This window comes from Rissa tridactyla, chromosome 2 (genome assembly GCF_028500815.1).
Source record: "Rissa tridactyla isolate bRisTri1 chromosome 2, bRisTri1.patW.cur.20221130, whole genome shotgun sequence".
In the NCBI taxonomy this organism is placed as follows: Eukaryota; Metazoa; Chordata; class Aves; order Charadriiformes; family Laridae; genus Rissa; species Rissa tridactyla.
Window position 1 is genome coordinate 32,024,855 of NC_071467.1, and position 144,179 is coordinate 32,169,033.

At 42.5% G+C, this 144,179-nt stretch overlaps 1 protein-coding gene across 1 annotated transcript; it reads left to right on the forward strand.

The window, feature by feature from the left end:
• The first annotated feature begins 1,086 nt into the window (after nucleotides 1–1,086).
• On the forward strand, nucleotides 1,087–100,846 carry ZNF704 (zinc finger protein 704). The gene is made up of 9 exons (XM_054193219.1): nucleotides 1,087–1,807; nucleotides 22,709–22,956; nucleotides 75,293–75,396; nucleotides 80,935–81,167; nucleotides 84,801–84,901; nucleotides 86,976–87,240; nucleotides 92,449–92,553; nucleotides 97,971–98,065; nucleotides 100,468–100,846. The coding sequence occupies exons 1-9, from the start codon at nucleotides 1,526–1,528 to the stop codon at nucleotides 100,577–100,579; spliced, it is 1,545 nt and encodes a 514-aa protein (XP_054049194.1). The 5' UTR covers nucleotides 1,087–1,525; the 3' UTR covers nucleotides 100,580–100,846.
• The last annotated feature ends 43,333 nt before the right edge of the window (nucleotides 100,847–144,179 follow it).

Genomic DNA, 144,179 nt, shown 5'->3' on the forward strand with positions numbered 1-144,179 from the left:
CCCAACGTTCCAGTGCTGCTGAGCAAAGCCACAGTAAAATGTCTGGAAATGTCACTTTTAGATGTGTGGGGAAATCCTGCTGGAAGACCTGATACACCAGAATTTGCCAGCGATTCTGTTGCGGATCTTGTCCAGAGGTGCAGTCTCAGGAAACCTTGAAAGAATGAATGAAAATAACTGGTTTGTGGGGTTGGGTTGAGGAAATTGAAACAAATTCCATCATTAGACATGAAAAGTAACTTCATTTAAGAATAGGTACTGTATTATCTATAATTTCTTGCATAGAAAGCACTGCATGCTATATTCCAAAATGAATAAATATCACTACTTTTTGACAGGGACAAATTAACCTAGCGTTAGAGGTGAAGCTTGGCCCCATGGTGACATATGGTGTATACATTTGACCCGTTGGCTTGTCTCTAAAACAGAATGTGTGGGGAGAAAGGTACTGAACACTGAAAAGGGAATTACTGTAATTCGCTCGTAAATGGAAAAGAATATAGGGCTCAAAAATGACATGTAAATGCAGACTTAAAACTTACTTGTAGAGGAAGAGGTTAGTTAGAAAAAGCATGTGGCAACCTGAAGTATAACTCAATCTCAGGAGGCTTTAATAAATGGTATAGAAGCCTGTAATAAATCTAAGCGGTGACTGCAATAGCTTAAAACTCTGATTGGCAACTATTTGCATTTAAAAAAACTTTTCAGGAAGCTATTTGAAAGCTTAAAGCGCAGAAGTACTACAATTTAAACTGGAAATTATTTCCCTAACCATCCTGAGTAGTTTTCTCCTCGACAGGCTGAATTGAAGCCCTGCTTCAATTTTTCATCTCAAAAAAACCCAAACCAAACCAACAACCCAGTCTCTTCTCAGCCTTTTTTTTCCCCAAAAGTTCCGTTTCTTTTTTTTTTTTTTTCTCCATTCATGATTTTTGGGGAGAGGTGAAATCATTGTATCCCCCCCAGGCCCCAGACATCCGCCAGTCCGTCCCGCCTGCGGCGGCTGCGGGGCACCCCCCGCCATTGACACAGACTGTGGACGCCGGGGGGGTGCGGCAGGGACGGGCCGGCAACCCGCTCCCCACGGGGCGAAGCCGGCGGGGGCCGCTCCACAGGGAAACCCCCCTTCCCCCAACCTTCCCTCCTCCGCGGCTGCGGGCGGAGGCAGCGCGGCCCCGCGCAGCGCCCGGCGGAGCCGCGCTCGGCGGGAATCCAGTCCGGGTTTTGGTGCCGGGGACCGGCGGCGGCGAGGAAAGGCGAGCGGGAGCGGACCCCGACAGCCGGGCCGGGCCGGGCCGGGCAGGCCGGCGGAGGAGGAGGGCGGCGGCGGGAGCAGGTGGGCGAGCGGTGGGGCGGACTCGCCCGCGGGCCCCCATGGCCGCGGCGCGCCCGCCGCACACACCCACCGCCGCCCGCCGGTGAGCGCCGCCGCCGCCGCCCCTTGGGCTCGGCGCTGCCGCTGCCCGTAGCCGGGGCTGAGCGCGGCGGGAGGCGGGCCGGGCCGGGCCGTGCGGGCGGAGGCACCATGCAGGCGCGGCGCTTGGCCAAGCGCTCCAGCATGGGCAGCCGGCGGCTGAGCGCGGGGCCGGCGGCCGCGCAGGCGGAGGGGGGCCGGCCCCCCAAGCCCGAGAGCGCCTGGAGGCCGCCCCGGCGGGAGGGCTCCGCCGCGGCGTTGGAGGAGGAGGACGAAGACGAGGACGTGGTGGTGGAGGTGGAGGAAGAAGAGGAGGAGGAGGAGGGCGGCCTGGGGACTCCCCCCCCGGCGCTGACCGGCCACGGCAAGGGCCCCCTCCGGGGGAGCCTGAAGGTGCGTCCCGGGAAGGGCGAGGGCGGGAGAGGGGCGGTGGCGGCAGCCGCCCGGCCCGGCCGGGTGCCGGCGGAGGGGCCCGGGCTGGGGGTGCCGGGCCGGCGGGGCGGGGCAGGCCGGGCCGCCCGGTGCCCCGGGCCGGGCCGGGGGAACGGTGGCGGGCGGCCGCGGTGCCCCGCCCCGGCCGGGCGGCCTGCGGCTGGCGGCGGGGCTGGGAGCGGGCTGGCGGCGGGGCGGCCCCCGGCGCTGCGGGCACGGGGGGCGGGCCGGGGGCGGCCGGGCCAGCGTTCAACAAGTCCCGGAGGAAGAGGGTGCCCGTGGCGGCGGGAAGGGGGCGGCCGGGGCAGGGGGGAAGGTGGCGTGCGTGGGGAGTCGCCGGTGTCAGAAGTAGTTTGAGCGTGCAGAATAACCGCTTCGCTGGGTAAAGTGCGCGGCAGCAGCGCTGCTGGGGGGCGGCGGGGGGCGTTCAGCCCGGCTCAGCTTCGCGGAGAGGCTTTTTCCAGAGCGGAGTGGCACCTACGGGGTGTGCGGGTGGGTGACAGGGTGTCGGGAGGCTCCGGCGTGGGGAGGCGGCCGTGGGATGGAGACCTGTGTGGGCGATCGGTGAAAAGTTTCTGGATGCAGCAGTAGGGTGCCGAGGCCCGATTCAAACCCCGTGGAAGCGTGGTCTGGATTTGGTGTGTTCCGGAGGGACCTGCTGAACACTGGCAGGCTGAGATCCCGCAGATTTAGGCTTAATTATTTTATCACGAGGGGTTTTCTGTAGTTATTTTGCTCTTGGGATAACCGGGATAGGACAGTTAAGTCTGTATGTAGGTCTGTGGAGGATTCATATGATAAGTTAAGCACTGGTTGTGAAAAATAAATGTGTATGAAAGTTTAAAGGGTATCCATTTGGATTGGTTTTTTAATTTATTTATTTTTAAAATTTAGATAGTGATTCTTACTTAACAAGGGTTGGCATAGTAGCAGTGCCCTCTTACCATTGGGGTATTCCCTGTATCCAGAGAAATAAAAAAAAAAAAAAAAGGAAACAAACCAAGCCAACCAAACCACAAAAAAAGTCCCCAAAGGGAAGCAGCATAAATACAAATTATCCCCATATTGTATCAGAGGAAGTTTGATAGAGCAGTGACAGGATAAATCTGACCCACTTGGGTCATTGGATCCTGTCCGTGTAGCTTTTCAGTGAATCTGTCAAAGGCCATGAGATGTGGTTATGGTCGGGATGGGTCGGGCTGTCTGTGCTACTGAGGCCTGACAGGCTGGAGAACTCTGCTGCTACAGAACCTTTTGACACTGGACAGGTATCCTGAGGATGAAGGGCACCATAATGTGCTTCTGGGCCCATCGGTCTCCCAGTTGCACCGAAACTCCAAGTGGTAGAGGAGGCTTAGAGAAACTTCCCCTGTGTACCTGGTAGGAAAAAAGTGTGAAATACTCAAATGGAGCACAACAATCTGAAATATCAACCAGATTACATAGATAAAATCTGCATGTAACGGGGGGTTATCGGAGTGTACTGTTCTCTTTGTCGGCCCTCAGCATGCTTTCGAGTAGTAGGTCTGTTAATATAAGTGTTAATACAAGGTTGCTGGTATTTCTGCTTTGCACTTAAAACTATGTGTGCGTATTAGAACATGGTGCTTGCATGTATTTACTTCTCTGGACAGTAAATCTGATGAGTGGAGTACTGTGTATTAGGCTACTTTTAGTGTATGTAATAAACTCTCAAGTCATCTTCGGTAACCAGGTGCAGGTACTGACCCTCTTGAGAAGAATATTCCTAACCATCCCGACCTGCTCAGTTTTTGCTTTCACTGTTTATACTTTGAGTACTATAAACTAAAAAAAAAAAACTGTTACAATTTCATTTTTTAAAGAAATTGTCTTTGGTTTCTGTATATTTCTTTAGGGATAGTGTAGGAGTACATAAAGCTTAATCTAAGTGTTCTTCCAAGTAATTTCAAAGCAACAGATTAAACGTGAGAGAACTGGGCATAAAATGAACGCAGAGGTCCAACTGCAAAACTGCAGGAGGCACGGTCTGGCTGCGGTTTGTCAAACGGGATTCCTGCCAAACGGAGAACTGGCATGGGGTGAGCAGCATTTGACTCCCAGACCTGGCCTTTCCGAATTGAGGTCCGGGAGCAAAGGGAATCAAAGGGGTGTCCATTGCTGAGTGAGAGCATAAATTGCTACAGTGTCCAGTACCCTTCAGAACAAGAGAAGTCCTGAAGAGCTTCAGAATTTAACCAGACTTGAAAGCATGGTGGCCCGGGTGCTGGTTTTGCAGTATACACACAACTACATATACACTACAACTGCTTGAAAGGATGTTGTAGAAAGGTTGGTGCTGGTCTCTTCTCACAGGTAATTAGTGATAGAACAAGAGGGAATGGCTTCAAGCTACAACAGGGCAGGTTTAGACTGGACATTAGGAAAAAATCCTTCACAGAAAGAGTGGTCAGACACTGGAATAGGCTGCCCAGGGAGGTGGTGGAGTCACCATCCCTGAATGTGTTTGAGAGTCGTTTAGGTGTGGTGTTGGGGGATATGGTGTAGGGGAGAACTTTGTAGAGTGTTGGTGCGTGGTATGGGTAGAGATGATGCACACGTACACTTGATGTCCGTGCCCTTGGGTGGAATGGCATTTTAAAGCTAGAGGTTTCATGGGCTCTTCACAAAGTCACTTCCATGGTTAGCACCTGTGATACATCAATGAGTACATCATAGGGTCTCCAATGGAATTAATATTTTTAAAAAGTGCCTGAGAATTTGGTTCGCTAGTCGAGATGAAAAAAGTACCTGCAGCATCAGGTCTTGTAGCTGTATTGTCTCCACCAGAAAGAAGTCCACTGTGTGGCTGCACCACTGGTGGTCCATTTTTGACCCTCACTCTTAAGTGTGGGTGTCAAGAGGCAGGAAGAAGTGCTTTATAAAGACAAATCTTATTTTCTCCAGTTTCTAAAGTCTTGGAGATAACAGGTATGACAAAAAAGAGAGTGAGAGAGACTGCTGGTCATGGGGAAGGTACAAAAATTCCTTCTTTATATTGCTGTAGACACGTAGATGGCCAAGTGGAGGACACTGGAGAACACTTAGTTGCTTTCTTTTCCCTCTGCTGTTCTAACACGATGCTGGGAGGCATGAGCGTGCTGTGTGTAATGGCAGGAGAGCCAGAGAGACTTTAAGAGCCTGTAAAGCCTTGTTGAGAAGTGCTGGTATTCTTATTTTGTCAGAACTCATTCAATCGTCTGTATAGGAAAACAGGTAACACGAAGGTGCTGATTATACAGACTCATTTTGCACGTGAAACTATCTCCGTGCAACCCATACTTGCTGCTTTGGCTGCAGCTAGATTTCCAGCCGTTTGAAATTACATGAAAAAGAATAACTAGTGTAATTACCCGTACTTTGCCTTGAAGTGTGGATTAATTTGCAGTCCTCTTTATTTCATCTTCTGTACGAAGCTTGGTTCAGGTACCACAAGCAGCCACATTAGTACTGTGCTGGGGTTAATTCACCCTGTGGAAACCGCTCTTTTTGGCAATATGGAGGGGTGGCTGTGAAGTAGGGGTCCATCAGCGCTCTGCGAAGCTGAGTTTGTCAGGTACTTGGTCAGCAAGCCCTGCTGAAAGTCGCAGAGCTACGCTAATTGGCCCGTAAACCACTAGAGCGCTATGATAGAGGATTTGGGCTGGTAACAAACATGGGCTTGCGATAACTTGCCAACATGTTGCAATGTTTTCTCTGCTGTTATAAATAGTAAAGGGCTTAGTGCTTTCTTCTGTTTAGCCCAGTTGAGCTACCACTTCATTTCCAGCTTGTTTTCTGTCCCCAGGCTCAGAGTATGGACACGGGACATTTCCAACCCAGCTGAGTATGGGGGCTGCTCCTGTTCCTCGAGTATTATGTTTCTGTGGTCTCTGCTCTTTACTTTACCATAAGCACCCATGAAATTATTCATTCCAGATACTGTCTTCTGTGTGAGCACTTCTTGGTAGTTCAGAAGGATGAATTTCCCACAAACAGATTTGTTCCTGAAACTGTGCAGCTCCCAAAATCATGAGAAATGAGCAGATGAAGAGTCTGAAAACTAAAGAGCCATAGAGCTGTGCTGTGGCACTGGAGAAATATGAAAGCCCAAGCTGTGTAAGAAAGGTTTCAACTTCATGCCCACTGGGCTCAGTTTTGCCCACCTTGCAAAGAGGAATTTGCAATAAGTACAAAGTATGGAGCACATGCAGGTCTGTGCTAAAGGTTGTGGGGCAGGGGTGGCAGATATTGGTAGGAGTCTAGGTTAATCCAGTAAAAAGTATGCTTTTGGACATGATGGAGTTTTTTTTGGCTTGGTTTTGTTCTTGTTTTGTTTTGTCGTTGTTTTATGGGGTTTTTCTTGTTATTTTGTTGTTTGGTTTTTTTTTTAATATAGAGACATCTGTGTGATATATGGGATGTAGAAGACTCTTCAGAGTTTGGAAGAAATCAGTTGCCTGTTACTTACATGCATTGCTTGGCTGGGTTGAATTCTCTCTCCACTTTTTTTCTCCTTTTCTCTGCATTCTTTTCAAAGTTGTGTGTGAATTCAATGTCATCCTTTAAATCAAACTTTCAGCTTTACTGTTTGAGTGGTTTATAGGCTCATCTTGGGCAAAACAAACTTATTTTTTGCTTGTTTAGCAGAGTGCCATTTAATTTAGTTTTCATATGTGCGTGCAAGTATATTTTAACAGGCAATTTGCAAAATGCAGGCTTCAAATACCAGATTCACTTAGTGGCGAAGAGATCTCAAAGACACATTAGAAACTTGCCTACTAACTGAAAAGTACACTGAAATATTCCCTCTCAGATTAATAACGATAAAGATATTTTTATAAATACTAATAGTTATTAATACACCAGAACTCATGTTCTAACCTTGGAGCCAGATCCTTTTAGGTGAGGCTGTGTAGGAACCCAGAACATGCGTAACCCTGTTCTACCCTTTTCTGTGAAGTGGAAGAGTAACACAAGAGATAACAAATGGATGCTGATGGACTGTGGAGAACAAGTAAAGGGTGAGAGGCAAGAGAGGCAGATTAACGCCAGCAGCTTAGCCATGTTTTTGTAAGTAGATAAACTTTATTAGTTTTTAAATTTCAAACTTCATTCAGTTTCTTTAAGTCCTTGAGTGAAAACCTGGCAAGTGAAGTGTGGTGCATGACTAGACTTGGGATTTTTAACTCCATATAAAAAATTCTTTTAAAGGTTTATATATACCATGGATTAGTGGAGGCAGAGCTGAGGGTTGTAAGACTGTAAGATGGTGTTGTGGGTTTTTTTCTCCACTCTCCTATAACAAAGAATGAATGGGTGTAATTTGCAGAGGATTTTTAATGTAATATTTTTGTTGTTGTTTGTTGGACACAGACCAAGTATAACCACTTTGCCCTTAAAAGGAATTGTATTAGAAAATTGTAACTATGTGAGAATTAAGAGGTACAGTGGAGCCACTAACAGTTTTGATCCTCATTTGCTAGGCTGTTTTCAGTCTACAACGAGTTAAACTGAGAATGATCAGTTGGCTGCTTTCAGATATGTAGTCTGTACCATAGACATGTGCTGCTCAGCCTTTATCACAGAATGGTTGAGGTTAAAAGGGACCTCTGGAGGTCATCTGGTCCACCCCCCTTCTTTCTCAAGCAGGGACATCTAGAGCTGGTTGCCCAGGACCATGTCCAGGTGGCTTTTAAATATCTGCAAGGAGACTCCACAACCTACCATGGCAACCTGTGCCAGTGCTTGGTCACCCTCACAGTGGAAAAAGTGTTTCCTTGATATTCAGAGGGAACCTCCTGTGTTTCAGTGTGTGCCCATTGCCTCTGGTCCTGTCCCTGGGCACCACTGAAAAGAGCCTCGTTCTGTTCCCTTTACACCCTCCCTTTAGGTATTTGTAGATATCTGTAAGATCCCCCTGAGCCTCCTCTTCTCCAGGCCAAACAGTCCCAGCTCTCTCAGCCACTTCTCATAGGAGAGATTTTCCAGTCCCTTAATCATCCTGGTGGCCCGTTGCTGGACTCGCTCAGTATGTCCATGTCTGTCCCATACTGGAGATCCCAGAACTGGACCCGGCACTCCAGGTGTGGCCTCACCAGTGCTGAGCGGAATGGAAGGTTCACCTCCTTCTACCTGCTGGCAATACTTTGTCTGGTGCAGCCCAGGACACCATTCACCCTCTTTGCCACAAGTGCAAATTGGTGGCTCGTGTTCAACTTGGTATCCTCCAGGATGCCAGGGCATTTTCTTTAAAGCTGCTTTACAACTGGGCAGCCCCCAGCATGTGCTGGTGTCTGGGGTTGTTCCTCCCCAGGTGCAGATTTCACATTTTCTCTTGTTGAAACATCATGAAGTTCTTGTTGGCTCATTTCTCTAGTCTGTCAAGGTCCCTTTGGATGGCAGTATGACCATCTGGTGTATCAGCTGCTCTTCCTTGTTTTGTGTCATCTGGAAACTTGCTGAGGTTGCACTCTGCCCCATCATCCACATCAGTAATGAAGATCTTGAACAGGACTGGGTCCAGTGGTGACCCCACCATTTACTGGCCTCCAACTAGACTTTGTGCTGCTGATCAACACCCTCTGGGCCTGTCCGTCCAGACAGTTTCTATTGCACCTCACTGCCTGCTCATTCAGCTCATACATTAACAGCTTGTGTATGAGAATGTTATAGGATATGGCAACAAAAGCCTTCCTCAAGTCTAGATAGAGAATATCCGCTGCTCTCCCTTCATCTGCCAGGCCAGTCATTTTGTCCTATAAGTTCATGAGGCTGGCCAAACATGACTTCCCCTCAGTGAAGCCATGCTAACTACTCACACTGATTTTCTTGTCCTTCATATGCCTGGAAATGGTTTCCAGACTCCATCGTGCTCCCGGGAATCAAGGTGAGGCTGATCAGCCAGTAGTTCCCTGAGTCCTCCTTCTTGAAGACGGAAGTAACATTTTTTGTATCTGAAAACTAGGTATTGAGAAAGTGCTTTTCATGGTCTGGTAACTAACATTTGTAATGTGTCCTACAAGAAATGCGGACACATGGGCCATCTTGGACCCCTGTGCTCTTCCAACCTAGCTTCTGACCCAAGGTTATGGAGAAGCCTGACAGTCCTGTAGATCAGCTTTGAACCCTTGAGTCCTACTCAAGGGTTTTCCTACCTGCTAGATTAGAAATTCCAGTGCTAGGAGAGCACCAGAGAGATCTTAGCAGACTGCAGGATAAATCTGTGCCTCAAACTGTGCCACTGGGCCATCTCAAAGATGGGAGCTTTGCTGCTTGGGCAGTAGGGAACATGCTGGTCCTGGCTGATGTCTGCTCTGCAAATAGTGCTGTGGATTGAGCAAGGGTTTTCCCCTCAGAATGAGAATGCTCGTTGGCTTTGTAATACTTTCAAGTGATTTATTGAATTGCTTATTTCTAAAAATAGCGAGCGGCTTGACTATTCCTGATGCTCGAGGCCAGCCCAAAGAATACAGAAGGACGGTAGACTAAGAGAGAAACTCTTGTTAGTTTTTGTGTTTATTTGTGAAAATTGAACAGGAAATGTAAAGCGCACAGAAGGAACGTGCACTAGCTCCTATGGTGATCAGCTTCAATTTCACGGAGTTGTGTTGATGTTTTTCAGAGTAGCATGTTGCTGAGCAGAGCCCATAGGAATTTAATGTTATCGCTGCTGCTGAACAATCTGTGATGGGATCACTTTCACTGCTCTGGCACTTTGCCAAACTTTCCAGTCCCAACCAACGATTGCCGTGACATTTGTCTCATTGTATTGAAAAGTACATGTGTGGGTGGTATTTGTTGTTTGACAGCAAAACTAATGACGACAGGAAACTGAACAACTTCTGTTGCTTGAACTCTGGATAAAAATACAGATCTTTTGATTGGGGATTTTTTGCAAAATATAAATAATCAAACTTCCATAAAATCCTGACCCAGGTGAAGTTGATGGAAGAGTCCTGCTAGTTTAAGCAGATTTGGGATTTCAGACCAATTATGTAACCACAAGGGTGTATCCATTCGTCTCCTAAAACCTTTCCACAACAGTCCTAATAATTTTTAAGTATTGCTTCAGACTATAGAATATGAATATATATTATGACCACCGGACACAGAATCAGAGGGAAGGTAAAACGCCTCAATGATTAGATACCGAAGTGTGAAATTATATAGCTCATCGTTGTGCCATCTTTAATGTATTTTTTTAACACAGCAGAGAAGAGGTTACTTGAACTTCAGATAGGCAACGCAATTATAACAGGCAGTCATAAGACTGGATAGTTACTTAAATATTTTTTTCTGCTTCAGCAGATAAAGTGGCTAACGCCTGCATCGTACTGACATAGAGAACAAATTGTACAATAACCTTCTACAAATTGAACTTTGTAAAGTTGGCAAGCTAAACATTTGAGCCAACCTGATCTTTTCTGTGTACGTGCATAACCCTTTGAAATGGCGGAAAGAACTCTCTTTGGATCAAAAATGGTTTTGACCTCATATTTCTCAACAAGTCACTTTTTTTTTAATGTAACTGTGACAAATATAAGTACTGCCAAAGGAAAAAAAAAATCTGATTCTTCTACTTTGAAATACTTCTAAAGAGAACACTGTGATGCAGTTCTTGCTGCTCTTAGGTCTAACTTAGTGGTGGTTCCTCTGTAGCTCGTGGTTCATAAGGCCATGGAAAGTGGTCCTCATCTGGTTTACAGAGCTGTATGGAAAAAAGCAGAAAAAAATGAATAAGGGTGAACTGGTGTTTGCGAAGGATTTGCATTGATACTTTGCCTCAACATGCATGGCCACCACTGTTGTAGACAATTGTTCTTACTTTCTCATGGCAGGAGAGAAGTGGTTGGTCTTGCAGGTGTTTCTCTTTCTATGTTGGTAGGTCCCTTGGCTGGAGCAGCAGCCTTTGCAGCACAGAATGCTTTGTGTGAAGGCACTGGGTAAAACCAAGAGGTGTTTGTGGAGCCGTGGTGAGATGATTTAATATTTTGTTGGTTCCGAAACGGGTGAAGAATTCCCCTCTCTGTCCTTCCTCCAGCTCCCAGCCATGCACTGGCTACCTTGGACTTGTGCCAGAATTTGTTGTGTGCTTTTGTGGGCTACCGAAACAGCGGGAAACACGTGCAGCAGAGAGTCTCTAGACTCCGTAACCTCAATAAGTTAAGGTGACTCAGGGAAGGGCCGGTCAAGCATCTTGATAGTGCAGAGGAAAAGAAGGGATATCACAGCTAGGACATGCATAGGGAGGAAAAGAAAGGCGAGCAAGGGAGCAAGCCTTCCTCCTTTAGAGGACAGCATCCTTTTGACTGGTTGGGCTGTGCTTGACTTTGGGCTTGATTGTTCTTCAGGTTCTTTGTGAAGGCTCTTCTCCAATGAGACATAGTTGCATCCCTCTAGTGCTTTGATAGAGGGCTGGTTTCTGGAGTGGCTGAGGAAGAGAAGGTCACGTTTGGTCTCTGCAGGTTTCTCCGAGTGTTATTCCATTGCTTCATAGGATAATGAGATGGAACTCTCTGGTACCATTTCTCTGTGTAGTCAGACCCAAAAATAAACTAAGTTTTTGGCACCTCTCCCACTCTGAACAGGAAAACTGCTAAATGTTTTTGTCTGGAGCCAAACATAGATTTGGGAGAATCTCTTAACTGTGGGCAACACTCCTTGCTTGTTCATCTCTTCTGAGGGACCATGCTTTGTAATTCCAGGATTGAGATCGGTTAGAGGAGATAAGGATGTGCACTTAATTCTGGTTCTGATTCTTAGTTGATTTAGATCAGCACTGGCCCTTGAAGCTTTCATTCACAGTGCCTGCTTCATTCAAAAGTTACAACAGTTGGATACATCTGTGAACTACCTTGGTTTAATTTAACTGAAATCCCATCATTTAAACAAACAAAAAAAGAGCAGTCTCTTTATTCCCAGAATGTTAAGGCAAATGGATTACATTTCCATATCCTTTTAAGTGATTTGGGATCTGCAGCATCTCATCTTGGCCGGCTACTTCTGAAGACAGACAGTTGCTTCTGACCTTAGAAATCTCACACCTCTCTGTACCATATTTGCAAGAGATCTTGAAAATAAAACTAATCTGTTTTTCTTCTCTGTAGACATACTCTGCTATGTATCTCTATCCAGACAGAGGAGGAGGGCTTTCAAATGCAGATGAACCAATCAAGGGTTTCTTACTGAGGAGCAGTGAGGCAGCATTTCCAAAATCTAGTAAGGGAGTTCCCCGCTGCCTCTTGTATGGTGTGATTTTTGGGAGCTCTTCTTACTCAATCCCGAGTGAGGTGATAAAAGTGGTGGTGGTATTTCTCCCTTCTGCTTTGAACCGCTGCCATCCTTACTGATCCCAAACCACCAGCAAATGAAAAGAGAAACAAGTGGATCTTCTTGTAGATCTCCAGCAATGGTGTCGAAATAGTTGAAATTAAAGATATTTTATTTCTACATGAAATTCGGGTAATACAGGCCAGACCGATATTTCTGTCCATAAGACAATCCGTACACAAGGCTGTATTAAGTTACTTAAAACCGAAGCTGTTCTGTACAACTTCTTAATGTAGACAGAATCAAAATTAGGGGCAGCAAAGACAGTAGAAACTTTCTCACTGCCATTAGGACTCTCTTTGCATCTCTTACAAGTAGGAAAAATCACCATTTCAGAGAAAATAGATGTTCATAGGCTTACCATAGAAAATACCCTGATGTGAGTTTTCACGGCTTCAGCCAGTGCAGTGAGAACAGCTGATTTGGTGGTGCTCACTAATTACAGATTGTAATTGTGAGCAGTAATGTAATAGAAATAAGAACAAAAAAGTTTGTTTGAACTTCCCTGCTACCCTGCATTAGCACACTCGTTTTTATCTCCAATTCCAGACTTTTCAAACTTTCCCAGTGGTGGCCAGCAAGACCCAGGTGTATCCTCTTCTTCTGCCCTTCAGTGCTCCTTGGCCAGCCCAGGGCAGGCATTTCCAGTCCCTCTCCTGTCCTGTGCATAGGCGCAGCTTGTCCTGGTGGCACGGGGCACTTCTCATGCTGCTTTTGCCGCAGGAGAGGCGAGGAGGATGCGCTGCCTGGCAAACACCCGTCCCGCTCGCACGGCCAGGCACGTACGTCGCTGCAAGAAAATGTGATAATTGGTTTAGTTCATTTTAAACTCGCTGTTTGGGAAGCCAGTAATTGGCAAGGCAATTATGGCTGCCTGTTCCTGCCGGCCAAGTCCTTTTTAGCCTGGTGGAGTATCCAAGCGCTCTATGATGAGCGTGTTTAGCAAATACTGAAGTGCAACAACAGGATCGCTAAATGAAAAATGAACCTGCTTTTCTTGCGACTACGATCCTCCACTTTCCTTCTGTTTAAGGCTTTCCAAGCTAGCTTCTTAATTTTTAGATGTTTAGAGGCAGTGTGTTTCTCAGGGGCTTGTTTTATTTAAGAAAAGGAAGACAGGGCTGAAAGACGTCTGCTGAGATCCTTCCAGACGTGCCATGCCGGGGGGCTGTCGTCCAGTTGAACCCAGCTAGCCGTGTCCGCAGGCATCCACTTGCCTGTGCAGCATCTCCAGACTACAGAGCATGGAGTTATTTCTTTGAGAATTAAACATTGCAAGCAAATTTTGAAGATATATGCATTCAATAATTGGTATTAATTTATGGTAATGGTTACTAATTGGTGTCTGATTATCTTAGAAGTCATGTCATGTGCTTTTCTGTAAGGAAATGGATATGGCTCGTATGGGATGGGAAAGGAAGCTGCTGTACTTTCACATCTTCATCCTTTTGTTCATATGGTAGAGAGAAAAAGGCTCAAATATCTCTGAACCATTTTTGTTTTGACCTGAAAATGGTGTATGGGAAGGGCCATGGATTCCCAGTCTTCCTCGCGGTCTCCCCCTGTAATCTTAGTAACATCTCTCTGTCCAGTTTTAATAACCTCTGTGCTGCTGGGGCCAGTTAGTGCAGAACTTCAAATGTCACAAATTGGCAATTGTTCTATTTGGGATACAAGAAGTACCTGGATGGGCACCGAATTTCAAATGTGGGAGTGAAAGTTTCTGTCATTCATCTGGGTAGATGGTACATAATTCAGAAACACCTTAGGCTGGTGCTGGGGCACACGGGTTTTGTAGATGAGTTATATTTAGCCAGATAAGCGCTGACATACATGTGATGATGAAAGGGTGGAAACTTCTTGCTGACTCCTAGTTCTTGCTGCCTAACACCATATCGTGAATCCAGGCCACACACATGTTTAGATTTGTATTTTAAAATCTAGAAAATACATTCTGTGGATGGTTTTGTATATTCAGTCAAATGCTGAAGATAGGGACTTTGTCCTAGCCTGGCTGAAAATGATTACTACGTTACTATACAGTAATGCATACTACATATTGTAAAGAACACTTACAGTGACCTTAAAATGCAGTATCTTCTGTATTGTTAGAGAGCAGCAGTTTACAAATGCTTAGAGTGATTAGATTGACATGGTTTATATGTAATGAGCAACTGCTGGTGAAGTGAGTAATTAAATGCAAAATATACTCGAAAATGTAATAATACATTGAAATTCAGGGCAGATTATTTCCAAGCATCATTACGAGAATCTGTCTTATCTCTTTGTATTCCAGTATGAATAAAGATTTCTGGTGAATTGGAAATTCAATGCATTCTGTCCTTCCAGTGAGGATGCCGTTTGAGATGGCAAAAATTAGAGCCTTTTTACATAAAAAACTCTGTTATGGGAACTTGAACTGGAAATACTGTATGAAGTAGTACGAATAAACCAAAACCTTTGTCCTTCTGGGGATTTAACTTAACTGTTTTTTATTTGCATGATGTTATCTTGGTAATAAGTTCGGTATTTCTCATTGTTGCTTGTGAACTTTATTCCTGATTTCTTTGTTGTTCAGAAAAGCGGCTTATCCCTGTCCCTAGAGGATAGCCTAGCTGTTCAGGCTGGCCTGAAAAGAGCCTTGCAGTTACTAAGCTCTTGTTATGGCTGGACTTTTAAAATGTGTATCATATTAAGGACATACATTTCATTATTGTTTTCCATTAATACACTATGGTGAAATATCTTGATTCCTTATTTTCCTTCCCCTGTTGAGCTGCATTTTTCTTCTGTAGTGGATCAAAAATGTTGTTAAAGCCTTGTTTAAAAAAAAATAATCGTGTGACTTTTGTTTTCTTACCAGATGGAAGTTTTATTGGCAGTCCCTAGCACTTAGCATGCTTACAACTATTTCAGAAAACAGAAAGAGATGGTCATAAAGTCAGAATGAAAAAATTGTTTATAAAAACCAAAAGAGTTATACAGCAGGTTGGCTGGTGCTAAACCATCTTGTAGCTATTGGTGTTTAATCAAAAGAGTTTTTTGATGGAATTAGACCAACCGATTACATAGTAAGTCAGATGGAAATCAAAAATCCTTATTCTGAACTGTCTTCTTTAACAGCTATATAGTGTTGATACTGTACATAGGACATATTGTACATATTGTGGCTAGGACTCACAATTAAGTTAAAATTATTTATTGACAATGCACATTTATCCAGCATTGGAGCCATGTGTTGGGTGACTGTTGTTGGGGGTGTTGGGTTTTTTTTAATAGTTTTTTAATTAACGTGTTCTCTCCCCTCCTCCTGCCTCCCTGCAATGTGGAAAGCATCCAGTGTGGCTTGTAAGGGATCCTGGTGGTTTTGGAATGAAGTGACACTGCGGTTGAGTCCAGTTATGGTGGCCTGTAGCTGAAATAAAAGAAGTATAACTTTACGGGTTGAGGGAGAAAAGGAAGTTTGTACAAAAATGGAAACATGGCAATGGCATCAGGATTATTAAGATAAGTCTTTTTTTTTTTTTTAAGCAGCTAGTTTCCCAAAGCGTATTCCCAGTAGCGTGTTTTTTTTTTTATAGGGAGTTTTGGATGCAGTCAACTTTTGTGCAGGTACTTCCCTACACCCCCATAATTTTAAATTAGTAAAATTTTTACCCCCGTAAATTAAAATTAGTGTTTTTTACAGGTACTTTTATTGCTGTTGTTATAAAATGAGCTCTTTTATCTGTATGAACAAAACATAATAGGCCATAGTTGCAAGATTATTTAATTTACCCAAGCCTCTAGGATTCAAACTGTGCACGGAGGGGACTTTCTCAGACATCTGAGTCCTTCCAGAATCCCAGCAGACAACGTGAGGAGAAATAGGAGTTAACCGGTGTCCCCCCAGAAGATCAGGGGAGCCTGCGGGGCTCTCATGGCCATCCTGCTGCCTGACAGCGTGACACAAGCCTTGCTCTGCCGAGCCCCTGTTTGCTGGCCTGCTTCTTGGCAGGCAGATGCAATCGGTGTCTACATCTTCTTCAGCTGGAGTAAATCGTTGTAGCTTCATTGAAGATCATAAAGTCATAGAATGGTTTGGGCTGGAAGGGACCTTAAAGATCACCTAGTTTCAACCCCCCTGCCATGGGCAGGGACACCTCCCACTAGACCAGGCTGCTCAAAGCCCCATCCAACCTGGCCTTGAACACTTCCAGGGATGGGGCATCCACAACTTCCCTGGGCAACCTGTTCCAGTGCCTCACCATCCTCATAGTGAAAAATTTCTTCCTGATATCTCATCTAAATCTGCTGTCTTCCAGCTTGAAGCCATTACCCCTTGTCCTGTCACCACATGCCCTTGTAAAAAGTCCCTCTGCAGCTTTCTTGTAGGCCCCCTTGAAGTAGTGAAAGGCTGCAATAAGGTCTCCCCGGAGCCTTCTCTTCTCCAGGCTGAACAACCCCAACTCTCTCAGCCTGCATTCATAGGAGAGGTGCATCAGCCCTCTGATCGAGGTGCTGCCTCAAGCCACAGGGTTGGAGGCAGTGCTGCTTGGGCATGCGATGCTCTGTGCTGGGCAGCTGCCTTCTGCTTGTAAACTTCCATCACATCCACTGCCCGACTCCTCGTTGGTAAATCAGCCCCTGAATTGTTAATAAAACCGTCAACAAAGTAGGCAATTCTTTCGGTATTTTTTCTCTATTGCCATCTGTTGGTGTAGGCCATTACAAAGCCTGTTAAAAATGAGGTCTGTGCTCCTGGTGTGCCCACCTGGATCTGCAGGTAACGCGTAAAAAAATTGGAAATTTGAAAGAACATAGGTGGGAGTCAGTTTTCACATTCGAAGGCATATTTCTGAACATTTGGGTCACACACAGGTAAATGATGCTAATATTTTGGGGAGTTTAGTACTTTCCATTGTATAAGAAACACAGGCATCTTGATCCCTGTTAAATGCTAGTGAACTATTTGAAAATTAAATAACTTTAGTTTTTAAGCAGCAGTGCACCAGAAGCAAGGGAAGATGCTAAAGCCCAGTCAGGTTGTACTCAAGAGATCACATATATAATCTGTCAAATGTAAGTCTCTGCATTTGCATATAAATATGGTATGACTACTTTAGTGTTTGCTGATGCTTTGACTAGGCAGTTCGATACTTGAGCTGTCTGATCGATAATTTTTCTGCTGTTCAGGGCAAAATCCAAGCTGAAATTGGACTGAAATCGGAGAAGACTGAAGTTTGACTGCAACGTGAGCATCTTATCAGGCTGTGCTTTGGGGCATAACAAAAATTGACTGCAGATAAGTTAAAGCCTAAACTATTGAAAAATTGCCGTCTGCACATCCTCTGTAAAGAATAAATTTCTTTAAATTCCTCAAAATTTGTGTTGATGTTAATCATGCTTTAATTTGGGCAGGACTTCCTTTGCAACTCATGGTCTCGATTGGGGCACGTGGAGTTCAGGGCTGGTTATGAGAAGACACCACCAAATACAGTTTCTATAGGCAAGTTAAGATGACTTTTGCAGTGAAAAATTATTAATATACTGCTGAAAATATTAACTGAGGTAATCATTCAGCTGTCACACAACGTATTAAATTTTGTCACTTTAATAATAATAATAATGAATCAGGCAAGAACTGAAAAGTAAAACCCTCAACCTAAATATATACTATTGTCTTGACAACTTCAAAACAGAAACTAGAACACTTTCCTTTTTTTGTTAAGTAAAGTTTCTACTTAGAAACCAAAGCACGAAATTGCTTTCAGTTTTTGCAGGAAGATTAACAGGTTGCCCAGGGAAGTTGTGGATGCCCCATCCCTGGAAGTGTTCAAGGGCTGGATGGGGCTTTGAGCAACCTGGTCTAGTGGGAGGTGTCCCTGCCATTGACTTGCAACTAGATGATCTTTAGGGTCCCTTCCGTTCTGTGATTACTAAACAGCCTGGTTGAAGCAGCATCTGTCTAGATCTGCTGGAGTGGGGCTGCCACGGCACCATGTTGCTGTGCTCAACAAGCAAGAATATTTCAAAACAAGCAAGGGGAGACTGCTCTGTGACCCAGCTCATGCCTTTGAAGAAGTTCATGAAAATGGTCATGCTACTAGGTATTGAAAACCTGAGAGGAGAGTGAGTGGCGTGGCCGGTGCTTGCTGAGAAGCAGTGGAAGGAGTAAAGCCAGATCAGACCCAAAGCATGGGGCAGTGCCAGAGCTGAACTTCAGGGCGGAAGGTGCAGGTAATACTGAGTGTGGCGTATCAGAAGTTTCTCTTGCCCAATGGTGATGGGAGAGAAGTTGTCAAAGGCAGGTGAGGGTAACTGCAGACAGAAACAAAACTATCTTTTAAAATTTGCAGATGGTTTGTAATTCCTGTTGCTGTGTCTGAACGTCCAAGTGATGTCGGCTGCCTGAGGCCAGGTTGCAAAGGACTCGGTTGAAAGTAAGCTGAAGGTTGCTAATGGCTTAAGGGTGAAAATACACAACGAATTGCATAGAAAACCAACCTGTTATAAAATGGCTTTGTACAAGCAATAATTAATTAAGTGTATGGAAAAAACTCTGTTAGGTTTTATCAGCAGTTGATACTGGAGGCAACAGGGTGGCAAATGCGGAGGTATGATGACAATAAAAACCAAATCATCAGGGAACAACGTGATCATGGAGTTTGAGAACAACTAAGGAAAGAGAAAAGTGAAGTGTTGGGAGTAAGCTGAAATAAATTGATGTTACAGTGTTAACATCTGTCTGTCTCCGAGCCAGGCTATGTCTACTTGGACTAGACCTTCCATGAAATTTTTGCTGAATTATGTTAAGGACTTAGAGGACCACCACAAGCCTCAAAGTGGTTAAAAGAATATGAAGGATCTTTGACCCCCAAAAAAGTTCCTGATAAGATATGACAGAACACTTACTTATCTCTAAAGATATATTGGAAATTGTCCGTATTATCTCTGAACTGTGAGTGATGGTGAAGTAGAGCTTGAAAGCAGAAGGGTGCTGGTAGTTAACGTGTTTGCCACAAAGTGAGGAACCTGATCAGTCAAGTGACTGCGGTCCTCTTTGCTCCCCACATCAGCAGCTGCTTGTGTAGGTGGCTGGATTTCCAGCAAAAGACCCCGTACCCTTCCAGATAGGGCAGGTGTCTCAAGTGGAAATGGCTCCCGTAGGCATGGATGAATTAAAATAGAAAAACTGCCTGGGGAGCAGGAGAAAGCTACTGGAAACTTGCAACTGGGGGAAGCTCTTGGCTTTCTCTCATGATCACCTGCTTTTAAAGCAGAAAAGATTCTTTATCTGCCATCACTCTCAAGGGAAAGTTTAGAAAGAGGTTAATATTTCCAAACATCTGTTGAAAACTGAAGGAGAGGAAGAGAGTTAGTATAAGCATCGTATTTGGTCTTCTGCTGCTTCTGGCCATTTAGCCAAAGGAGCGGAACTCTTGGCAGCAGCTCTGCAACCTGAACACGTGCTTCTGTGTTTTTTGTCATTCCTCACTTCTGTATGCTTGCATGGGGACGGCTATTAATTATGGTGCATTGACGTATGAAAACCAAGCTGTTATTTGAATATATTTGAACTGGATGTGAATAATTTTGTTATATATGAATACCTGGTATCACAGTACGAGTATTCTGCTATTTATATTTTAGGCTGTATTTTGTAGAACATAGAATGGTTTGGGTTGGAAGGGACCTTTAAAGGTCATCTAGTCCAACATCCCCCCTGCAGTGAGCAGGGACATCTTCAACTAGATCAGGTTGCTCAAAGCCCCATCGAACCGGACCTTGAGTGTTTCCAGGGATGGGGCATCTACCACCTCTCTGGGCAACCTGTGCCAGCGTTTCACCACCCTCATAATGAAAAATGTTTTCCTTATATCTAATCTAAATCTGCCCTCTTTTAGTTTAAAGCCATTACCCCCTGTCCTATCATGACAGGCCCTGCTATTTAGCCTTGTAGTCTGAGTCTGCAACCTCTTGTCACTATTTAGGTCTATAAAGAAAACTTAATAATGTATGGCACAATGTGTTTGCTGAAACTGAGTAAAGTATTACAGTTTCGTAAATTGAGGAAAAAAATACTATTTTTTTTCCTTCAGTAAAATCATGGATTTATTGGGTTAAAAAAAATAAAAATCATCCCGATGAATACCGTATTCAGCCTGGCATCGGGGAGCGGGGAAGGAGGGAGGCTGCCCCTCTCCCCTGCTCTCAGTGCTTTCTCCACTAAGGGCTGCGCAGAGTGAGGAGGAAACTGCTGGGTCCTGTCTCATACCTGTGCCATGAGTGCCACCTGTGCCACACCAGCACCTTGCCGGGTACCCACCAGCATCCTATCACGCACAGTGGGTGTAGCAGCTCATGCCCTGCGTAGCACCGTCCTCTGCACTGGATAAGGTGGAAAAAGAGGGTGGAAGAAAAGATGTGTGGTCATGCAATGAAAGATTCCATCAAAAAAGATGTGTGGTCATGCAATGGAAGACCATGTGGCAACGGAGGGGATGGAATTCAAGTCTTACGCATACTTTTGTTTGGCATTGTATAATTTCTAGGGGCTGGATATTGGAACTTGGCTGTTTTCAGGTCTTTTTTTTTTGCTTTGGTGCATAACTTCTAAGCCAATTTTGATGAAAATTGAAGGCAGCTCAGCATCTGTTAAAATCCTCAGGCGCTCAAAAAAGGGCTTACTGTAAATCTAGAAGTTTTAAAAAAAATAATCATTAAATCAGAATTAAATTTGTTGTTTATATGTCTTCTTCTAATTCTGTGTGATCACATGGTGACTGTTTTGTCTTCCAGGCAGATTTTCTTGGTAATGTGTCATCTGTTTGTGTGTGAAGGAGTGTAAAATGACTAATTCTTTCTACTATTTACATTCATAAAGTAACAATTCTAGTTTTGTTCTTGAAGCAACTAAAAGCCCTTCCATGAAAGCACTAGAATGAGACAATTAAATCATCAGTTGTAAGTATTTATGCACTAGCGATGTTATATACTTTGCCGAACAAAACAAAATTACCTTGGCAAGATTGTTTTTCCTGTGGACTTAAAATTGCTTGCACGATTTTTATACCTGCCAAGGTCTGAAAGCTGTAAACAGGGAGATTTGTGGTGAGAATAATACATTTTTATCTACAAATATATACACATATACACTGATTATTTTTTTTTTGATGATGAAAAGGAGGAGGAGTACGGGGGAAGAGTTTACATGGGAATTTCAGCTTATTGGTGCTGTTACTGTCTGAGGGTGACACATCCCAGATTTCTCCACCGTAAAGATCAGCAGTAATTTACAAGTATCTAAAAAAAAACCAGTTTGTGAGTCCTAGAAGGCATCTGGATTTCTCCGAGGTGGTGCATGTGGCATGGAAGTACCTCTGCTGGAGGCAGGACAAGCAGCCCTTTTGTTGGTCTGTATTTCGCCTGGCTTTTTGGGTGGGGTGGAGGGGTTGCTGCCCTGGTGCATCTCCTGGACTTGTGGCAAATTGCCAGTTGAAGTTCCTGGTACTAAAAGCACAGATATCCAGAAATAACTCTATTAGCAGATGCCTCTGGTGGGCTCTGTGTTCACAGGGACACGAGGAAGCCAGCAGGTGGAAGGGCTGGAAGAGCTTGGCCGATGTATGGCAGGATGAGAGGGTGGCGACAGCCTGGGAGATAGGTCTGGCCCTGTGAAGCTGAGGAACCTAGCTGGCCAGGGAACGGTATTGCAGGGGAAAATCAAGATGCTGGACTTGGTTTTGCTTTCTGGGAAGGTGGAGTGGCTTGGTTCTGCTGGCTTTCCATGCTCTTCAGTGCATCCCTGCAACAGTTCTCTTTATAAACACTGACACGTCATATTCCAGAGAGGTAGCTTATCTCTTAAGATACCTATTTGGCTGGGAAGTCTTTGCTTACGGGAAGCAGCAGGCCTGGAGATCTGGGAAGCACTGGCAGCCAAAGAGGCAACCGGACACTGCTTCTGTGTGTGTCCCTCCTCCTCACCGCTGGCCAGGCTCCTTGTGGAGATCCTGCCACCATCGCTTGCTCCCCTTTGCCTTCTGGCAGCTCAAGTGGGATCACAGCATATTACTTTTATGCTCATCGAGAAACCCTGCTTGCAAATACAACTGTTAACCCATTAAGTGGCTGTCGGAAGTGCTTTAGTTTCTTGGTTGCCTTTTATCGAGGTAAAATCTGCCTTTTTTTCCTGGAATTTTAAGAGGAGGACAACTATGATTTCTTTTGCATAGTTATGCAGCACAGGTGTGTTTACATTAAATATATGTTGTATATACTGTGGTTTCTGATACTCCAAATACCTTTTAAATTTAGCATTAAGAGGTAACTGATAGCCTTGTCAAATGGACAAGAATTGCTTATTTTCCGGGATAGTCTTCAACACTGTTGAGAAATTAATGGCAGTTTTAGAATTTATAAAGGGCAAAGAAATGGTATCCTCTGATTCAAAGAACTAATTAGAAGTAAATGCCTGTGGGTATTGGGTTCCCCCCCCCTACATTTCAGGAGAATTAGACAAAAATTTAATAATTGCTTTTAATTTTACAGGCAGCCAGCGTCAAGCGTGAAATGACCTTCCCTGCATTTCAACAGGAGGATGTAAAAAGTGACATCAGTCAAAAACTGCCAGACCAACAGTTTCTCCTGTTCACCACAAAGGAGGAAGATTTAAAAACAGCAGAGACCAAAAAACCAAACAGAGCTCATGAGTGTGAAAAGGAAAACACTCGCTCTGTTTGTCTTCTGGAACAGAAGCGCAAGGTTGTTTCTTCAAATATTGATGTGCCTCCAGCAAGGTAAGGAGAGTTGGGTTTGGTTTTTTTTGGTGTTGTGTTGTATTTTAAGCTCTTTTTTTACCCCCTCTTCTTTTCAAATGGGATATTAGAGGCAAACTTGGTAAGCGGTACAGTGAACTGGTGAGACTAGTATTCGTCTCCAAGCAGTCTAAAGTCAATCACAACTCTAATACTTGAGAGATCTACTAGAAGACTGAAAACACTAGTAGCAGAAACAGACCATCTGTGGGGTAGGACTGTATTGCTTTTGGAATGTTTTTGCTTTTCTAATGTGCTGCAGCTGAGGTGCTCCCAGGAAAGGACGTGTCTTAATGGGAAGAAATTTTTGACCCAGCTTCATTCTGAGAAGAAATCTAAATTAGACACAGAATCATCTTACCTGCTAGGAATTTTTTAAATTTTTTTGTACTGTCATTCATGTAACCACTCTATACTCATGGAAGTGTGCAGTGACTTACGCTGTGTAGTGAGGATGTAGTATCTTAGGTTCTGTTACATCCCTGTATACGTGTACATATAGGGCTGGGTCATAACGTGGTCTATGAAAATAATAGAAAAATGTAGTGAGGAAAAGCCAATTCAGGGAAATCAAATTTGTACAAAGTGGGGATTTTGGGATTTCAGTATTGCTTTTTAATTCATTATTCCTTGAGGATCTGTTGTGAATGCACATAAATGTTTGTGTCTTCAACATTCACATCTGGACAGTTCCACTTTTAATTATAAACTATTTATAGGGAAGTATTTTGAGAAGAATACTTGTTCTTTAATCTGAGATTTGACATATATCACAGCAAGAAATTCAAGGTTTGTTTTTCTATTTTTTTTGCTTCCTGATATTTAAGTGGAATAATAGTAAGAGAAGGCAAAACTGAGAATTTCATACTGGCTAGTGATTTAAGGAGAAGGGGCTCGAAAACGTCAGTCTAGAACCTTGAACTTTGGGGAAGGACTTCACTGCTTTGAGAGAGAAAGGGAATGACTTCTCTAGGAAATGCTGAATATTAGTGTAAAAGAAACATATCCAGTAATGCTAAACAGTCTCACCTGTATTAATGGTGAAAAACTGACAACAAATTGAGTATTCTGTGTTGCAAGATGACAAGTGCTTTTTCTTTTTGTTGTTTGTAATTTCATGTTGGCATCAGATTTTTTTCTTAATCTGCCTGATAAATTCACTTGCACATAATATTCAGTGAAATGCCTTCTGAATTAGTAGTGCCACTTAAAAAATATGTAGTCAAACTGGATGTTTTGTTGTTTTTTGGTTTGTTTGCTTTCTGAAACCCAACATAAACCATCAGGTTCGGCTACATCATCCAGAACAGCGTGACTGTTGTTTTCCTCTGGCTCTCATAGATGACACTTGTGAAAATTGCTAAGTTCATGAGCATTTTGACAGGATTTCCCCATATATCTAGTAAAAAGCTATGCATTAAAGGCTTGAAATTGTATTTGAAATTTTCACCGGTAATCAACCCTGCAGTGGCTGAGTGTCCTTCTCATTCATATTTATGCGTCTCAAAGCAAATAGGACCATCAGAAAATTCTGGTCAGCAGGGACCTCAGGAAGTCACTTAGTCCAATGTCCTGCACCGACCATATGTTAGCATTTCCATTTTACAATTCAGGCAGCCAAAGTACAGGATTTAAGGGCCTTTTTGTGTGGCTTCATGCAGATAATCCACCTGAAGAAGGAGTCAAGCTCCCCTTTTCTGTAGCTGCAAGATCATCCCTCTTTGGAGGGATGAACATTTTTTCCTCAACAAGGTGGAAATGAGAATGAATAAACATCTTTAATGCCTTCTTAAGACTAATTGTGATGCCAGTTGTGAGCACAAGATGCTTAAGATGATAAGAAATATGTTAATTTGCAAAGGCTTCTTCTAAAATTGGTCATTGTTCGTGTGTTTTGTTGCGAACAGATAAGTGATCATATTATGTTGTTGTGTGTTTTCAGACATGCAGGTTGACCTGCTGCTTTAGGAGAATTAGAAAATGAAGTAGAAAAACCTAGAGTCTAAATTTGGTAGTATGATAAACATCTCGGTTGCTGTTGCTACAGTTTTGAGGACAAGTTCAAGTTTCCCTTTTAATCTAAGGTGATTTATTGGGCCATTTGTCCACACCAGACAGGAGGAACACTAAAACCTTTGCTTGGAGATCTTACTAAATATTTGTTGTTGTAATGAGAGGAATGCCCAGCCTCTCTTCCTCTTCAGCACAGTTTGATCTCTTAAGTCATATTCTCTGAGAAGTAAGAGTCGAGGCATTTGGCGTTCTCCTGCCTCTTTGTAAGCCTTTTCCAGTCTTCTCTCTAGGACTGCGCTGATGGAGTTACGTGTTCCACAGAGGTGAATTCCTCCTTTGTTCTCCTCCTGGCAGGACTTGCTTACTGTCCTCTCCTCTGATGAGAACATTCATCCGCCTTTGCAGCTTGCTGATTGCCTTCGCAGATTATTTATCATATCCAGTTGTGAAAGGTCATCTTGAATTAATCAGATTATGTTTACAAAAGCGTAGGCGAAATAAGGAGTTTAATGTGATCTTCATTTTCTTATTGCTACATACACCCCTTTTACAAAAAAACTTTCTTCTGTGGTTTTGAAGTAGAAAAATGCAATGGAAATGAAGCTTGCTCTTTATTTTGTTTTAAAACCTTAGTGGAGCTGAGAAGGTTACCCACTTTACTTCAGATGCCAAGGTAAAGGGTAACGTTAAATTTTGCGGTATCTCTCTAAACCCAGGACAATACGTAAGTGATTTTGAGACAGAAGTTTGTAATACTGCAGAATCCTTATTAACAAGGGCATGTGAGTGTCTCCGTAAGAGCTCTGACAAAGTGTCTGCAAAAGAGCTGTTAACGTGGATAAGTATACTTCACTTTCACCATAAAATGAAACAAAGCCCATCCCATTTTATCTGTTTTTAAGGATCTCAATGAATAAGAATGAAAATCTTTGAGTCCTGTATCCAAAATAACTAACAGTTCAGAAAACACCGGCATAGTAATTGTTGCTTCTGAAGCATTCACCCACAGGGCTCTTGTTATTGCTTATAGACTCTGGAATTTTAGAAATGTGAAAATACATAAACTAGGTCCCTGGTGTTCCGGGTGATGGGTACACTCAGGTGCACTGGAATTAAAGTAGATGGAAGTGTAGAGCAGGGACAGGCTGGTGGCCGTCGCACGTGCGGGAAAATGGGAAACTAATGGCAATCACGGACACTTCAGAATTTTGTTTCTTAATGAAATCTGGAATGAAGGGGTAGATCTAATTAATTAATACAACATCAAAAGGGCCTGAACCCACACCTTCCACACTTCAGGCAAGTGCGTAACTGTTATTAATTAGATATAATTAGCCCAACACTTACCTAGTTGCCTGAAGCGTGGAAGGTGTGGGTTCAGGTTCTTTAGTTGTTTTATTTGGAACAAGGACCTGAACTGGGGTACCTGGTGTACAAGGGAGGTGTCTTAACCATCAAAGTCCTGGAATATTCAAGGTGCTTCATAGGGCAGCACTTTAATAGCATCAGGCTAGATGTAGCAGACCTGAAACAAATATTTTATTGTGTGTAGGAGAATTTTAATATTGAAATTAAATTAAATTTTTAAGTTCGTTGTTTACATTTTCTATTTCATCTTATAAAAATACTGCAGACCTTTCTTTCTACGTTATGTGCTGTGCTTGATTAAAAGAGGAGGAGACCATGACTTTTTCTTCCTGTTTTTTATGCTTGGGAATGCAAAAATGAAATGAGAGGTTAACAGCATTAAGTCTTTCCCTTTTCAGATTTCTTCATTTGGTCATTTTGAACAAAATTTATATGAATTAAATAGCTTTCCTACTTCTGAAACTCAGATGTGCTTAAATGTAACTGTTCAGCTTGAGCAGATGAATTGTTTAATACAATAAGGAAATTTGAATTCCTTCCTTTCTCTTTAAAGTTTAAATTTATTGGTAGTTTTGGTGCATAAAGGGCTGCTGTCTTGGAGAAAGGGGTCTAACCACTCAACTATAAACTGCAATTATCTCTGAGAATTGAGATGTTATCTGTACAACAGAGGAGAGTATGCTTTAGATTGACCTGCAGTTCAAACACGAACGATCAAACACAGCCCAGATCCCGAGGATCTGAGTAGTGAAAGGTCATTTTCTAAAAAGAGAGTGGTGTTACTGAGGGACTAATCACCTTGTCTTGTGGGCAGAAGCAAGCACAGGTCTACCAGTGTTTCAGGCAGCTACATCTGTAGAGGTCTGATGTACTCGAAGATGATGGCCCCAGTAGGCAGCAGCAGGGAAGTTAACAGAGCCTTTTTGCTCATCTGTATTTTCATCAGTTACTTACCATAACGCACACTTACTCCCAAAGCAAGTCAACAAGACAGATGAGAAAAAGCCTGAGCTGCTGATATGGTCGGTGTGAGGGTGTGAGTCATGATGTAGGGACCCAGTGCAGGTCAGGGATGTGGGGAACGGCTTCTGCCTCTTGGAGGGTGAGGATGGAAGGGTGGGCAATGGAGAGCAAGGGATGAAGTCTGAAGGGATGAGGTGTCCCTGCCCATGGCAGGGGGGCTGGAACTAGATCATCTTTAAGGTCCCTTCTAACCCAAACCGTTCTATGATAAGTTTCCTTTTTTTGGGTAAAAGGTGACAGTAAGTGTCTGGAAATGGTGAAGGGGTTCAAGGTCCTTTTAGACAGAAGTATTTGGACCAGCTGTAGCTGGAAACCCTTCAAAACCTCTATGAATTAATGTCAGAAGTGATGTCCTTTCTTGTGTCTCAGAAAGGAGTAACTGTAGACATCCCAAAGGTTAAGAGATTTAAAGAAGGAACTAGGCAGGCATCGCTCCTACCCCTCTGATGGGTGGGAGTGTTTGAATAGTTTTGCTTTTGTTAACCTTTTGCTAGATGACCTCAAAATATTGTGAAATTTTTATTATCCCCTTGCCACATCGTTCTCCTTTTCCCCAGTCCTCCTGTACCCTGTCTTCTCCAAAAAAAAAAAGGAAAGAAATATGAACTTTCTAACTGCCTAACTTTTTCTACATCATTTGTGCTCTTACAGGACAAGCCAAAGCTAAACCTCAGCTGCTTAAGCACTTCCTATGGTGTGAAAATAGCTATTGTGTAATAAAACCTTCTAGTTCCCGTGCTCTTCTGGTTCACTGCTATTAATCAGTGACATTTGCCATGACAGTAATATATTGGATTTTGCTGTCTTCTGTTTGTTTTGTATAAAAGAAAAAAAAAAGTTTCTCAATTACGGCAAAATTAATTTTTATTCACGTACCTATACTTTATCTACTAATTAGTTTATAGTTTAATGGAAGAATATGTGAAAGAATTGAAATGAAGTAAATGAAACGTCTCTAGGAGTTCTCTCCCCCATTGCATCTTTAGGTCCTCTAGAATAGCTACAGAAAACAGGAGTAAAATGAAGTGCAGACGTGTTTTCTGACCATCGTTATAAAGAAACACTGTATAGGTAGTGCTACATTCTCATCCTTAAAGGATATTCTTGTCTGGTCTCTCCAGGAACGTAGCTCTGGGCAGCCTTCTGATTAGAGAGTGTGTTGTTGATCCGTAATCCTGCTGGGCATGATTGATTATGTACCGTGCATTTCACTGGAAACATTTGCATATTTTCATAGCCAAAACTCCCCAGGAGCCTGACTCCAAGATCAAAAGCAGTATCTGCTTAACTATGATATCCTCACTAGGAGGACTTCCCAATCTGCTCCCAGAGGGAAGCACGTGACAATGAAGTTGTGCTTTTCTGTTTATCCAGAGGTGTTGTTTATTCAGAGATTGTATTCTGTGATGCTTCTCCATCTGTTTTAGAAGACGCCTCAGTTCTCCTTGGGGGAGCTCCTTTCCTGTACCCCTCACAATTTCGGCAGAGGGGATTGATGGGGCAACTTCAGAGGGCATCAGCTGTTTGTTGGCTGCTGAGGCTTTTCAGTCAAATTGGATGAAAACAAAAGGTCAAGAAGCCAGGCTGTGCTTCAGATTTACTGACTGTAGCTCCACGAGCTTCTGAGCTCTCTAGCTTTCCTTATAGCCCAAAAGCTCTTGATTGAAGCGTGAGGTTTTTTCACCATCCTATAGGTTGAATGCTCCCATTTCTTAAGTTTTATTTTCTGTGCATCTGTGGTAATTAGAAACTTTGGAAATGGTTGTTTTTCATATGATGAGAATTACTCCCAGAGTCATTCCCGTATTTCAGGGCTTCTGTAAAAATGTTGGCAGTTGCCAGTACCATGCATTTAAAAGCAGCTTCTCCAAATATCCACACCAGCTAATTATTGAAGTAGTAAATTGTTGCTTTGTTTTGCTAGACTACTTTAGTTAAGTATGTGTGCAGCTTGATTGGATTTCACCCAAGCAGTCATTAGAGCTTGATTATGTTTCATATTGATGGTAAACTGCTCGTCGTGGTCGGCTGCAAAAAGGTGCGGTACCTTCTAGGATCTGACTGTTGGCGGGGAAAAAGAGGCTTATCCAAAGAGCAATCAGAGAATTGGTTTGTTAGTACATTTTGAAGTAAAAAACTATGTATTTCTTGATGCTGTTTTCTACTACTACATTTTCTTCGTGTTCTGGAAAGACTGTTTATGTGCTTTCAGCTCGAGATGCCTTTGATCTGCCTGCAGCATGCAGAAGGGCTGTAGCAGAAACTTCTTTGAGAAGTGTAGATTACATTGCAAATAAAAAACTTTGCAGGTAGCTACCACAGAGACAAACTAGACCTTCAAAAGTCACCTTGCTCATTTAACTGGAATGTCATCTTCCAGATTACTTGCCTGGGTGTGCATGGTGTTTGTTGCAGTGACAGCTGAACCAGCTTCTCGCGATGCTGAGACAGATGACCATGTTTGTGACTCCTTGCAAACTGTTGGAAACTCACCTTTCAAGTGGTGAGATGGATCAAGTCTCAAGAGTGCTGGGGAGCAGAGGACACGCTCAATAGGCCTGTCCCATTCAAAGGGTAGCTGACCGTAGGGATGGTTGGGCTTGCTATAAAGATGGTTGGATTTCATAGCTGGGTGGTACAGACTCGGGCATTAGCATTCAGAAGGTCCCCACTGCCAGAGAGCCATATGTTGGGTAGGATCATTTGTTGAGAAAGATGTAAGATCCCCTGCTGTAGAAAAATTTATTCTGAAAGTGTGCATGACGTATCTTTATTTTTCAGTGGACTTTTGTCAGTTCCCCCATTTCTCTCCTTTGTGTTGTACTGTGTGCGTATCTGAGCGTTTCAAGACCACAGAATCATGGAACGGTTTGGGTTGGAAGGGACCTTAAAGATGGTATATCTCTTACTTAACTGTATTGCTGACATCTCCACAGCCATCATGTCTAATCAGTTGCAGGTTGTAGAGGAACCAGTTACGTGACAATTTATTCTTTCATCAGCAGTCTTGGATAAGCTGGCTGGCCTCTCCAGCAGGATTTTGCCAACATAATATTCTTGTTAAAGTGTGAATTTTGGATGAGTTAACATTACTCTTAAGGTATTTTTTTCCTGGCAATGTTCAAAGCAAAGGGAATATTAATCTCATGAATAAAGCAAGGTGCTTTTTCTGCTCTTTATTCATAGTGTTTTGCATTTGATAGGGATTTTCTCACAATTTGGTATAACGGCAACTGCATGTGGTTGTAGCCTTTGAGCCTGGTTTAGTATACTTGATCCTGTGAGAGCAGGATATGATTTAAGAGTGATGGACCTAGCAAGAATACGGATAAAGCTTACTTCTCATGAATAAGTGGCTTTCTGTTTGGTAGGGCTTTTTTGTAGCAACTGGTCATCACATGGACCTCTTAGTTTATTATTCCTGGGTTTCCATAGTTGTCAATGTTCACCCTGTCCTCTAATGTGTGAGGAAGTATTAATATTAGGAGACGGAACTTCTAACACCAGCTGGTGACTTTAAGCATCTGGATTTTTGGCCAGTGTTATTGTCCAGTTTTTTAACTGTGGACTTGCAATGGTGTTCCCAGGGAATGAAATTCCAGTGAAAAATAAAAGCATGAAAATTTGGTTGTGCAATTAAATGTGGTAATGCTAAGTTGCCCTACTGCCTGACATGGCAGTCTGTATTATTGTCGGTAATTATTATTTTCAAAAGAAGGTTTTGCTTGTGTGTGTATACATATACATATGTCTATATACACATATAAATCAGCTTTTCATTTCTCTATAAAATCCCGTATTCAAAGCACTGCTGAGAAAGATTTGTCTTCATCTCTAGAAGTGTAACTACTTCCCTTTAAAGTCTTCCTCCACTGCTAGCCAAGAGAAAAGTCTAAATAATTTTATCTGTGTGATGGAAGTTGCCAATGGACAGTGATCTCATTACCAAGCAAATTTCAATGAATTCCTCTAATGTGGCGCAGAGGAAAAATGTGTGGTTAATCTGCAGCGACCATTAGGCACGGGTTCTTGAAGAGCTGCATTCAGTCAGCGTTGCTGCTTTATCTGTTAGCCATTGATGTGAATGCAGGGCTTGTTCTCTGCTCTTCAGTTCCCTTAAAAAATGGAGTGTAATTTCCAAACACTCTTCAACAGCAGGCAATATTCAATAAGAGTAATTTCTTTGTGGTTTGTGTTAGCTGTGGCACAAAAAAAAAATCCACTTGAAATGCCATCTGTGCTGAGAAAAAGAAAAAAGTCAATGGGTACATGGTTTATAACTTGTCTATCTGTGAAATGTGCAAGAATGGGTTACAATGTATATGGCTGCATAGATTACATACATCGTAGCTATATTCATAGCTATAATTTTATTTAAATGCTATAAAATTAAAATATTCTAGTTTATGCAGTGGTGTTCGATGTTGTATCATTGAGGTCAGGAAAGACATGAAGCTGGCCTTTCTCAGAGAAGTTGTGTCACTGATTATTATTTGTAAAATATTTTTAGAAATTTCTGTCTTAACTCCTTTAGCATCATCTCCATGAAAACATTCGTTTTACACTTTTTTAAAGAAGGTGTGAGTTTTCTCCATTTATAGCAATATGCTTGCATTATGTGTACAAGGGTTTATCAGTGCTTTGCTTGTGCCCTTAAGACAACTACACTACAATGAAACTCATCTAACCCTATTGATTTTATGAGGTTCATAAAGTGTATAGTTGGTTTGTATAGAAGAAAGGTTACTTTTAAGGCGCATTTTATAAATTTCTATAAGAAAGATTTTCTCGTCTCTATTATATGATGGTTTATATGCATCAGATACCTGTTTTGTCTATTACTACTTCAGTTCTTGTGACAACAGGAGTGTTGTCAAAGGACGGAGGACTTAATTGCTTTGAAGTATCAATATCTAGATTAGGATATGTATGTAAATCAGATTTTTCTAACAGATTATTTTTATTTGAAGCAGAACCACACCTTCTTGTGATTTTAGGCATCTGCATGGTTTAGTATAAGCTCCAATTCTTCCCTTTTTACTCCCTGGTCTTTTTGGGAAAATGGAGTGTTGCTAGATACACAAGGTTTGCATGAAACAGCTACAATTTTTTATAAGTTGCTAGTCTTTCCAAATAAAACGTGCTTTGACTTTGTAACCGAAGCAGCAGTTGATGGTATTGTATTGCCCTGGACACGTACTGCTCATGACCTGCAGCGTGGCTTTTGTTCCCTATGGAAAGTGTAGTTCCATACCTGGCTGAATGGCTCCTTTTTGGAAGTTTGCAAGAATTAACCTGTTGTGTTCGATGTATTTTTAAAACATGCTGAGTCATAAGTTCACATTTTTCTCAAGCCAACAATAAAAAATAGGGTTGTTTTTTTTTTTTCAAGTACACTAGTCAAGCTCGCTACATAAGGAGTTTTGTGATTTTGCATGGGTCTATATTAAATTCTGCCACAGGACTTCCTGCAGAGGATCTGATACTGTGTCTGATGTGACCTTGGACCATCTGTGACTGGTACCCAGTGAACAGAACAAAGGTAGTAGCATCTTCAGTGGACCAGGAGAAAGCTGTGTGTGGAATATGAGCGTCTGCTATTAGTGGTCCCAGCACAGAAAGTACATCCTGAAGTACCTTGCTCTTCCATCCCTAGAGTAAAAGATGAAACGAGATGAGACATTTTGCTAAAAATATTTAATGTTCCCAAGCAAATGTATGTTTACACTTTGTATAGAACCAACGTTTAGAAACATAACTTTGTTCTCATTTTGGGATAAAACATTCACTGTTAGTGGCTGTGTATGTGAAATGGTTTGTTTGATAACCACATCTTCAAAATAGCTTCCTCGGGGAACTGAGGGAAAAACTATAGAATAACATTGCCAGAAGAAAGGAGCAGAGTGTTTCTTTTCTTTAATTGTACATTATACTAAATTCTAGATGTTTGAGAGTTGTCCTTGCTTCTGTCCAGGAACATACCAGAAGCCCACGTGTGGCTGCACACCTCAGCTGTGTTGTCCTATGGAAATAATTGTCTTCTGCAGTGTCAACATTGGCATACTGCTTTGAGGCTGCTATTGTGTTGACACATGGATGTTTTTAAGTAATAGCAATATTCCAAATGGTAAATGGAGTCAATGGCCAACTGATGCTTTTAATAAGTTATTCTTATATTGTAATACTGTTGCTCCTGATTTGATTTAGTTGTCTACCCAAAACTTAATGTCTTGGTCGTTTCTTTGAGGAGGGACAGAGGGCGATATTTTGACCAGGAACAGATGTGCCATCATTATGGTCAGCTTTATAATGAAGTAAAGCCTGTATTTAGGTAATGCTTTCTCCATGAAAACACCCATTAAAATACTTGGTAGGTCTTGTACATTCTTCTTCCCATACTTTGCTTCCAAACTTAAGCTCCCTGCTGTGTCTGTCTGCTTTTCCCCCATATCCTAATTTGGATCATCTATTTTGTTTTCACTGTGAATGTCCTATTGGTTGCTCCCTTGAAGTGGAGGCAGGCAGTGAAGTTATGTTTAAAAAAAGACACTTAGGACTTTCCCATACACACATACTCAGTGCCACATACGACGTGGAGCAGGAAGCACTGTGTGCCTAACGGCTTGGTGCGAGGAGATTCCTCGCCTGGCTGGGTGAGGAGGGAAAAGATGCTGAAGAGGATGTGCTGGGCCTATTCTGATACTTCTTTCTAATGAAAAGTGTCTGTGAAAAAAAGTTTGATGCCAGTTCCTGAGAAGTCTGTGCTGATGATTTAGAAAGAGTATTTTGGCCTCTTTCCTAGCTTGTTAATTCATGAGAACTGCATCCTGAAGTCATGGATCTTTGTTTTGTTAACGTCCTCTTGGATTAAATGATTTGGCCTTCTCTCTTCCCTCTCCTCTCCTCTCTGAATCGGTAATAGTGGGGCTGTTAGTGTGGGGCATGCTCATGCTATCTCTTGCTTCTCACTGTTCCTTAATTTATTTTACAAAATGGTGGTTGCTTTTATAGGGGTCACTGGGCCCTTGGTTCCAAGATTACGGATGTGTAATTCTCATAGTAAGTGCAGAGTAGCTATTAAATATTATTTTTTATGTATATATATAAAATTATATACGTATATATAATGAGAGGGTAAGCATATGTTTGTGTGACATGCTTATGCACTCATCTCTAATATCCTGAGAAATATCTTGCTGATACTTAACCTTTCTAAACTAGTGTTTCTACTTCTAGTACCTAGCTAGACTACTTCTAGATCACAGGAATAACAACAGCAATAGTAAAAATCTAATTGATGTTGAAAGCCTTTTAAAAGATGTCACATAAAAAGGCTTGTGGTTACACTTATTTATATTTTGTGGTATATATATTTTATGATGATGTTGACAGAAATTCAAAGTATTACAAAGGAAGATGCATTACTATTTCTTGCTAATCTTAGAAGCAGATACATGTAGGGGAGTGCAATAATTTTGTCATTTCATTATGTTTTGATCTAAGTAAGAAGCTTGGAGAGAAAATCTATGTTGAATGTATAATATGGGTCTTACCGAGGTAAACTAGGTATGTGCTACACTTACCATAAATCATTAAAATTAAAGCAGTGCAAAAGCAAGCTTTCACATCTTAAATTAAGACATAATGTGTAACATTAATAAACATGTCTTGTATTCGTCCTTCAGATAGAAGCTTTGAATTACATTATGCAGCAAATGTTCTTAGTTATCTTTGGGGTTTGGTTTTTTGCTTTTTTCTTGGGAATTTTTTTTTTTGCAACCTGTTGTGCAGACATCCACACTGTTCCCAGTATTAATTGAGTTTGCCTGTCGTTATTATGGCAGAGGAATTGGAGAGGCAGCATATCTGCGGTGTGGAGTTGGATTTACGAGCCAGGGAAATATGTAGTTGCTGTGAAAGAAACCGTGAGGTGTCAGTAGATGTCCCACCTACCAGTGCTGCCCAGCACGGCCAGGGCTTCCTTCTGTGGGACAAGGGTTGAGGTCTCGGCAGCTGCTGCCCTTCAACATCATGGTTGCAGCTGAGCCTCCACAGAGGTAGATGCTGTCCTCGTTTCACCTATGGAATCCCTCCCCCGAGATGGAGGGGACTGCTCAGGTACAGCTGAGGAGACCCTGTCGCACAGGTAGTTTTTATTGTACGTGTCTGGTAAAATGCAACCCTTGTAAAGGAGCTACAGTTCATCACAGTCCTTCAGTGCCATCTGTGCCTTTTAAAGTACCGTTGGCTCTATTGTTATTTGCCTCTCTGTGGTCCTAGAAGTATGGCTTATTTACCTGATGTCAAATAGATCAGAAACAGGAAATACAGGAGATAAAATCTTTAGTCAGACTTCAGAACTAAAAACAACCTGTCATCTTGTCCATCCTTATATCGAGGGGCAAATATTGGGCCATTCTATGTGTTTCTGCCCTTCTTACCTACTTTTTTAAATTAAAGCTTGTCCGAGCCAAATGTATCCCTTGATGTCATGGGAACTTAAAAAGCATCTGGCCTAGATTGCCCTCCTGCTTTGTAAAATCTCCTGTTGACTCACTGTGCTATACAGCATCCCACCTACCCATCTCTTGCTGCATGTTCTCTTCCTCCCACTGCTTCTCCTCGTGCTGTTTCTCCTGCGGGTATGCCTCTGCTCTAGCCATCCCTTAAAAACACCAGCAACCCTCCAAACCTCGCCTTCTTTCAAATACTTTACATTTTTCACGGTTGGACTTTTAAAACCTTCCCTTCAGTTCCAATGAGGAATACATTTTTCTTCCTCTCCAAAAGATATGCTTCCAAATACTCTGAAATGACTCCTCAGGCTTCTATGATGTATTCTATAAGCAGTGTTTGGGAGAAATTGTATTGTGCTAAATTAAGGAATTATATGGTGAAAAGCTCCTGTTCTCATATTATGCACTGAGTGAATTTGTGAGCCTGGAAGATATCCAGGTAACCTTTGCCTGCCCTGCTGCATTGGGAAGGAAGGCTCCCGAGAGCAGTGCAAGCTCGTGGAGGGAAGGAAGTAGGTAGGAGAAAGCAGATCTGGCTAACTAATTATGCGAACCCAATGATCATTTTTTCACTACTGGTTTTGTAAATTTATCAACGTTTGTTATATAAGCTGATTACATCCAAATTTTATTGGGGGGGGACGACGAATGGACACAACAGTGAACAACAGACTGAAGTTCAAAATCTGCTTTGCTTGGTGGTAAGTATCTTCGTTGCTGTGATCTAGCCAAAAGTAACAAGCTTTCATAAGCAAGGTCAGATGTGTATACATGCTAGGATATGTTTCTATACAACACTAAATCAACAACAGGATAATTAACATTCTCTGAGTAACTCCTGCGGTCAGGCCACAAAAAACATACACATTATTGTCTGTATGTAAGCAGTGACAGACAAATTGTTACCGATTGCTGTAAGCAGTGCAGCCTAAGGAAAACACTAGACTTTGAAGAAGCTTATCTTTCTAGTTTAAAAAAAAACACCAACAACAAACACACAGAACAAAAAAAAAAAACAAACTAAAAAACCCCAAACAAATCCAACCAAACAAAACCCCAAACCAAAAACCCACAAGCCAAGTGCAGAGTAGACAACAAAAAGCCTGGAGAACAACCGTTATGAACAGATGGCTAATTTCCTCTGTTCCTAAACCAGTTTTGTCAGTATATATTGCTAAGTCTAATGAGTTGGTTTCTGTTTACATTATACTTAAGCCCAAAATGCGCATAGTTATCTCTAGACCATTACAGGAGCCTGTTCATAGCAGTATGGGGACCCCATTCTGCCTGTTCTGCAGAAACATGAGTGGCTACCTGTTATGAAAATTACATTTTATGGTGGTTGAGGGTACCTTGGTTTGTCCCTGCGTACAAAACCAGGCCTTTTTTAGGCTATCAGAAAGCTTTGTTCATTACTCAGTAGGGCAGCTACCTCTAGAGGACAAGAACTGGAGATGGAGATGGATGCCAAGCTGCCCATGCAAGGGGCTGCTCTTGCAACTGGTGTAGCTCCACTGAAGCACATTGGCTCTGCTACCATACATCTTCCCTAATTGATTTCAATCAAAACAAGGTCTGACCATCATCTGCAGTACCCAACGTGCGTAGAAGTAGTTTGGGGATTTATAAAAGATGTTACAGAAAGCTATGCTGTGATTGGTAAAGATTTGTTTATTTCCTTGAAACATCTGTGTATGTATGTACACAGAGTAAATTCTTATTTTATGTTTATTTTGATGGGATAACTGGATATGCTGTCATTATCTCAGAGCTTTGTCTTGTTGATAGAGAGAATTGCTGTTGTTTTATTGGAAAATATTTGAACAGATTTTAACAACCTTAAACTCGTACCATGTTCTGTTTAAAAAATATGCTGAATACTTTCCCAAACTCTATCTTTTAGGAGATGCATGACTGCATGTTTTATTTCTGGTGTATCGCCAGATTTCCCATATCATCATCTATGCCAAATAATTGCTCATTTATTATACTGGTAGCTTAAATACTGTTGCCTCAGAGATGTGTTTAGAAGATATGATAGATATTGGCACATTTTGATTTATAGCATTGGAACAGCAAAAATACAGGTGAAAGGTCCTCCACGGGTCTCATAGGTCTTCACTTGCCCCCCAGCCAGATCAGTTGTATGTATCCCTTTTGCTAACTGTCTAATCTGTTCTTAAAAGTTGGTACCTATTGACAGGTCATCATTCAGAAAGGCAGTCGGTTCCACGGTTTAAATATTTTTACTGCTAGAATTTTTTGCAATTACAGCTAAAACCTCCCTCATTGCTTTTCACATCCGTTGCTCCTTCCCTGTACCCCAATGGGTATGGAAAGCAATAAATCCACTCTTTTTTTATTTTCCCCTCCATCATTTTACATAGTGGAAGACAGTCGCTTTTTTGGTGAGTGGAAGGGACACCTTTTATCCAATCACTATTTAATATGGGTTGCATGAATTAAGTTGAAAATGAACATCCCATGGATAAACATCCCATTTCATGATGGCATAGATGTTCAGACTGTGGCCTTCTGCTGAGGGCAAGGGATTGAGGCACCCTCCAGGGAACCGGCGGGTCAAGTTGGGGATGGGATGGGAAGGAATGGAAAGGGATGGGAAGGGAAGGGGACTGATGCCAGTTAGCAGAGACGCACAGTGGCAGAAGCCCTTGAGCACGTCGCAAGCACGAACCGAAGATGCCTGTGGCTTCTGTGTTGCTCATGAAGAATTTGTGGATGATGCCCTTTAAGCATCAGCATTTCCTGTGGCTTTATTATTATTTCCCACTCCTCTGTTCTCCAGTTTTAACATAGAAGACAAAATAGTGGTGAAGAAGATTAGAGGAGCTCCGCAGCTGGTCAAGTTGAGTACCTCTGTGAAGTTAGTGAGTAGAATAACCGGGTGAGACTGCTGGCGTTTTCACGTGGTAATAGAAGTAACGGGTTCTGAAAACCGAATTCAGCATTTGTTTTCTGGGAAAGGGAGCATAATATTTTCCACATTAATGCATTGTACGGGCTCAGCGTTGGACCCGACCCAGTCTGCTGTAGTTCATGCATGGCTGGAAGCCCAGAAATGCCACTTATGTCCACTGAAGAATGGCACTAAAACTAGTTTAGAGAAGGCATATCTGTTGTTCACTTGTAAAAGCAATACTCTTGTCACCAATGCTAGCTCTGCAATTTAAACTGGGTTGTCTCTTTTTTATAATGTTTAATATATACAGTTGCTCCTCCTGCCTGTGTCTCCTTCCCTCTGTGCTCCCCAAAATGTACGTAGGCTCACGACAGCAGAGTGCCACCGGAGGTAGGGAGACTTGGTTTGAGGACTCGGTGCTGTGAATGCTGTTTATTTACAGCAGGTATAAAGCAGATGCCTTGTTTTACGCTCTAAAGGAAGGGGTGGGTTGGCAACCGTCCATCCGTGTGGCTTTGAAACTTGATTACTATTCGTTTGAATAGTGATGCACTAGATAGGTTTTGACAAACTGCAGATGGCAAAGCAGTGGTGATGAAGCATTCATTTTGTATAAGTGTATATATATGTATAGTATTTGTAAAATATACATGCATATCTGTAGAGCCTTGTGAGTGTGAATTCAGAGAGTCTGTGGTTGAGATGGGTCTCAGAGGTCATTTCTATTTTCCCTTCCCCTCCCAAAGATACTTTAATTGTTTTCTGTGGGAATCGGATTGAAGTTAGACCTGGGGATGGTTGAACAGGTACTCTGTTAAAAGTGAAGAAGTGAATATTTTTAGGTGTATCATCCAGTTGAAAGGCAGGGCATCCAAAAATTAATCGCTCTGCAAATGGCTGCTTTGCTAACTGCATTTGTTAGGAATGGTTTCCTCTGTTCTTTCCCTTGTCCATGTGTGTGCACTGTTACGTGCTTATGTACTGCAGCGCATCTTGCTAGTGCGCTCTATAATTTAGAAGACAGGTTGCTTTCTGCTTTGTAACTGAACTTCATGCATGCAGAGACAGATGACAGTTTATTTTTGGGGAAAAAAAGGAATTATTCAAATGGTGATACCTTCAAAATTTATCAAGTCCGCTTATCAATCAGTGAGCATATCAGTGTGTGCAGGGTAGCAACTGTGCTGACAATAAAAGCAATAGTGCTTAGTACAGCATTTTTACGATTCAGTGCTGTACAGACACTAACATGTTCTAAAATAACAGACAACAGTAAGCAAAAATGCTTTAAAGATGTTCAAGAAGTGATACAGCAGGAGGAAGTGGCTGCCCAGCAAGGCAGGGGCTGTACCAGGATTAGAAGTGGAGACTTCCTGACCCCCAGCCCTGCTCTCCTTCTGCTTCTGAATCCCAGCAGCCAGCTTCTGTTCTAACTTTTATGCCCCATTTATACTTCCCATCTGAGGTCCCTCGTTTGAAATCCCACCTCAAAGTCAAGTTGAAAAATAGGGGAAGACCTCTGATCCAAACCAAAATACTTTCTACTCCATGTGAAAGCTTACACCCCCTCCGGTAAAAAAATCTGTGTCGTTCCTGCTTTGTATGCCTAATGGCCTTAAAAAAAGAAAAAGCCCATGGCTTCTCTTAGATGTTAAAATGCTTTTTCTATTCTCATATTTAGATTCAAAGGATGGTCAAAAGTATGCATTCTTAAAATGTCATTTATTTATTTAAAACCTTTTATCTTTGGGTGATTAACTCATGTAAAGCGTGGGTTTTGAAGGTGCTGAGAACCCAGACTTGCAGATATCCGTGACATTTTGAGGTGAGACCCATGCATGAGTTTGTCAAACTGGGAATCAAAAGCTTTCTGAAAATGTTGGGGTAAGTGAATTGTCTAGATGGACACAATGGAGTTATTAGCCTTGGTAGTGGATTCTGACTACCCATCGTGCTGCGTGTCGCAGTTTTAGGTTATTGCCAGTCTCTGATCAGTCCACATAAGGTGTTAAAGAGCAAATTTTAATAGTGGTCAGGGGACAAAGAACTGAGATTTTTATTTTTCCATCTGGTTTAAAGCTGATTTTGCAGTCAGGTTGGTCTTCAAACAGAAGAGTGTGTTTCACAGCAGCGGAGATTTAAAAGAAGAATAAAAGCATCAGTCATTCTTTATTTGTAGGTTACCTTATGAAGAGCTTAGCATCTGCGATAGCAACCTTTATACCTCACTTACCCCAAATATAAAAATGAATAGCAGAAGAAGGGTACATTTTTCAGGTGAAACAATGTTCATGAGTTTGATGTTCTCTGCAGCTCAGGCCACAGGACTGGCCTGAGTGACTCCTCTGCCAGAAGGAGGTGGGGGGTTCAAAGCACCTGTACCGTGTTTTCAGCAGTTACACAGTTATCAACCTAAGCCTCATGGAGAAATACTAAAACTGGGATTTAGGCTCCCAAGTCACTCCGGCTCCTGAGGAAAACCTCAAGGGAAACAGACTCCACAAAGTCTCTAGCAGCCATGATCTAGTTGGTTTGCTTTCAATTAAATAAAAAAATAACAAAGGAAACACCTGTGGACACTGATAGTCTTTGGAATCTGATGGTGCTTGTAGAAGAGGTTACAGCTGCCAGTTAGCACTGTGTATTGTAACTGAAACGCGTTACAGAAATGAGGTGCAAGCGGACCTGCTGGGGGGACACGCAGCTGGTCACCTCCGAGGAACACGAGGGGTTGGCCACTTTCTACAGCTGACCCTCTGCAGCCTTTGAAAATTCTTGTGTGCTCAGAGGAGGAAGGTGGGCGCTCAGACTTCACCAGTTTCTTTCAAGCACATTTATTCTCAATGAGATCTTTAAGCCAGAGTAAGTCACGTTTAAGTCACTGCAGATTTTATAGGCACATAAAATTTTTTAGTATAACGTACAGCAAAAAATGGTTTGTTTTTATAGCTGAAATCATGTTTTAGAGCTGAAACTGCTGAACGGATTTAACTGAAAAGCTCCAGATAAACAACCTTGCCCGTCCCTGTGGGTCAAACCCAAACTCACAAATGTCTGGGCCGAAGTGAATTAGTTTGAGAGGGTTTTTCGAGGAGCTTAAATAGCCAGCGTACCTTTTAAACTTTGAGATGAGTTTGTGAGTCATAAATAGTGGTCACCTATTAAGTAAATTGTGATTCTGGGAGTGTTGTCACTGAGGGATGTGTGATCCCTGGGGAGGAGGAGGCGGCAGTGCCTGCAGTGAGTGATTTGGCTTAGCCACTAGTCATGCAGCCGTTAGCCCCCGTTGGGCAAAAGCCTGAAAGGTGTGGAGGTACTAACCCTCCACTCACAGATCTTTAAAAATCAGTGTCACTGATTCAGAAGCAGGAATTGATTTGGAAGCGTTTTTGGAAGGTGGTTGCAAGGACTTGCCACGCGACTCCACTTGAGTGCACTCCAGGTCCAGGTGGTTGGGTACTTGAAGATAAATGAAGGGCTAGATAATTGAGATCCACTGCGTTGTATCACGTGTATTTTTTCTCTTACTTGTACACCCTTACCTTAAGGTTAGAAATGTAAGAGAGAAGGTGAAGAAGAATTTCTTCTCAAAGCTATATGTCAATACAAATTTTTGTGCATCAGGCCATTTCTCAACTGTATAATAATTTCCACATTATTTTCTAATTTTCCCATTTCCGGCTTATTCAGATTTTCCTTTGTTTGCTGCATCTCCAGTTGTGATACAGCTGCAAATTTGGTCATGCTATAAATGCCCACCAAAGAAGCATCTAAGAGAATGGTTTGTAGAGAATGTTTTTTAGGTTAATTTGCTGAAAAATAGCTTTTGGGACTCTTAAAATGGACTATACAGCATGTGTGCATATTTTATAAATATATATATAAATAAATGAAACAGTACTACAGAAAATTCATGTCAATCACAGTCACAGTGGTGAAAATGGCTCTGTACAGCATCAGTGGTTCCTACGCCTTTGGTTGCCAGTCTCTCGCAGTGGTTTGCTTTTGTTCAGCAAGACTCTTCGAACTAAGCATCCCATCGCAAGGATAGAATAGAATGGAAATGCTTAAAAGACTCTAATCTCAGTCTGATAAACTCCTCTTTCTTGTTCCACATAGAGGAAACCCCTGAGTCCAAAGAAAATAAAAAAGTATTTGAAATGCCTGCCATTAGTCAAAGGAAGCAGAGCTAAATAAATAGTTATTTAAGTGCATGGTTCAGCTGAAGAAAACGTCGTATTTAATAAGTGGTGTGATGATCTGAAGTAGCGCGTTGGTGTCCTGCAGTTCTTGTCTGTTGTTTGTCTAGCAGCCAATATTAAATGAAGTTCGAGTAACGGAGCTCTGCAAACTACTGTATTGCCTTATCTTATTGAAACTGGAAAAGCTGTATTTAACCAAAGTAAACCTCTCTTTTTACAGCAGATGTTAGGGACAGGAGGAGCTTAGAAGAGCAGAGTTAGCATTCTCCTGATTATGCCGATGCTGTTTATCTTTAACTGGAGAATAAGCATTTTTAGAACAGACAGTAACTTGGCTCTATTTTAAAACCTTTTTTTTAAAATATTGACTAGAGCTGTGCTTTGGTGAATTGTGATTTTCCCTGTTTAAGCAGGCCAGCACAAGACCTGGGCTGATTTTCTTAAAGCTGATTTTCTTTTCGTACTCTTTTATTAGTAATATTTCATTATGCTTCACTGGGCACATTGAAGAGAAGCTGTACAAGCAGAGAAACGAAGTAGCCAGTGAGGAAGCGTGATTTTGTCTTCTCTGATGGTTTTTGAAATCCTGCATTCACCAGGGCACCCTTCCACTCTGCCCACTGGCATTTCAGTGCTTCTGCTGGTGCCTCCATGTCTCTCTGAGCTCTGTCCTGTGGATTGCCTTGTTTTGTTCCCTGGGGATCTCTTCCCTCCTGTTTTCACCCCGGGTGTGTTTTCTGGTCCACAGGGACTCTGTTCTCTGCCGTGATTTTACGTCCACCTCTCACCTGGCACATTGTCCTCTCTTTTCTGGTTGTCCTTCTCTGTTGTCTAGCTCTGATTACTTCTGACCATCTTTGTTCTCGAAGTCTTTCTGGTTATTTCATCTAAAAGTTCCTTTATTGCTTATTCTGCTTGTGCCCTTGTGCCAAGCTATGTGTGTCCCATGGCTTGCACAACCTGATTTGTTCCACAGGTCTTTAGATATTCCTTAAAGTGCCACTTCTGCCCAATGTTACACAACAGATTGACCACCTCCGTCTGTTTTCGGTCATGCACCTTGTTTTGCAGCTGGTGATGGGGCACCTGCCCATCTTGCATCTTACGGTTTAGATCCCTGCCTGCGAAAAACCGGCAGCGGTCCTTGGCTCTGATCTTGTGTTATGCAGATCAAAGAAATGTAAATTAATACGTAGCATTATGAAAAAAACCACATAAGCAAGTCTTGCATGCAATTACGGTGCTTCTATGAGTTTTTTTTAAACCATCCTTTAAAAAGTTGTAAATGAGTTACACTTGCTGTTCATATATACATATATGGACAGCATATATGTGTGTGTGTGTGTGTATATATATATATATATATAGTAGTAGTATCGTTGAAACAATCCCCAGAAAGGGTACATTTTATATTCCATAGATTTTCAGAATAACTTTCACAGAATTAGATTATTTTTAAAAAACATTAATAATAAGTAATCAAAGTGCACCTATCACTTTCACTATCCAGGTGGAAATCACTCTGTGCATCTTTTGAAAGCAGCAGAAATACAAGTCTTTTATGTCAATAGAGTTCTTCCATATTGTAACTCTTCATTTACATATTTTCTACTTGGAGAGGCTTATTGAGCACTGAAGACTAAAATTGTGTGCCATTAGTCACTAAATTGCATTAAATTTTTCTGCTGTTATGTGCAGAGGGAAAGAAGATGGGAAAGAGCTTAGGTAAAAAGTTTTTTTTCCTAAATTACAAACCTAAAATTACGGTTTTTAAGTGGAAGCATTACTGATGCATTTTGTTAGCATCTTCTGGGGCAAGGTAATAGCATAGAGAGATGAAACGATCTGTTGTTTCGTCTAAACGTTCTCTTTCTGTTTAGCCGTTGTCCAGATTAATTCCAAGCATCCCATTTTTGAGGGGAGAAGAGCGAGGTTCAAGCTGTTTGGCATTTTAAGAAGAGTAAATCTTGAAGGACAAGTATGTATCCTCAAAATGTGGTATAATGAAGCCACAGAATTTGGATCTGGGGGCTAATTGCTAAATACTTTGATGCTAAGATGGGAGATTTCCAAACAGTTCTTTATAATACGAAGTCTGTTTACAGGATTTAAAATCTGCACTTGGATCAGAAGGGATGTATTGGCGTGTTTTCCTCTGCTGAAATCTTATTTTCTGAAATCTTGAGCATATCAATGTGCAGCTGTTTACATAGGAAGGCTAGGCAGGATCCCTCGGAGTGGAAGGAGATTCAAGGAAGAGCCGAAGCGTTTGTGCAGACGTTGTTCTACTGCATCCTGTGTTTGTACATGTCCCAAAGTCCCACAGAAATTCCCCACTCTGAGAGGATCATGCCTTACCTTACTGTGCCTTCCTGTGATATAGAATCGTAGAATCATAGAACGGTTCAAGTTGGAAGGGACCTTAAAGATGATGTATGATTTTTATCCCCTGCCATGGGCAGTGACATCTCCCACTAGACCAGGTTGCTCAATGAGCTTCTGCTGCTCTACCTGATAGCCCCAGCTAAATCATAGAAGCCCCAGGAGATCATAGAATCTTAGAATGCTTGCAGTCCTTTGCTTTGGACTTGGTGTATGGTTTTATTAGTGCATTTATTCTTTTCTGGGCACATGTATTTGAGTTTTCTTAATCTCATATCTGAAAATGTACTTGGGACTTGTATTAGTTTGAAATAATGAGTCTTCCTGCTTGTTCATGGAAAAATTACTTTTACAGTTCAGTGAGCAATGAGCCTCTTCTGTTTTGCTTTTATGTTAGTATCTGAAAAGGGTCCAGGAATGACACCACTGTACTAGACACTAAAAACGCTGTGCAAAGTCTAGTCCTAAAGTCCTCTAACCTAAAAAGGTCCTCTAATCTAAGTGCCTGGCTTTTTCCCCTTCTGCTTCCACACCAGGCGGGTCATGTCAGGCTGTAATGGTCATAGAATCATAGAATCATTTAGGTTGGAAAAGACCCTTGGGATCATCGAGTCCAACCATCATCTCCACTCTACAAAGTTCTCCCTTACACCATATCCCCTAACACCACACCTAAACGAGTCTCAAACACATTCAGGGATGGTGACTCCACCACCTCCCTGGGCAGCCTATTCCAGTGTCTGACCACTCTTTCTGTGAAGAATTTTTTCCTAATGTCCAGTCTAAACCTACCCTGTTGCAGCTTGAAGCCATTCCCTCTTGTTCTATCGCTAATTACCTGCGAGAAGAGACCAGCACCAACCTCTCTACAACTACTTGAAAGGACATTGTAGAGAGTGATGAGGTCTCCCCTCAGCCTCCTCTTCCTCAAACTGAACAGTCCCAGCTTCTTCAATCCCTCCTCAGGGTCCTTTGCCCCTCTGCAGCCCCTCATGTCCTCTGACTTGTTCCTTTCTTCTGATGGGTTTTCCAAGTGCTCCTCAGACGTTTCTAACACTTTCAAAACACCCTGGTTGTGTTCCCCTCTGAGGTGAGCAGCTGTGCCTCCATGGTGGCTAGAAGACCCCTCTTGCTGCAATGCACCCTTTATCTTGGCTTAGGCCATGTGGTGCTGACTTCTGAATGCATCCTGCTGCCCCACATCCTGCATCGCTGTCAAGTGCACAGCTTCTCTATCTTGTCCGTGTTTGGTTTCTTCTCATTTTCTATTTTTCCTGTGAATCTACAAAGCCATAATATTTTTCTTCAGAGGCCTGTTTTAATTCTTCTGTATGTTGCTGTCTGCAAAGCTCTTCAGATGTTGCCGAGAATCTGCTGTGTGCCTTTTTCCTTCTCCAAACTGTGGGTTTTAGGTAGCATAGTTCAACAGGCAACGTGAAGCCTAGAAAATCCAGCAATTTGGAATTACGACTAGCCAGCCTGTAAACCTCCTGCGGCCATATTCTGTCACTCATGGAGCAGAAACCTGGTCCTTTGGTTTTGCTGTGGACTACATAAGGCAAGAGCTGATATTGCACATTAAAACTACGCTACTTAGCTTTTCATATGTTAATTTAGGTAGTTTTTATAAAGGCTTTTAGAAGTCAACAGAAGGAAGTATCGAAAATTTCAAAATTGCAGAAAGCATTTTTTTGTGTGTGTGTTTTGCGAGGAAAACATAGTGATAAGGTTTAAAACTTTTCTTGGATTCCATTTCTTGCCCCTTACCTTCTCATATGGGGGTTTATGTAGTATGCCCTTATTCCATACGAGGAAGGAAACCTGATCTTTGCGTGGGCTGTTTACCAGACCAGTAGATGCTATGAGACTGAGAGGTGTTTCCAATTTTGTTTCGTTGAGTGGTACGCTGACTGCATCGGACAACTGAGCTGTGCTTTCTACTGCAATCAGTAATTTTATAAACTTCTCCAGTAAAATAATAGCTTTAATTATTGAAGAGTATGAAATAGACCTAAATGAGCTTGTTAATATTAATGCTTGAAGTACTCTCTGAAGTTGCTAGGCTGGTTATGGACCTGGGCTGGCATATTCATAAAAGTAAACAAACGCAGCTGCCCTTTCTGTTCATGGACAATTAGGAAAACACCTTGGATTTCTGCAGGTTAGTATCAAAATTGTTCTTTGAGTATTTCATTCCGATACGTTATTTCTGTCTGTGGGCTTTTTATTAACTGTTCAGTGTGTCTGTTAAGTTATCCGTTATTAATAGGTTCTGACTGTTCACCTGTGTTGGATATTTTTGTATCTGCACCTTAAGTGTCTGATGGCGAACTGAAACAGAGTTAGTGAAATGAGAGGTTTCAACAGCATGGCTGTACGAACATTTTATTTTTCAGCCACATCTGTTTGAGACCTTGTTTTGAGAGGGGTTTTGCACGCTAAAGGTCATGACGTTGCGTGCTTGATGAAAATCAAGTAAAAGCCTTGAGCAGTCCTTTGAAAAGTACTCGTGGGTCTTACTCAAAGGCATGTCTCTGATACTTTTTTTAAAGTATTTTCTGAGCTGGACTGATAAATACACAGTTTCGTGCTTTTCCAAACAGAAAAATCTGTCTTCTGTGTCTGCGCAGGAGCTGTGACAGACCTAACAGGACAAAACCCAAGGATGCAGCAGCAGATCCTCCAGCTTCTGTTCCTTCTGCCTAGATGTATGTGTATATAACGATCTTTTTTGGGGGAAAAAAGCTATGTGAAAAAGTGGCAGAAATCCTGCGTGGGGAGGAGGAGACAGGGAGCGAGTGTGAGCGCACGCGGAGCTTTGCGAGCATGATGTCATTCTAATTTGCAGCGCCGGGCGATGAGCTCATCGGGGAGGGGACTGGCAGAATTACAGCTGTGCCAATTCATCCCTGGTTTGATTAACATTCTCCAAGCTCCCTCCTTGAACTAAACAACAGGCGCCGCGTTATGAATTATTTAAAGACCTATGAGAGCTTCTACTAAATAAAATCAAGCATCAGTTCAAAACAAAAAAGAGTGAAAACTCTATTCTGCTTTCACAATGTTGTTAGAAAATGGCATGTCTGCTGTTCCCGAAAGGATAAGCAGGTTGGGGTTTTTTTCTCCCCCTATTCCTGCTCCTAACATTTTTGCACTACTAGTTTGCACCAACAATCTGAGTTGCATTTTTGTGGAAGGTGGGTGTATAGACCTAATATATATCTGTATATACGTTTCTTGTTTAGATACGGTGTAGCATGGACAAGGCTGTATTATTCCACCCTATAACTGGGTTTTCATTTCTAATAGGAATTTAAATATAAAATGTGGACTGTTAGAAAAAAACAAGCATATTCTTATATTTCTAGAAGCCATGCTTAGAGTCATTGTTAATAATCCGTGAGAAAATATCTGAGAACTAAATACCTTTGCCCTTTGTTGTTTTCAGGAATTTGGCTAAATTAAATATGAGATAGTTAGGATTTTCCTTAATCAAATTTAAAAAATAATTTTAAAATTCTGCCTGCGTTGTAAAGGAAATTGACCTCCTGAAATAGCTGAAGATCCAGTTTGGGGTTTTTCGATTTGTTTGTTGTTTGGGTTTGGTGTTTGTTTTTTGTGTTGTTTTTTTTTTTTTGACAGAAATCATGCCATTTTGCAAATGGGACAGAGCAGCTGGTTGAAAATCAGATAAACTATCTGGGAACTGCTGCTGCCATGCTGTGTCTCCTGCGTAGCCGCGGGCTAGAGGTGTTGGCGGATTTGTATGTTTACATTCACTGAAATTCTCCTCAGAAACGTGTTTAACAGATTTTTTTTCGAAAGATCAAAACACTAGATTGAGATGTGGGGTGCGAATGGTGAGAGCAGAATTGTGCCTAGTGTCTCAAAAATACTTTGGGACCTCTCTAAGAAGCAGAATGTCGGATAAATGTTTGACGTTATTTTGGTTTCTCACAGATACCTTGTGCCTTGTTCTTCAGCGCAACACCCACCTCCTGAGGTGAGGACAGGGAAGACTTCTCTGTTTCTGAAGTCCTGTTTATTGCTACTATCTTTAGCAGCTTTATAGTGTCATTCATTCCTGATGTAAGATACTTTAGCTGCTTCCTTTAGATCCGTGTATCTTCGTAAATGTAGTATGGCGAGCAATACAAATACAGGGAAACTTGGAATTAAATACAGATGGAGGTTGAGTTATGCCACCTGGTTACTCTAATACTGCCGTGTCCCCCTTTCGGCTTTGTGTTTGGGGTCTGGGGGCAGAGTCTGCCTGAATACCTCAAAATGACCAAACAGCTGAAATTTTGCCGGGGTCTAATACTAAAAGAGCATGTTGCTGGGTGAAGCGATTCAAAGATCGAGCTGGTTTGATCAGTAAGTTCACCAAAAAGTTGCCAAATTAGAAAATCATAATTTTCTAAAACTCACGGGGGACAATTAGAGTATGGAAATAGTGCGCTGCCCCTTCTCTTCCCTGAAGGGAAAGAAAGAGTATTCTCTGTATGCTGTAATAATACACATAGTTTCTTAATAAAAAAACCCTGCTACTGAAGATGTAGAAGGACTTAGTGTAATTACTATCGTCTCTATAATTTGCATGGGTGAAGAAATAGGTTTGGGTTTTTTTATCTTCGTGAAAATATTCTGGACACATGGAGAACAGGTAGCGGCTCTTCAGCACCTAGGAAAGGCTTCAGCTGGGAGCCTGCTAGCGCTCCCTGTCCTTCTCCTGCTCCTGAGCGTTAGGAAAACCTGGAGCAAAGCAAATAGACTTGCAGTTTAAGCACCCGCTTCCTTACAGTCTGCTTTATCTGCAACAGACAAATTGCATACCATGATAGCTTGTATACTTTCAAAATAGTAATCTTCTAATTTCATACCGTGAGTGGGAGCAGTGCCAAAATACGCTTATTCAGAGGTGAACTGGGAGTGCCTTCAGCAGTTCCAGCCCAGCATGTCCCTCTGAACAAAACCTGCAGTGTTGAATAAACACTGTTTACTTTCCAGTATTTTACAGCATTTTACGTACAGCTGTGCTCAAGGGTGAACTTAATCTTCAAGACAGCAAGCAGTCTGCATTCAGAGTCAAAAGCAAAAATAAGCCTCCTGCCCAAACTTAGGCGTGTTGAGACAAAGCCACACCTTGGTTTTGTTGAAGTAAAGCTTAATTAATTGTTTTGGAAAGTTGCCTTGAAATGCTGTTGGGGATGCTGCTGGTTCCAGCATTAACGATGGAGGGGGATCTGCTCTGGGTTTCACTGCTGAGTTGGTAGCACCAGCTGATGGTGTAGCTGATGCTGGGTAAACTCCTTCACTCTTTTGCCTTTCCATATTTATAATTAGGACTATTTTACTGTACTTTTGGGGGTCTTTTGGAAAGAGCTAAATATTACAGAATAGTAGGGTATATCTTAATTTTAGGAATGTAGTTATGATTCAGCTTGTCAGTCAACAGCAAGTACCTTGGTAGAAGTTGTTGTTTAAATATAGGAGTTTTCTTATTATGAAAAACTTAGTAAGAACGGGATTTTCCTTTCAGATGGTGGAATGTAAATATCTCGTATAAACTGTCATTGCGGTCAGGATATTTCCTCAATACCGGGGCCAGCTGACATAGAGATTATTTCATCATCATCAGTTCATGGGGACAAACTTTACCAGGGCTTTTTGCGATAGGACAAGGGGTAATGGCTTTAAACTAAAAGAGGGTTGATTTAGACTTAATATAAGGAAGATATTTTTTACAAAGAGAGTGGTGAAACACTGCGACAGGTTGCCCAGAGAGGTGGTAGATGCCCCATCCCTGGAAATGTTCAAGGTCAGGTCGGACGGGGCTCTGAGCAACCTGATCTAGTTGAAGATGTCCCTGCTCATTGCAGGGGGGTTGGACTAGATGACCTTTAAAGGTCCCTTCCAACCCAAACCATTCTATGATTCTGTGGTCTTACCCTGAAGGAAGCACCAAGCGGGAGATGGCGTTGGCTGGACATAAGATGCAGTGCCATGTTACGTGCCATCTGGTATTTGAGATGCCTGTGAGGAGCTCTGGATGTGACCCAGGAACTGCCCGAGACCTTGCTCTGGGAGCAGAAGTTAATGGCAGGGGGGTTTGCAAAGGCATCTTGAAGATGCTGGATACCTAAATGTAGGCAAGCCCAATCTTAACCCTGCCGGTAATGGCTGCGCCCTGTGCTCTGCTAATTGTTGTGACCAGGTTGCTGTTGACAGTGGTGGGGAGTACAAGCACATAGTCCACTTGTACGCATAAGCATAGATGTCCTAAACTGGAGCTGAATCCCACCCCGTGTCAGCCGGCTCTGCACATATTTCTAACCAGTCCTTCAACTGAAGCTTGGTGTCCCAAGTTTTCGGTTTAAAAATCCTCAAAAGGACCAGCATTTTAAAAACACGTCTATGTTGCTTATGGCAGTGGTTCGTAAAGCTTACTGATGCTTTAAAGGCAATTTGTTTTAAAATGCAAAAAGGCTTCTGTGAGAGAAACGCTTCTTGACAGAAACCCGCGCTTCCCTTTGCAGATCCTACGGAAGGAGCAGCACTGGGTGTTGCACTGACAAATGTGGAGTTCTAGGCATTGAGGCAAAAATGTAGGTATTTGAGCATGGGGACTTGGAGGGAGATGCAGTGCTGCTTTCCTGCTAGTCCTCATAAGGGTACAAAAATTTGTTTCAGAGCTGCAACCAAAAAGCATCCCTCAATTACGGTAGTTAGGGAAGCATATGGAAACCACAAATCAAGTATGATTGCAAGTGGCTTGCGGGAGAGTGAGAATAATCAGTGCTTTCAACTATACCCTTTTTCTTCCCAGGAAACTGAATTAAGCTAGCTGGAGGCAGTATTTTACTACATTTAAAAACTTAAATACAGGCATGAGTGTCCTAGATTTGTTACCAAAGCTTTCTGAATATTTTTTTGTTTTCTACTGTTTGCTGGTTTTTTTAAGATACTGCTGACTGTAGGTGTGGTGGGAGAAGACGGGCCTGAGGGTGGAAGGAGGAAAACTACCTCTTGGTTTTATATATCATCAAACTCAACAGAATGTGGTTTTTAAATTCGGGGCCGGGATTTGATTCCCTGAGGCGCAGCCAAGATTTCCAGGTTCCTGCAGATGTAAGAGCTTTGCCTGGGAGATGGGGGATGCAGGTTTGAACTTCCTCCGCTGGCACCGCCACCCGTGGTCCATCGCCTGCGCCTCACCTTGAACTGCTGCACGAAGGGTGAGCAGCAGCATCCTTGTGCTGCCTTCACCCCAGCAGCAGCCATCCTACCTGCTGGGACCTGTGTCAGCAGATTCGGAGCTGATTTGTATATGTATATATACACAAATACATATTTATAATAATGTGTATATATATTATATGTATTATAACTCTGTTGTGTTGTGCTGTACAGGTGCATTTTAACGTGTGCTCGTGTTTACTTATTGAGTATTTCAGGAACTCTCATTTTGAAAACAATTTATTTTGAAGTGACCGGACATGTGCATTTTTATGTGACCGTTCCCAATACATAGTTTCCAGAACTGAGTTTTAAATTAATGGGAACATTTTTTCCTGGTATGGAAATGTAAGGCAATTTATCCACTTAGCTGTTCCTTAATCCTGCATTTAATTTTCCTAAATAAATAAATAAATAAAATCAAAGCGATTCATCACACTCTCTTTTACAGGGATGAATGCATTTTAATCCTGTAATAGATGCCAAACAGGCATTTTCTGGGTGGATTGAGGTTCTGTTGTAGAGAAAAAAAACTATGTGTTTTGGTAAGATTGTTGGAATGAACTGAATTTTACAGGATTAAACCCCTGATATTTATGAAAAGTATAATAAAAAGTAAAAAATTTGAAAAAGTACATGGTTTTCATTAGTCCACCATTTGATTTTTCTAATCTGAGGACTTCTCGAAGCATTTTGGGCAGCGCACTGGTGGTACCCTGCTTTTTGGTGGTTTCCACAAGGCTTGGAATAGACGGTCATGCACAAAGCCGTTGATTTTAGCATGTTTGGCTTAAAAACAGCACAGAGGAAAGGATCGCTTGGCTAAAGGAACCAAGTATTTGCAGAAACTTCTTGTTGAGTCTTTTGTGTTCCCTGCTAGGAATTTCTCCGGTGGAAAATTAATGGAAATTAAATCAAGTAGCAACTCACCAGGGCTGTCAGCTGATTTCTGAGTAGAGCAGGTATTTATTTTTTCTTTCCACCAATAACTATATTCTTGTCACTGCTGTAAATGAATTTTAAAAAGTGTTACATAATCGATTGCTGTTGCACATTCAGAGCTGCGGTTCAACTTGTTAAACTTCCCCTTGTCAAACGACGCCTTAACCAAGAGAAGAAAAAGGCAGCATATAGCTTCATGAAATATTTCTGGAGTGCAGATATAGGGGGGAAAAAGGCTACCCCTTTTATCGTGTCTGCTTTTTGTTTAGTACGGAGGAGTGCAGGCTGCTGAAACAAAATTTCAGCTAGTGAATTATCCCAGGAATCTAACGTGGGAAAATGCAGTCTGAAAGTGTGCTGAAATCCTCCTGTCTATACATACTGCTTTGCTGTGTCATGTTCTAAGGCACGCTTGACAATGTGTGATTTTCATCTGATAAAGTAGTAAAAATCACAACTTCCATGGGAAAAAGGTGGAAAATGGATACTCACTCTAAAGCTTGATTTAAGAGTACAGTTAAAATTCTGGTTGCAAAAAAGCTTCTGTAAATGTTTGTTTTTTACAGACTTCTGTTCATAGAAGTTGACGCTGAGGTGAGGCTCGAGTTAACAAGGGTAAATACTCACCCCACAGATTTTGTTGCTGTGATTTAGTTTTGGGAACAGGCCTTATTCAGAATACTGCCAAAAATCATTAGAGAAAGTCTCACTCCCTCATAGCGGTCTCTCTTCTCCCAGTTTTTAAAGCAAATAACACTTTTCAAAACTGACATTGTAATAACCCCCAACCCACTCGTAACGATTCAGACATACTGGATACTACTACTGCAAGCAATTTTCAGTGTTAGAGAACATATTACATATACTATAGAAATATTGTTCCATGTTGTATTTGGTGAGAACACAGCCTTTGCTTGCTGGATTATATTCTGAATTTAAGTCACTTGTGAAAATTTTTGTGAAGGCAACTTTTAAAACATCACAGGTTTCTCTGACTCTAAAGAGTCTCCTGTGATTTTTTTCAGTAATGGTAGTTTTAAAAAAATCAACTGAGAAAGAAACTGCTTATTCTCATGGAATAAGAAATAAGAAGATGAATCAAAAACTGAAGGCTGCGATTACTTTTTTGATTACTGCATTTGGATTATCCAAAATTTTGACTGTTCACCATGGCAATAATACCACAGCAGAGTTATGCTAGACATTCAGGTTTCCTTGTATAACTCAGGTGCCCTCCAGGCTAAAATGTGAAAACAGTTTTACTTCTGCACACCTCTGATTCAAGAGTGATGCGTGGCGCTGTGGTGATCACATTGTCTGATTGCAACAAGTTGGTTTTTTTTTTTAACTTTTTTTTTTGGAAAGCTGCCACCTTAACATTTTCTGAAAAACTGGTCCTTCCAAGTGTGTGCCCCGAATTGCTGGTTATGCCGGAAAAATCATGACTGTGAACACGTGTGCAACAACATAGTTCTATTTTACTTTAGATTTTCATGAAGTATTTTGGAAAGATGATATTTTTGACAGGTCTTCCACCGTCAAGTGATTAAGGTAGTTCAGATATGCTCCTCTGAGTCTGGATACCAAAATAGCATCTGTCTGCTGGAGTTGACAGCACATGAATATGCTTAAACAGCCCTAACACACCTTTATGCTACAATTGTTGGTTCTCACATCAATAGTTAAAAGTTTAAATTTGTCTCAAATGTGTTGCTTGGGAGGGAGGTATGCTGAAGGAAGGTGTGAATTACAGAAGTTGGCCAAAGCTTTTTTCTTTTCTTTTTTTTTTTTTTTTTTTTTTAAATGTATTTGACTCTGTGCTTGCACCCAGCACTATCTAATTGAAAATCTCTGCTTTCTAATTACTCGTCTTTGGCTAAGGCATGCGTGTTACTTAAGTGCGTGTTTATCTAAATGCCGTTAAATTGGGCACAAACCTTTGTGGTTACCAGCAGCCCCATTATCCAGGCAGCAGCACAGAAACCAGACCAGTTCAAACCAGTGGGAGTTTCGTACATCCCAGTGCCAGGCGGCTGACGGGCCAGTGGGAGCAGGAGGGAGCAGCTTTCTCTTTCTCCTCCTGGGCTGGTGTCTCTGCTGGGCAGCTCAACCACACACACGCTTGGTCATCAGATGTCAGCCTGGATGGAGAGTCAGGAAAAAATATAACGGTTGAGGATGAAGCCTTTGCATTTTCACCTTCCATTCTGTGATGTTTGGGGTTTTTTTTTGTGCTGGGTTTCTGCTTTTGAAAGGCAGGATTTTGCCAGTTCCCGGTACTGCAGTCCCAGAGGCAGCACAGTGGGTGTTGTACTGCCAGCACTCTGTGTGCTGCTCTTCGTGAGCCAGGTACGGCAGGGAGAAGTCACACAAACGTCATCCTGTGAGTTATTTAGAGAACAAGGAGAGCCTTTTAAATACAAAGCGCGGATGCCGACACACGCTTGGCTGTCCTAAGGCGAGCAGTCGCAGCCCACAGAGGAACCACAGATGGACGCGTTGGGTAACAGCCCTGCTGGTCGGCCGCTTGACGTATCCCTTGTGACAGAGCATCCCTTCAGTGGCACGGAGCAGGGAGGGCAGGGAGGAGAGCAGCCGTACGGAAACCGTCACGATCTGAATCTGCCCTTGAGTTTATTTTCGGTTCCATAGAACACGGCCCTGGCTGCAAAGCCAGACCCAAAAAATCAGTCCTAAAGCGTGTGTTATTGTTTTAATAATATTTTTGTTTGTGGAGTGTTTTTTGGAGGCTGTGACCTTACAGGTGCTTGCTTCAAAGTGATTTATTGTGCTCTGCATATTGCTGTTTATAGCCAAATACCTTTTGTTAGCAAATCTTTTTTGTGGATCATGTACAGACAGAAACGTGTGACTATGATTTTTTTCTGGCATGATAAGTTAAAAATTCTCTTTTAAAGATAGTCCTTTAAAGTGAAGGACAAATATGCATCTGATACGTGGTTCTTTATCTTGTTTTATATGAAATTAATCAAAAATTCAACTATATTGTCCTATGCAGGAGGATGGAAGATGAGTTGTAGAACAAAAAAAAAAATTATTTTGCACGATGAATGCGTCTTTTCTAATTTTCTGTGCACATGCACACGTGCCCTTTCTCTCTCATCCCAGTTTACCCCAATTGAATTGTATACATTATCAAAAAGTCAGTAAAACTTCCAGCCATTGCAATTAACGCGGGCTCTGCAAACAGGCTCTGCCCTGTATTTCTTCCCTATTAGCAGTCATCCCTGCAGCACAGAAGTTCCACTTCCCTCCCCAAACTGTTTGTCATGAATGTTGCTTTAATCTGTTTTAGTTGGCCAAGTTATGAGTCCCACGGTTCTCCAAGTCTCAAGTCAGGCAGTTCAGGGTCCTTTTTTTCCTTTCTCCCCTATGGAGTAGTGCCTGAAACACACTGATATTTTGTGTGTGTGTGTGTCTATGCTGTCAGTGATCAATACCTTTCTGATAGTGCAAGCCAAGGGGTGAGTCAAACCTGCTACTGAAGTTGCAGCCACAACCATCAGGGCTGTAAGAGTAGCCTCTTCTTTTCTCTGAAAAAAGGGAGAGTTTGGGATAATTTGCAAAACTTCTGACATCATCAACAACAGGAGGGTAAGCTGTGGTGGTCTGGGGTCATGCGTTACATCGGCAAGCTGTCGGTACATGCTGCTGTAATGGGCTTCAGCTCACACGGTTCACTACCAGAGCTTGCTCCCGCTGGCATGAGAACTGGCCTTGAGCGTTTGAGCCGAGTCCTTCGGCATCAGCGAAGGGAAGAACTTCACAAATTGAAGACGGCACAGCCTGCGAAGATAAACTTGTCCTTCCTTACTCACAGCGGGCTGTAAAGAAAGATGCTGGCCCAGATTTGCTCATCTGCTAAGAGCTGCTGTGCAAACAGCAAAAGCCTGTCATGTGGAGGATAGAGAGCGATTCCCGCTGCCCAGGGGAGCTCTTCGCTGGGCGAGTTGTCAGACGCACCTCCATAGTCACTGGTGTCAGCTACACGATGCCAGTGGGACTGGGAGGGTGAAGGAGGGGCTTTTAAAGGTAGGAGGAGATGGGATGGGTCTTGCATCCAGGGAAGCTTTCCTACCTACATTTTTTCCTTAACATCAAGTTATATAAAGACTTTGCGCTGGAGGCGAAATAAGGCAAAGATTGCCCTAAGCAAGCCGGGGGAATCGGTGACCTGACAAGTTGTGCTTAGGAGGGGAAGAGAGTCAAGGTTGTGTGTGCGTTTAGGAAGAGATTGTTGAAGGAAAGTAAGAGAGAAATAATACGATTGATCTATTTTGAAAAGCCAAAAGGTGATGGTAGAGAAGAGGCAGCAGTTAGGCTGTGCTGTCAGCTGCACTGGGGATTGAAGCTGCGTTGCAGATTGTATTGAGATGTGCGAAGGAGGAAGAATAAATTCAGTTGCCTTGATTTTTCTGGGTGAAAAAAAACCCCAGAAATTATGGATATTCTAAAGACAGCTTATTCCTTAAATAATGGCAAAACACAGTAATGTTGTGCAACAAGAGTGTTTAGTTGCAGTCCTCCGGGTGACACAAAACATAGTGTATCTACAGGGGAGCAATGTAATCTACTTCTGGAAGTGGTCATGTTTGTTCATATCATATTTAAAACTGCTGTCAGGTAAATGCTGCTTTCAGACAGTGACTCATGGAGAAGTAACTCATTCTCTGGAAAGGCCGCGTCTCTTTTTTCCAAAGCAGCTAACATCCTAACGGGGGGCTCCCAGGAGAGCAGCGAGGAGGAGGTTGCAGTTGTCCATCACTGCAGAGGACTCCATCAAAATGGATCTTAAGCAGGCACCAGACCTTGACTGCCAGCTTCTCGCTGACTGAAGCTAGTCCTTTTCTTCCCTTTTACTAAAAGATGTATTTATTTGTTAATGGCTTCGTTTATCTTCACCTTTGAATTTTCATTAAAATGTAGCAGGAGGTTTTTTTCTCCCAGAAATTCTCTGATGGTTGCAGAAAAAGGCAAGCGTGCTAGGGGAAGTCCGTCATCAAGAAAAAAGGAGAGTACAGGAAAACCTGAGCAGAGCTTCACAAGACAGAGGGACTAAGATGACAGGGGAGAAGCTGAGGAAGAGAAGATGTTTGAAATTATGGACCGTCTGTCTGACAATATGCAAAGCGGGATGTTTTGCATTTGCAGTTCCCTTTGGCTCTCAAAGCCTATGTTTCCAGTGGGTATGATTTTAAGACTAAACTAATAACAGCGCTCCTCTGAGACTTCCCTCCATTCTGAAAAAAAGAGGTGCCGTTTGCTGTGTTGTGTGTGAAAACAATTATTTAAATAATTTTAGGGAAAACTTTAAATGTCAACACCTCTGTAAATACTCTTGTTTGTTGTCATGGAGCATTGCACATGCTCGGCCGCTTCTAGGGTTGTTATATGAAGACAAAGAAACTAGACCGTTAAGCCACTGCTAATAGTGTGGAAATAGAAAAAAGATGGGAAATGTTGTGCATTGTTGGCTAACAGTGGAAAGAATCCACTTCTCTGTATGGGAATAGGAGGAGAATTTAATTCTGTAATGGAAAATGAGGCCATCTTGTCTGTGTTATCTTTGGTAGATAGACGTAGAAATAAGGTTAGTCGTTTCAACTAGAACATGGACGTTTTATAACTATTCAGTAAGACCTCGGTAAATTTTTACAACGTGCATCTGTAGTTTAATACGGAATACAGCTTCCAGAGGACAGTATGGAACGTGGTGAAGGTGGTGTCTTCAAGGTGAAGAAGGTATCTTCATCGCAATTAATTTTTTTCTGTGATTTCTTCAGGTGAGTATTACTGTTGTTCATGTATCTCTCAGTATCAGGAGTAACTTTATGGAAGTGTGAGACTGAATAACACGAGCATAAAACCAGATAACCACAATAAGTGACTGGCTGGTTTATGTCGTGATAATTATTGCTTGTAGTATTTGTTAAAGCAGCATTTTCCTAGACAAAAAAAAAAAAAAAAAAAGGCAAAACCATACTCTGCTGTGTTATTTTAAAAGTTACAACAGTGTTATGGCTTCATAAGCAGTTACTCACACATACATGCATTACCCAGGAGAGGCTTCCTTCTAACAGAAGAAGCTGGAGAACAAGCTGGACCTAGTACTAGCCAGAGGCTGGGCAGTGTATTCTCAATTTCCCTTTGATACCTGCAGGCCACGGTTTAGTTAGTTTCACGAAATGAAAAAAAAAGGTTGAATTTCAGACAAGAACATTAAAGATGACAGTAGAGTTAAGCCAGATGCATTCTTCTGCTACCACGTATTGTGTCAGTGGTTTCATTCTTTTAAATGCAAAGCATTCAAGCAATTAAAAATAAAAAAAACAAAACCCTCCCCTGGACTCACAGAGCAAACCTGTTATAGCACAGTGAATGTTTGATGTTAAAAGCATCTTAGAAAAACATTTAGATTGGGAGTACTTATGAATATTCCTGATACCTCCCTTCAGTTTTAATCCATCTAAATTGACCATCTTGTATGCTTACAGTGGTTTATCAAAAAAACAAACGAGTTTCATAAGACTTCCTAATCCATTTTTGTTTTCATAATATCTCCACATTTTTGTAAAGTTATATCTTTATTTCATTCAAAATAGAAGTACCTATTTTGGTTGCCTTTTCCTATAATGATGTTACAGATCATAGGTAAACTACTTGGAAACAAGTGGCAAAGCAATAATGTGCAGATTTGGTTTACACAAATCTCCCACTGTCCTGATAAGACCATGGGTGGTAATTGCTGCCCCCAGCTTTTTCTGGGTCCTCTATCACTTGGAAGGTGTTTCATATATTGCCACTTGCAGATTATTAAATACAAGTCTTCCCCTGCTCTCAAATGGTGTGTTATCCCCCCACTTGCTTGCCTGTGCAACCTGTATTTTTTGATAATTTGATGTTACCATGTTGCAGTCATCTCAGTTACAGGGTCAGATTCCAACTTCAGGTCGATTTGTTCCACCAGGATTGTTGTGTGTATTTTAAAAATATAATCAACATATAAAAACTACGATTTTTTTTTTTCATTGTAATCTCTCCATAAAAGGGCAATGTGTTCCCTTCCTTCAAAGAAGGGGGATCAAGGGTGAAAAATCAGAGCTCTGAAATTTCTTGAGGGCTTGCATGACTTCCCAGTGGCTTTAAAAAGAATCTGTTGTATATCCATAGTTGTCACAAATCACCACTTGTTTGCTGATGGGTTTTAAATGCTAGGACTGCTTATAAATAAATAAATCTACATGGATTGGTGGTGGAGGAGTCCAAAATAAAACTTATTTAGTTTAAGGTAGAGCTGAAGGTTTGATACAGATAAAATAACGTTGCATAGTATAAGTGAACTATGGCAAATTGCTTAACGGTCTGTAATGTAGTGTAATGCAAAGCTGTGGTGCGTAGTACTGTTTTCTGTACCGTGGCCAATCTTTCTCACTTCACGCTATTCCAGGAAGCACCATCATTCCCAGCTGCAATGTTGACAGATTTGTGTGTGAAACATCCCTGTATCATGCCCTTGGTATGTTTTGAAAGCACAACTGAAGGTCTAGTTTTGTGAATTTTAACTCTCATAATTTGAGGTGCGGGACGCTTAACAATGCTAACACCAATGAAACAAAATAATGACTCATCTGCCACCAGTGCTCATGGCAAACATTGATCAGTTAGAAAATTGTACCCTAAGAGAACATCCTGAGTTGGGAAAATATGGAAACAATTTTAGTCGTTTACAGACTAAAGAGGGACTTTGCACAGGAGATTATTTTAAGTCATCATCAGTGGGATTGTTAAGGAGGAGCATCTTCAGTACAGTAGTTAGCATCGAATAATGAAGAAATATGTACAGTAAATATGTATAGTAACAGAGTCTAGTGCCTGACATCAGTGAATGCTGGCTGCTGTCTAGAATACATAGTCTATATGAGGACTTTCTCATTTTCTTGACAAAATCATTCTGCTGTACATAGATACCTAGATAATCTTGTGGAGAGTGTGGTTATTCCAGCCTGGGATCTCCGGGACAGTCAGGCGCACACGCTGTACATCACACACGCAGGTATCAATACTCTCCGGAAGCCCAGACCTTTCCACACACTGACTGTGCCGAAGGCTCCGGCAGCCCCAGGGATGCTTTGGCCTGGCTCTGCGGTGTCAGCCACCTTCGGCTCCTGCCCAGTAGGTCCTACTTTGCCCAGAGGCTTCCGAGACATTTCCTTAACTGCACATCCATCTCCTCGAATGGCCTGGCAGATTCTTGTAGTTTTGTAGTGTCTGGTTTTATATCCACCATTTTTTAAATATCTTCAGTTCATATCCATGCAACAAATGTTTAAATCGTGGGATGAGAAGATGGCCATCCATAAGGTTTTACTTGGTTCCTGTGGAAGAATTTAAGTTGTTAAGGATCTTTGAAAGGGTTGAACAATTGTTTTAAAGGCAAGAAGAAAGACTGGTGTTTACCTTAAATATATTTCATCTTTATAAGAGATGGTTCAGAGAAGAGATGTCTTGGTGCCCTGTTTGTTTCAAGACCAGGTGCCCTTGTTGAGACACTTTGTGTTAGCTGGGTCTGGAGATCTGGTGGTGGTACTTCACAGTTCATAATGTGAAGTTCGAATTTTGGGTGACAATCAAACAACGCAAACCTCTCATCTGTAACTGTGAGATAAAGAAACCTGCAACCCTCCTGAAAAATCTGAAAGACTTAATGGTAAACTACATGTCACCTGAAATGAGATAATAGAGTAGAAAGGGATTATACAGTATAGAGTGTGTGCAATGTGGTTTTACTTACCACAGAATGTATTTTTAATGTGGTGGTATCTATTTCAGTCTGTAATCTAGCACGTTCTTTCCTAAAACAGAAGGACCCAGTCCTTCTTTAGCTCTTCAACACATGGCCCATCAGTCAGAACTTCAGCTTCTCTCCTGAATCATCGTGGCATAGAATCGGTGAAGGTAGTTTCTTGCCACTGGAATAGCCTTGGGGGCTTCGCTTTGTATTTTTCACATACAATTTGGGGCAACTGTGGGTTGCTATAAATTGTGTCAGTGTCTGGGTCTCTGGCTGACTGAGACATTATCATTCAGGAAATCCTGTTACCATTTCTTCGCTGGCAATGGGGCATATCCTGAACAGTGGCTTGATAAACATAGAAAGAGCTTGATGTAAAGAAATACTGAAGTTACTGTGTATGTTCACATCAAAAAAGAGATTTATAGGAGGAGATGTCATAATAAATAAAGCAGTGATGAGTTTAGAGCTTCTGCTGTGCATGTCTGGTATTGTGAAAACAACAGAACAATTGGAAAAGTAACTAAATCAAACCTGATAAAAGGTAATATTTGTCTCCTGGATAACGTAACTAGATTGCAGTGCTCCCTGCCGTAGAACATGACTGAAGCCCAGACATGAGGACAATGTACAGACGAGGGAGATAATGTGGAAGAGTACCCAGGGTGATAGCTGATTAAAAATGTATTGGAAGATCTACGTTTTGTTTGTGTTTTTTTAATCTGGTCAGGTCACAGAATGTAAGAAAATTCATAATTCCTTGGAATGGTATAGTATATTGATTGTGGGCACATCCCTATTGCATCATCCTTTGAAACAGTCAGTGTTGGCCACAGAGTACCAGACCAAATGGCCTGCAGAGCCCCACATATAAAGTGTGGGAGTTTATGCATTACCGATATTTGCACTGTATACCCTACCGCCCTCCCTGAAAACTGTCTGGAAGTGCTGCTATCTCAATAACATTCCTTCTTGAGAAAATGAAAACCAAGAAAGGAAAATCATGAAAATCTGGCCTGTAATCAGGTTGGGTGTAAAGAGAAATGTTAGTCGTGTTTGTGACTGAATTTTGAAGGAAACATTTTAGTCAGCCTTTCAAAAAGAAAAAAAAATTCTCTAGCACCAATTAATTCCAACTTCATTAGCTGTAAACAAGTGATGAAGAGAAGGGCAGTGGGGTTGTATTGTTCATTACAGATGACTGAGCTATCCTTGTGAGTCAAATCAAAGAGATTTCAGCAGAGACAGGGAAATAATACTGTCCTTGTAGGAGATGTGGGCGAGACCATATCAATAACACTTGGAGCTCTGTTTGTGATCGATGTACTTGGCATCAACACGGGATGAACACAGGCTTGTAGGATGATCAGGGAAGTGGGAAGAGAACCCATCTGAATAGGTGTACCTGGAAACTCTCCATGGAATGTGTGTGCTTAGACAAAACAGCTGTCAGCTAGATATCACAGGTACTGTTGTCAACGTAGCCCTGCAGAACTGGTCCAAGGACATGGAGATGAAGGGAAGGTGAGAGTGGAGAGGACAAAATGAGCTAGCTCTGTGCCTTCCCTGTTCTGAAACAGGTTTCTAAGATTGAGAAGGACAAAAACCCAACCTGTTGTGAGGTGAGCCGTGGTGTGCGTCTCCTGAATCGCTGCAATAGCAAAGGATGACCCTGGGAGATACTTTACAGTGCTGTGACCTCTTAGCTCAAGTATGCCATAGAAACAATGGTTTAATTTTTGGAAATTCCGTTCTTTAGGATATAATATCTTGCTTTGGCAGAAAGCGGAGGGTCATCTCAGAGGTGTTTCTGCCTCTAGTCTCCAAATCTCTTTCAGCAGTACTGGTGGCTGTGGACAGCCTGGTCCAGAATTGGTAGTTTTTTTCTTTACAATTTTATTTGCTTCTAGCTTTAAACAAATAAGGAGCTGGAAAGCCCAAAAGACTGACATGTAAATATTAACAATGAACAGAAACTGACCCTGTGGGTCATTTTTGAGACTGATTTGATTTCAGCAAAGTGCTCGCCATCTTCTTCACATTAGCAGTTATATGTAGTAACAGGACAGCATGCTTGTGGCTCTGATTTGGTGAGAGGAAAACTTGCAGGCTTTTTCAAGTGTTTCATCAATGTATATTTTATTTGAAAAAAAACCCCGTATTTTAATGTGTGAAGGAAAAAAGCAGTTAAATATTATTTTAAAGTTGACTTACAGCAGCTTTTTAGAGATAAATTGTGCTAAACCAATGATCCATGTAGATCTGTTAGGACTGTATATAGGCATTGATATTATAAAATATATTTTGTGAATGTTAGAACTAAGTTCTAACTTAGAAGTTCTAACTAAGTTCTAACTTAGAACTAAGTTCTAACTTAGTTCTTTGGCAGAAAGAGTTAAAGAGTTAAAAGAGTTTAAAAGAAGTTAAAGCTAACTTAGTTCTTAGTTCTAAGTTAGAACTAAGAATCATCCTGTTTGCAATAGATGAGGGGGAAAGAAGAAGGAAGAGCAAAAAATTTCTGGCCTTGTATTTTGTATTTTACTTTGGGAAAGACAAAGTACGCGTAGCATCTGCCATAAGGATATCTTCAGCTGGTAAAATAATTCTTCTCAAAAGTTAAGGAAGATTTACAGGAAAAACAGTTTTGCAAAAGGCGGAGTGAGAGCACTGTGAAAAAGAGACATCAGATGCGGTGGTACTTGGGGGGCTCTGACTGCGGGGCCGGGTGAGGGTCGCAAACAGCAGCAGGCACTGGAACTGGGACGCTGGCTACCTGGGGAGGCAAAGTGTCTAACCCTCTCTGTCTGTTACCAGCTGGCATCAGCTGTCCCCTTAGCACATCACACCGCTTCCTGGCACCGTTCTTATTACATGCACTTCATGAGCTGCGACCGTCGGGGTTTTGTTCTTTTTTTCCATTTCCATCTTTTTCTGTTTTCAGCATGATGAGTTGTATTGCATTGAGTGGTACCTCTTGGGCATCGGAGCAAGTGGTCCAGCCCCTTTCCCTGAAGAAAGCATCAGAAGTGCAAGATGTTCTTTCTGTAAACAGTACCCCATCAAAGCAATCCCATTTATGAAAGGGGGTGTGCCTGCGACCAAGCTAAAACAGTAGCTAAGGCGAAGGCAGAAAAGGGATGAACATGAATATATTGGGTAATATTTGGAAGAATTGGTCTGTTGCTTCGGGGCATCTCTATACTTGGTTTGTAGAGACTGAGTTATTTATTGCATCAGCAAGTGGCCTCTAAAATAGAGGAGATGGAACAGAAAATCTTTCTAGAAAATCTTGGAGGCTTGTGGGTGACGGTAAGGTATAACCATTCTCTGCAGGGTTCTGTTATTCCTTTATGAATTTAATTTTTGCTTTGCACTCATAATCTATCAAGTAATTACCATTTATTTGGTTGTTCTGTTTTGAAGCAGACAGTTTCTGTGTCGTATTCCTACTTCAGCTTCTGTCGTTGCCCCGAGGGCTCTGCACCAGATAAGTTCTCCTGATATGTCCCAGCTGTTTGAAAAGTAAAAATTATTCATTGGATGAACTTCTTCAATACATAGAATAAATTGTTCCTGTACACTGCGGCTTACCTCCAAGTGTTGAATTTGGCTTGCTTAACTGTTTCCATTTATGCAGAGTATTTAAAAACTGTCGATTTTATCACTGGGCAATAATGAAAGCAGTGTTTTATTACCCATCCTCTCCCTCCTCACCCCCAGCACACTGTATCCTGCGTTTTGTAAATCAGAAGGCAACCTAGAGTTCAGTCCTGTTCCTATTTGGATAGGTTTGAAATTTCAGCTGCCTTCAAGGAAGGCAGATGAGTTGCTTAAGAAGTGGTGATAAAAAAAGGCTTAAACAAAAAAGGCATTTTCCATCTGTTTTGCAGGCTTTCCCTTAAACGGACTTTTCTGGGGAGTCTTAGAGGGCAAATCAGCTATTCCTGCCACCAGGCTGTAGAGGGGATGGCGGCAGCAGAGCGTGTCCATGGGATGCGTTTGCACCAAATGACAGAAATCGCAGTAATTTCGCGTCCTTTTTGCTGCTGGTGCAGCTCTGCCAGTGCTCACCAGAGAGGTCTGGTGCAGTGGTAGCCTACAGAGCAGCCAGAGTAGCATCACTGGGTTGTAGCCCCGCAGGGAGGAGGATGACATTGGGAAAGTGTGCTCAGGGGCTCCCTGGGGATGTGCCTGGCTCAGGAAGCTGTCTGTTCTCCGGGGTCTTGAGGAGGGGGCAGAGGCAACCGAGAGACAGGTGAGACCCCCGAGTATGGGAGAGTACACCTGCCAGCCTTTGGAACCAAGTATCATGTTTTCTTTGTAATTTAAATACAAACAGTTGTAAAAGCCAATTGATTATATTCTGTCAAGTTTTAGTGCTTTTAATGATAATGGCTAGAGAACCATAGAACCATAGGGTTGGAAGGGACCTCTGGAGATGATCTAGTCCAACCCCCCTGCCAGAGCAGGGTCACCTAGAGCAGGTTGCACAGGAACGCCTCCAGGCGGGTTTTGAATGTCTCCAGAGACGGAGACTCCACCACCTCTCTGGGCAGCCTGTTCCAGTGCTCTGCCACCCTCAAAGTAAAGAAGTTCCTCCTCATGTTCAGGGGGAACTTCCTATGCTCAAGTTTGTGCCCGTTACCTCTTGTCCTGTCCCCGGACACCACTGAAAAGAGCCTGGCCCCATCCTCCTGACACCCACCCTTTAAGTATTTATAAGTGTTGATAAGATCCCCCCTCATTCGTCTTTTTTCCAGACTGAAGAGACCCAAATCCCTCAGCCTTTCTTCATAAGAGAGGTGCTCCAGTCCCTTGATCATCTTTGTAGCTCTCTGCTGCACCCTCTCCAGCAGTTCCCTGTCCTTCTTGAACCGGGGAGCCCAGAACTGGACACAGTACTCCAGGTGCGGCCTCACCAGAGCAGAGTAGAGGGGGAGGATGACCTCCCTCAACCTGCTGGCCACACTCTTCTTGATGCACCCCAGGATGCCATTGTCTTTCTTGGCCACAAGGGCACATTGCTGGCTCATGGTCATCCTGTTGTCAACCAGGACTCCCAGGTCTCTTTCCACAGAGCTGCTCTCCAGCAGGTCAGCCCCCAGCCTGTACTGGTGCATGGGGTTGTTCCTCCCCAGGTGCAGCACCCTACATTTGCCCTTGTTGAATTTCATAAGGTTCCTGTCTGCCCAAATCTCCAACCTGTCTAGGTATAGAGAAATACCTGTTTGTTACAGAGTCTTCTTTCTGTGGAGCAGTGGAAGGTCTGATGTGAGGAAGAATAAAAGACTTTGAGAAACACACCTGCATTACACATCACTTTCTCTTCATTTCTTCTCTTAACCGTGTTTTCTTCTCCAGGATGCTGAGAACCACTCTCTGTGAATGTCTCCCATGTGATACCACTAATTTGCAGAGACTTTTTATTGTCTTTAAACCATTACAGTCCAGATAGAAAGTCTGTGTCTGCATTGCTGATGACTCGATCAGCTCTCCTTGGCCTCTTAACAGACCCGCCAGGCTTCCAAAGGTCCTTGGAATAATTGAATCACAAAATCTTTCAGCTTGGCTGGGGGTGGTAGAAAGCTTTGAGGTGGCCTTTGAAGCACTTTTCTTTTTTCCTTGAGAAGTTCAGGTATATATGTTTTTAGAAGAAAAGTTCCTGTGTTAGTATAATAAACAACTTTATCATAATTAATTTCTAATCTCTGTCAGTATCCTAAAAAATTGCTGGTGTATAACCAGAACACCAGAGAGAGACACAGAAATGGCAATTATTTTGTGTATGAACTAGATTGCAAATACCACAAAATTAAGAGTGGAAAAGGTTAATTCTCTGTTTGGCCATGATGAGCAAAGGCAGAAATCCCTAACTTCTAATTAGCGCATGCTATTATTGTGTCTGTGCTTCGGATATCAAACGCCAGTTCTCTTTTTAGATGTGTAAATAGTAATGCTCCCTTAAGTTTTAAGATGATCATTATAGTACTGTAATGGTTTAATATAATCTTTGAAAATATTTCCCTTTGCTTTTTGCTTTATTGTGAAAAGTTACAGCTTTTACCAAAGAGGACTTAGGAACACAGACTGGTTATATGGATCATTCTCTCTACAATTTTTCCTTTTGTCTTTGGCAAGCAGGTTAATTTTAAATCTTTATAATCAAGAAACAAACCTAACAGCAACTAGTGAGATCATTCATTTATCTGTACTGTCAATATTTTGAGTTGTTAAATGGTAATCAAATATTATCGTAAATGTAAGGTATTTTATGGATTAATGATATTTTGCGGCATGATACTGTAGATCTTTTCTCAAGACAGAAGACTAGTTGTAGTTACTTTAGATATCTGGAGTCACAGCCACATACATGGCTTTTCTTGACGGTTCCTTGTTAGGATGTTGCCTTTGCCATTAATGAAGAGTTGAAGAAACCTAAAATCTTTTTACTTAACTGTAGAATGTAATTTAGGATTTTTATTTCTTTCAGAAGTACTTCTGTTGTTACTAGTGCACTGATTACAATGATTCATTGTATGATGAATCGTATTTTTGGCATATAAAAGCCTGTAACAACATGCTTATCTATCAGTATCGATACAGTGCTCAGTATGACGGCATCAGTGTGATGGGGCTATAATCAGGTGGTCAAAATTCAAGACTTCAGGGGTCTCTCTATGAGCATTTAGAACTATAAGTATGGGAGGGAGAGAACACCTCTCCTATGAATGCAGGCTGAGAGAGTTGGGGTTGTTCAGCCTGGAGAAGAGAAGGCTCCGGGGAGACCTTATAGCAGCCTTCCAGTACCTAAAGGGGACCTATGGCAAAGATGGGGAGGGACTCACTGTCAGAGAGTGGAGCAATAGGACGAGGAGTAATGGCTTCAAACCGGAGGAGGAGAGGAGAGATTTACATTAGATATCAGGAAGAAATTTTTCACTATGAGGGTGGTGAGGCCCTGGAACAGGTTGCCCAGGGAAGTTGTGGATGCCCCAACCCTGGCGGTGTTCAAGGCCAGGCTGGATGGGGCTTTGAGCAGCCCACCTCCCCAGTGAGAGGTGTCCCTGCCCATGGCAGGGAGGTTGGAGCTAGATGATCTTTAAGGTCCCTTCCAACCTAAACCATTCTATGATTCTATACTGTTATTCTGTCTTAATTGTAGCATATTAATGCATGCATATTTATACGTTATTTCCTTAACAAAAGGTCCAAGATGTTTTGTGAACCACTGTCATCAGCTGGTTTTTGTGTGGAGGACGGAAGCCAGCTAACATAGCATACTAGCATTTTTGTGCCTGGCTGCCACTGTTCTTGATCAATCCTAGTTAAAAATTTTTATTCTAATTATTTTTTACTGGGTCCCTCTGGTGGGGATAGCAGTAAGAAATAGGTAAGCGCATGCCTCTGCCAAAACAAAGAAAAATGTAAACCTTTTAATAAATCTGAATGTTTCGGGCATGTGGGCTTCAGGTGGTTATTCTTTAGAAAGTAGGATAAGGAGAGGCAAGCTCAGCAGCGCTGGAACAGCAGGGGGATGTGGCTCTGCAGAAGAAGGCTGGGTCTGTGACCATCAGCTTCTGTAGCCAACCTCCACTTGAAGTAATTGGAAATGTCCTTCCCCTTCCCTTCTCTGTGGGCTCATCTCCTGGTGGTCCTGCCAGCTGGAGGATGCTGCCCCCGCTCTCCCCTCCCACCTTCTCAGTGGGAGTGTAGCCCTGGTGAAGAAGCGCTGCCTGGTCCGCACTCACGCGGTGTCAGGGCAGCTCCGGAGCACAGGAGGGCACTTCCCATAGGGCAAACCCGTGCATCGTTGCTTTGAGCATCGCGGCGCTGGAGTCAGAGGTCACGGGTCAGGGAATTAATTGAAACCTTTGGAGTTGTGGGCAGGGAAGATAAATGTCTCTCTGTTTTTTTTTATTTTTCCTTTGCTTAAAATGAGCTTAAGTTTTCCTTTTCAATAAGGTCAATTTTATAAAAAATACCTGCTACCACTACCAGTTTCTCTGCTGAAAGAATATTCTCCATAACTCTTAAAATATGGTTGGGTAAAGTACTGACCGAAGATGCAGTCTTTCCAAGAGGAAGAATTGCAGGCTTTTTGGTCCAAGCCGGGCAAATAGTAAAGGATGGACCAAAGACTTGAAAACTAGAATGAAATATGTATTTTTAAGGATTTTTGAGAGAAAGCCTAAAAAACCCGGTAGTTCCACCTATAAATGATAGTGTGGCTGATACAGAGAAAAAACAGCAGAGGTGTGGTGTAGGTGTGTCCAGGTGGGAATAAGGCTTACTAGGGAGTGTGAAGGTGATGGTGGCCAGAAGAGGACCTGTGCACCTTTTGCAAAGGAAGGTCAGGGAGACATCCCCTCGCCAGAAAGTTGCTAGTAGGGAGGAACGACACCAAAAGCTTAAGCTGGATTCAGTCCTGTAAGGAAACACAAGTCCTAGGGGGAATCAGCTGCTGGCTGAGGCAATGGGACAGTAGGACATGGGCTGTTGTGTCGTCTTTCGACATGGCTATAGTACAAGCAGTTTTGGGACACTTGCGTAGCCTTGGACTTGTCTTGGACCCTCTTTTGCTCATCTTTTGGAGCTTAAATCCAGCCTTTCCTCGCAGAGGGCTCTGACTGACAAGATGTGATAGTTTCTTAACACCATTAAATGAATTTTAAAAAATGGTCAATTCATCAGCAAAGCAAAGGAAAAGATTGAGTAAGAGTGAGTGTAGTAACTAATTTGAATTTGATCTTGGCTATTGAAGAGAAGGACTATTTTAAATACCAGGCTAACCAGGTTAGAGTATCATAGGGATCACGTGAAACCATTCTCCCTGCCGAGGAAGCAAGGAGACATGAAGCTGAGACATGGGGTGGTGGTAAAAGATCTGTCCTCAAGGGCCTCTAACTTCCGCTGCTTATGCCTGAACTTGTTCATTAAAATTCAGTTATTTGCATGTGTTTGGATTTACAAAGACTTGGAAATAAAAGATCCAAAACAGTTTGGTCTCAAATACAGACTGGGCTGACACAAACATATCCATCCAGAAGCTGGGAGGCTGCATTTGGAGGCTGGAATGTGGGATTGGAGAAAAGAAATCTTCATAGCTATGCCGTAGATGATTTTACAACTGATCTAGATTTCATTGCACCTAATAACAGGATAAGCAATGGCAGGGATTATAACTTTGCTCTGCAGAAAATCACCTTAGCAGTGGTGGAATAAATGGTTTGTGAACAATCGATGTGTAACGGACAAGTTATTCTCCCCTCTGAGTGCAAATACTGTTCAACAGCTGTGTGTAGGTTCAACTTTCCAGCGGAGAAAGCTGGAAAAGACTGGGGCAGTCTTAAGACATGGACTCGCATGTGATGCTGACTAAATGCAGATGGCTTGAGTGGTTCCTGTCTTCAGTTTTATGCTTTGCCTCTCCCTCCAAGGCTGCTGCTGTTCCTGCAGTGGTGCTGGCTGAGTGATATGTGAAATATGTGTGTTTACATTTATAAGCCAAACTGTAAAAATGTGTTTGGGAGCAGAGTCACATAAGCCAGCACTTGTAGCTGCTAAAATTCTTGTGGCAGGGAAGTACGAACGGAGCATTCCTTGTTTGCCGGCTGCAGCTGAGGAGCAGAGGAGCAGTAAGTAGTAAAAATGACTGTGATTCGAAATGGGCAGGGAAAAAGTCCAAAGTTTTACTTATTTGGTCTTTCCATATTGAAAACCTGTTAAATTGGATCAGGTAGAACAAAACATTCCAGTAATTGCAAGAGTGTGGTTTAGCATGGTTAGAAATGTTGGAGGTAGGGTGGGGGTGGTCATGACCACTCCTGTCCTTTGCCTACCCCTGAAAACTTTCATCTTAGACACAGATGCCAGTGCTGACAATTTTTGGGACTTTATTGACGAAATTATTGGTTGGGGTTTTTTTAAAGGGTTTTTTTTTAAAGGTTGGGTTTTTTAAAGGTTGGGTTTTCAGAGCAGCAGTCTGAGTCATTGTAGAAGGGAAAAGCATTGATACAGCAGAGCTAGAAGTTAAATTTATAGACTATTTGGAGGAACTTTGGGATTAGCTCTGGGTCTAGACTCTGACATCTTGACACCAACTTGGCCAACACTTGCAACAACTGCTGTAGCGTGATTTTGCAATTCTGCAGAGGCCTGGCTGGGAGCGCGTTAGTCCTGTTACCACACACACAGAATCGCCCTGTTGGAGGCCTGATTCCAAACACTAGCGATCAGCTTCTCCAGTGTATCAGGAACCTGTGGTCATTTTGTCTTCATACGTTGCAGAAATGGAGATATTAGTGGTTCATCCATGGCTGGATAAAGGAGTAGGGACAGTTAGTGTAGTCTTGCAGGAGTGGACTACAGAGCAGCTGAATGCTTCCCAGAGAGTGGGTTTTCATACTGGGATGTTAGGTAATGGGAAAATCATCTGGCAGGGTTGGTCTCCAGAAAATGTAGCATCTCCACGACATCTTTGAGGAAAGGTCTTCTGGACCCAGAGGAATTTGGCATTCTGAGTAAAGTACTCCTTTGCAGGCGAGAAGACCTGATGGGTGATGGATTCGGGTATTAGCTGATTATAGCAGATATCCAAGACATTTCCAGTACTTGATGATGACCATATGGCTGCTGTGCTCTTCGCAAAAGCCTTGGCTGAAGGAAAGGAGGCTTTCTATGGATATATTCAGAATGTAGCAGGAACCACCATGAGTGTTTCAGTTCCAGGCACTGATGTGTTGCAAAAGACAGTCATGAGAGCTAAGCTGTTGCACGGCATGGGAGAGTGTTCATCGGCATCTGTGCGGGTCCTTGCATCAGCCAGAAAGCAGCTGTGCACTTTTTCATGGACAAGCTTGAGGTTTGCTCACTAACATATCAAGGGGCTGTGACTGTAGCATAGTTTCCAGTTAATGTTCCTTTACCCTGATGGGTGAAATGGGATTCTAGGAAGGGGACTGCAAGCAGCATGGTGACTTTTGGTGACTTACCCATCAACAGGTGACAGAAAACATCAGGTAGATGAACACTTCTTATATTGGGCTTTAAATAAAGACTCAACCTGATCAGTTAAGTAGAGCTCGTTTCAAGGCACGGAGGAAATTCTAGAAACCCCACAATGCAGCATAGAGGGGGGGAATGTATTCTTTTATAAGAACAAATTTAACTTGATCTCTGGTAAATTAGAAGATGGGCTTGGATGATCAATTGTATGTTTGAAAGCAGGTGTTTTCAAGAAGCTATCTGTCCAGGTTCCACAGTCCCACAAGGATGGAAAGCTAAAGTCTCCTAAACCTAGTGGGTTTACCAGTTCTGTTTTGGTATGTACACTCTTCAGAATTGTATGTTATACTGTTAACCTGTCAGGAAAAATTACTTTTGGGGAAAAAAAAAGCGATAGTATGTACATTTTTATAGACCATGAAAATTCTGCATTGTCTAAAATAAACATTGCTCCTTGAGCAGTGGGTCACTGAAGCCTGGTTTCTAGAGACAGCCGTTGTCTCCAAATCCTCTTCTCCCTCCCCTGGAAAGCTGGCTGCCCTCCTCTCCCTTATTACCCCTTTCCCATGCCTTCTCCTCTGCTGCTATGCTGCTTTTATGGTTGTTTTTTTCCCCCAGAACTCATCGGCCTCAACTGCATGAATCGAAGCAGTGACTTAGGGCTGGTTCCCAGCGAGGCCGAGCTACAGCAGCGATGGGTCCCTCTCTTTCCACTGCACTGTCCCACTGGCTCAGGCACCCATCACACCTGCAGAAAAACTCCCCCACTGCACTGGTTTTCTGCCAATTTACTAATTATATTAAAGAATTAGTTTATAATTTGACTAGGAGAAATTCAGGATGAGTCTTTTGGAGAGAGTACGGGAAGTTTAATAGTGTTAAGCGGAAGCAACAAAGAAAAAAAATCACATCCCTCAGTTCCAGTTCATAGCTCTTCCTCACCCTACAGCGAGCAGTGTAGGTTGTCGTGGCTTAACCCCAACCAGCAACTGTGACCACGCAGCTGCTTGCTCAATTCTCCCCCTTCCCAGTGGGATGGGGAGAAGAATCAGGAAAATAAGGAAAACTCGTGGGTTGAGATAAAGACAGTTTTATAAGTAAAGCAAAGTGAAACAAGGAATTCATTCACTGCTTCCCATCGGCAGGCAGGTGTTCAGCCATCCCCAGGGAAGCAAGGCTCCATGACTTGTAACGGTTACTTGGGAAGACAAACGCCATCACTCCGAATGTCCCCCCTTCCTCCTTCTTCCCCCAGCCTTATATACTGAGCATAACATCATATAGTCAGTTGGGGTCAGCTGTCGCAGCCGTGTCCCCTCCCAACTTCTTGTGCCCTCCCAGCCTGCTTGCTGGTGGGGCGGTGTGAGGATCAGAAAAGGCCTTGAGAGCTTAGCAATAACTAAAACCACCGTCACCCTATCAACACTATTCTCATCCCAAATCCAAAACGTAGCACTGTGCCAGCTGCCAGCAAGAAAGTTAACTCTATGCCAGCCGAAACCACGACAGTTATTAATGTTACTGGTAATCTTACAGGGTTTTGCATCTCTATGTCTTCATCCAAGGAAAAAAACTTAGACACTTAGCTTTAAGGATATGAAATTCTGAAAAAGGGGAACAGGGTCAAACTAATGGAGGGTCACAGTAATCCTGACAATTTTATACAAAGATGTACTCTCTTTTCCCACTGCCTTTCTTATTTACGCTGAACTTGTTTTCTTAAAGTAGCCACTTGGTATGCTCAGGTTGCCAGAAGGCGAAAGCTTTGAGAACTCTGTTTGGTGGCTTGCTTCAGTTACTGACTTAGGGTTTGGTCTGTTATTAAAAAAAAAAAAAATACTAGAAAAAGTTAAGCATTTGCTGATGTGTTCCCTTCCTCCTGTTCACTGTGTTTCAGAAAATCTTCAGAAGAACTGGACATGGATAAAGTAACAGCAGCCATGGTACTCACCAGTTTATCCACCAGCCCTTTGGTCCGCAGCCCTCCTGTCCGACCCAACGGTAAGCCTTCACAGCGGCGCCTGGGCAGGGGCTGTGTACACGGGGGGCTTGTTTCCAGGAGTTGTGGCTATGGTGGAGGACAAAGGAGGACTGGCAGTGGTGCCTACGTGCTGGGGATCGTACTGAGGGAGCTTTGCTCCCGCATAGTCGAGGTCTTGGTGCAGCATTAGCAGAAATTAGAAGAAACCTTTTCTGTAACCATAAAGTGGCTCCAGTTTATGAAACAGGAGATGCCTCATGTCATAAATGGGAGATAAGCACTACAGAAGATCTGATAACCTCACTGTAACGCTAATTTTCCAAACAGCTAATTTGCATTTGCACATACGCAGTAAACACAAAAGCAGTGGTTAAAAAGTGCATTAAAAAGAGTGTGGCCAGCAGATTGAGGGAGGTCATCCTCCCCCTCTACTCTGCCCTGGTGGGGCCGCATCTGGAGTACTGTGTCCAGTTCTGGGCTCCCCGGTTCAAGAAGGACAGGGAACTGCTGGAGAGAGTCCAGCAGAGGGCTACAAAGATGATCAAGGGACTGGAGCACCTCTCTTATGAGGACGGGCTGAGAGACCTGGGGCTGTTTAGCCTGGAGGACACTGAGAGGGGATCCCATCAATGCTTATCAATATCTAAAGGGCAGGTGTCAAGAGGATGGGCCAGACTCTTTTCAGTGGTGCCTGGTGGCTGGACAAGGGGCAACGGGCACAAGCTGGAACACAGGAAAATCCATCTGAACATGAGGAAAAACTTCTTTACTTTGAGGGTGGCGGAGCACTGGAACAGGCTGCACAGAGAGGTGGTGGAGACTCCTTCTCTGGAGACATTCAAAACCCTCCTGGACACGTTCCTGTCCAGCCTGCTCTTGGTGACCCTGCTTTGCCAGGAGGGTTGGACTAGATGATCTCCAGAGGCCCCTTCCGACCCCTGTCATTCTGTGGTTCTTGTCCCCACCTCATGGAAATCAGATCAGATTTTACTCAACACTGCAATGAGGCAAAGCACTTCCAGGTGACAGCCCTCAGCAGAGAGGCTGTGCACTAGCAGTCTGCATGGCGACAGGTCTGTTTCTGCCGTTGCAGGATTAGACCCTCAGTTCCTCTGCCCTTTGTAACTCTCTGATGGTCTACCATCAAATCCATAATCCCTTAAAAGACTACTCCATTCATGGTATAGCAGAAGACACACAAATGAAAATAAATCTATAAAGTTAATGGTAATAATGAGATTGCTAATGAAATATAATTAATCTATGCAAGCTTGACTGCATTTACAAGAAATTCTTAAAAGTGTTATATTTTAAGGAATAATTTAAATTAGGACACCCTTGTTAGGATGTCTCAGTATTTTGTGTGAGTGGCTTTTCTTACTCATAACTGTTAAATTGACACTAAATGCCCTTCTACTGTAAATAATTGGAGTACTTTGAGGAATACTAACTGATTGCAAATTAATGGGTAAATAGTCTTAGCAGTTCTTCATGGAAGCAGGGGCAATCCGCTGAATGATGTTGTACCATGGATGTTGTACCAAGGAATCTGTACCATGAGAAATGTCCCAGCTTTCAGGACTTTTGAACAAACAGTGTGGTTTTTTTCATTCCTTTCCAGAAAACTTAAATTTTGCCCATTTCGCTGGAAGTCTAGCCATGAGCACCCATGGCTCCTACATGTGTGCTTTCCACACACTTGGCAAATGTTGAAACCAGAAGCATTTATGGAGTATCACTGCCCTGAGGAGCCCTGGGAAACCTCTGGCGGTGACATCCCCAGCGACTGTCCCACCTCAGGGCTGGAGGTTGCCAGCCCCCAGGGAAGGCCAATGGAAGGTAGAAAACATTCCTGCTCTCCAGCTGCTCCGGGTCACAGCCAAAACCACAGATGAAGGTGGATCTGTGCTGATGTCCCAGGCAGGGATTCAGAGTGGCTGAGGCACGTGCATGTCCCACGTTGCATCCCTGCTCATGGGGAGCTGCTCTCGTGTGGGGCAAGGCAGTATCTGCCACCTTAAAGAGTTTGAGCAGATGACAGTTGTCAGGAGCAGTGGTGCATGCTGTCGGTTGGAAAGATCTTCCAAACAAGCCCTTTTGAATTGCTAATAGGTAAATGGTAGCTGTTAACTGCCTTTGATATTTCTTCATGCAGCCTGAGTGCTCTTTGATATTTCTTCACATAGCTTGTCTGCTTGTTTCCCGAAATCTGGGAAAACAAGCCTGAAAAAGTAGTTCACGTATTTTCAGTAGTCACAGACAACATTTTGAAGCTGTTGTTGGGCACCTTCTCCCTGAATATCTTAGTTTTTCCTGAGTGAAGCCTTACTAAAGACTTCCATGAAAGTGTAAAGATTTGATAATTCAAAGCTCAATTGGTGTTGCAGGGCTAGGCTCTGATCTCAGTAATACGAGCTACAAATGTACTAATGATTAATTCTTTCTACATCCTTTTCCAAAAAAGGGCAGTAAGTAGCAGTGTAATTAAAGGAACATTTGTTTAAACAAATGGAATTTTGCCTAGAAGTGAAAAAAACCCTACAAAACAAACATTAGCATTAATATTAAAACTTTTTTACTTTGAGGGTGGCGGAGCCCTGGAACAGGCTGCCCAGAGAGGTGGTGGAGTCTCCTTCTCTGGAGACATTCAAAACCCGCCTGGATGCGTTCCTGTCCAGCCTGCTTTAGGTGACCCTGCTCTGGCAGGGGGGTTGGACTAGATGATCACCGAAGGTCCCATCCAACCGCTGCCATTCTGCAATTCTGTGATTAAAGTCTGATCTGTCTGGAATTACTGGGGATGACCCCCCATGTAAACTGGACCAGAGTTTGGCCCTTGATTCCCTGCAGCTGAGTAATATTTGGTCTGGTTCTCTTTCACGCAACTCCAGTAATGTGAAAAGAGCCCCAAAATAAGAGTAAGTTGCATTTATTTATATTTTAAATTTCTTTTCATTGACAGATTTGTTAGTATTAATGAGAACCAGTGTTTGTTTTTTCCCTGGTGTTAGCCTCGTTCAGTCTTTTCCATACTGCTTTTAAAAATTCTTGATTTATATCTCTTTCTCAGCAAGGTGAGGAGAAACTGTAAACCCTGAGAATACAAAGTACCACCATAAATGTGTCAGAAAGTAGTTGAAAGGGTGTTGTTTCCTTTGGTGTTCTGAAGTGGAAATTTTAAGCTACGCTGAGGTCACAAGTTGATACCAGATGTACTTCTTGGCTTTGGCACGAGACGCAAGTATAAATACTTAAAAGAAACAAAACCCGCCTCCATTACAGTCACATGAAGGCTGTAATCACGAACCAAAACATGACATTTTCATGTGTGAACTTATTAGCTACCGGAAATGTATATGTCCTTTTCCAAAGAGGAATTTGCCGGGGGGAGGGAGGGTTGATCCCATTTATTCTCTGTGGCCCTAATCAGTAAGTGCAGGGACTTGGCTGCTGCCCTCGCAAGGGGTTATTTTTATGCATGTGCTTACATGATGGAGCGCTGCATTCTGTTTTGTGAGCAGCTGATGTTAACGATCAAGGATTTCATCCAAAAACAACTGAGTTAGGAGAAAAAAAAATAATTCATTGGTTTGGGGTTAAGCTTTTAGTAGCAGGTGGTAGACATTACTTTCTTGCTGATGTCATTAGTTAAATTTATCTGTAAGAAATTGAGAAGGAATGAAGGAGTGACTTCTGCAGAACTCTTAAAGGCAGGCGCTGGCTTGAAAAGACTCCTGTCTCGCACTTAAATAATGTTTCATGAGCAGATAAGATGTTATTTGCTTGCCAACTCCAAAGTTGGGTATTGCACAATACTCTGGCACCTACATTGTCATTGGGAAAAGCCTACAATGCCTGAATTAGGGAGAAACAGCACCTAAACCGTCCCTGCCCACATCCCCAAGCCCTGTGAGAACCTAAAACTTCAGGCAGAGCCACCTTTGGTGGCACTGCTGGACACGTGTGGGCCATACTTTTGATGAGTTGGTGGCTGACTGTCCTGGGTTGAGCGACACGGGACTAACTTCTCATCTAATGGTTGGGAGAACTCCACTTTTGGAAGACTCTAGTGTTGGAATTTGTGAAAATATTTACTTTATAACCGGCTAGGCTATGTGGGATTCAAGGTCTCGGTGTTTTCAAGCCTTGCCAGGTGCAGGGATGAGGAGGAGCGAGAGTCGGGCACTTGACCCAAGCTGGCCAACAAGATTATTTCATACCATGTATGACACTTTCAATATAAATTAGAAAGTTTGCTGCGTAGTTACTCTCTCCCTTGATGGCAGTGGTCCAGAGAACTTCTTGCCCCAGTGCCGGACCCCTGATCCCTTCCCTTCCTCCCAAAGCCATTGCACTCGCAGTGTCCAACACTTGCTGCCCACCGCTGGGAGCGCACAGCTTCCTGCTGATAGAATCGGCTGAGTATAATCCTTCTATATCTTATATTAGTATCGGGATCAACACTGGTTCTTTAGTATTATTGTTAATTATTTAGTATTATTCTATTAAATCTATTTATATTTTAACCCTTGTATTTCCATGTTTTCCCTGGTTTCCCTTCCCAGGTGGGGAGGAGTCATTGGGTGATAGAATAATTGTCTAATCGACAATAAATTGTTATGGGTTTTCTCAAACCTTAACACCTACGTACTCCTCTCCTGCAAAAAGCCCTTTAGGGACTGGGAAGAGTGACATGCCAATGTCTAATGCCTGAGGACCTCAGCACGTGAAGCATGGCTCAAGCTGTACTTCAGAGCAGTGCTGTTACTCCCACCCACCGTGTTGTAGAGTAACCTGTTAGTCTGAGCATCTGCTTCCCACCTGATATCAGGGGAACCACTGCAAGTGAGGAGGGAGTTTCTCCAGCGAGTAGGTGTGGAGGTGATCCAGCATTATGCATCCCACTTCCAAAACCAGATGCCTAACGATACACACGTATGAAGAAAAAAGGATATCCTTCCAAGGATACGTACCACTTCAATTAGAGATTCAAATTAGGCAGGGGAGTGTACACGGGGAGATAATGAGAAGACAGTTAGAGTGTAATTATGGTTTTCTTTGGTGTTTCAGTACTGGGATGATGATCATGTTTTTGCAGATCTGGTTAGTGCCCTGGGGCTCAGGGCATATGTCCTCTTCCCAGGGGATCTCCTGTTGGAGGTGGCCGTGCAGTGGCTTGGAGCTTGCTGTGATGCCCCACCACAGTCATGTGTTCCTATTGAAAGTCAAGGGTGTATTTGAAATGTTTCCCTTAATCATGCATGCAATATCTGACTGCTTATTGCGGTTTATGCTCCAGAACAGGTTATGTTTCCAAACCCAGCATTTCTTTTTTAAAAAGCACTTGTTTTTTAAAAATACCTGAAACATTAAATGTGGAATATGTCATTTGTGTGCAGTGGGATAGATGTGGTTGTCCTCTCTACATCCAACATTTTTGCTTTCCTTTGTTGAACGTACAGTTAATTACCAACATGGCATCTAAGCCTGAGATAGAAGAGCTGCTTAGCCCTAGCACAGGATATTGTTGTAATGATGGCTGTTGTTGTTCTTGACAGAATCCCTAAATGGATCTTGGAAAGAAGGAGGATTTGTGCCTTCTAGTACCAGCAGCAGTGGATACTGGAGCTGGAACGCTCCCAGTGACCAGTCCAACCCATCCACCCCATCTCCACCTCTGTCAGCTGACAGCTTCAAAGCTTTTCGGACACCTTCCCAGCCAGACGATGGTATTGATGAAGCTGAAACAAGCAACCTTCTCTTCGATGAACCCATTCCTAGGAAGAGAAAGGTCAGCCTCGCGTTAAATTTCCATACCCATGGGCAGATGGGATGTTGGTAGACGTATTTTGCTCTGAGAAAGGAACAGGTCACCCAAACAGCTCTGTGTGTGTATCCCTCCTCGACATCCGATGAACGTAGGTACTTAGCCGAGTCACTATGTCTTGTTCTACCTAGTCACCTACTGCACACACGTGCTGCCACCAGCACCGCATATTTGCTGGCAGATGGTGAGGTTCTACAGAGCCTCCTGCTCAGAAAACACTAGAGTGATTTCCAGAAGGTGTTGCCTCTGGCCATTCAAGGGATTTCTATCCAACTTTGGCAAATTCTTTGTATGCAGGATGCAACAGGCAGCCTTTAGATGTCATCGCAAAAACTGGATATGGCCTTAATACTTCTTGTTCCCTGAAAGTGCTGTTTGTCTGACAGCATGTCAGATACCTTAATACTGTGAAGCTTTCTCTGTGCAAACAGATGGAGTGAAAAAAGGAGACAGAGAGAGAGATCAAACCTGATGGCTTTTGCTGCAGTATTAGCAGTGGCCAAATTTATCCTCAGTAGGAGTGCAAAAGCAGACTAAATAAAACACAGCAAAGAAAAAAACCAAACCCAAAGTCCAAAACTAACCCCAAAAAAGCACCGTTATGCTAGCAAGCAAGCTCCTTTCAAAGAAAAAGAAAACAAAGAGATGGCACTAGTCCAAGTTGCCTTCCCTCCCAAGGCAACAGGACAGATTTTACATAGCAAGATGAAAAAGGGCTTTTTGTAAGGAGAAAAACCAGAGAATTTATCCTCCTTAGTGACTTTGTTTCTGGCTGAGTCTGAGACAGTTAATTCCTTCATCACAAGCAGGAAGAAGTTTTAATGATTGTTTAAACCTGTTCAGATTTATCCTTTTGCTCCAGAAGTTGCTTATTTGCCGACCCACGCTGTTCTGCCCTTGTTCGTGGGATAAGGGTGTAAAACGTTCACGCTTCTTACTGAAAAGGAAAAAAAAAATATTTTGGAAGACACCTTTGTTATAATAAATTAGAAGTTAGAGCTGACTGTTAAAGACAGAGCTGATGTTTGGGGGGGCAGGTGGGACAGGAGGAGCAGGAATGCAGAAGTGTGCTGCTTTGCCTTTTACTTCTCAGCTAAAGTTCAGCTTATTGGCATCGCTCTTCTTGCTCAGCTGCGATGAGACAGATGGGTTTGCAGCTGCCGTCTTTACTGTCGTATAAGTTGTCTTCGTATATTTCTATTTACCTACCCACCACAGACCTATTATGCTATCTGTTATGGTTCCAGGGGATTTTGCTCCGTAGGGCAAATGTTTGATTTAGATAAATAATAAGGTCACCTGCCAAACTTTGTTTTATAAATGAACTGCGTTTCCTGCAGGTTTTTTTATTCTGGCCCCAACACGGTCTTTTATCTGAGCAGCTTCACGCCTTTAGAAGCTGAAATAAAAATGTTCAGGTTATTTCTTCTTCAGGACTGCAAAAGTCAGAAGGAATAAACCTGGAAAAAGATCGATTGGTAAACTTACTTATTAACATTTCTTTCATTTTGTGTTTGAAAAATGTCATGTTAGCAACCACTTCCCATTAAGAAAGTTGTTTGCTTAAAAGTTTCCAGTAATGTAGTTATTCCTCACGAAACCATTTATGTTCCATTGTTTTCTTAAATAAAGATTAGGCCCGATTAGGCAATTTTGGGACTAGTCAGAAATGGAAGAAGGCTTTATGTTCTGTATTTCTACTGAGTAAGATTTCATTTAGTTACATTAAAATGCATGGGTGTTTGCAGACTCCTAGCACTGACAATAAAGCCAAATGGAGCTAGGAGATTGGTTTTACCATCAAACTGGAGATTGATGTTAAACCATTCTACGTTTATAAAGATGCATATGGTGTTCATGATGTCATATCAGAATTCCTAAGATGTAAATGATAAGCATGGTCTTCATCTTGCTGCCGTGGTTGGTTGTGGGTTTTTGAGTGATTATAGTATTTAGTAGTGTATTATAAAAGTAAAAAATGTCTCTATCAGAACTGCTAGATAGATTATATTTAATTTTAGCAAAAAAGAATTCTGTATCTATTGGAATGGTAGCTGTATTCTCAGATCAAAACATTATAGAGGGAAGTTACGTGCAGTTTATTCCAAAGTAGAAAGTTTTCACACAAACAGTATGATCAGGTACCTCAAATCTTAAAGCCCTTAGCATCCATACTTTCAAACAGGAGATGTTAGACTGTTAAACGGCCAGGTAACAATGAGAACATGCTACTACAATCAACTTGTATCTTAAAAAGCCCATCGGCTGAGATTTTTTAAAATTATCATAGAATCATAGAATGTGGTGGGGTGGAAGGGACCTTTAAAGGTCATCTAGTCCAACCCCCCTGCAATGAGCAGGGACATCTTTAACTAGATCAGGTTGCTCAGAGCCCTGTCCAACCTGACCTTGAACGTTTCCAGGGATGGGGCCTCCACCACCTCTCTGGGCAACCTGTTATATTCTAATCATTATCTTTCTAGCAGATGCTAAAACTTACCATCTACTGGCATGCAGCTCCAAAGGGTCCAAATTGAAGAAAGCACTGAATCAACTCTGAGGATGTGCTTGTTCCCTTTCTTTTTTTTAATTGAGCTTTATATAAATTTATTCATTTAATCTTACATGTAACTAAAATTATAGGATAATAATACAGTATTTTGAAGCTCTTCCTCATGTTTTCTTTAGTAACGTGTTTTGTAATAATAGAGAAAATTATTTTTGAGAAGTACAAATTATTTAGATTTTTTTAATTTAAAATTATAAAGTAGGTTTAATTTTGGAGTAAAATTAGCTTTTAAAAAAAATCTATACAGTTCTGCAGCATCTGTGTTATGTGCTACCGCATACTGTGCTTTAAGACTAGTTTTCTCCCGAGTCTTCAAAATATTGAAGATTGGTGTCGTTATAGCCTTGTTGGCTGTGCTCTCAATCAATAACAACTCCGTTTAGGCCAATGAAATGATATTAAAGAATATAACAAGAATATTAAAATGAGATTATACACATATTCTTTTAAAAACGTTGAATGCAGACAGATGGCTTCTCATTCTCTTTGCCAAGTAAGGGTCACAGCAGCTTCTGAATGAAATAGAAGGAGGTTTTGCCAGCTCATGGGTGAATATTGTCATTGCAGAAGCTACGTTTTTCTGGCACAATATTTTTTACGTGTTGCAAAATTCACGAGGGGAAATATTGATAAGAGTTTGCTTTAGGAAGATCTTAATTTAAGAGATGCCTCGCATTACGTGAGAAGTCCTCATCAGTTGTTCTTTGAAAGTTCTCCAAAGAAGCGTAGGAAGTTTTTATATTGTCTGTCTCCTTGAGTGGGGAGACAGAAACTGGAACTTGCGAATGAAAAAGCCCTGCCAAAGAGCGGAGAGAGGTCAAGTTTTGTCACAAGCTGCTCCTGCTGCTTTTCGCTGGGATTCTGCTGAGTTCAGTAGGATGACGCTGATGACAAGAGACTGTTACGTCATTAAAAATGTGAAGTTAGAGGCTCTGAATCTTCACAGTGTAGTTGTATGTCTGGTTTGGGTGGTTTGGTTTTCTTTCTGTCTTCCCTGCAAGTAATGTTGCTTTACTCATAATTTTCAGAACTCCATGAAGGTGATGTTCAAATGCCTGTGGAAAAACTGTGGGAAGGTACTGAGCACAGCTGCAGGGATCCAGAAACACATACGGACCATTCACCTTGGGTAAGAGAGGAGGCTCTTCCGAAGTCTGAAGGATTTGGTATAGAAGGGGGGAGCAGTCGCACCTGGCTGGGGAGATGAACTGGATTGTCCTTGGCTTTTCTGTCTCAGATCCCTCAGTTTCTAAGGAAATTGCGGGGTAGTGCCTCAAGGTGAACGAGAACTTATTCCAACAGCAAGGCACCTTCTTTCCTGAACTTTATTGAACTTTGCTAGAAGATCAGAAACAGCTCTGGGTCACACTGCACATGCCTAATGGGCACACAGCTCAGTGGCGTTTACTTCACATGTGCTATCTGCGTGTCGCATCCAGGCTGACGCCGTGCAAAAGACAGCAGGTTTCAGGGTCCTGCAGAAATACTTTCCAGCCTTGTTTCACATCAGATCAGGTGCTTCTGTTAGTTCTGAGTCAAATTCAGGTCAAAAAAAGAAAACCACCAAAGAACCCACCTAAGAAACCTAAGAGAAAGAAACTGAGCTGCAATTTCTTGGTGTACGTTACTTGGACTAGAAGCAGAAGTGAATGAATCTTGTACGACACAAGCTTGTTTCAGAGCTTTAGTTTGCAACTGAAATCTCCTGCGCTGAGTGACCTCGCTGTCTCATACGTAGTTACAGTGGGGACTCATGGTCTTCACCTCTTAGATATGGGGAAATACATCCCTGTTGTGTAAGTCTGTGTTATCCAGTGCTTAAAAATTAAAGAGCTGTGGTGTGGAACTCAGGGGAGTCTTGCAAAGGTCATGGTAATTGCTGTTGGACTTTAGGCTCTGAAGAGTGAGGCTATCAGAAACAGAGCAAATCTCTCAAAATGCAGTTATGAATGTTACTCTTTGTCCTGTGTATTGTGGGGACATGCTTATCGTGGCACAGGAGAGGGAGAAGTAAACAGCAGAACTTCCCTGGAATTTGGAGCTTGTAACGTTACCGGAGAGAGGGATTTTGGTGAGTGACTGGCAGCGGTCCAGGAGGTGGTACTTCTGGTAGAGCCTTGCAAATCTGCTGAACCCGTGCTCTCTGCGAGTTTTATTGAGTAAGGTGGCAAGAGGACCACAGGTAGCGGTACATGGGCAAGCAGACCGCGGAACTGGCTAGGGGCTGTTCTCGAGGTGCATGCCTGGGAAAAGAGGGGCCCAGCGTTCAGCCCTGGTATGGACATGCAGGCAGGAGGACCCTCAGGGCTTCCAGATTTCCCATATGGAGGAGAAAATACACATATGTGAGCTGTGAGTTACATCTGTGTAGCATGTGGATTATGAATGTGCTAAAACAGTGGTTTGCTTCGGACTTCAAGGTAACGTGTACTGGGAACTACCTATTGGACTGGGCTGCTTCGCTCCTAGCACTCATGCTCAAACCTGCAGCAGATAGTGCCAGGGCACGCAGGGGCAATTAAGCCTTTTACATCTCCTCCTTCAGTAAATCTGCTTCTGGAGGGTAGGACCAGAAAGTCGTGCACTGGCAAGCCAGCCCGTCTGTGTCCTTTCTCTGCCTGTGTCTGAGCGAGTTGTGCGGTGAGACTGTTTTCTAGCAGCTTCCTTGGTTACGCCAAGGAAAGTTACGGTGAACCCCGGCCATAACATTATTTGGTTTAATTAAGTAACCTATGATAAGATTACATCTTGTTTGCCGTAACATTAGTGAAGTATATCTTGCCTGTGTTTGTTATCTTTACCCATCCGTCTGTGGCTGCTCTGTCATTTCTGAAGTCAAAGTGTGTTGAGATTCTTGTTAACTTCAATAGCTAGGAATGAGAGGCTGATATTTAAGCTGAAGCACAGAAGTTAAACGTCTACTCCAAGGTCAAAGAATTAGTCAGAATAACACAGAGAGGAAAAAAAGTCTTAATTCCTGCTTCTTTTCCCTTCAGACTAGATGATTTTCTTTTCCTCTCCCCCATCCCTGCAGCCAGAATGCTGATACTTGCAAATGCAGATTTGCAAGTAGGTAGGGTTGAAACTGGGAATATTAATTTATTGACAGTATGAATATATTTGCTCATGCATCTGGAATTTAAATTTTACCTTGGGGTTCCAGCTTTTGTTTAATCAGTCCTCCGTTCTTTGTCTTGATACAGACGTGTAGGAGAGTCTGACTACAGCGACGGAGAGGAGGATTTTTACTATACAGAAATCAGGCTCAACACGGACTCAGTAGCTGATGGCTTAAGCAGTCTTTCCCCGGTCTCTCCATCTTTAGCGTCTCCTCCTCCTTCCTTTCCCACCCAAGATGCAATCCGTCCTGAAACTTCCTGTGCCAAAACCGAGACTAAATTGATGACACCTCTGAGCCGCTCAGCTCCTACCAACCTCTACCTCGTACACACGGACCATGCTTACCAGGTAACGCTAGTGAAAATGAACTCCACTGATTGCACTCATGTCATTAATGTCTAAAGAAATGTCAGATCACAATGTTTGGCTTTTAAAAAGCCAAGTCTAGTTTCAACGAGTTGAAAAGTTTTCAGGGCAGCCCAAGGGGTTTGTCTCATTTAGATTTAGGTGTCCGCTTCAGAGCTAATCTGTCTGTTTGTTTGTGCTCCCACCACAGTCGGTGGATTTTGGGGTGCCACACATTTATTTATCCGGCCACACGTAAGTGCATACTTCAGGTTGAGAAGAGTCGCTCTGTGCATCCTGCTGCCTACATCAGTTCATTCTCCACTGACCATAAGGAGGGCCCAAAGTGACGTGCTCAGATGGGGTCTCCTGCATTGTAAACATTCTCATTCCGTCAGCTGAATCCCTCCCAGAGTCTTCATTTCGTCTCTGCTTGTACTGGATGTGTCTGTAGGCAAGTACCCAAGGGATGCCAGAAACAATTAATTTCCTTTATTTGTACAGTGTGGGATGTCAGTTTGCGTATGTGAAGTAGAGCAGGAAGAATGAAAAGACATATATGGTATCCTCCTACTCTTAGAGGTAATGCTTTGCAAATGGCAAAAATCCAATCAGATCCAAAAACTGCTGTTCCAAAAACTTCCAACTAAGTTCAGACAGAAAGCATTAATTGTAAAAGTGCACTAAAATTTGACATATTTTGGTCTGGATGCCATATGAGAAAGGAAGAATAGAAGCTTTGAAGTAGTGTGGTCCATGACCTGTGTGTGCACCGGAGAACTGAACTCTGTTAAATTTATCAGATGCAATAACTTTGGTATACGGCATGGTGCAGACGGAACCTTTTTGTTGTGCGTCTGGAGCAGACCTGCTAAAAGGGCGGAGGGAACCGCGCAGAATTCACAAGCTTGTCACAGACTTTCGTGCGCGGCAGAAAACATGGGTGGACGCTGGGCATCTCAGGTGGGAGCTGCATTGGGTAGCACACCAGCCTGGGATTTGATGAAGCCAGCTAGGAGGAAGACTCTTCTTCTCAGTCTGGCTTAAGCCCTGCCTCTCACAGAGTCTAGGCTACTGAGAAGGGTCTCACTTCATTCTGGATTTGCAGTCGTGACAGTCTTCCCTGCAATTTGGAGATTTGATCCTGTTTTGTAAGCAGCCGTTGAGTACAGCACTTGCCTAAGGAAATCCTAGTTCAAATGTTTAAGCCGCTTCAATTGGATTTGAATTGATGTATTCCACGACACGAGGCTACAAGTGTCTGAGGCCTGTCTCCTTTTCACGTTGCTCTGGTTTCAATACTTGGTTTCATCAGCGAGGAGTGACGCAGTCCACGCTGTTGAAGGCATTCCTGTCGGAAGCAGCAGACGCGGTCCCTGCTCCAGCTCACATTCAGGTTTTCCTTGCAAAGGAGTCAGCTTCTGCAGCGCAGGTCAGTGGCACCCTGCGCTAGGGTCCCTCTGGCCCTCCTCCAGGGGGCAAAGTGGCGATGCAACTCTGACCAGCAAGAGGGGGAACTGAGCCCAGCTTTCACTGGTAGCATTTAAGCGTTCTTGGGACTAATCTGTGGTGTAAGAGGGAATGGTGGGGAATGATGACAGCATCTTTAATACCACACTTCTTGCCATTTCCTTGCTGGAATGAGCCATGTACAGAATTTCAAAACTTTTATTACTTCTGATAAAAATGTTATCTGTATCAAAACTGAAATGAAGTGTTGAACGGGAATTAGTGATGAAGACAATCTCTCATATGAATGAGAGCATGAAAGTGAAAATTACTTCATTGGGACTGAAGAGGCAAAATTCACAGCTCAGGGAACTCAGACAAGGGAGGCTAAATAATGTCCATCCCAAGATTCCTGTTAAAAGATGGAAAAAAATACGGAAGCCAAGGCTGGGTCACAGAAATCCTAAACAGATCTGTTAATTGCCATTTCCCGTATGACTGGAAAATGGCAAATATAATACCTGTAGTAAGAAAGTATTAAAGGGGAAGTGATCTGGCAAGTCCTGACTCTCTTCTCTGACCTAGACCTATGGATGAGGAAGGATTTAGAGGAATGATTGAAGAAATTGTGGGAAGTACAGCAAATGAGACGAACTGCAATGGAGGAACCCCGAAGAAAGATTATGCTAGAACAGTCTAACATCTTCCTTGGGCAAGGTCGCTTTGTAAACAGCAAAGTACAGAAGAACAAATCCCTCTGGATTCGAGGAGAGCGTTTCATCTTAAAACATATAGGCAGTGTTTGTTAGGCTTAGAGATTAAATTTAGTGTAGGAGAGAGAGCTGGGGAGTCAGGGAGAACAGCAGTGAGTTATTTTGAAAGGGCTATTGAATGTTATTAGTGGAGTTGAATGAAAAGCTGTATTTGGGCCGGATCTCATTTTCATTAAATCATTTTGTTACTAGAAATACTATGAAAAATACTATAATAAACATTGCTGATAACGAACTCAGGGGATGTCAGAAGCACAGCCAACAACAACAGGTCTGTAAAGAGGAAAAAAAAGTTGCCAGCTTTCTTGAGTAAGAAATACCTAGGAGAGGCAGGGATTTTTAATGCCGTGTACAAGACCCCCGGATAACTTCAGCTGAGATCCTGAATAGAGTTCTGCTCAACCAAGTTCAAGGATGCTGGGCTCCAATTAGAAGAGGTAGAAAGGAGGTGATCAGAGTGACGAGGGAGGACACGGGGTGCCTCTCCAGCCCAGGGACCGACAGCTCGGGCAAAGCAGGGGCGAGGAGAGGATGGGATTGCTGCCTGGGCAGAAAGTGAGAGGAGAAGAGGACAAGCCTGTGCTGGTTTGGATATAAGGGCAACGTTGGCACAAATAAATAATGATAAATTATCCACGAATGTATTTTGATTGGAAATTAGGTGAAGGTCTGTAAGCAAAGTGAGGTCGTAGAAACTCTTCAGTTGGTTGTAATGCTGTGGTTGCTTACCTTGTGGAAGAGATTGTCTAAGATGTCAGCCTGAAAAAGGTGACTGTGCTTGATAAGCAAAGATGCACGTCTGGGAAGCAACTGAAGAAGGCGATTGACTGCCTAAATCTGATCATGTCTGAGGCAGATATTTAGGCACTGAGAAAAAAGAACCGAGCATTTTAGGTAACTGCAGATTACAGCAATTTTAAACTTTTCGTGCATAAGCACAAGTCTTACGAGGAGCGGCTGAGGGAGCTGGGGTTGTTCAGCCTGGAGAAAAGGAGGCTGAGGGGAGACCTTATCACTCTCTACAACTACCTGAAAGGAGGTTGTGGAGAGGTGGGGGTTGGTCTCTTCTCCCAAGTAACAAGCAATAGGGCAAGAGGAGATGGCATCAAGTTGCACGAGGGGAGGTTTAGATTGGATTTGAGGAAAAAGGTTATGAAGCATTGGAATAGGCTGCCCAGGGAAGTGGTTGAGTTGCCATCCCTGGAGGTATTTAAAAGACATGTAGATGTGGTGCTGAGGGACGTGGTTTAGTGGTGGAGTTGGCAGTGTTAGGTTAACGGTTGGACTTCATGATTTTAAAGGTCTTTTCCAACCTAAACTATTCTATGATTTTATGATCCTCCTTTATGTTTCATTGTGAAACTGGTGCCCATAGCTGTTAAGTTTACCTACAGAGGAACTACGGGCAGGCTCTTTCAGCATCAAGGACTTCCTTGCAGGTCTTGTTGGAATACCTGAGGAAGTCACTGTGCTGAGCCCAGCTTTGAGCTGATACCCCGGTGGGATGCTGAGCAGAGGCAGTGCCACCCTGCTGCCCACCCAGCCGCCTCCGGTTCTTTCTGGCAGGAGTGCTGTGGTCATCCACTCCTGCCTGTTGGAACTGGGTTGTGATGAAGCACTGCTGGTACCATCTGGAGTTCCCAAATTTTTCTTGATACCTTTCAGCGAGGTTTTTATATTTTATAGAGCTCAGTGGATGTTTGCTCCTCGTGTCCGTGTGGATTCTCTCAGAGCTGTCAGCAGGCTCGGCAGCCCGCAGAGCATCGCTGCCATAGATGGAGGCATCCGGTGGTCTCAGTTTCTTCTCCTTGGAGACACTCCAGGGGATTGCTTCAGCACTTGTTAACTCTGAAGATTATCTGTAATGGGGGACTATCAGGTTGTAGTTTGTCACCACTGCTCTCTGCCTGGTGGCTCAGGGAAGCGCTCTGTTCCCCGAAGCAGTGAGACAACTCCAGCAGCCTCAAACACGAACACTACTTAATAAGTGTATTGCGTTATTGTCAGGTGCAGGCAACTGAAAGGCAGAAATAAAACTCATTTTCAATAGCAAGGTCTTTATGAGTTTAAACCAAGGAGCCTTTTTTTGTGGTGAAAGCTTGAAATTCCAGAGTCAAAGGGAGCCTGTGTTCATGGTGGCTGCTCGCTCTCCTGCTAGGCAGGGTGACTGCAAAGGTACGAATTTCCTGAATCTGTAAATTAAATGGGATTCAAAAACAGGCAGGGGAGAATTTCTGAGGGCTCAGATCGCAGTGAGAAAACCGGAGGGAAGGCGCAAGGTGAAAGGTGCTCAACGGTCTGAGCTCAGATTATTGGGCGTCGCACCCCAGGGCAGCGCTGGCTGTTACAGTCCAGCCGGGAAGAACTAAGAGTTCAAGGGTCCCAGGGCTCCTTGGAATATTTGCTTTAGCTTAGGCTTCTAAGAGCTGCTTTTTGAATCCCAAGGATGGTTTTCAGGTCCTTGTTTTTAATAGGAAAGACTGTTTTAATTGGGATGATTCTTAACAACCGTTACTGTTGATCATTAACCTCAGTGACCAACAAGACTCGCCAACTGGTCTTCAGTTGTTTAAACCAGCTGCCACCAGTTTAAATACTGCCTTGTTTGTCACTGTGGAATAGGTGATCGTTTGTAATATTTTTAGCTACTAGCTGGCATTATTTTAAAAGTTATTTGTATATAACGCTTGATTTTGTGGGGGTTTTTTAATCAGATCTAGCTTTTAAGGGTTTTGTGTGGATTTTTGTGAGAGCTATGGGCTGTCTCTAAACAAGGTTTTAAGAACAGTGATATATAAATATGTCCCTTCCTTACTGGTTTGTCCACGATTATCCCTCTCATAAGGGTAAAATGCTTGTTCCCATGCATTTTTTTTCCACCTCGGAAAGTCTCTCCTAGATGTACGGTTTCATGGAGTGAAAGATCCCTTGAAATGCTTTGGAAGAGGAATGGTTCTTCTTACTGGAATAATATTTTCTTTTTGCACAGGCCACTCCTCCGGTGAACATTCCAGGGTCAGCAAAATTCACTCCCAATGGCAGTAGCTTTAGCATCTCTTGGCAGTCGCCTCCAGTTACCTTCACCGGCATTCCAGTAAGTGAACAACATTAAAAAAAAAAGAAAGAAAGAAAGAAAGAAAGAAAAAATAATAAGTTTTTAGAAATTTTTGTTTTGTTTCACAGTGTATCACAATAGAATTAAATCTGACATAACAGGTACTGAAAAGAAACCAATTAAATATGTGCCTCCATTTGCCAGGATGGCTGATTTTAACACTTTTGCCAGTCTCTTTAATTCAGTACGGTTACTTTTTTTTTGCATCAGTGTCTACAAGCAGAGAATTGGATCTATAATATATTTTTTAAACTATATGCTTACGAAAGAACGTTCTGGTAGGTGCAGAGCCTGGCACCGTGCGTTCCTTTTTGTGCCACTAAGAGATTTCTTACAAAACTAGATGGAAAATGAGCGAGGTGATGGTTAGGCTAACAGGCTAATTGGATTCAAGCAGTTAGGGCTGTTACCTAAACAAACTCTGCAGATGGAGCATATTTCAAAGGCAACTGAAAGAAACAATAAGACGAAATGCAAAGTCTGATGCTAGTAGGCTACATATTTGTAAGTCCTTATTGATATCAGAAAATTCTATATTTTTAAACAGAAAATATGTTTGATCCATATTGCGTTTTGATATTAATACATATTGCAGTTTGTCGTTTTTAATGAAGATGTCTTAGATGCACGTATTAGATCTGAAGTCAACTCTGACCCTTTCTTCCAAGCAGCTAGTGTACAAGGCCTAATTCCATGAACAGGACTGCAGAGGTGGGATGTTTGCTTAAACGTAGACTTCCAGTGGTCCTAAATGTAACACACTACAGGTGTGGATACTGTAGGGGGAGTTAAAAACCTTTATGAAGAGTTCAAAGGGATTGGGCTTCTAGTGCCTAGCATGCCGAATACTAAAAGTAAATGTAAATCACTGTTTATGAGTAGTGGGAAATCTTCTGTATAATAAATAGAAATAAATATTAATGTAATGTATCCTAATTTTTATTGAAACGCATTTTTCAGTATAAATGGATATTCTGTAATCATAAACCTTTTTGATATCATAATATTTCATTTAATATGGCACTTTATGGATTTATGAATTTTTAAAGTGTGTTATATAAGGCACATTGCTCACCCAAAGAACCACATAGCATTTTTTCTCCTGACAGGGAATATTAGACATGGCGATAAGAGATACTATTTCTCTCCCTTCTCTTCATCAAGTGAATCTCCCAAGCTTCTTACTGTCAACCTTTGGCAAATCTTGGAGATTTTCTGCAGAGGCTGTGGCATCCTGCAGGGCCGATAAAAAATGAAAGTGGCTGAATCAATTACGCTGCACTCTGCCAATGAATATTTATTAAATTCCATCAAGGAACAACTAACAGTGAAAGACACCATGCTGGCAGCAATTTGAACAAGAGTGGCTTGACAGAGCATGATATCCATAAAGTTCCTCGAGAATTTGATTTCCCAACAATGGGGTTGATGCAGAGTAATTGCGAAACTGGCTCCTTTTGTGGAGTAGCAGAAATTGGTGCCAGGAGTGTTGGGAATCTAAAAATGCAATTAGCCACATTGTAAATCAGACGCTTAAGAGGACAGGATTAGACACGTATGCATTGAGTTTATTTGTTCGAGCAACAACGTTGATCTGTGGCTGTAGAGCTGAGAGTTCTCAACAGCATTTAAGAAATGCCAGATCACTTTCTGAGGATTGTATGGAGATGCCAATGATTTAAGTACAATTTAAAAATAATCCCAGTACAAAAACGTGGGGAAGCACTGATGATGGCAGAATTATAAACCGCTCAGGGAACCATATGAACTGCTTTTATATCTCTGTCTAACAACATTGATAAGACTGTTTAGCGGAAAAAAAAAAAAAAGAAAAAAGCCCTCTGGGTTTGCACACATTAGACTATTCTGTCGTCAGTGAGATCATTTATGAATTACAAGGGCTTGCCTGCAGTGAAAAACTATGTGCAGTAAGTGAGGGTGCAAACACGAAGTGATGTTAAATAACCGTATATTAAATGAAAGTTTCATTTCTCCTGTTTCAAAGTAAATTAGATGTTGCCTTATGAAAACAGGGCTCTCTCAATTCCCACCCTTACACTGAATGTAACTGCTTTTGGAAAGCTATAGGATAGGGGACGTTCTCCTTCTCTTGTGAGATTTATTTAAGCCCAGACTATGTGACGCACTATAAACTCATGCAGTTGTATACGTACGTGGTCCCTGAGATTAGACACGTGTCTGTAGCACCCAAGGGAACTTCAGAGAGTAAGTTCAAACCATTATTTTTTATCTGACCCTTAATATTTATTCAAGCAGTTTTCTGAAATGGCTTTGGGATACTTCTTTGGCCTGGACAAACCACTGAGCAGTAAAGGATTAGGTACGGATTTGCAAAAGTGCCCAGGTCTACACATTTCTTCACATTACTAGCGGTGTTGGAATGGGGCCAGTCCGTCCTTGACCCATTAGAGGGCTGTTGGATCCTGGTTTTGAATGGTCTCCTCTCTAGACCTGTATGTCAACAGTTAAGTCCATGAGAAAGATGAAATTTCAAAATAGTCTTCTTTTGTCGTTTTTTTGACAGCTGCCTTAGGCATTTCCCCATTCATTCCCATGGACATTGAATTCCGATGCCACTGAGCACTCCCTGCTTGCTGCCCCGGCAACTGGGGTGCTCAGACAGCCATCATGACTTGCATTAAGTCCTCGCTTTCGGGCAGCCTTTAGCAGAGCAGCACCCAAAGGTCTTTGTGAATGTGACTGTGCTTATCAGCCCGTTCCTGAGTGCCTCGAAACAAGCCGTAATGTACAGCTGGATCCGTCAGGGTTCAGTATGCAGCTGCCTTAGGCTCAGGGGTATCTAACCATAGGCATTTATCTCGAAGTCTTGTAGTCATGAATGAGGAGAATTAGAGGAACTTCCAAAGTCCTTACACTTTGTGCTCTGAATCGTGCATGAGTTAGATTCCCAAGGTAGATGGGAAATACACTTTTTCGTACCATTTTCCCAAGATAACTTTGCAGGTGCAAGAGAAGGTCGAGTGCTGGCACAGCTACGCGTCATGGCTAGGTACGATTCTCTGCATGAAGCAGAAAGGACAAGTTCATGTTTGCTCTACCACTTGAGGCTGAAGTAGGAGAAAAAATAAGGCACAGCATGGGCATGTACGAGGAGGACGAATTAAATGATGCAAGTGGGATGAGCAACAGTGGAGTCTGTATCTGTAGGTACTGAAGGACTTAATGACCACATACTTCCACTTTTATATAATGTAGGATAAAATAAATGCCAGCGTGATCGCCACTGTGCGATACTGATTTTTACTTCTCTGCTCATAAGACCCAAAAAGGCTGAACAGGCAAGAGGATCTTTAAGTTTGATAATCTGATGTTTACAGATGACAAATCTTCTCCGCGGTTTCCCCCAGGAGATGTAACTGGAAACACCAGGTCCTCCCTTCAAACAAACGCTATCGTTGCACATTAATTCTCTGCGTTAGACAACACTTCAAACGTGAAAAGCCTCCGAGGGCAAGGATTGCCTTCTCACACCCTCCTCTTAATCTGCTCATAGTGTCGCCTACAAAGGAGTTACAGCCAAGCGGTATTGCTTAGACCTGCTGCAGAGCATATCAAAATACAGTAAAGCTCAGCCTCGGTGCAGTTTGGCTGTCTTGGTCTGTCAGTCGTGGACGCCATCGTGCAGAGACTCTCTCCTGAGAAGGTGATCGGGGACGCAGGCTGCATGCTGCAGTTACGGCTCAAGCCCGTTCTGTGTTGGGAAGCAATCAGGGTAATTGCTTAGAACGTAGGAGCCCATCAAAGTACTTTTCCGTTCAGTGATAACTAAGGAATATGTTATCAGTTAGTAGTGGTAGATATGAAAACTTTCTGGTTTTTAAAACATGTAAGAACCCTGGCAGAATTGACTGGAGATCGCTGGTTGCCCGTAGTGACTGGAAAACCGTGCAGTGTGTGGTAAATGCCAAAGGCGAGAAAAGCGTTAGCGCTTTGCATTTTATCTTCAGTGTTTCAGTCATTCGTAGGTAAAACAAGGGAAGTGGTTGCTAAAGGATAGGGAAAAAAAGTAGTAGATAACAAGCTGCCCTGAGTATCATGGAGTGATAGGACAGAAGGAGCCAGGGTAGTCTCTGGGTGTTTAAATCATGACTTACGGTAAGCAGGCAGAGAGAGAGGAAATTTCTTTCAAGTTTTGGAGATATATTTCATACAAGGGCCAAACTTGATCAGAGCATGAGCTGCACATGCAGTTAAATCAGAAATTTCTGTAGTTACCAGCCAAGAGTAAAAGTTGAAAGAGTGTCTGCACTCCGTTACAGTATTAGTTAGTTTTTTGCTACTGTGGAGTAGCTATAAAATAGACTTTATATCAAAAATCAAAGCACATTCAGTAACTCTCTTCAAGTCAGCTCAGTTCCCATTCTGCCAGACATTATGAGACTTCAGAAGGGCAGGAGTGAAAAGCCGTAGCAATGCAGGGAACGATGACAATATCTGCGGTCCCTGGCTGCAGGAGGCAGTGACTCCATGCACCAGATGCCCAAATGAAGCTTGCTACATTCTGTACATAACAAAAAATGAGTATTTGTAAATTTTTTTCTGGTGTTTTAGATGTAAAGTAGTTGTGGCCCTTACTCAGGAGCCAAATAAGACCCTAGCAGTAAATAGTTTAGCAATTATTTAAGACCAATCTTTATGCCATGTGATTACTCAAATAATGTTGCCAACCCCCAGGCTCATGTAAGAGGCTTATTTGGAAAGTCAGAAGACCAAACTAAACCTGTCACTGGGGAACGTTTGCAAAGGAGGACACCTGCTGAGAAGGTTTACAGTGCAGAATAAAGGCAATAATCCAGTGTATCTTGTGAGCAGCCTTGATCAGAAGGGCCGCCCTGCGCTCCCAGTAAAACCTTGAGGGCCGCATCGTAACTGTCCTGCAGCAAAGCCCCTTCTTTGTCTCTCCGCAAAGAGTGGTGTGTCACAGACAGGAGCAACACTTGAAATCCCTTTATTTTACCGGGGGTTATTGGTATTGATCTCAGCGCAGGCTGGAGTTTATTTTTCCGGTTGTTTTCTCTGTTTAAGTTGGAGAAAGCTTTCGCAAGAGCTGTTCAGCGTTGTTAAATAAGAATGAATGCATTTCCTCTGTTTCCCAAAACCTGAAATGATGCTGATCTGTGTTCTGGTTGGCTGTGTCTGGATGACTGGAAGTACAGGGAAACGTAATGGAACTAATATAACATACCTAATGCCAAATGGTCATCTTTCTAAATAGACCTACAACTTACTTGTGTTGTATGTGATAAAATAACCTTTCCACCGTGTGTCATGAACTGCATTTTCTGGGAAAAGTGTTTATACTGCATTGGTATGTGTATGTTCTTCATAAGCAGCTTTTTTGTCTGTATTGACAGGTCTCACCAACTCATAATCGTCCTGCAGGGAGTGGAGAGCAGAAACAGTCCCACACAGTTCTTTCATCACCGCCTAGAGTAGCATTTGGCTTGAGGTATGGGACCATTAGCTCCTGCTGACAGGCCAGCAGCCTCCAGACCCGGAGGGCATTTAGTAAATAAGATGTCAGTGGCCAAAGGAACAGAAAAAAACACTCCACCAACCCTGATTGCAGTTGTCAGGCTGTTTCTTACTAGAATGCTTCAGAGTAAGGGCTCTGGACCTATTTTGCTTTTCATTACCATCAAAGGTAAAGTCCGGGGGAAAAGTGAGCTGTTGCGAAATGACAAAGGCAGGCTGTGAAGCAAAACTGCCGGCCTTACGCCAGGCACGTCTGGAGTTCAGCTGCGGATCTAAATTGCCCCGTAAAGCGACGCTGCCCAAATTCCCTGCTCCAGCTGAAGCATCCTGACCTTCATTACGGGGCTTTGCTTTTTTCCCCTGAAAGGCTGGGCTGTCGAGAGTGTTCATCCCCATCCAGTCGGTATGCTGTTTGGTTTCAGCTGAATTATAAGAAACCGCATCTTACAATAAACTAGATCAAAACAAAGCTTTTTATACCTTGTCTTCCTAGACATAAGCTACGTTCACTTCCATTAAAGCTAACTGATTGCCTGCTTTAAAAGTGTTCTAAAAGTTATGTTAAAAAATCAAAGTGTGATGTTAAATTTCTTACAGTAAAGAAACTCCTTATTTCTCACAGTCGTAAAGGCGACTGTACCCTAAAATGAGACAAAAGGAAGATTTCACGCTTTTCATTTTCTTCACGACTCTCAGATCATTGCGTATGCTACAAACCAAACTTAGGATCTCCCCAATTCATGGATTGTGCCCATTCATGAATGTTCAGTAATCAAAAAAATGCATAGGTACGCAAGAGAGGAATCACCAGGCAATTCCCATGGGTGCTATGCAGCATCTAATATGGATATTAAGCAATTCTGTCTGGACAGTTATTTAATTTAAAGATGCCAGGACAGAGGGCACTGCTGTAGCAAGCGTTGGGTTACTTGTTGTAGTATTGCTCCTCAGGTTTGCTGGCTTGCTGTGTGTTGAATTAAAAAAAAGTTCCATTTTAACAGTTTGATCATTTTCTAAGCTTGTGAACTTTTAAGTGTTGTTATAAGATGGAAAACATGACAATCATTACAGCTTTAAAAGCCACTACTGCCTTTCCTTGCTGACTTTGGGGAGGACAGAGAAGGAGCACGGATGAACGTGCTGCAGATAAGGGCAAGGGTTAAAACTTGATTTCAGTCACTTTTTGTTGTTTTGCAGTCAGTGAGCTCAGAGCAAGCCATGCAGGAAGGACTGGTAAAGCATCGGAGCCGGTAGCTTTTCCCTTCTGCATAGCGGCTACCTGCTGGTAGTCAAGGTCTGCTGCTCAGAGCTATGCAAAATATTTGTACCACAGCTCTCAAGCAAAGAGGACTTAGATTCACAGAATGGTTTGGGTTGGAAGAGACCTTAAAGATCACCTAGTTCCAACCCCCCTGCCATGGGCAGGGACACCTCCCACTAGACCAGGCTGCTCAAAGCCCCATCCAACCTGGCCTTGAACACTTCCAGGGATGGGGCATCCACAACCTCCCTGCGCAACCTGTTCCAGTGCCTCACCACCCTCACAGTAAAGGATTTCTTCCTGATATCTAATCTAAATTTCCCCTCTTTCAGTTTGAAACTGTTACCCCTCGTCCTATCACTACACTCCCTGATAAAGAGTCCCTCCCCAGCTTTCCCATAGGCCCCCTTTAGGTACTGGAAGGCTGCTGTAAGGTCTCCCCAGAGTCTTCTCTTCTCCAGGCTGAACAACCCCAAGTCTCTCAGCCTGTCCTCATAGGAGAGGTGCTCCAGCCCTCGGATCATCCTCATGGCCCTCCTCTGGACCTGTTCCAACAGGTCCATGTCCTTCCTGTGCGGAAGACTCTAGAGCTGGACGCAGTACTCCAGGTGGGGTCTCACCGGCGCAGAGCAGAGGGGCAGAATCACCTCCCTCGACCTGCTGGCCACGCTTCTTTTGATGCAGCCCAGGATGCTTTCCGGACTTTCTGCCTGACGTGACCTGGACTGCACTGTAGAATAGCTGTGACTGTCCATTACGGCTTGGCACTTCCTGCGGCTAAAATACCATTTATCTAGACCGGGTTTAGCCGCTGGCTGAAGTCAGGGCTGTATGTTCCTGGGATCAGCCCTGGAGCAGAGGAGAGGGCTCAGCAGCTGCTGCAGAGGCTGTAGAAGCCAGGTGAGGAGATGGGCTGGTCCCTTGGAGCTGTGGGGTCGTGGCCGTGTGTCTCTGCTTTGTAAGCTCCCGCTTGACTCAAAAACAACCCAAATCCCTTTGAAACGCTGCGGGTTCTCTGCCTGCTACGCTCCATTGGGATTGTTGTCCTGATTTTAGGGTGATGAAGCAAAGCTATGAAAGCGTCTCGTTAACCTGCTTCCCTTTCTCTCTGACAGGAAGCCTAGAGGGGAGGGGAAAAAGTGTCGGAAGGTCTATGGGATGGAGAACAGAGATATGTGGTGCACTGCCTGCCGGTGGAAGAAGGCCTGCCAAAGGTTCATCGACTAAGGATTGAAATTATGCAGAGGATTTGGGGATGGGGGAGGACAACAGCAGACCCAGATTGCTGCAGCTGCACTGTATCACTTCCCACTTCCCCTCCAGTGATGTGGTGTTGGGAGGGTTTTTTTGTTGGTTTTTTGGGGTGTTTGTTTGGTTTTTTTTTTTAAAAAAAAGCTTTGTATTTCAAAGTGAAGCACTTCTAGCCAAGGAGAAGCACTAATCAAAACCTGTGTGGAGCAATAGAGAAAAAAAAAAAAAAAGCAAAACCAAGAACATACAACAAAATTCTGTCTTATTAAGTATGGAAACCAGAGCAGCTATTAGTGTTTTCCTGTAAAAGAAAGGAAAAAGTTAATTTTTTTGCTAACTCTGAGCTACTTGCTCCGTAGGATCATTTTTAACCATTTCAGTCTCTGTGCTGTGAACGTCTGTATTTGCTAAACTGAACAATTTTTCCTTTCCTGAAACGAAGATCTCTTTTTGAAAGCTTTCTAATAAACACTTCTGAGTCGTATAAGCTACAGTTTACTCAACAAAAGCTGTACTAAGACTGGAGACTGCAAAGTAATTCTCCTGATACAAATGATCATGATTATATTATATTTTTGGAAAGGGGGCCAGGGGAGGAGTTGGGATTTTCTTTGGTTTGTTTATAGGAGAAAAGCAAAGTCTGAGTTTGCAAGAAGGACAAGCAGCGCTCCTGGAAGGTTTTTAAACCAGGCACAGACCGGTGGAGTGGAACAAAGTAATTTAAGTACCAAATTGGATTTTGATCCTCTCGAGGAAGAAAAGCAGCAACGGAAAGTCACCAGCCGATACAGTCGCAACAAGAAGTTGAGGGAAGAAATCCAGCGATGCTTGATTGAAACCCGTAAGAATATAATGGGGCTCCAGTAGCTTTTCTTACCGCTCCCCTGTTTCCGAGGGAGGAGGGAGCAGTTGGACCAGCACGTCTGTTGCTGCAGGAGGCCTATAAAGAACTGGTAAATGCAGCCACCAGGATGATATGTAAAACCTATTCAGGGACACGATCCAGCCCAGCAGTTCTGCTCTTGCTTCCTTTTCTCTTATTTGAGAGAGTGTTGTTAAGATAATGGTCTGCTCAGCTTTCCCCACCTCCCCCCCCCCCCCCTTAAAGTTACTAAGATTCATTTGATGCAAAAAATTGGTGGAGAAAAAGAAAATACCCCCTTTCCACAACATCATCTCAGAAAAAGAAGTAAAACAGCAAAGGAGCAACGTATTTATGGTAAAAGTCCATTTCTTGGCTCATTTTGATACGCAAATGGCCAAGTTCCTCTACTTGGATAGATTTGGGTACTTTAGTTTCTCTGTCCATTAGAAATTATACACCGGGATGCGGCAAGCTGGTGTTCTGGCTCAACTTGTATCGAATTACCATTAATTAACAATTATTTCAGTGCAAAAATAAAGTAAGGATTTATTAGGGTATGAATGTATATGATTAAACAATACTTGCCTGTTAAACAAAACAAGACACCTTAAAAAAAAATCAAAGACAGAAGCAAAACTTCGCCTATTAATAGAGGCGTGAAGGCCCACAAATTCCTCGATTATTTTTTTTTATACCATTTGAAATGAGACCAGATTTATTAATTATTTTTTTTTAATTATGTAAGCCAGCTCATTCTCACTGCAATAAGGGATTCTAAGTATCCAAACAGCTTTCTGAATCTGGCCCAAAGTTCACTTGATAGCTTTATTAAGCGTGCATCGCTGCTTATGCCCATGTAAAAGCACAAAATAACAATGCAGATGTTTAGAATATACGCTACGAAATCAGCAAAGTGGTACTGAGGAGTAAAATGTGTAACAGGAGCTACCGAAGGTTATCATCTGATTTTCTTTGAACAAGTTAATTGGGCAATCAGGTGCCTAATTTGAGCATGCTATTTCTGCAGTTGTTTACAAATTGTGTAATTTACATGCACAAGTAGCAAGACATGCTTGCATGCACGCAATTACTTGATTATTTTTTGCCCAATTACGTTCCTAAGTCATTTAAAAAAAAAAAAAAAGAAAAATAGACTCTGAAATCTAGTAAGACCCTGAGATATAGATACACATGTGTGTGTATGAGTATTTTTTTATATATATAAAAAACTATATTATATAGTTTTATATATATATAAAAATCTGGGATCAACAGAGAGAGGAGGAGAAAGACTGTTTTCTTTATAAATGTAAAACAAGACACTAAAGGTCAGTGGATATACATAGCCACTGGTTTATTGTCTTTCCTCTTAGTAAAATGTGGGTCGTGGGTTTTCTTTGGATGTTGTATTTTATTCAATTTCCGTAGTAAAATACCTCCTAGTAATTCACAGTCTTTCATCTTCGAACACTGAGCTTGCTGACAGTATAGTTACTTTGGTAGAACTTAGAAAATTTGGGACTTCTCCAAGATACTCCTGCCAATTTGCCCCTCCATTTTTACAAGCACTCCAGGACTAACTATAAAGCGTTCCATAATTAATTTGCCTATTGTTAGTCTGACAGTATTTGCCTACGTATTTGTTGTTCCCTCCTTTTATATTTTCCCTATTTGCTTTGGAGGATTTTTTTGAAAATTATGTATCAGATTGTATATTGTTTCTATAATGTCATGGCATTGTGAGCACCTTTCCTGAGGGCACTTTACGAATTATTGTAATAAGATTATTCTTTATAAACTTCTGCACAGAAGAATGGTTTTGTTGCCAGACCAGATTGCCCTCTGGTAAAAATTTGATACGGATTTCGTAGCGGCACAAAAAGCCACAAATCATCAAAATGGGCTAGAAAGTTGGTGTTAACAAAACAGAGGACAGAAGACAGCTGATAAATCCTGCCAGGACAAAGCTAAATTACCAGTATTTTTTACACAACTTTAATCAGCAGTTTATATTAAATCAGTTTTGCATCTTACGGCTGTGGCATTTTGATTCAAAAGCAGGCACTCCCCGAGTTACCGTGTCTCGTCCGTGGCCAGCAACAGCGAGAAGGCACGGCCGGCTGGACCTGCGTGAAGCGTTCACTTGTCGCTTTGTGCTTTGGACTCCAAATACTTCACGTGGCACGAGCATTTCGGCGCCCGCCGAGGTCCCTTTCGGCCTCGGGTCACACCCAGCACGAACAGAAATGTCAGCAAAGCCTTTCCCGTGCTGGCAGAACCGAGCGGAATCTGGAATAACCTCTTCCACTTTTCAGTCTCTTGCTTCAGTGTTGCTTTAAGCTGCATCGCTGTCCTCCTAATGTCCGATTCATCTCAGGCTTCTGCACCAGCCTCTCCAAAAGAGTCAGATTTCTTTGTTTTCCCAAGGAAGAGCTGGCCTGAATGCTTTGGTCATTTATCATCATCGAACGTGCCATTCCCCCTATTTTCGGTGTCTCTGTGGGAGGTAGGTCATTGTCTCTGACCTCCTGGTGAAGTCAGAAAGAATGGCCTGAACTATCACGCGGTCTCTATATGCTACTGGGATTTGGACGTGGGTTCATGTGTGTCAAGAGCCAGAACTTCCCCTCGAGATATAAAAATGGAAGGATCTATTTTATTGGGTTTAACCACTTACTAGTATTGATGCTGGTAACAGAAATTGCCAGCATAAGCATCAGAGTGGAGATAAACTGTATAGATCCCAAATATTTTTCTTCAGGAGTTTTCTTGCTATAACAAAGCTATTTCCCACTTCCCCATCCCCCAAAAGATCTGGAAAAGGAGATAATTTTAGAAGTGGGAAACTTTATTGGCAATTTTTAAAATGTGGCTGTGCTCCAGCTGCTCCTGTATGAAGCTATTGGATGTGAGAAACTCGGACCATCTTAGTTGTACAATGCTTTCCGCCCAAAACAATGTGCCTGATTCTCTAGTGCCTTGCACAAATGTAACCGGATACACAAGATGCAAAGTGAGCAAATACTCTGCCATTCCAATTTGCAGGTTTACACTTACTTTTAACCAATACCAGTCGTCACCTAGCAGGTACCCATTGTCGTCTAAGCCAGACCTGTAAGCCCTGCTTGTGTGATTGAGCTTAGCAGAATGCCTGTCTGTTGAATTACTTTTTCCAAATCATTAGGTTGGTATGAAGGTTGGCTCTCTAATGAGCTACAGATTCCTTGCACCCATTTATTCTCACCAGTGTCACTTTGTTCATTCTTTCTCCCCTTCATTTTTTAAGGTAACGACTAGGTAGGCAACACAACAGGAGGCAAAGCTTTAGCCAGAAGTTCTTGTAGAACCTGCATGGAAGAACGGATTCCAGCTCCATGCAACATCCCAGGTGTCCTTGTCACTGACTTTATTTTTTCCTTCATTCTGATCTAGTGCATCAGGATAGTTTTCTAGTTCTTGCCATGGTCCGGGACCAGCTAGAGTGGCCCTCCTGAGAATTCAGGACAATTGCTCGAAGTGTGGCAATACAAAGCAGTTTCTTTCTTCCCCTGCCTGTAAATATGTTGAAACACCATCTCAGAAACAGGAAAGCTTGCTAGCCATGTGCGGAGACAGAAGAGGTTGCCAGTGAGGTCTCTTGGTTCAAACTCCAGTCATCTGTTGGAGAAAGTTGTGCTGCGCCTTTTCTTAGAAATATTTTGGTAAGGAAACATTTGCAAAGTCTCATCTTGGTCTTATATTTACACTTTATTCAATCTTCCTGGAAGGTGGTAGCACTGCAGCTGAGACCTGTAGGGAGTATGGGATTTAAGTGTCAGGATTTTTCTGGTAAATTAACTGTGGGCTGTTGCAAAGCATCGTAGCATAGATTTTGTTCTGCTCTAAGTTCAGGAGAGTTTTATGGCACCTTTAGCAAAATAGCTAGAAAGTAAGTCATGAGCAAAAATTAATCAAGCTGAGGGTTTAAATACATTCTGTATCTGCCAGACGTAAGCGGCCCCTTGTCTGCATCTGTGTGGAGCTTGAAAAGCTTCAAGATTGCAAAGGCGGCAATGTGCAGCTAGAGTGGATAGTGCCCGCTTGAGCTGGGTTTTCCGTCTTAGACTGCGTACAGTGCTTTCGCATTGACCGTGCTCCCTCTTGCTGCTATCCAAATGCAAGATTAAAAAAATGTGTATCTTCCACTTGCAACTTTTTTGAGTTTACTCCTCAGTATGAAAAACACTAATCCTGTTCTTTGTGCTTCACCCAGACCATTTTTAATAGCAATCCAGAAAAACCCTGGAAACAGAAGTCGGTCTGTTTCTGATGGCACCAAGCAAAATATAATATGGTTTGCTCGTGCGCTTGCTCATGCTCACAGCAACAATTCATTTGGCCAGTTAGCTGATGGAATGTAAGGGAATGGATAAATTTAGTAACAAGCCAGTGTTCTGCTTTTTTTTAATACGTCTTAACACCAAGAATTTTTTTCCTACTGTGTTTGAATCTGAATGTGAGATCTCTCATATACCCTTGAGGGAAATTAATTTAGCAGTAGAAATGCTGTTTCAGCTTTCCTATTACTTGGGCGTATGCACAAGATTACACTAAATGCGGTAGGCTTTTGAGATTAAATCCAAATTCTTGATGTAATTCAATGCTAAAGATGGACTTGAACATTTTAAAATGTTTGAATGTTAGTGTTTACCATTTGCCAATCCTCTTAAAAAAATCAGGTTTGACTTTGGAGTCCTTATCTTAGTATGTTACACCCTGCAGCAGTTAGTGTATGATGTGCAATGGTCAGATAAACAAAAAGTACCAAAATGTCTGTAAAAAACTGCCTCGGGAAGACAGAAAAAAAAAAAGATAGTTAATACAAATTTCCTCAGGGAATGTAAGAGGGCTGTAAAGGCAGGATGCAGGTTTATTTGAACGGAAGATGTCTAAGAAAGGGATTATTTTTTTTTCTATTCTGGGCAAAATTTAAAGAGCAGTATGTCATTAAAACAAAGCACTAATTAGTGAATATGGTCGAACTTAATGCTATAGCTTATAAAGTTCCAAATAGAAAAAAAAGATGGTAGATGATTAAAAAATACATAAAATGAGCTTGAACCGTAAACTAATTACAATATAAATCCATACATTTGTATAAATCTTTTCAGGATCTACTGTAAATATAAAGGCTTCTTGTTCATATAATTGCTTGGTAGAAGCATACTTTGTCTCTAATTGGATTGTTTCCTTAACAAATTACTCTAGCAAGCAAAAAAATAATACGTTAGCGTGATATTCTGGAGGTGTTGAGTACTCCACTTTGCAAAGTGCAAAGTCTACATGAAATTAAAAGAAAACATCCCACCACTTTTTTTTTCATATCTGCAAAGGTATCAGCTTCAGTAAACCCAAGGTTTTATTGAACCATGTTAAGTAGTATTATGAAGAAATACATATGCAAATTCTCAAATTTTTCTTTTTTTTTTCGTATGCAAAGAAATTATTCTTGGTCCATAATAATTTTTCCTATGTCCGGGGACTCCATTCTGCAAATTCCCAAATATTTATACTGTAGTGAATAAAAATCACAATCTTCAATATTAGGACCTAAAAATGTAAATAGCACCTGGCATCAGAAGTTTTAGTATCAGCATTTAACTGTAGTAATTAATTCGTACAGTGATGCCACCACATCCTTCAGTGGAGAGGTGCACATGATCTATAAATTCGCAGGTCTGGCTGCACAGAGGTAGAACCACTGGTATTCCACAACAAAATGTAGGCTTGGACTCATCAGAGCACTCAAATAGGTGTTTTAACTTCACTTGCAGAGTTTGTTGCTGAAACTATCCATGTTTCTAAAGTTAGGCATGGATTTTTATGCTCCTCTGAAATCAGGCCTTGGCAAGAGCAGACACTCTTACGGCTTTGTTTGAAATATGCACTTTGTAAGACAATCTGTCTTCTTCTGATTTTATGCAATTTATCTTGTATTTAGAAGACCAGGCAGATTTAGAAAATCCTTTTTTTTTTTAATTATTTTTTGCATTGCAAAGGGAAAGTGAGAAGGACGACAAGTTGAACTGTACATTTCAGCATGTGAAAGCATTGCTTCGGTTGGTAAAAGGTGTCCATTTGCCATCAAGCGCAAAGGAACTTATTTGAGCACATCAGAAGAAAAAAAAGCATGACAAGCAGGTCGCATTATATAAATTTATATAGTTCTGTCTGTATGCCTTGTACACTCGACACTCCTCCAGGCAACTGGAGGCATACGAGCTCTGAGTATGCAAGGAAATAAATAAGTTTACCTGAAAACTTTCCAGAATACTGTGCTTTTAAGCCACAAGTGATGTTGTCTATATGTGATTTTTAGTGTTAAAAGAAAATAGACAGTAGCCTTATTAACAAGGTGCAATACTTACAAAGGGCTAAATTACGGAAACAAGTAGTGTGTGTTTGTACATCACTGCAAAATGTGCACTCTTTTAAAACTGACTTTGATAGCACTGGGATCTTATTACCTCTCTGAAATGATAACGTCGGTATAATTTTATAACCATTTTATTGTACATTATGAAACAGGATTTGGGATTTCCTAAGAACCAAAAAGAGAAGAAGGAGGAACTGTAAATCACGTAGAATAATGAACAGTGGTATGTTGTTTTACATGGCAGAAGTAACACATTTAGAAAGCTATACAAATTCAGGCTTACTGAAAGAAAAAAAAAATTGTCTTGCCCTTGGTTACAGAGATAGTTTAGTCTGAAATTTCCCGTGGTATCATGAAAATGCCTACTTCAGTGTTCGATGTTTGTTTGTCTCTTGCATTTTATTATTGGGTTTTATTTGTTTGTATTCTGATTGTGAGGACATTCCTAAATTATCAATACTTGGCTTGAAAATTGTATTCTTTTGAAAATAACTTTTGAAATTGAGAGATTTCTTCATCATACTGTACAGTCTTGAGTGAGATCATACAACATGATCTGCTCCAGCTTACGTGGAGGGTTCATGCTTGAGCCAGCCAGGTAAGACCTGGAATAAAATTGCTCAGAATTGGATCCCAGTAAGAGGAAACCAGTCTTAAGCAGAAAATTACAGAAGTGTTTTGGTTTGATTTTTTTTATAAATTGCAAGCCTGATAAAAAATCTTGTTACACAGTTAAGAGCAAAATGCAGATAGCATTGTACCTAGCTGAGCCCTTGAAGCATTACAGGTTTTCTCAGGAGACTTGCAATTATTCCCGCGACTAAGTGCATTGATTAGGACTGCTCACACGGTTGTAGAACGAAGGCATTGGGGTTTCCTCTGTGTCACTATTTCCACTGTAATTGGGAGTGTGAAATTGTGAATCTCATTTTCTGAGTGCTCGAGAATTTTGCTCTTAGATTTTGCAAGAGGGATGGATACGTACCTAGGCACACTTGCGTGGCTGTTGGAAGATGTTGGCTCAGTTTCCAGTAATACCAAAGTGGCAGTACTTTGGATGTGTCACCTAGTGACAGATTTAAGAGCTGTTAAGCACATGATATTCAGCCTGTATGTAATCCATCCTACAGGAGGAGGTTTCAGAATGGGATCCAGGAGAGCCAACCTGCTGTGAAGGGAGTCACCACCGTAGCCCATGTGCTGTCAGCAAGTGCTGGAGCAAGTGCTCTACTACTTGTGTCCAGCTTGAGGGAGGTGGTTATCTGCATTCACGCACGACCCACAGTACAGAATGCTCTTTTGAAGAATATTCTTTCTTTCAGAGATTAAAATAAAACTGTTGGAGAACTTTTGTCATATGGAAGGTCACTGACTAAATTACAGTATTGTCGGAGCTGAAATCAGAAGTGGTGGTTTCCCTCCTTCCAGAGCCATGCTGCAGCTCCCTGACTAGCCGGTGGGAGCATGCTCCTGTCTGGGCTCTTGTGGAGCCCTGTAACCTTAACTCTGTCCTTTTCCCAAGACTTGCTGGGACCAGCAAAGAGCCCTAAAACCAGGCCAATGTGAGTTTGACCCCCAGGTAAAGGAGACTCTTTCCAACTCTTTCCCAACTCTTCCACTTGCTGAGTGAGTGATTTATTAGCCCCATCACTTTCCAGTGGCATTTCTAACACAGCACCAGCCACCTCTGCATTTGCAAGGAACCAGATGTTATCTTTGTTAGGCATGAGGTTTTAGGAATATTATTTTAGATTTAGATCTCTACATTTCACCTAACGCTGTAGTTCAGGTTAAGTTGGCATAAGCTTGAGCTGCTGTTAAAAGAGCTGTGCCTACCCCCTGGCAGAGACACTTCTAGAGAGAAACGTCCTGGGTTATGCTGGCGTGAACCACTCCTAAAAGTGCAGGTCTATATAAAATGCCTAAAAGCTAGGTCATTTTATGGCTTGCTGAGTTCATACCTCTGCTCTTCATGTGGCAGGCATGATAATACTGCCTTTATCCCACCCTGGCTTGGCTGGAGTCTCATTAAGGGCCTGGAGTTGCACATACTCCTACAGCAGCCAGCTCAATAGAGCTCCGCTAATGGCTGGTTGCTTAGCACTGCTAGAATACCATTAAAACAGCATTGATTTTGATATGAAATGGGATCTGTAAGGGAAAAAAGAGGATTTATATCAGTAATCCTACATGCAATGAGTCTTAAGATTGCATCTTAACTGTACCACGGTTTTGCTAAGCAGATAATGGAGGAGTTAAGGGGCATGAAAAGGAACCGTATTGGACCTTGCTCCTCCCCTGACCCCAGGGGCGTCCTGGAGCCCGTCTGATGTTTCTCAGGGTAATCTCAGGCCAGGCAAGGTTTATTGGGGGGTGGGGAGATGTGACCTCTGTATGAGATCTCTGGGCCACAGAAAACCAGGGTGTACTTCTTATCCAGACATGGCAGCAAAGAGGAGAGATCCTCAGCTGCTTTGCTAGTGCAGTTTTTCAGTCTCTTTTTATTACAGCAACAGTGTAATAACAATGGGAACGCTAAGGAAAAGGTAAAGGTTCATAAGGTAACTGTAGGAAGATAACTGTAAGCGTCAATTGCACTATGTTTTTTTTAAACTCTTTGAAAAAAAAAGCAATTATGTTTTCTTGTAATCTGCTACTCATATATTATTTCATCTAAGGAAAGTATATCTATCACAGAAGGTGGTGAATTTAGCACAAGTTAAGCAGCTGTAGCAAAACAAAAGCCCCGTTGACCACTGTTTATGAATATGGGATTTCTAATACACTCTGCCTGCATGAGACTGCAGTAGTTAGATCCATGCATCCTTTTGTCTCGCTTCAGTCACAAAAGGGAAATATCTGCCCAAATATATTGTTCTTCCTTTGTTTCCTATCAAATATTGTTTTGGAGAATGTAAAGTAAATTTAAGTTCTTTTTTAAAAACACTTTTTCTGAGTTACTATTTTTAGAACCAGAGCATTTTCTCTTTCACTCATTGTAAAATTACTGAGCTTTAATTTGCTCTGCATTGCACTTTATCTATTTCTTTACTTGTTGGGCCATGTATTTTTGATGTACTAAACAATAAAGGTTGTGTTGATCTAGTTTTAACTAGAAATTTACCATGAAACTGAGATGTTTTATAAAAATACAAGGTCCATAAAATACAGCAAAAAAACCTATTTAAGTTAGAGACGTTTTTCATGATACGTTGAAAAATATAGCTTCTGAAATGATTTACCATTTGGTAAATTCGATACATTAATGGATAGCATGGTTTTAAAATGGAATATGAATATGCAGGAGACAAAGTTCAAGACATTGTGTTTGCTTATATGCAAAACCTGCATTAGTTTAATTGATATGGGTCTTAAAAAATTACCCTAATCTAGTTTAAAGAAGTATAAAACTATTTAGTAAGCAGGGTTAAGATGAAGAGAGCTCACAGAAGAGTTGAAATCGGTTAAACTTAATTACCAAAGAGATAATTTTTCAGTACGCTAATGCAATGCTGTATAGTCTGAGAAGCTCCTCATCTCTGGAGGGGCGACACCACCAGAAGCTGTACGTGAGTTTGCATTTTCTTGCTTTACACAGTAGCTCTCCAAACTCTTACACTTACAGGCCCACTTCAGGTTGACAACAGTATTTCCATTTGTTTTTTCCCCTCTAATATTGGGAACTAGTGTCCCAAAGACAATCTTCTTGTTCCTAAATGAGCTAATGAAGAACTCATCTTCCCTCTGGTTTTACAGCCCTAATACCCTTGGATGTAATTTAGCTTAAGAATTTTTAGATGCCCGTTTCAACACTTCAAACAAAGAACAGCTACTCTGCCCCAGCACAGAATCCCTTCTAATTTTATGGAGTATATTGAAAAATAAAGACCTTTTTTACTTTTACTTTGTCCAAACTCTTTATTCCAAATCACACCTAGAAAAGTGGAAGTCTGCAGTGACTGGACAACAAAGCACACGGCAGTAAAAAGGGGTGAGAGAGCAAGACAGCGATGCTCTCATTTTCTTCCCTGGGTGAGTCCTTCCTGGGCTCCCCTCTGCCAGGCTGATGAGCGTGTGCGTGCACAGACCACGCACAGCTCTGAAGTCCTTGACACGGCAGTGTGAAATCCCCGGTTTGTCATCCCAGAGTCCCCAGTTCCTTTTAAGAGACGTTCAGACATTCTGCTTTTTCATTTCTACATCCATAGGTGAAAGTAAAAGGTAGCTGCTGCTCCAATAGCATGAGTACAGTCTCACCTTGAGTTGCAAATGTATCATCTTGATATTTTTAATCGAGCTTCAGTTTCGCCTACAAAAGACGTGCAGGATCCAGGTATTTCTGCACACTGTAAAGCTGTTGTGCCCTTTCAGGGACTAAGAGGAGTCCCTGGAGTGTGGCAAGTGCACTGCCAGTGGCATGCAAGCTGTGTGCTTAACCTTGGTGACCACCATGATACCTGTGCTGAAGAGAAAGCACAGATTGATGTTACCTACACCTCCTACCAGAAATGAGTGCTGCACAGCGCTTCTCAGGTCTTGCAATTGTGAAAAAACTAAGTTTAAAACCTTTGCACTCAGCACAGGGTGTCTCTGAAAACACAATTTGCATTTGGCTGAGGAGCAAGAGCAGTTAACAGGCCTACTCCAAGGTGGCAGTCTGTCAGGCAGCACAAATAACAGCGCTGTTGCCTGGCTAGTTTTCTCTTTTCATGTATGATTGAAGGAAAGCATAAAAGAGAAGACTTTTGCATGTAGACAGTACTCGTTTGCAATCTGATTTAATTCTGCCCTCTGGGGGCAATCTGTGGGCCAGCACAGCAGATTTAGATAAGGTATTTCCACACCACCAGTGACTCACACATTGCAAAACCTGTTTCTTATTAGAAGTAGGTGCTTTTTCTTTGCTTGTTCTTAAGAGAAAAATTCCACGGAACAATAAAATGTCACCATGCAGACCTTCGTTGAACTCTCATTGTCTCCCTGTGGCGCTGGCAGCTGGGGAGAACTCCAGAATTAGAGGACCTTGGCCATAACTCATCAAAACGCCTCTGCAGTCTATTGCCACTGAAAATGTTTTAGTCTTATATAAAAAACACACAGACTTGGGCTCTCCAGAATTCCTCTAAGAATTCTGCTGTTACTTTATATGAAAAAAAGTGTTAAAAGCTTTGTGTTTGCATCTGAGTCGATTCTGCCTGCTGAACCAAGAGCACTTCCAGTAAACTTCAGACATGTAGGGAGTCATTCTCAGTGCAAGTCATGATGCTCCAAACGTTTCAAATCTTCTTCTTAAATTAAAAATATCTGCAAAATTAGCAATGTGTATATTAATGCCTGAAAGTCAAGGAAAAGAATTGAGATAAATACTAAGAAATATGTGCTTGCACTTGAAACTTAAAAGAAAGACTACTGAATTACTAATTTGCTAAGCACTAGCTCCTGAGTTTGTTAATGCACTAAACCAGCTTTGGACGGAGTAACTTTTTCTAAAAATTGAGAAGGAACGCTTTTTCCTCAAGTTATTCAAGTAATTCAGGTAATGAATACTTTGTTTCTGGATTTTAGAATGAGCAAATCTCATCCTCTTGCACTTTTAATATTCATTGTTTGTATGGAGAAAAATATTTTCTGATTTTCGTTTCCCAGTGAATTATCAGTTCACTAACTACAGGCAATGTTTCTTCACTTAGATTGCAAAATATGCTTTGATAAATTTACCCTCCTCCTTGTGAATTGTGATTATCTGATTATTATATTTTTTCTAGTTTCGAGCCTGCTTTTGTGCAATTTTCATAGATATGATTGAATAAACATTGCAAGGAAGAATCTAAGTAATCTAACAAACAACTGCATTAACCCTTTTTTTCCCGTAAGTAAAAATTAATGAAGAAACATGAAGGTGAAGTATCATGAACAAAGTCAATTCATCGCTGAATTAAATATTTATAGAACATCTTGATGAGTAAAAAGAAGTGATCTTTGTTAAAGTTCCATTTAGTAGCAAACTACTGTGTTTTATTAAGTATCACAAGTGAGAAACCAATTTTTCTTCAGAAAAAGCACAAATGGAAAACTAGATTAAAATAAATCATTTAAACCAAGGTTTTTCTCCTTATCTTTAAGCCCATCCTGCCTAGTACATTGCTGTTGTTCATTCAGGGATGCTCACGACAATAGACATTCCTCATGGGAAGCAGCTAGGTTCCAAAGTGTTAACTGAAATAAAAGCAAAAGTGAGCAAACTCGTAGAATTTTCAAAATACTAGCTCAGCTATTGCCAAAAAAGCAAAAAAGCACTACTCGCTACTGAACTATAATTTCAGCATTTTAGAAGAATCACATTTTAATCTAACTCTCACGCCATAGTTAAAACCAGATTTCTGTTGGTTTGCTTGTTTATCTTACAGGGCTTATACTTGTAAATAAACCTCAGAGCAGGGTGTACCAATACTCAGAGGACCACGGTTGAATTGGAATCTCTCAAAATCCCAAAATCTATGACATGTTATTTCAAAAACAACAGTCTTTGAATGAAAAACTACTTAAAATTATCTCCAAAAAGCAAGAAGAAAAAGAAGCTAATTATTTGGGAAATGCCATTCAGCTACCATTAACTCACAAGCTGTGTGTTTAACTGCTCTCCTGGAGCTTTGTCAGGTTGTGTTTTTGTTGAAAGCAGGTGGTGATTAAACTACATAGCAAAGAACTTTCCTTTGATCTTTGTAAATGAATGTATATGTACAAACTATGCATTTTCGTACAGCTGCATACTGTATCTTGAATCAATTCAACCTTTTCTCCTAGGTTAGCAACCCCCAGACTTCAGGAGCTGAAGCTTCTCCCATCTCCTTTAGCATGTATTTGCCTCCTGTCTTGTTTCTGTTCTCCAAAAACCCGAGACGCAAGACGGAGGAGTGCTGAGATGCAAGGCCCCAGGAGCAGAGTGTCCAGTGGCCTGTGGCCAAGGCAGGGACCTGGCATGCTCTGGGGGACCAGTTTGGACTCCCGGGCGCAGCGTGGCCAAGCAGAGAGATGTCGTACCGTGCTCGCTCAGCCATGGCTGCTGCTGCTCCAGCCCCGGCATCTCTTGCACATTTGCTCAGCGTCTTGCACGCTTGGGCAGCGGAGGGGGACCAGCAGCTGCTCTCTCACATGGGGTCAGTAGGAGTTTGCAGCAACACTAGATGCCAAGAGGAGGCCACTACAAATTTGGTTTGCAGCCATAATCCTCCCCCTTGTGGGAGTTTTCAGCCACCCTACCAGCCCCATTTCCTTCTTACCACCACTTCTCCACGGCACTCTGCAGCACACCGCTGAGGGAGCAGGGATGGCTTCTTGGGGTTTGTGGTCTCACAGTTGAGACCTGTTGCCCCAGATGATACATTGCTCAAAACTCTCGGTCCTCCATCCTAATCATTGACTGGACTTCAGGGCTGGGGTGTGTAAGAGGCAAAGGATCAGACCTTGTTTTTTGTGTGCCATCTGGTGGAAGGGAGTAGGAAAGATGAAAAATGAATGACTTGTTCTTGTTGCTGGTGTAATTAAATAAAGGAAAAAGGTATTGCATGCAACATTCTTACTTCAGTTTTGGGTTGTTGCTGTAGTATACATCAGCCCAGTCTGGGCAATGAATGAAATGTATTTCTGACAGTTTATTCTACAGCAAGAAAGACACACAAAAAAAAAAAGTATTAAGAATATCCTTGCTTTAGAGTAAAGCAAGCCTGGACTCAACAACAAAAAAAGATCTTGTTTATATGCAAACTATTTAAATATTTGTTACCAGTATGAAGGCAGTAGTATTCTTATCTATCCAGAGGTGTGCACTCATTTAGATTATATTTAATTGAAAAATATTTTTACAGTCTGTATTTGTATTTGATGGGCTAAGGCCTTTGGTTTTATATTCTTTACAAGAATTAGTGTGGAAATTATGTTTTCCCATTTATTGAGCTACCTGCCCATGCTAGTTATCCATTTGCATAAAGAATATTTCCACTACTTCTGAGTTTTTTGGGTTGTTTGTTGTTTGGTTTTTTTTAAACACTGTCCTTTTAAAAAAGATGCAATGCTTTTTGTATGTTGCTCAATAGAAGAACATATTCCTTACCAGGGTCTCTTCAACGTGATCCACAGAACCCGATGACTTGAAAAAAAGGTTGAGGGCAGGTCTTCAGGGGTTATCGGCTGCCATATCTCCCACAGCAGTGACCATGTGTATCAGCAGAGGACCTGTCCCCAGGAGGGTTACGCAGAGGTAGCCGTAGGGATGCTCGGTGCGGAAGGGGAGGCTCTCTGGAGCTGGCAGATCTCCATTACTTGGATGTGGCCTGTTACAGCAACAGAAAGACACTACCACATTTCTCTGCAATCTGCAACTGTCCCAGGGGCCTGGTGTAGCTCCAGCTGCAGTCCCGCAAATCAAAGCTCTGACTGCAACCGTCAGTCCTTTGCTGTCACTTACTATCACAAAGTTAACTTTTTAAAATGAGAAAGAGCTTCCAACTCTGGCACTAATGGAAATACTGAATACTTTTAATATATATATATTTGGAAAGTATTTGAAAAAAGTGTTTTGTCTTTTTTTATACAACTTTTAGCCAAATAGAAGTATTCTGATTATTACTTCTGTGGATACCTGTCCACTTGTAAATAAACTCATATATTCAGGTACATGAACCTGAAGAAAAAAAATAATAAAGACTGTTCACTGGCTATGCGCTTTGCTAGCTGTTGATTCCTTTGTACGTAAGAGGTAACTGTTCAAATGTGGGGTGGGGGGTTTTTTTATTTAATTGTTGTTCCTCTAAAGAAAGAAGAAGAAAAAAACTTTTGACTTTGTTTTCTCTTTTCTGAGTTAATACAAAGATTTTCTAACTTTTTACTGCAGAAATGGATAAATACCTGGTGCTATGTGAATTTGAGTCAAACTGGCCATAGCAGACACACCAGTTAGAATGCACTTTTCCTGTGGCACACAATGTATTTTCTCAGAAGGGACTTTCAAAGGACCATCATCTGTTTACATTTCTTCTTGTTGCCCCAAATAGTTTTGAATATTGAAATAACTTCCAAAAAATAGAGAAAGTCATGATCCATTACTGATGCGAAGAATCCTTACATTTAGGTATCTATGACAGGTTTGTACAAATACCATTTTAGAGATAGTTGAAATATTGGGCTTTCATACTTTGTAATGCTTTGATGTTACAATAACTATGCTGTTGCTATCTAGTCTAACCTCATTGTAGACCTGTAACTTCCTGTTTATGGTTATGTCATGAATTGCACTGGCCATTCAGCCAAATACTGACTGTTCAGCTGAAATATTCCGACTGTTACGATGTCCACAAAACATTAATTAAATGCACTTGTATCTGACTACCGTGGAGTATGTCAAATTATTCATGTAATAAAACCCTTGTGTATAACTTTTGCTGCTTGTTTATGTGAACTTTAGTTCTTTTACAGCTGTGAATGTCAGTCCATCGACCAAGGACCGACACGAGTCAAGGACAGCCTTTGCATTGACTTCATTACAAACAGGACCGAATTCCTTCCCTTTGATCAGAAGGCAGGTATTTAGACACCATAACGTGAGCTAAGACACCCAGGACAGGAATGCAGCCCTTGAATTTTATGTTTGGGCCCTGTGAATTTTAAGTGCAGCCTTTAGCTAGTGACTGTATGGTTTCCCACTTCCAGGCTCATGCTATAAAACTGGTCTTCCTGATGCATTAAGCTCGCAACACTTTTCCTATCCTGCTCCTGCCTGGCAGTGGAGGAGTAGCCTCCCTGTTCACAACTAGGAACACTCCTGATGATAGCAAAGCTTCGTTTGGATATGCCTTTCTCATGGTAAAGCTAATGAAGCTTTACCATGCAAGTTGGAGAGATATTCGTGAAACAGGGAGTAGCTTGTTGAAGAAAAAAAAAAAAAAAAAAAAGGGGAAAATTATAAACTAGTACCATTTTTGTCCAAGTTCTCAGATCCCCTTCTAGCTTTGTTAGGTCATATTTAGATTTTCCTTTGGCTAATGCATTCCTACCCACTGCTGCAAAGCCACCTCCAGTATAAATAGCAAGGCTATTAAATTTAATGAGCAGTTTAATCACTCTTCTTCGGTTCGCATTTTCCTCCCTTCAAGCAACACCTCACCACACACATGCATACTCGGTCATCCATCTCTAGTAAAGAAGATCTCTCAACTCATCTGTTCTCTAAGCCAGAGGCAAAACAGCTCAGGCAAGGAGACCCTGCCCTGCTGCCCAGCAAACATGTATCATCACTAACAGTCAGGCTTCTCCAAAGGGTCCCTACCTGAACATGCATTTAATCCTGCAGATACCGGGCACTGCTGGAGTGAAGGATGCTCTTTGTAGCTTCTGTTGGAGGAGTCTGTTGACTTCGTAGCCCCACTCCTGCTGGGCAGGTACCCAAAGCTGTCTGACTTGTATCATTAGAGTAGTTAATCCTACGACTGATTCCTCTAGATACAAAAAGGAAGGGATTTGACATCATTGGCAAGGAAGTGTTTTAGTGGTATTTCAGATAAAATTCCACTAATTAAATGCCACTTTAAGAGATAATAATCTCTGCTGTAATTGATGTTTCTGAAGACAAGCACACAGACCGTTACAGTTCTCTTTATGCAAACAATGTTTTCTACTTCTGTACATTAAAGAAAAGGGACTGCATTTTAGCCCAATATTCCATACCTACATTCCCTTATCTCCCCTCCCATATAGGCTTTGTCTCTTTTTGAGACAGTTCTGAACATGACCTTAGGTGTGTTTGGTTTAGAAATATTTCACATCCTAATGTACCTCATTTAGAAAATTTTGAGACATAATGATTACTTCTCTGTCTGCAACAATAACTTCCTCTAACCTCATTTCTTTTAGCTAAAATAATTCACTAAATTCATATTTGAGCTTCAAATACTCTTGGCTGCAAGAAAACAATTTTTGTTGAAATAGCCTGTACATTTTGAAAGGGGCCTACAAGAAAGCTGGAGAGGGACTTTTTACAAGGGCATGTGGTGATAGGACAAGGGGTAATGGCTTCAAACTGGAAGAGGGAAGACTTAGATGAGATATCAGGAAGCAATATTTCACTATGAGGGCGGTGAGACACTGGAACAGGTTGCCCAGAGAAGTTGTTGATGCCCCATCCCTGGAAGTGTTCAAGGCCAGGCTGGATGGGGCTTTGAGCAGCCTGGTCCAGTGGGAGGTGTCCCTGCCCATGGCAGGGGGGTGGGAACTAGAGTTAAGGTCCCTTCTAACCCAAACCATTCTATGATTCTATGATTTTGTACTTCAAATGTTGCTATAGTCTTTTTTTTTTAATGTCAGTACCTTTGAGACCTGATTTCCAAATGTGGGGTTACAAAATCATTATGTTGTAATCTTCTGTGAGGTCCTAGTGTAAACCCGCTGCACCAAAAGCAACTTTTTAGCAATGAAATACCACTTAGAGAACACTAACATTATTTTGGTGCCCCTTAATTGAACACATTATTTTCTAGTTTATTTTCTTAAACTGCCAATTTTTTTCTCTCTCTCCCACCCACTCTTTTTTTATGATGCCAAGAAAAATATTTAGTTTATAAAAATTGCCATACTGGTTTGAAGACTAAGTTACATTTCTCTTTTTGGCTAACAAAATAAAAAGCAAACATTATGCTAAGATTTATGTTCTAAGTTTAGCTTTGGAGAGCAGAGAGAGAGAGAAAGAATCTGCACCTTCCTGAATTATATTTTCCTGCTTTATTCGCAGATGATACCACCACAAACAGATGCAGGTTTTCTTTCTTTTACATTTTTTGGGAAAGGAGAAGAGTTTTCAAACACATTTATTTCAGTGCAAGGCAAATGAGAAGCAAATTTCTTGTTACTCTTTTTCTCAGCTTTACCTTGGAGTTACTGCAGTACAGCATCTTGCTGTGAAACAAGACTACATTGATTTTTTGTCAGGTTGTAAAAACAACAAAAAGTCTTATGGACAGGGAGGAACCAATACCAAGGACTGGTTAAATGACCAAGCTTGTTTTTAACCAGCCTTATGGCATAGCTACAAGTGTCTCAATCTGACTCTGAGGATCACTGGTCCACCAAACTTTAACTTCATTTTTTTTTCAGTAATACGTGAACATTCCCTTTTGGCTGGAAGCACTTACTCTTCCTTCACAGACTTTTTAACTGTTAGCTTTGCAGGCTTTTTAGCTTTCCTTCATAATACTATAAGCAGCATTTTTAAAATATGTATTATAATATATAGAATATATGTAGAATAATATACATGCATGTGTGCAAAGTGGGGGGGAACTGTGCGTGTGTACATATATCGTTCAGAGACCCCTTTCACAAAATTAGTTTTCAAAATAAGAACATGCATAAAAAGGGAAAATAACCAGAAAACAATTATTTTTAGGAGAGATGAGATTAAACGTATGTGCAAGCTAAACCTGTATTACATAAAACTGTCACTGAAAGGAACTCAGCGCTCACCAGTTTTATTGAAACAGGTGGGAACTGCGCATTCTCGACAGCTGAAAATTTGTTAAGACCATCCACTGGAAGTGCAGCCTTATCCAGTGCTGACCTCTTGTGGTACGCAATGAATCTGCAGTGGCCAAAAATAGTCGGAAAAAGTCACCACCACGGCGATGCTGGAGAAATACCAGGAGGCTGGTCCTCCAGACCCAGACCGGGAACTCGAAGAACACATCCCAGAGGGCACAGACACACCCCTTTAAATTGTCATTTTTAACTCTTGAGCACACAAAATCCTACATCTTACACAACACTGAAACATGGCAAATCTATCAGATTAAAAACAGTTCTCAATTTTGAGAAGGATTTATCTAAATTCTTCACAAAGCTTTAGGAACAGCTTTAGCTGGGAAGCACTAGAGTAACAGAAATCTCACCATTGATCCTTGCAGATCAGAGCTGTGTCTGTATCATTTTATCACAAATACCAAAATATTTAATTATGTACAAAGCATGGAGCATCCCCCTCTCGTTACTTGTGGTTGAGAGCATTTGATTAATTAATCTGCAGAAGCCAAGTCTCCTGTCTCACTTCTGATCTCTTTCTTGTTGCCCTGTTTCCCACCAGCATGGTATAACACAACAACTGTCACAGTGAGGCATATATGCTCTACATCTCCATTATTCACTCCTCTAAGCGCTTGTGCATACTGCTCAAATCAATTCACCCATTCTATTTAGCCTCCAGAGGATCAGAAAATGAGTCAGTAAGTGGAAAACCAAATACTTCCAATAGCGTCCCTCAGCGGTAAACCCATTTAAGATCAGAGGAAGCAGGTACTACTAGCTCTGCCAGAAGTGACCTGTCAAAGCCTGAGGGCTGTGACAAGGCGGATGGGACTAATCACATTCTCATCCCACTCAGAAGTCCAGCTGCATTAGAAACCCCTTCATGTTGTTATAACTATATCTACCCCACCTGACCTGCTTCCTACTCCCCAGGATACACCTCACCGACTCGCCAGCCGATGCAGGGCATCCCCTACCCTCAAAGCAGCAAGGCTCTCACTAACACTGGCCGTACAAGCACTCAGTAAAAAGGGTGCTCTAGGTCCTACCTCAGAAGAGGGAACAAATTCATTCCTGCAGCCATGCTCTTTTAGCACTGTCAGAAAAAGCACTATGTACAAAGTCGGCCTTCCCAGTGCACCCTCAGAAATGGCAGCTCACTGAGGATGCCTTCATCTTCCCACACAGCTGGAGCTGCTACTCAAACACAAACACGAGAGTCCTTCTAGCTAAAGCTCCTGTGCTTTAAAGTCTCACCCTCAGAGCTAGCAGAGAGCAAGCCACCCCCAGAAATCACTGCCAGACATGCTTTTTACCCATTTTTAGGCCATCAACACACTTTCTAGCCATCCTAGAGCAGAAACTGGCTCTTTATTTTTGCTCCTCTTTATTTTTCCCCTCTTTTCTGTTCCTTGCAGGTTCCTTGCTCTGGTGTATATTAGTATCACTGTCGTCATTTCCCGTCATGCCTGAGGTATGATGTTTGTAAAGTGGTGACTCACGTAACCAAGTTTAGCCTGAGCTTTTAGCTAGGACTGACCAGGCTTTCTGAAGTGCCATAGTGCGGAGGCTTCAGTTAGGAGACTCAAATGATGTCCTTGTTAGAAAGGGCTGCTTCCTTCCTTCTGGTCACGGACCTCTTGACCTGTGAAACCAAACAGGATACAGAAAAAGGGAAGGCAGGAGGAAGGAAAATGGTTTTTACTTCCACAGCTTTGGTAAAAATCTGAAATTTCCAAAAATATCTGGAAAATCCCACTCCCAGGCTGCTTCTTTCTTGGGTTCCCTTTTCTTTAAATGCTTACATTTTCTCCCATAATGGTGGTCAGGAGTTTTGGCATTTCAAGCTGAACTCATGCCTTGTGGCTCGCTATGCAGGGTGATTTTCAGACCTCATCCCTCTGCCAGCTCTGTTGCTTCCCAAAGTCAGCAGCAAAATGAGAAGTACAGTCTCTCACTGAAGATGTTTCATATTTAGAATTGGCACTTGATAAAGATGTATCCTGCGCTGCACTGCTACAAGACATGTGGAGGGAGGCAGACCTGGTGTACTGTCAGGGCAGGGGAACTAAAAAGCTATCAGAGGAAAGCAAGATGAAAGTGGAAGGGAAATGAAGTAAGTGGGTGATAAAATAATTCTGTTATATAGAGAGAAAGCCAGAAGGATCAAAGGATCTCTTTTATTTGCATTTTATCCTCACTTCTGTTCCTTGCAGTTTCCTTCCTCTGCTGTATATTATTATCACCTCTATTATAAAACTTTCTGGTTGCTTGCAATTATCCCCCCTTTAATCTCATGCTAGGCTCTTCCCCTTTGATCCATTGCAGTACACGCCTCCTTGCCATATGACTGATTGTGTGATTGCTGCATGTATATGTAAAAACATAATTTTTTTTCAATCTAATTTCCCCATTCTGTCTCCAGTTTAAGTCTATAAAGTCTAGGCAAAGTTGTGTGTCCTTCACAAAATCGTTTCTGCTTATCTCAGGGTGGATTCAGCCCCCAATAAAAATATTTCAAACGGAAAGCTCCCTCTAACATGTTTGTTTTCTTCTTGCAAGTAAGTTACAGTTATAATTTCAAACAATAAAAGAACACGAGCTACAGAGAGGGACACCTAATTATGCCCTTCATTGCAATGCTGAGTTCAATGAGACGAGACAAACCTGTCACTGGCAGATCCTTGATTCTTTCTCTTCAACTTAGTAAAAAAAACCAAACACTCACCTTCTCCTGCTGCTCCCTCCTTCCTACCAGCCTCTCCTGGGACCAGAGCTTGCCCGGTCCCCTGTCTTTGCAAACCGGGCTTGACACCAGGGCTGAGATATACTGAAGAATGCTGGGACCTAAGGGCTAGGAGAAGAGCCCTGAGATGACAGGGAACAGGGCAGAGGCAGTCGGGAAGTCGATAGGGAAGATGCTCCTTCTCCAAAGGACAAGCCACTGGTGGGGAACAGGAGGCAAAGCAGATCTGCCCAGCCCAGCCTGGCCCCATCCCTCTGCGGAGGGCAGCTCCCCACTCCTGGGCAGCCACTGTCTTATGGGCCTAACAACAGGCAAGACCAGGAGAAGCCCTATTCTCTGTTTTCTCACTGGTTTTAGGTCTTTTATCATTTTTTTTAAATTTTTTTTTCAGCTGTGCTCTAGTCTTTTGAGTGTATGAACCATGCTGACCCTGGCTGGCAAGGAAGTCTCATCTTCATTCTTCTTCAAAGGGAACACTGAAGGAACAGTGTATGGATGGTCTGAAGTAGTCAACTGCATTCCTTACTGCTATAAAAAGTGTCAAGAAATACCAAAGCCCACATAATATTTAAGCAGTTTGTAGCACGAATATCGTTAACTAAACCCTTTAATTTGAAAAGGAACATGATTGAAATTTGCTTCCTTACCTCGTTCACCCAGGCTGAATGAATTCCTGTCAAACAGCTACAACAAGCACCCTGATATCTCAGGAAAAAAAAAGAACCACAGAAAGGAGCTAAGAGAACACCGAAACTGTAACTCTCATCCTGGCCTACACAAATCTTCCACAAAGCAACACATCTTCCAGAAAAAGCAAGCTTTTATTCTCCTTGGCTATAAAGAGCACCTGCTCCTCATGTCCTCCAGAGTATGAGTTCCCCTTCCAGATCCATTCCCCCTTATTCCTTGCCTTCCACATCCACAGTTACAAACTTCTATCCACCACCAACACCATCCCATTTTCACTATCACCTTTCTTGTGAAGATAAGAGCTATTTGAGATTTAAAAAGAGCAACAAGTGACTTCATTTTGTTTTCCTTCACGTGAGTTTTGTACTAATAACCACTAAACAAAGGATCTGCAGAGATGGGAATGACAAAATATATTTAGATTTTTTTGCTTTAAGCTCTTGCACATGCAGCATTGTCCCTCTGGAATTAAATGGGACCACGGCTGTTTCTTATGTCGCTCTGCATTCAAATAAATCCACTAGTAATTGCACAAGATGCAGCATCTCATTTTCTAGTATTCTTTGATCACAACATGACCTTGAACGTCTTCCCACTGCCACCTTCACAGACTACACTGCAGAAACACAAAGGATTTGCACATATTATTGAGTTAAAAGAGAGACCTCGAGATCTTGCTATGTCACACCCTTCACACACCCTACTCTCCTCAGCACACTGGCACGTCTCTGAAGATGCAGCACAGCTTTCGTTTTCTCTTTTTAAAATCTCAAACAACGGCGAGTTTATTGATACCCCCTGTGCTCTACCCTGGTGATTAATTACATTCCCCTCTCAGAAATATACTTTACTTGATATCTTTTTGGAGGTTCTAACATCAAGAGCAAGAAACTGGACCTTGCTATGCAGAACTGAAAAGCCCTGCGCTAAAACACCTATTGCAGCTGTGAGTATCAACACCCACTCACCATGTTGCCTTTTTCAACCTTCTCTTCAGTAAGGTGCGTTAGTCAGGCTCCTGAAATAAGCACCTTCGGGGCCTATTTTCTGTTCTCGTGGTCCTCCTTTGAACTCAAGCCAGCCTGTGCCTTCCCAAAACATTAACAACTGTGGTAATAAATATATCTGATAAGACTTCACAGAACATTAACATCAGCAAGCCAACAAATGGCTAAAAGTGTTGGAAAGCATTAGATGCGGGGGATACGTAACAGACTGTGGAGTCCCTTTAAAACCTCCAAAGGGCAGCTGCCCTCCTGGGGAGTGGTGGATGGGCACAGCTGACTCACAGGACTGGATGCCCAGCTCAGAGACTTCAAAGGCTTCCAGCCTGGGAGGGGACTAGGTTGTTTGTCTTGGTGATTCAAGTCACCATCCCTGGAGGTATTTAAAAGATGCAGGTGTGGTGCTTAGCGCCATGGTTTAGTGGTGGACTTGGCAGTGCTGGGTTAACAGTTGGACTCAATGGTCTTAAAGGTCTTTTCCAACTAAACGATTCTATGATTCTTATGATCTACTTGAAGTAATAAAGAAAGTAGTGGTCTCTGTTGGTTTATTTTTGCTGGGTAGTGGTGTTCTGATTTCCTAGGCTTTAGGAGAGAAATAATGTTATGGATGCATCGCTACTGAATTAATAGTGATAGCAGTGATCTTAGGCTGGTTAAGAGGTATGACGCATGGTCTCTGATGTGGTGATGTGTCTGACATTCATGAAGGGGAGATAGAGGAGGGGTAACTTCTGATGTTGCTCCCATGAGACGTGGGCCCTGGGGTTCTCCGTTCAGTCTCTCCTGCGTTAGCAGTACAAAGCAGAAGGGCTCTCACAGGCCATTCTGTCAGTTCAGATTTCCTGGGGTGTCAGAACTGCACAGGCAGCCTCCTGCTGCCAGGAGCCCAGCGTTGCAGTGTGCAGGGAAATCCCTCAGTGACCTGCTCTCCTAGGGTAAGCTGGACTCCATTTCCCCGAGTGTGGTGTCCCCCGTCATAAGCGGATAGAAGTGGACCACTAGATACAGAGGTCTGTCTCAGGTTTTGATGTTTTCTCTTCTGATCTTAAGGTGTGATCTTCAGTCTGTGTGGTGCATGTTTCATCAGGAATCAGGTTTCAGTAGCATATGTAAGGGATTTTCTTTTTTCACAGCCTGGAGGCTCAAGGTTGTGCTGAGTCTGTTCAGATGCTGTTTTCTCTCAGATTCCCACAGCCTGTATTCCATCTAGAAGGACTTCAGAACATTGCAGATACACAAAGGCTATCCACCATCTCAGTGAACTTTATCTTAACCACCCAGCAAACTACACAGCAAGCTCTGGTGGGAAGTGAATTGTACAGTATGCCTAGTTAAATCTGCAACGGGGATATAGACACACAGGCTGTAATTATCCAAGTGGAAGCTGGCCAGAGCACAGGGCCGTGACTTCTCCCTGTTACTCCAGATTACTTCTGGGGGAAGGGGAGAGTGCGCTGGCAACCGCAATCCCACAATGCAGAAGGGAGATTCTGCAGTGTGTATTGTTCACCTGCTGACTTCAAACAGTGTGTCAAAGCACAGATACGAAGGCTAAGGTGGAGAAGGATGCACACTTCCTGTTTCAGAGGAAACACTTGGTTACCATAGCTCTTCATCCAGACAGACGGGAAGAATTATTGAATTCTCATTGTAGGGGTCATAACTGCAGGTGTCACTGGGAAATTCAGAGCAGCTGTCTTAAGGCATAGACAAAGACACTGAAATTAGAAAAGCGGTACCTCCGACTGAAGTACAGTCAGCAGTGAGGTTATCTGAACGGGAACTGATATTCCTAATGACTTGTGACAGAGGATGAAAATACAGTTTTTATATTGTGAAAGCTGCAGCACTGAGGACTTCTGCTTCAATTCCACAGTAACACTTCCCCACCATTCGGTCTACTTCAAACTAAACTGGCTTCCTGGAATTTCTGAATGGCATCCTTCAACCTCAGCCCTTCTTCTGAGGCGTCAGTTGTATTCTGAGCTGATGCAGACCTTGCGGCTGTGCTGATTTCCTTCTTTCACAACAGAACTGTTCTTCTGCTTGTGCTGCAGATAACAAGAACTTGGTCACTGGAGGGGAAGATCAACATCACAGAATCAAGCTGGAAGTGACATTTCTGTCTAGGAAAACTATGGTAGAGATTAATCCAGTTATAGTAGTCCTGTTCAGTAAACATTCAAACACTTTATTTTCTGACCAAACTTTGAAGAGTTGAGCCTGGGTGCCCCTAGTCTGTATTAAGAGCTGTAAATAAGTGGATAATTGTCAAAATACGTTAAATTTTACAGTTGCTTTAAAACTTGCACCAAAACACTTTTTATTGGAAAATGTAACTATGAAGAAGGTAATAATTTTATTTCCTAGAAAAATTATGTACTTGATCAGTGAATCAATCATCTTAATTCAAGCATGGCTTGCTGAAACACACTGGAAACAAACTGAATCAGTTTGTTAGTAACCTGTTTTTGCCTAAGCTCCACGAGACATTTCTGTGAGATGTAATCTGAGATACTTAATCCTTTTTCCTCTGTGGGATGGTTCTTCTTGTAATTTTTTTTTTCCCTTAATACACTCTATTCTTTGGCTGGAATGGAACATTGCACTAGGAGAACTGTGACTGTGTTGAACGGGGTAGATCCCGAGGTCTATAAAGCAGAGGCACTAGAATTACCTGTGAGCATGCAGCCCCATGTGAAACAATGCCAAAATTAACTGGTTTGAATTGCAAAATGCCAAAATGAAACTTTTTCACATGACAACATTTGTCAATATTTCACTGGGGTGTTAGTTGTGGTCTTATTTCTCAGTTTTTATCCTGAACTTGAGACAAAAACATAGTGTTGAAATATCAGAACTTAAATGTGCTGATTTCTTACTTATTCAGCAAAACACCTGCAATTTTCATTGAGGTCAGCTCAAATCGAAGTTTCTAAAAAGAATGATAACTACAACAGCAACAAAGCTCTACCCCTGATGCTGGATTGTGCAGCCAAGCAGTAGGGTGGAAGACATCATGTCTCCTGTAACATGCCCCGCTAGGAAGCAACCTTCCCTGTTACAGACCTAGGATTGCGCGTATGCTTTCTTTGAGCACTGACGGAGCACGTAAAGGGATGACCTACTGCAGTGTATTCGTGCTGGCCTCGTCTTACAGCACGTTCAGAGGTGCAGTCCCCACTTACGGAACACGCTGTGCAGACTGAGAGCTTGTTGCCTGGGAGTTGGAATATGTGTGGGGTTGAAGGGTGCTCTCTACTGAGAAAACAGGCTGCTGTGGCCAGCCCAAAGGGCCCCCTCAAACCAGCACTGCTCAGACTGCAACAAGTGCAGATCACAACGCTTCCTTCGTAAGAAACCTTCCCGATGTGGAAAGGCTGTGTCTTGAACCAGACAGGAAATGTGGCTTGCTTAAACCAGCTTGGCTCCAGCACCGTGAAGGCCAGCACGCATGTAAACCATTTCTGAGGATATTATAATCACTCCCTGGCAGGTTATAGCAGGCAGAGAATTCTGCCTTGTCAACTGAGCAAATGACTATTTCTGAGGACAGGCCACCAGATGTTTTGTGTCACCTAGTTTCTGATTTTAAAACAGACTTTTTAAAATCTGGCAAAGATGTCTGGTGGCAACTTCTTTGATCTGTCCCTGTTAAAACACAATTCAATTTGATTAATTAAATCTACATGGAAGGCAAAGTATGCTGTGAGAGGGCAAGTGACGGTCCAGATTAATGGAACTTGGGTTAGATGTTTTTTGAGGTAATCACAATTATTACTCTGAAAACACTTCTATTCCATTATTTGTGCCATCCATATAACTCACATCTTTGTGCAATTCTCTGGTTGCCTGAGGGAGGTAAAACAGGAGGCACCCTTTTGTTGATCCCATTTTTAGAAAGGCTGGTGCTTGTTGGCCTGCTGTGAAGATAAACTTCTGAGCCCTTCTAGTGCTCTTCATTATACCTCAATAGCTGGATCTTACTTTTGGCACAAGCTGAAGTAGGAAATTGAAGAATGGGCTTGTAGGGACAGCAGCCACAGGAAAAGAACAGACAGAAGATAAGACGGTCTGTGCTCATCATAGAGCTGTGCTTAGATGCAGTGGAGATGTTTTATCTTAAGCTGGCAATGATTTCTGCTTCTTTGATCTACCAATGTACAGTTGAGGGAACTGTAACAAGAGAGGCTTCAAAATTGGAGGAATTTTAACACAGTATTTTCTAAAGTACCTTAAAGTTATCTAAGAGACGTGATCAGACAGTCCCTGGCATGGAAGGCAAAAGGATTAGAAAGTAGCGGACAGCTAATAAGCATCTGGTGTGGAGAAAAAGGGAGGAAGAAGAGCAACTTCCCAATGGATTAAGAAAAAAAAAAAAAAAAAAGGAGGGGAAACCAGTGAAATGTTTGGCTTGGCTGGCAACATAAATGAGTGGAGTGGAGGCAAAGAGTTTTTAAAGGTCTTCCCAATAAACTCCATAAAGCACTGCCACAAAACACAGCACCATAAAACAGGCACACAAGCGCTTTGCTGAAGGTGTCTTAAAATGTTCTTCTGTCCTTTCCTTTCTTCAACCTTTCTGTACTTGTTGTTAACCCCAGCCAGCAACTAAGCACCACACAGCCGCTCACTCACTTGCCCCCCTGGTGGGATGGGGGAGAGAATCGGAAGGGTAAAAGTGAGAAAATTTGTGGGTTGAGATAAATACAGTTTAATAGGTAGACCAAAAGCCACACATGCAAGCAAAGCAAAACAAGGAATTCATTCACTGCTTCCCATCAGCAGGCAGGCGTTCAGCCATCCCCAGGAAAGCAGGGCTCCATCATGCTTAATGGTTATTTGGGAAGACAAATGCTGTAACTACAAATGCATCTCCTTTCTTCTTCTTTCCCCAGCTTTAGATGCTGAGCATGATGTCATATATGGTGTAGGATGTCCCTCTGGTCAGCTGGGGTCAGCTGTCCCAGCTGTGTCACCTCCCAACCTCTTGTGCACCCCCAGCCTACTCACTGGTGGGGTGGTAAGAGAAGCAGAAAAGGCCTTGACTCTGTGTAAACACTGTTCAGCAATAACGAAAACATCCCTGTATTATCGACACTGTTTCCAGCATAATCCAAAACACAGCACCACAGTAGCTACTGTGAAGAAAATCAACTCTACCCCAGCCAAAACCAGCACAGTCTTCCTTTAGCCATTCTCTATAGCTGTCAGCTATGCTGCTGTGCCCTGTAGTTCAGCCCTCTACCATGTTCGTGTCTTCTCCTCTTGCCCCACTCCTTACAACTTGTAAGAGTCCACAGAAACAGTCTGACAAGTTCAGCCCATCAGCCTTTTAAAAGTGGGATGGAAGAGGTTACTAGTGTTTAAAATGGGGGTTATTCCAAGGGGCTGGTGGCTTGGGCATTTAACGTAAAGGAGTGCTGTATTTTTGTAAAGGACAGAAGGTATCAACTCAGGCCTGAAAGCCAAGAAGTAAGCAAATAAAAAAGATAAACGAATGACAAGTTCTATCACTTTGTTTCTTTCAATTCAGCGCCTAAAAGACTAATTTCACCACACCAAATACAAGCTGTGGCAAGTACCCCAGGAACTGAGAAAAAGGAGAAACAGGGATGTTTTGTTTTAGAAGTGGTTTTCACGTTAAATTCCAAAGATGAAGTGCATTTTTAGCTACTTATTAGCGTTAAAAATACACTATACAAAAATCCACTTGAATTTTCCGTAAGATTTCATTTAAGTTCATATACAGATTTTTCGACTATTCTCCTATTTAATTAGTGGAATTGTTTGGGGAAATCTAACCCTTTTTCTGTGTTCCACAGTTCTGATGAAAGGCTGAAATAAACAGGGAAATACACAGTTATGTGGCTGTAGACTTGTGTAGGTCAGAGGGTTTTGACACACCAGCAAGCACAGAAAGCCTTCCACTTAGGAGCAATGCAAAAGCAGCGACAGCTCATTTCAGAAGCACTGCAGATTTCTTTGGGTCAAGCCAGGGTGCCGCAGCTGTAAGATAAAGGGTAGGATCAATAGGATCAACAAGCATTTCAAAAGCGGATTGTCCTCCTCCATACTGATAAGGAAAACCTAGAACCTGTGAAAGCCAATTTACAAAAGCACAATGGCTGGAGTTGTTTGAGGACGCCATTCTCACTGAAACGATGCACAGCTACCGCGGCTTCAAGGGAGCTGGGAGCACGCGCTGGCATCACTTTTGGTGAAAAAATGATTTCTCAAAGTCACTTAGCTCTTCTCTTTGTGCCCTCGCGTTAAGTCTGTACTTCTAATTACTGTATTTAAGCACCCTAGTACCACTGAAAATTGAATACCCAAATCCCAGAGGTACCTTTGCAAATTTCAAACTCATAAAACAAAGGAGTATATGAATGCAGTGCACTATCTCTGCAAGTCTGGATTAGCACATCCCGATTCCACACACATCCAACTTTGTGCTGCAAATAGCTCACCTCCTTTATTGTATGCACGCATATAAGCTTTACCTTAACATCCATGTCTTTCCCACATTAAAAATGACCTGTCTTAAGTATGTAGCAGGTAAGCTTGTAACTTGATTTTAAAGGCTTCTCAACTGCATAACCCATCTGCTCTTCCACAGACAGCTGTTTCAGGGTATAAGACTACTGCTCTGATGAAGCTTCAAGTCAGCAAGACACTCACTCCAGTGACAGTCTCTGTGATTTAAACACCCCAGATATCCATACAGCTGAACAGGAGGAGAGAGGAGCAAAAACCTCACGGATTTTAAAGCAGAGCTGCTTTAGAAGCAAGGACTTGCGTTCGCTGTCTTGTTTTTAAGGAAGGCACATAGGTCCCCTTGTGTTTCCAAGCTTAACTGGACTTCACTGTCTTAAGATGTGAATCGGCCAAATTAAAAGTGCTTGGACTTAACTGCATAGACAGCCTTCTTGCCTGAACAAACATCATCCAACCCTAAATGTGGTCTTAACCCTGCAAAACTGCCAGTAATTGCTTTCAGTCTTAGCTGACATAATAGCTCGGGATGAAGTATTGCCTAGCTTTTCCCTGATTCTCTACTCAGGCTACTTGGTAAAAGGGCAGCACCAGGTGAGGCCTCTACTTTGTCAGGTCTTTTTTCCATTCCCTATTTCTGCTCTTATTATCACAAAGCCATATTTTCTAGCACTGAAGGAACACACTCTTTCCTACAAAATGACTGTGGTAAGTGGAAACTTTGCAAGTAACCTAAATAGATGACCACAGACATTATTTAGGGAGAACCCAGGGTGTGTGGGGTTTGGGGAGGGAGAGGAAGGGAAGCTGGCATTTATTTTGTTCTTTTACAATTGCCGTATCCCTAAGGTTAGTGGCTGAATAGCTGAAGCAGCGTGCTGAAGGAGACAGGTTCCTGACATCTCACTTCTTCAAGCTGATGTTGGTCTCTCACAAACGCTCGCAGGCTTAGCAGTAACGTCTGAGGCGTGAACACACTCAGCTCACACAACACCCACTGCCAGAGGTTACAGACTTCTACTAGAAGAAGAAAATACAAATTTTATCCAGCTTCTTTCTCCCTTTACTTTGGAGTTATATCCTAGAGGAAACACACATTTTTCTGACAAAAACTACTCAGATATATCTGGTGCAGCTGAAACGTGATACAAATCTGTATTTTGTTACTTCTTAAAATCACTATATACATTCAGTAAAGAAACCAAGCAAGCAGATACATGCATCCTACATGTTCCACTGGCTTGAGATCCTCCTAACAGATTCTGTGTAGGACCAGGACCATTACACAGGAAAGGTGTAGGACACGCAAGTACGTAATGAAGCTGAGATTTGCGGCAGTGCTTCATACTAGTTACCTGATTATCAAAAGCTGAAACAGCAAGACTGTGAATCTATGGCCCTGAAAGTTAATAAAAAAGATTTGTATCCCAAGATCTCCAATTGCTTGCCCTGACTGCTTCACCTTACCATTTGCTCCTCAGCTTCCCAAGTGAAAACAGGGAACTGCCTCCTTTATATATTTCAGTTACATGTGTATTAGCAACCCAAACAGGTCCAGTGCCTGTCCTCTGACTCTACGGGCCAGTGGCACTGCCCAGCTTGTGTCCATGTGGCAGCATTCTCCTTCCCTCCTAAAACAAGTCCCCACACTGCCTACTGGGAATGGTTTCTGGCTTGTGCCTGGGCATTGCCTGAAGAGTACTGGCTGCAGGGATGACAGCCATCCCAAGAGGCACACTATCAGCACAAACAGTCACATATCAGTGACCACCTGTGCCCTGTTTAGCTCCTTATTTTTGTTATTCCAGAAAAAGGGAAAGCGCTTTTCATATTTTCTTATTAAAGAGAACAAAGTTATGAAATACTATTTCTTCAAATACAGACCTACAGGCAAATGTGCAACAGTAAAGCAGAGTATGGAGTGCTGTGGGGACGCAATGAACAAGTCCTTCCAAAAACATGCAACAGCACAATCTGCATTTTAGGAGTTTTTAGACCATGATTTTAGGAACAACTAAAAAAACCCCAAAGTAACCACGCCTGGCAGCCAAACTCTTATTTACTGGGAAATGTAAAATAAACTCTGGAGGCAATGTTATGTTCTTAAAGAGTCACTGTCAAATTAAAAACAATAGGAAAAAACACTTGCATTGCAAACCTATTTGTCTCCTGGTGTTGTATGTCACACAAACTGCAAACCAGATGCTACTAGCAATATTTTTTTCTTTTGCCTGGTGTGCTGGCAATCTTCGGGGCTATTTTGGTGGATCTTCCGCGCAGCAACAGGAAGGAGAAAACATTTTTGAAAGTGTGATTGTAAAACCACAAAATACTAGCTTGGGAACTTGGCCACTTGTCCCTGAAGCTGCCCTTATTTCAAACCAAAAGTAACCCAGCAAACATGCACTAAACCTTCTAGATTCCCCACCCTTACCAGTCACCGTTTCCTAAGCTATAGACAACCTTAAAACAGTCTTTAAAAAAACTGTTGCTGCTGGATGGGCTGTGCTACTCTGTAAATAAAGAGGTTATTCCCTCGTCTATATCTAGAATCCTTAAACCTATTTCCTCACCTCTTTTTTCCATAAGACAAACAGAACAAAGGAAACTTCTGCCCTTCTAACTTCTGGCTTTGTTAGCGCCTGCTCTCTGGTCTGCCGAAGCGAAGCGTATTGATCTCTGGTGGGGCAAGCCATCCTCTCGCAGCGCCCAGCTGCCCTGTTCTCTCTCTGCCCTCAGGCAAAACTCTCCCCTGGCAAATCAATATTGTATCCTGGAGCCTGCTTTTCCCTGCGGAACGCGGGCTGCCTGCCTCCACCCGCGCAGCTCTCAGCACACAGGCTGCTTTCAGGGGGAGGAAATTAATGCAGCAGCCCCTGTCCAGCTCAAGAGCTACACCAGGCTGGGCTGCCCCAGCAGCAGGCAGGACTTGGGAGGTGTCTACCAGGTCATCACTGCTCCTCGGGCACTGGGATACTGCTCACAGTCTGCAGAACCTTCCCAGATGTCACAGGCAGGTTAAAATAGAGAAACAGCCATCCTGATCAGATCTAAATGGGAAGAGAGGTATTTTGGAATGAACAGACTATCTCAATGGAAATTAGTATTTTAGTCAAATCATGGGTTAAGAGCTGTGCCCTTCACTTAGGCCCCTGCACAATTGTGCGAGGATGCAGTCTTTAATTACATGTGATGTTCTAAGGTGGGTTTTTTCCTGTGGGATTCTGGCATCATTTGGTGAGCAGAAGAGCCAGTGACCACTTGGTGAGCGCCTGGTCAATAATTTGATTTCTGCTCCGTTCTGCCTGTGCTTGTATGTCCTTATATGCCCAATGTTGTCCTAACTCTGCTCTGCACAGAGAATTATTCATTGATGTTGCTCAGGGGCTCAGATGGCACAGTAACTCACCAACATATTAACGTATATGTTGTTAAACGCCTTTTGGAGTTAAGTGGCAAGTTTTCACACCATCATTACTACTCAAGTGATGAGAGACTCGGGGCACAGTTATAGGAAAACTTTCTTCCCACAGCAAAAGCAGTTGAAGACGTTTCCTTTCTCTCAGCCCCCATCTCCACCTGCCCAGTCCCGCTCCCGCAGCACAGTTCTCTGCCTCCATAGTAGCACTGATGCAATCATTTATGAGATTGGCCTCTAAATCATCTGCACTGCAGGCTCACAAAGGGTTGCATTAGTGCATTTGGGGAGCTGGTAGCTGCTGCACAGAGGCATGGAACAGCACACTGGCAGATGTGATGTGGGGAAACAGAATCTAGCTTTAATATCACAGAAATTTTTAATTTAACTAAAGCTTAACGCTGGTAAAGAATATGAACAAGGGACACACTGCTTTGTATTCTCAGTCTGAGACACCTCCAACTTCTGTTTCGCTTACTTCTTCAGAGTATTTAGCAATTTTTTGGCACTTTCTTTATTGGGAGTAGAAGTCTGATGATGTCAGCTGTAGCTGTGACAGCCCAGGCTGGACACCCGAGCAATGGAGCACATACCTGCAGTGGCCAGCATGCTGGAGTTCAAGCTGCTGCCCAGCATTGTGTAGCAGCTCCATCACGCAGGCAAAGAGAGACTGCAGTTCTGCTACGTGACGTTTAACCACCTTGCTCCTGGGACCATTCCATCTCCCTTGGACTTCTGCCACGCTGCTCACTAGACGTGTTCCAGTTTCCGCAAAACTGAAACGGGAGACAGATGGGTAACATCCCCCTTCAGTGCCCAGCTACAACTCATGCCCTCAGCACCATCCACCTCACGCACTGAGGAAGAGAGGCATCCTGTGGAAAAAAACCACACGATCGTGCCATTGAAACCTGCAACGTGATGAATATATGCAGGGGGAGGATAAATTAAGAACGAGTCCTGCAGCATAATTTTGCAGGTTGTATTTAGAGCAAAGAAAGGACACGCAGCCCACCATCTGAAATCATCTGTTACTGCACGATCATTAGGAGGATTGATGAACTCTGTCCCTCCACAACATGCCCTTCTGCCGTTTGAGCTGGAGGATTAACCTCTATCAGTGGCAAATTGCCATCTTTTAAACAGACGAGTGGCACAGGGATGTGACGGTTTCTCACTGTTATTTGTTGACAGCAGAGGAATAGCAAACCGCGGGTGCAGCTCCACATTTCCAGCCCAGCTGGCCTACCCTATTCCCCTCAGCTCTGCACCAGTCACCAACCCCTCCACCATTCTGCTTCCTTGCCCTGGTTTTGGACAAGATTAGCAGAGGGCTGCAGAAAGGATGAGGAGAGACTGACCAAAGCTGCGCTCCAGCAGTAGCCGGCCCTGGGGCCACCTCGGCTGCCTGGTCAGTCAGCACCCTGCGGGGCAATGGGCCCTCCTCCACCTTTGGGAGGGGAATGGCAGCTGATGAGGAGCAGATTTGCTGCCTTTGCTCTTCCGGGCAAACCTTACGTTCCTCCCCTTCAACCCAGGGTGTTTCTTTCTCTTTGCCTCGCCCAGGAACCCCGTCTTTCCCTCTGGCTTCTCCCTCTGCCTTCCCATCCACGCCAGCTCCCTCCCCGCCGGCTGCACACCCCAACTCCGGTCCTTCCAGCTGCTGAAGGAGGAGAATTGCAGCACCATCAGCCCACAAACACATCCCGCCCGGCCTCTCTTTCTTTTCCCAACCGCCACAGCCGCCCCTTCCAGCCCCCGCCACTCCGCCCGCCATTCCCTCAGCGCCGCCTCCCCTTAGCGCCTCGTCTCTCCCCCCGGCCCCCCTTAAGTACAATTCCTCCCCTTTCAAGCCAGGAAAAACACCCCACCAACTCCGCCCGCCGCCGCTTGGTTATTAAAAATAATACAGCAAGTGGTGCGCTGACTAAATTCGGACGATGATTTTTATTTTGTTTGCCCCGCAAAACAGCACTGCGTGGCGCGAAAGAAACCCCATGACGCTGCGTTTTGGGTTGGCTTCTCCCGAGTTTCTCTCAGCCCCTCAGCGGTACGGGACGGGGAGGCGGGGGACGGCGGGCGCGGCGGGGCCGAGGGCGGGAATCCGCTGAGGGGACTCGCGTTTCCATGGCGGCAGCGGCCGTTAAGTCGCCTCGGCGCCCTCTTTCCCGCTGCTGGGCGGGAGAGGGCGGGAACGACGGCGAGTCGATCCGACCCTGTCATCCTCCCCTTCCCCCTCCGCCCCGGTGGCCTCTCAGAGGAGCCAGGAGGGAAAACGTGAGGGAAAAGACACGATAGGGGCAAATCTTTGTTTTTCAGCCCAGAGGATCCGCCGTTAGCCCACACGGAAGCTCTGGGAGGGCGCGGGCCTGAGGGCTGCGCCCCAATTTCCAACCCAGCAGTTTTCCCCATCTCCAGATAGGCTTGCTTTTTCCAAGGGGAGGTAGGTTTTCCCCAGGAGATTTCCATGTCCACATGGAAAACATGTTGGTGGCTTCCCAGGACCTGCTGTGGAGTCAGGCACCAGAAATGTAAAATGTCAGCCAACACATAAGCATGTGCCGCATCAGGAAGAGGGTCTGTGGCCTTTGTCTTAGCCACTTTTGGGAATGCTGCTTTCCAGGACAGTCTTTTCCAAGCACAGAACAATACTGCAGTCTAAACCATTCATATTTTTACTAAAATATGTGTATTTCATGGAAAACTTGGTGATTAGTATCTTTTCAAATGTCCCTCTGATGAGCAGTGGGAGGATGACGTTACAGTCAAATTGATCTGAAGCAAAAATCATTACTCAAGGATATTTCTATTTTTTTATACATAAGCAACATTTCAGTCACAAGTAAGACCAGAAACTCGAGCAGCAGTGGTAACTCAACCCTGCTTATTTTGCTCGCAATTTTGGTACTGAAACCTTGCATGAAAATGGAGAACAAAATGTTCTTACAAACACCAGTGTTGTTGAAATTACATATGACATCATTTAACTTCAAAAAATCAAGACCATTAAATATAGGCATCAACAGTGTACTGCTAGTGTGTGCGTAACTGCATACATTATGTCATTTCTTATTTCAGGAAACTTAAAGAAATCCACTGCTTTCAAAATGATTCACTCCTCCAGCCTGGCACCCAGTTTCAAGTGAGTAGTGCAGAAGAGTAACGCATCCTACACGTTCCCTGCAAACTTTGTTTAAAAATCAACTTCAGGAATCCGGGGATGGGCAAAGCTCTGCCACAGCCGAACTATATACACATATTGCCTTGTGCTGGAGCCCACTTGGCTATGTAATTGTACGAACTTGTTTGATATTTTGCTTATTATGTTGCTGCTAAGAACTCTCATCCAAATTAAATAGTTTCGGAAAGTTGCTTTCCAAGCATGTGTTAAGATTAGAAGCCCCTTAAGGTTCCATTTATGGGCTATTAATTATATTATTATTATTATTTATGTAATACCCGTCTGTGCTAAGCACTTGTGACTCCATGTGCTTAAGGAGCTTACTGGATGGATTCCAAAGCAAGGATGTTGCAAAGCAGGAGAGGAAAGAAAAAGCCTGCTGCTTTTTAGAGGAAGGCAGCAGGTTATGTAGGGCTCGTGGAAGAAGTTGTATTTAGGCATACGGATGATGGAAAGCATAAGAAGAAGGGACAGTAGGTGGGTTTCAGGTGTGTGCAAAGTGAAGTTAGTGGGAACGAGAAGCTCAATTCACGATGGGGATTTAAAAGGTGCCAGCAGTTCCTTTGAAGCACCTTAGCTTTTAACTGCTCTGATACCTAATAGCATCCACAGGTTTGAAATAAGAGACCTATTCCCTCCTGAAGTGCCTGGCATCGGAAAACTGAATAGGGATCTCTCTGAAATAGCTGTAGGAAATGCTAAGGAGAGAGCCACAAGTTAACCCCAAGGGACTTAGGATCATATTCTTAAAGGTAATTAGGTGCCCTTAAATACAAGTTAGACATCTAAATCTTTGAGGCTCAGGATCTTACTTAACTAACTCTGGACTGGAGGAAGTCTCCTTAAGTGATTCACAGCCACGAACCCTTTCCTGGATTTGGATCCTCTTTTGTCTTTCAGAAACTGAACAGGGCATAGTTTTATTATCATGACAATTAGGCCGGTGTGGTGGGGACTCTAATAGTCTCTGGGAAACACGAGATAGAAATGTGGGTTGGATAGGAAATGTTATAATCATTGGTCTCTTGTGGGGGAAAAAAAAAACAAAACCAAAACACCATCAAACTTGCTTTTGGTCAGCACTGAGGTTTTCCTAACATAAGGAAGCCAGTAAAAGTAAGGAGAGAAAGACCTAATTTATCATGCCCTTTATTTTGATGGACATCACTTATTTCACAGCTATATTCCTATATTCTGGGGATATAGGAAACTTGCCTTTATGCATCTCAGGCATAAAGAGCCTTGAAATTGCAGTCAGAATAATTCACACTACATGCAGGAATCCTATAGTACTTTAAATTAAGTCCTTGAAATATTTGTACATGTTCTTTGTTTTGGGCCTGCGACACATATTGCATTCCACACATGAGTCTTGAGGGGTTCAAAAGGATTCATAGCATACATTTCTGAGAGTTACACTATTAGAAGTATAGTCGTATATTTGCTGCTGTGTAATGTTCAGCTTATAATAAGTGACCTTCTCTCTTTGTCTCTCTTTGTCTCTCTCTCTCTTCTGTCCCTGCTGCCTACTGTCATAAAACTACAGTTTTTCTCTTTAGGAATCTTGACATTCGTTGTTTTGACATTATTTGGGGTATAATACTCAAAATTTATGAACCCTTTCCTGCTGTAATGTTATGAGGTAAATAAAAAAGAGCTAAATTTAAAAGCATCAAAGCTTGTTCTTGTACAGTGTGAGAAATTCATAATAGAGATGTTTCTCTGATTTAAGATCCAGTGGAAATTGTTTTCTTTCAAGTTCCCTGAAGCATTTACAGCCCAAACATTACAGTTTCACAGCACTGAATGACATAGCTGCTAGAAATAAAATGTAAAAATGTTTCTTTTCAGTCGCTGGTGGAGTGAGATTCTGGAAAATTGATTTCATTTTTTTGTGTTTCCATTTTTAATAACTTGGAATGGAACAAACAACAAGCCACCTCCTAAATAATGATGCATTGAACTAAATCACTCCCTTTTCCACAAAGAAGATGTCAAGAGGGAGTCTCAAGCACACTCCTCTCTCTTGCTGAGCTTCCTGTGGAACATCTCCTCCCAAAGGATTAGGAGGCCCTTTGCAGCTCCTTTCCTAGTCTCCGCAGAGCTATGACAGCTCACATCTTCCTGCCCTTTCTCCCAACTTTTCTCTGTCTTAAAAGCCTTTGCAGCCTTGCACACCTGGCTAGACTAGAGCTGCATATTTGTACTCGTTATGCCCAAGGAAATAGCAAAAGTGCCCTAAAAATTGCTGAGGATCACATCAAGGCCAGGTTACTGCAACTGAAGAATCACCGTAATAGGAGAATTGTCATATTTTGAGAGCTGTGTGGGACAGTCATAAATACTCCCACACAGTAGCTGCTGTACAGGGAGTGTTCACTGTGGTGACTCTTATATGTTATAGGGGCTGCTGGAATAAATTGAAGGAATTCAAGGGCTACTAAAAGAGATTCAGTTCTTGATGTGTGTGGATCCCCTAGAATCCAAGCATAAAAAGAGCTGCCAAGGTACATTAAGTCACTTCTGCATCCCTTCCCCCATCTGTGCCTTTGAGAGGTGATACAGCTCGGCATTTGGTGTCTCGTTATCCAAGTTAGCAGATGTGGTATAAATCTAAAGGGTTTTCATAGCAGGAAGTGGTAGGTGGAGACATCCTAAGGGCTGGAGCAAGCCTGAGACACAGCTGCCAGGGAAACTCGGGTGGGTGGGTGGGAGAAAGAGAAAAGAACATGCCTGGCAAGAGAGAGAGCCTTCCCAGGGATGAACACAGCTGACAGGGAGAGTGACAGAGTGTAACTGAGCAGCAGTGGCCAGGGTGGGGGTTGTCCAGTGCTCAATTCAAGGCCAGATGTGGAACGGAACTCCCTGCATTGTGTCGTAGAGAAGTGAAACGGGAGATGTGTGAATCTTCTCTCTTACTCCTCCCCACCTTTTCCCTCTCTCCAAGTAGAAGAGGAAACTTTATGGAAGGAGGGCATTCTTTTCTTAAAGCCAAAAGAATGTTTCACTCCTCCCAGTATTCCTTTCACAGTGTTTGTTAATTGTGCTGTTGTTACCAGCAAAAACAAGGTCTGAGGAACTCCAATCTCTGCTGGAGCAGAAAAACTGTTGTTCTGGACTAAGACCTAACCCTCAGCTTAGAGATGGAAAGTGAGCGTCAGATGGTACACATGGAAATTCCAGCTGTGCTGCCCTCTTTATAGGGTCTAACACTGTATTTGTTCTTGAAGCCAGCACTGGGGGAGCATCACTAGGAGACCTTCCAGGGGCTGAGGTGGCTGGAGCAGCTAGCAGCCACTGCTGCCCACAAAGGTATAGGGAAGATGTTTTGGGTGTAGGCTGGTCAGAGGCCATGCCCCCACTAAACCTGATTGCTTACCAATTTCTTGGAGGGAAAAAAATCACTAATAATTAGGTCCTGATTTTATTGGGAGATCTTGCAACAGTAATTGAGAGGTCTGCCTGTGGGCTAAAACAGCTCTTTGGAAGTTGCAAGTAAGAACTTGACACAAAGCACTAGTATAGGAGAAAAGTCCGAATTCCAGACAGGAACCGTAGATTTGCGCATAAATGACATTGTCAGTTCTGTCCAGGAGCTCATGAGCTGGTGTTGCAAGTAACATAGTGACAGAGGTGGCTCTGCTGGAACTGGAAAGCAAAGGCACGTCAGCTACAGGCTCAAAGGCGTTTTTTTTAAATCCATGCGAGTGTAGCAATCTTCGACCTTGATTGTAAGAGATTCCTAAAGCCTGTTACTCAGCAAAAGGCTAATAGAGAAAAGGCAGATTAGACAATTGTTAAGGCTTTTTTTTTTCTTTCCTAAACAAGTTATACACATCTGGGTTTGCTCCCTTTGTTCTGGGAGCAGTAACAAATATTTGTCATACGAACATACTCTCTACAGATTTCAGAAAGATAGTATCTTTTTTTTTAAAAAAAAAGGCTTTTCATTTTGTCTCTGAAGACAGACAGGCTCTCACAAATCAGTTGGAGCAGAGAATATAAAGAAGCTAGAGAAACAAGTCTGCCTACTGGAACTTGAGACATCATTTCTCTATCCTTCTGCAAAATCAAAACTGAAAGCATAGGAACTTCAAAATGCTGAAGTAAATGTGTTCATCTAGGAAAGCATACTTAAGTCTTATATAGGGGAAAAATTATTCATTTGACTAACAGTAGGAAAAGAAGATGATTTCCTTTGTTTAAGACTCCATGGAGAATTCCTTATTTGGAAAGTGTGTGCAGTTCCCCATATTTGGGAGAATCTGTTTGCTGTTTCCTAAGGGTGTGTTCCTAACTGTGAGAACAGCTTAGATTTTAAAGTCAGAGGACTTTCTTCCCACTAGGAATGCAGTCTACCAAGCTGCTTCAGCTGCTTCTCTGTCCAACTGAACATTTGTCTTTCATTTGGATATTGAATTCAGTTATCTGTTTGGAGAATACAGATTGAATGACCGTCTTGTTATTACGTCCTCTCTGGATCCTAAACTTAAAACAGACAGATATTAGTTTTAGTCATTTATCTGAAACAACAGGTGGTTTGATTAGGAACATAAAGGACATAGCAATAGATGAGGAATTATGCAGCTGGAATAAATTAAGTGTCTCCATGTAAAAGTCTGTATTTACCATGGCTCCAAGAGTGTTTTGCATTCATTCACAGAAGTGACAGCATAGGATTTTGTAGAATGGGGGTTTTATGCATGGCAGCAAACTAGAAAATGTCAAAGTGACTGGGAAAATTCCTTAGGATTTATGTTTTGAGTTAATGCTTAATCAGACTTTGCAAAAAGCCAACCAATCTGATAGAGTGGTGAGATAGGAGTCAGGTCAGACACAAAATCCCTATTATAACATTGGTAATAACATTATAGCACCATAACTAGTAGCTTTGTTTTCAAAGTAGGCTGTAAAATGTGCTTAGGGTTGAAATACAGTGTATGTAATTAGGTTTTCTTGCAAAACTTGTTTCTGGAGGGCTAATATTCCCAGCTGCTCAGGACCAAAAAAATAAGAAATTCAGAGAAAAGCTATAGAAAACAAACAAACAAAAAAGCTTACATTTTTTTATGGTCTCATTAACTTGTATGTACTTCTGACTTCTCCATTTCTGCAGTATTAGAGCACAGCTCCATCTCACTGCTCACCAAAATATTGTTGGGCACAAATATGAAACAACTGTTTGACTTTGCCTGAATTGCATTGAATATTCAAGTGTTATTTTTTTGAGCATTATATTATCTCCTTGTGTGGCTGTGGCGTTCCCTGCAGGGGGATCTACATGCCCAAGAGCCAGGTGGTGGAAACTGGGCAGATGCTATTGTTTGCTATTGCTTGCAAGCGCAGAGGGAAGTCATGCAGGTAAGTGGACTAGTGCAGTAGTTCTCTTGCCAGTACAACAGTCATGGTCAGATGTCCTCTCCAGACCTAAAGAGCTTATGGGACAGAAAAAGCTTATGGGACAGTTACAGGTCTGCATCCTGTTCTGGTACCATTTTACCTGCAAAAAGGGAGCTGTAGGTCTTATTTCCACATTCTGCGTGTGGTCAGTAGCTGCATCTAAGAAAGACAGAGTATGGAGGCTGCACGTGGGCTGCATGTTCTGTATCTGGGCAAGTTTCTCCTAGCAAAATAAAGAGCCATTCCTGAAACAGTTGGGGGCCATGCTGTGCTGTCAGTCCCCCCGAGGACTGAAGGGGAAATTAGTCATCTACAGTAGAGCAGTGGGAAGGAAAAGATGATAAACAAAAGAAAAAAAGTCACATGCATTTTTTTTTGGTCTTTACTTCTAAACCTGAACTTTCTCCCGATGAAAGTAATGCAGCAGCCAAGGATTTCAAAGGCAGGAGAGACATAAATCGTTATTGTAGGTGACCTTAGCTCTTGCTTCCCTCCTTTTCAGTGGAGTATTGTGACTTCTGGTTGTTTTTTCCTGCGTGCACATCAGATGAATTAAACTGAAGAGTGTACTGCTGCAGAGAAACGTGAGAAATAAGCTACAGCATCCCATTACCTGGAGCCCTGTGCTACAGGCCCACCCCGTCATTTGGCAGGCAGGCAGAGCAGGGCTGTACACACCCATGCTAGGGGCACAGTTTTGCCATTATAACTCTCTAGTTAAAATATAAATATGTTTCCTAGATTCCTCCTTATGATAGCATGAAAATCTCCGAAACTTTGCAGTACCCAACTGAT

What these genes read in the sequence shown, in the direction of transcription:
- ZNF704 (XM_054193219.1), top strand. Translation starts at nt 1,526, where the DNA reads ATGCAGGCGCGGCGCTTGGCCAAGCGCTCCAGCATGGGCAGCCGGCGG. An exon ending in ACACGGACCATGCTTACCAG is followed by an intron (nt 87,241 to 92,448) that starts GTAACGCTAGTG and finishes CTTTTTGCACAG; the next exon opens with GCCACTCCTCCGGTGAACAT. An exon ending in AGAGTAGCATTTGGCTTGAG is followed by an intron (nt 98,066 to 100,467) that starts GTATGGGACCAT and finishes TCTCTCTGACAG; the next exon opens with GAAGCCTAGAGGGGAGGGGA.